The sequence below is a fragment of the Thalia democratica genome, chromosome 3 (assembly GCF_965202585.1).
Source record: "Thalia democratica chromosome 3, ktThaDemo2.hap1.1, whole genome shotgun sequence".
Classification (NCBI taxonomy): Eukaryota; Metazoa; Chordata; class Thaliacea; order Salpida; family Salpidae; genus Thalia; species Thalia democratica.
In genome coordinates this window covers 40,913,760-41,057,938 of record NC_139167.1, presented here as the reverse complement: position 1 = coordinate 41,057,938, position 144,179 = coordinate 40,913,760, and the positions used below count along the sequence as shown (strand labels likewise).

The 144,179-nt window shown below is 27.6% G+C and overlaps 3 protein-coding genes and 2 pseudogenes across 3 annotated transcripts; all 5 read right to left on the bottom strand.

Annotated features, from left to right (window-relative positions):
• Nucleotides 1–13,123: 13,123 nt before the first annotated feature.
• On the bottom strand, nucleotides 13,124–21,302 carry LOC145832293 (heat shock 70 kDa protein 1-like). The gene is made up of 9 exons (XM_082939610.1): nucleotides 21,283–21,302; nucleotides 19,867–20,116; nucleotides 19,391–19,514; nucleotides 17,959–18,260; nucleotides 16,586–16,918; nucleotides 16,234–16,432; nucleotides 15,310–15,506; nucleotides 14,973–15,102; nucleotides 13,124–13,173 (listed from the first exon to the last, which is right to left on the bottom strand). The coding sequence occupies exons 1-9, from the start codon at nucleotides 21,300–21,302 to the stop codon at nucleotides 13,124–13,126; spliced, it is 1,605 nt and encodes a 534-aa protein (XP_082795736.1).
• An 18,577-nt stretch (nucleotides 21,303–39,879) lies between these two features.
• Nucleotides 39,880–47,702, bottom strand: LOC145832292 (heat shock 70 kDa protein 1-like; annotated as a pseudogene).
• Nucleotides 47,703–56,833: 9,131 nt separating this feature from the next.
• On the bottom strand, nucleotides 56,834–65,107 carry LOC145832291 (heat shock 70 kDa protein 1-like; annotated as a pseudogene).
• A 16,694-nt stretch (nucleotides 65,108–81,801) lies between these two features.
• On the bottom strand, nucleotides 81,802–90,508 carry LOC145832290 (heat shock 70 kDa protein 1B-like). Its single transcript, XM_082939608.1, has 9 exons — nucleotides 90,497–90,508; nucleotides 89,596–89,835; nucleotides 89,120–89,243; nucleotides 87,959–88,260; nucleotides 86,591–86,923; nucleotides 86,235–86,433; nucleotides 84,186–84,382; nucleotides 83,835–83,964; nucleotides 81,802–81,851 (listed from the first exon to the last, which is right to left on the bottom strand). Exons 1-9 carry the CDS (start codon nucleotides 90,506–90,508, stop codon nucleotides 81,802–81,804), a joined length of 1,587 nt encoding a protein of 528 aa, XP_082795734.1.
• A 10,725-nt stretch (nucleotides 90,509–101,233) lies between these two features.
• On the bottom strand, nucleotides 101,234–133,703 carry LOC145832288 (heat shock 70 kDa protein 1-like). The gene is made up of 11 exons (XM_082939607.1): nucleotides 133,623–133,703; nucleotides 132,131–132,260; nucleotides 127,024–127,142; nucleotides 109,296–109,535; nucleotides 108,818–108,941; nucleotides 107,383–107,684; nucleotides 106,003–106,335; nucleotides 105,647–105,845; nucleotides 103,598–103,794; nucleotides 103,247–103,376; nucleotides 101,234–101,283 (listed from the first exon to the last, which is right to left on the bottom strand). The coding sequence occupies exons 1-11, from the start codon at nucleotides 133,701–133,703 to the stop codon at nucleotides 101,234–101,236; spliced, it is 1,905 nt and encodes a 634-aa protein (XP_082795733.1).
• Nucleotides 133,704–144,179: the final 10,476 nt, after the last annotated feature.

Sequence of the window (144,179 nt, the reverse complement as noted above, 5' to 3'; positions counted from 1 at the left end):
AATAAACGGCATTACATTAATTTATCTCTGCAAAAAATATAATATATACTATATCACAGATGTTCTTGTGCTAAAACTTTATTTCAACTAACGGCGTTTCACTGCTCTCAAATAAATTTAAGAACAGATCTACGGAGTCTCAAAAAGCTCTAAGAATTTTGAGACTCCGTAGATCTGTTCTTAAATTTATTTGAGAGCAGTGAAACGCCGTTAGTTGAAATAAAGTTTTAGCACAAGAACATCTGTGATATACATTCCGATAAGCTTAACTTATCAGGATCTCCAGGATTTAACGCCTTATAACGTTACATCTTATAATATATACTATATTTAAAACAAATTAAATACTTAACAAAAGTAAACACCTGGTTTTTAACAGTGTTGTTTAATTTCAACTTTAAAAAATTCAAAGCTTAGTATTCTTTATAAATTTTTGTACCTATTTTTTATAATCTCTTACCAAACTTTGTTGTGTTGCTTTAAAAGTAAAACGTTTTAGGAATATACAAATAACTTTTATAGCTATATTTTTTGTCTTAATAATTTATGTTTTTACTTTTAGATTTTGTGTATGATTAGATTCTAAGCATCAAAAGACTGTAACTGTAGGGTTATGTAGCTCATTTTATAGTATTCCATTATCTATTACCTATAGTATATTACAGATGGTTTAATGTTTATAAATAATATAAATGAAATTAAATAAGGATTTATTCTTCATGCTATCTTAATTAACCCAATAACTATGTCATTGATTCTACTTTGAGACTTCAAATCAAATTAAGTCATTAGTTCAAAGATGAAAAATTAGGTCAAACTTTAGACAATAGATTAAAGATAAGACAACAACTTTATCCTCGCATGTTGTTTTCATAGTTTTTAAAGGGTGGTTTGAAAGGGTTATAACCACTTTGTTGGAAGCCTACGAGTTCATTCCTTCTATTGTTTTCCGACCCGGCAATGATCTCTTGGGTTATTTTGAGGCCAATTCCTATGGGCTTCTTTATCGACAGTACGTCGTCGCACATGTTCCGCTGAAAATTTCAGCTGTAAACCTTCGTTTACGCCTCCTCTGGAACTTTGCTCCTTGTTGGGCAATTACAAATTACATCATGTGAGTTCAGCTCACTTTGATTTTTTTTTTTTTTTTATTCAAATTTGCAATAATTTTAGAATGCTGATGAGGCAGCTGAGAACCAATAGTGGGAAAATCTTTATCAATAATTTGGATTTCAACTAGTGTTTCATACGATAGAAAAAACCAGTTACTGAGTCGCTAACATAGATAATACTTAGTGATCTAACGGATCCACTATTTAGAATCTGGCCGGATCTGGATCCGAATTTATTTGTTAATTTAATATCCGGCCGGATCCGGTTCCGGATCCTATATGTTTTATGTAGTTTCAATAAAGAAAAAACTTATAAAAATTAATTATTATAATACAATTAGTTAGTAATAGTTGTTGAAAAAAACAAAATGTTATTGCCTAAATATTGTATTTTAACACTAGGAAAAAGAGAGTTGAAAAAAAAACTAACTTATATGAAATCTCAGTTTAAGTGTTAAATTTCAAGCTACTTATACGACTAAAGTTGAATTTTGTACCTTGTATGACGTAAAAAAAAAGGAAATAAATGTAACAATGCTTTAAAAAATGACAAACTTTATTTATTTTAATTATGTTAAGCTTTACATTATACTTTTATTTATGTAAGTTCGATTTATTAGATAAACATAAAATTCTTTAGCAACTGTTTACGTTTACAAATATAAAATCAAGTAATCTAGTAAATAACAATCACCAACGCCATTAAGCTACAAAGATACCTACTCTTGTTTGTTCAAGTTGCTATGAAGATATAAATTTTATCTGCCAGTTTTTGGAAGCAATCGATTTCGCTTTTGTTCGTACAAGTTACCAGCTTCTGAAAATAACCTTTCAGAATAAACGGAAGATGGTAGCGCCAAAAGATACCTTTTTGCAAACCTGGCAAGATGTGTGTATTTTTATTGTTTGAGTTTTACCAAAACAAGACTTCAGCTTCTTTAACTTCTCCAGCAGATTTTTTTTTCAGCAAAAAAAACTTAATTTCTGTCTCAATATTTTGATCAACTGAATCTTGTTGCTCACTTTCGTGAGTGTTTGCACTTGTTTTATATTTAACTGTAGAATAGAACGACAAAAAGTCTTTGGGAACATCATTTTTAGGTAGTTTAGCTTTAGGTTTATTAGGCGGTACTAGAGGAATTTGACCACTTTGACCAGTCTCACAACAACTATGATTTTTTACTTCTGATTTCAGTAGCCTTACAACCTTCTGTTTTAGATTAGCATGGAAAAAGTTAAGTCGAGACCGTGGATCAACAGCTGTTGTGAGTAAAAACAAGTTGTTATGATGAAGGTTTATTCGTTTGCTGTAGTTTTCTTTCAAAAGCATTTTTTATATTTTCTGCAAAGGTTGAAGAACTACATTGACCAGGTGGACTATAAACTTTATGAGCAAAACATTTTTTTAGTATTGCTACATGCGGGATTACACTTGACAGCAATGCGTTGTTTTTACTACACTGCTGCGTTACTATGTAAAATGGTTCGAGCAGCTCATTAAGGAGGCTACTAAGTTAGTTTCCATTCATCAGGTGAAAAAAAAATTTTTGGGTTAAATTTGTTGTTAGCCACGTAGTTCTCTGGAAACTTGTTTTAAACAATTCTAGTATTTTCAGAATAAAAGGTAGGTTGAGTTCCACCTTGTTTCAAAATCATGCACAAGTAGCAAGGCTTTTTGCATTGACACTGATCAACCTAAAGTGATCTGGGTTTTTTTAGTTTCTCGCTCGCTGTAGAAGAATTATTAAAGTCGCCAACAGTTTGACGGGCCTTCGCTATTAACACACTTACGTTATTTTCTGAAAACAGTGAATCTTTAATTATCAGTTGAAGCGTATGAATGAAACAGGGTGCTGAAGTGGATTCTAAGAACAACATACCAGCCTTCATGTTAAATAAATTGTCGCGCAGAAATTTTTTTGAACTATTGCTGCATTTTAAAATTTCAGTAACCAAATATTAAATGAGCTGTACGTTTAGAGTTTTTACATTATTAAATATAATCAAATGAGAATAAAATAGTTAAAATAAAAAGAATAAAAGACATAAAATAGTTATACTAAAAATGTTAAGACTTTTAACAAATTGAAACACATCAACATTTAAATATATGTTTTATATTAACAAAAGAAAATATTATAAGTAATAAAACTGATCGCGGAAAACAAAGTATTTCAAACTAACTGGATCCGGAACCGGCCAAATCTCAGCTAGGATCCGGTTCCAACTCTTTTTTTAAAATGAGTATCCGGCTGGTTCCAGATCCAGGCAAAAAATGGGTGTTTCTGGGCAGATCCAGATCTTGGATCCGGTAGATCACTAAACATTATTGCAGCTGATTTCATTATTCTTTAGTCACGTTACACTTAAAGTAGCTATAAAAGCGCCTAAAATAATTACAGGAATTTTATTAGCATACCTGCAAACTGATTAATGGGAACCTTAACAATACTATATCAAAATAAAGATTGCATTAATAAAAGAATTGTATTGATGAGCTCAAGCCGACAACATACAAGATATTTACTAGAAAAAGCCTAAAATACTATCCTAGAGTATTCCAGTAAAAAGAATATTTTTCACATTAATTTTATTTGTGTTACACTTTTTATATAAAACTATACTTTGTATTTTTTTTGGTAATTGTGTAAATATTTTTCATTTTAATTAAAAACCTTTTAAAAATATTAATATACAACAATTCATTGGGTCATTGTTACATCACATAGAAAAAGTGGAACGTTTTGGCTCTTTTTAGTTTGTCTACGTATCTCAAAAAAAAAAACATATAAATTTTTATTATCTTTATTTTCTAACATTATTATTATAAAAACATTTAAACCTATTTGTGCAAGCAAAAGTACGTTTATAAATCTAATCTTTATAAATAGTTATGATTGTTGTTTGTCGCTTATTTTATTATGTTTATTGTTTGTTTTACTTTTATATTTATACATTTGCTTATCTTAGTTAAATTACTAAGTAATTTATTTATAATTATGTAATTATAAACTATTAATCTATCTCTAATTAATTTTTCTTAATTATGTTAATTGGTATTAATTGAATATTTTCTGATGAAACCTCTAACTGTTTACATACTCAGAACTTAATTTTAAAATTAGTGGCTAACAAAAGTAATTGATAACTGTTAGTTGAAGTCGATTTTGTTTGTTTGCTAAATAAAAAATGTTTATGAATCATATCTCAAATTTATATTTTTAGTTTTTGTCTTTAACTAGGGTTTTTTAGCATGTTCAAAAAATATTCTACTTTAAAAATATTTTAAAAAAACTAAGCAAATAAGAGCATTTTATTAACCATTTGAAATTTTTTTAGATAATAAAACTATTCTTTTTTGAGTAGACATGAAACAGAAACTGAAAATAGTTTTAGATATTTTTTTTTTAGTTTTGGTAGTATATTCAAAAAAAAATTCAATTTACTTTTAAAAGCATTTCTTTAGTTGTATTTGTCTAACAAAAAGTATTATTTGTTTAGTGTTTCTTAATTAATTTTATACTTTATAAACCAGCAAAAATACCCTAATCAAAGACAAAAATTGAAAAGGTTAAAATTAACAGCATTCCGAAAAAGCATAAGTTTCTTTAATTTATTGGAACGTTATACAGTAGAGTTTGTAACTTCAACTATATTTACAAAATGTTTATCAAATTTAGTATGTAAACTTTGAGATATGTGAAATTAACTAAGAAAGATCCAAAATATCCCACTTTTTCTATTGATTCTAGCACCAACCCAATCAACTTTGACTCAAAAAAATAACAAGGTTTTCAAGCTGAATAATTCAGCTATACAATGCTATATAAAATATGCTTTAAGAACATAGAATAAAGAAACAATTAAACGTTGAAGTTGTTAAGTCAAGAAAAATATCTGAAATATTCCCTTATTTTGGAACAAACGTTTTAAAGCGATGACTTGCAAAGTTGCATTAGTTTATCATACAAAAGTATTAATTTTAGCAATACTGTAACTATGCATTTAGAGCTATCTAGTAAGTTTGTTTGTGACGTCAGTCGAATAGTTATGTTAAAAATTCATTTTTAATTAAAAGTACAAAATCATAAGTAGTTTGTATTTTATACTTGTATAATTTTGCAACCTATCACAGTGATACCATGTTTTCTATTCAAAATTCTATGATTTTTTCGGGTGAAATGCTAAAACGTACAGATGAGACACAAGCAAAACCTAGAAAATGTGAAAGAGGCAACAAAAGAACTAAAGTTCATATAGATAAAGATCAAGCTAAACGTAAAAGGCTAGTTTTGAAATTTACAAGATTCAATTTCGATAGTCCTACACTCGATGATGCAAACGAGGAAGACCAGCCGAATGAGTTAGAAAGACGACATGAGTGGAAAGTATCTTTCCCGTCCAGTGTTCAAACAACCACAATCAAAGAAAATGCTGCAGAAAACAAAAGTAATGTTCAAAGCCAAAATGCTGATGATGACGTTTCGGTCACACTAGTTGACGTTTCTGATCCTTGGATTGGTATAAAAGAAAAACAAGTAAGAATGCTAAAGGTTAAAGAAATGGTTGAAGTGTGCGGACCTCATTACAGTTGTGGTGAAAACAAACGCGAAGTTCGAAAAGTTTTTTCGAAGCCACTATTTGTAGTCGGTCAAAAAGATTATGGTTTAAACAAATCGAAAACTGTTTTTAAAGATTACAAGGCTGCGTTGAAAAGATTGAGAAGCTACCGATGTGTAAGAAGTCAGACAAGCACAGTTGTTCGAAAGGAAGTTTCTTCAAAGCCACTATTCGTAGTCGGCCGTAAAACACCTTGTTCAAAAAACCACAAAAACAGCTTTAAAGATTACGTTGCATGCAAGGTTGGGTTAAAGAGATTTACTACCAACCGAAACGTAATACAAAACCAGGTCAGCAAAAGCTTTCAGTTGAAAACAAACAAAAAAAAGTTAAGAGAGAGCAATCGAATATGCAACAACACCCAGGTTAAAAGAGTTAGAAAACGATTATAAGTGTTTATCGTAAAAAGCTCCAAGTTAGTTTACATCACTCTTATTTTATTTAACTCTCTTCAGTAGTACTTAATTTTATAACTATACGTATTAAAACTTTAAAATAAACTTTTCAGTACGTTTTTCTCACTTTGATGTATTTTAGTCAATAACACAACGTTTTTTTCATGTGATTGTACTAAAATAGTCTTTTTTTTGAAGTTGTAATTTTAAAAAACAAAATACTTCTAGCTAGCTTAAAATATAACTTATACTCATGGATCTGCTTTCAATTTGTTTTCTTTTGATAACTTAGAACATATTTTTTGTATCTTGCATATATCTAAAAGCTCTAGTGTGTAATTTTCTTACATTTATAGATAGTTTGCTTAAGTTATTAGTTTTAAAATGTTAGTTAACTTTATTCAAAAATAAATTATTTTAATTATTAATTTAGTGATTTTGTTTGACTTATACTATTATTTTATAATTTATAGAATCAATTTAATTTTTGTTAATCATATAATAGACTTTGATTCTTATTTACTATCTAACATTTAACTAACTATTTTTTGCTTTTTTTTTTAAAGATAATGTCAGTTTTGAAATAATCTGTTATTATAATATAACTAAATAAATGTTTATTATTTGTAACATAATTCTATAAATATTTTTTTCTGTAAACAAGCAACAAACTTTTATTTTAATAATTAAATTGAAATGTTGTTCTTGAGATTTTACTTAAAGTTCCTTTTCTTTGTCTAGAGTTCTTTTTTTTTGCTGTGTATGTTTTGAAACTTAAATAGTTAATAGTTTAAATACCACTTTTTATTAATATTCTTGAACTAAACTAGACAACTACCTTTAATATGGCTTAAAAAAGTACTTATTTAGCTTCTTTACATTTTTATTACTGTAAATTTTGCATCAAGGACGTTTAATTACTAACATTTCTTAAGTTTTTTTAAGTCGTTATATTTAATTAAATGAAATGTTTATTTTGTTAAAAAGAAACTATGTTTCCAAAGAGTTGCAGCCTATTTTTATCAATTAAATTTTAATTAGATTGTAAACAGTGTTGTTAATAAACATTAGCTGCAACTCTTTATATGGAAAGCTTCATAGCTAACTTTTAGCTATGTCGGATGCACCTTTTGTAAAGTTTAAAAATATGTTACTTTCTTAACTTTAAGTAAAAATAAAATTACATATATTTAAACTTTACAACTGCCTGCTCGTTGGTCTTTCTGCTGAAATTGGTTAAAATTGAGATTTCTTTGGAGACTCAAACCAATTGACTAAAGTGCATCAATTATAATCAATAAAAACCAATTAAAATCATACAACTAATGCAAACTTTAGTTTCTTTGATAAAACCATAATGTTGTGTTACTTAAATATTGTATAAGCTTGTATATAGTATTCAAGAAAAACATAAGTTTTAAAAAAAAGTACATAAAAATTTGTTTTCTATAAAAATAAACGGCATTACATTGATTTATCTCTGCAAAAATATAACATATACTATTTGTAAAAAAATTTAAATACTTTACAAAAGTTAACACCTGGTTTTCAACAGTGTTGTTTAATTTCAACTTTAAAAAAAATTCAAAGCTTTGTATTCTTTAAAAATTTTTGTACATAATTTTTATAATCTTTAATCAAACTTTGTTGTTTACTTTAAAAGTAAAACGTTTTAGGTATATACAAATAACTTTCATAACTATAATTTTTGTCTTAATAATTTATGTTTTTACTTTAAAATTTCAAATATAATTAGATGCTCAGCATCAACACACTGTAACTGTAGGGTTATGTAGCTCATTTTATCATATTCCTTTATCTATTATCTTTACAGATCGTTTATTGTTTATAAATAGTCTATATGAAATTAAATAAGAATTTATTCTTCATGAGCTATCTTATTCAACCAAATCACTATGTATTTGATTCTACGTTAAGACTTCAAACCAAAATTAAGTCATTAGTTCAAAGACGAAAAACTAAGTCAAACATGAGACAATAGATCAAAGATAAGACAACAACTTTGTTGTAGTTACAATATCGGTATGTTTTTAGGTGAGATGCTTCATCTGAAAAACACTCAAAAAAAGATTATTAAGTCACCAGCTAGAACGATATATGGACGTCAGCTGCGGAATAGTTTATTATTTTCAAACAAGTTTGACTTGTTCTCCAAACCAGCAGTTTGATAATGCAGAGGAAAGATTAAAGAAGAGACGTTTTATACAAGATGATTAAAGAGTTCAGAAACGCTAACCCTGAAAGTCTGGGAATACCGATCTCTTTTAGTTAGTAACAAATGTCTAATTTAGAATCAGAGCGACGCTCATCCTATCAGCTGCAAATTCTCGGCGCTTCTGATTGGCTAAAATTTTACATAGCTTTGTTTTAAGTTTTAAATATATATATTCTTTTAATTTATTTGTTATATGTTTTGAAAAGGGTACAAATCAAAATTTTTGGGTAAAATTGGTTAGGGATAGGTTCAGATAATATTAATTAAATGCTGTATTTATACTTTACCTCATTTGCATAATATTATGTATACAAAATTTCTAAAACCTTATCTAATCTAGTAAATAACATTTACTCATATCAACGCTATTAAGCTACAAAGAAACCTACTCTTGTCTTTTCAAGTTGTTATGAAGATATAAATGTTTTTCGCCAGTTTTTGGAAGCATTTGATTTCGCTTTTGTTCGTACAAGTTACCAGCTTCTGAAAATAACCTTTAAGATTAAACAGAAGATGGTAGTGCCGAAAGATACCTTTTCGCAAACCTGGCAAGATGTGTGTATTTTTCTTGTTTGAGTTCCACCAAGACAAGACTTCAGCTTCTTTAACTTTTCCAGCAGATAATTTTTTTTCAGCAAAAAAAAACTTAATTTCTGTCTCAATCTATTGATCAACTGAATCTTCTTGCTCACTTTCGTGAGTGTTTGCACTTGTTTTATATTTAAATGTAGAATAGAACGACAAAAAGTTTTTGGGAATATCATTTTTAGGTAGTTTAGCTTTAGGTTTATTAGGCGGTACTAGAGGAATTTGACCACTTTGACCAGTCTCACAACAACTATGATTTTTTACTTCTGATTTCAGTAGCCTTAACAACCTTCTGTTTGAGTTTAGTATGGAAAAATTTAAGTCGATACCGTGGATAAACAGCTGTTGTGAGTAAAAACAAGTTGTTAAGATGAAGGTTTATTCGTTTGCTGTTATTAGTAGTTTAAAACCTTCTTTCAAAAGCCTCTTTTATATTTTCTGCTAAGGTTGAAGAACTACATTGACCTGGTGGACTATAAACTTTATGAACAAAATATTTTTTTAGTATTGCTACATGCGGGATTACACTTGACAGCAATGCGTTGTTTTTACTACACTGCTGCGTTACTATGTAAAATGGTTCGAGCAGCTCATTAAGGAGGCTACTAAGTTAGTTTCCATTCATCAGGTGAAAAAAAAATTTTTGGGTTAAATTTGTTGTTAGCCACGTAGTTCTCTGGAAACTTGTTTTAAATAATTCTAGTATTTTCAGAATAAAAGGTAGGTTGAGTTCCACCTTGTTTCAAAATCATGCACAAGTAGCAAGGCTTTTTGCATTGACACTGATGAACCAAAAGTGACCTGGGTTTTTTTAGTTTCTCGCTCGCTGTAGAAGAATTATTAAAGTGGCAAACAGTTTGACGGGCCTTCGCTATTAACACACTTATGTTATTTTCTGAAACGAGTGAATCTTTAATTATCAGTTGAAGCGTATGAATGAAACAAAGTGCTGAAGATGATTTTAAGAACAACATACCAGCCTTCATGTTAAATAAATTGTCTCGCAGAAAATTTTGTTGAACTACTGCTGCTTCTTAAAGTTTCAGTAACCAAGTATTAAATGAGCTGTACATGTAGAGTTTTTACATTATTTAATATAATCAAATGAGAATAAAATAGTTAAACTAAAAATGTTAAGACTTTTAACAAATTGAAACACATCAAAATTTAAATACATGTTTTATATTAACAAAATAAAATATTTTAAGTTTATAAATAGAACTCAATAATAGAAGAATTAAATCTGCAAGAAACTTTAAATTAACTTTTTATTAATTAACTACTCAACTAATTCACTATTTTTACTATAATGGATGTATGTACCTGTATGTTTACAACAAATAATTGAATTACTAAATTAATCTGCTTTGCTTGACTAATTTTATATATAATAATTATTCCAAACACAATAGTATAAGCAATAAAACTGATCGCGGAAAAAAAAGTATTTCAAACTGACTTGATCCGGAACCGGCCAAATCTCAACAAGGATCCGATTCCAAACTTTTTTTTAAATTAGAATCCGGCCGGTTCTAGGTCCAGGCAAAAATGGCTGTTTCTGGGCAGATCCGGATCTTGGATCCGGTAGATCACTAAAGACTATTGCAGCTGATTTCCTTATTCTTTAGACACGTTCCACTTAAAGTAGCTTTAAAAGCGCCTAAAATATTTACAAGAATTTTATTAGCATCATGAAGTGATTGATACAGGAAGTAAATCATTCTTACCAAAATCAGTATCTTTAAAGTCTTTCCATCCCCAAAAACTCGACTGTGCACCAGTATCAGCTAAGGCATTAACATTAATAAACTTATCTGTGCTGTATTTAGTAACTTTAATTGATGCACGTGGATGGTTTAAGGCTTTGACTTAACGCAATTTTTTCCTGTAAAATATAATATTGTTCAACATAATTCCCTTATTAGCGTGTTGTAATAACATTATCTGGGTATCCTGTTGCATAAAGCAGGAACTATAACCTTCTTTGACAATAAATAGCACTACAATCATGAGTTTGAACAGCAGTAACCTTCTTTGACTGGTTGCGCCAACAAGATAAGCAAAATTTGAAAGGTTTTACATTTCTAGTTGCTTTTTCTTTGAATGGATAGAACAACTTTTTACAGCGCTGACAAGGGATGTAATGAGACTTATCTCCTACATTGATGTTTTTTATTTTTCTGACGTTGGAAGGAAGGCTGATACTATACGTGAGTTCTCTATTGCTTGCTTTCAATAAAAGAAATTATATGGTACGATGACCTAGACAAGGTATCTTCAGTGCTGAGAACTTCTCTTCTAATTTAATCGTCACCTATACCTTCAAGCATCAGGTCTTTTATTACTTCTTCCTTATAACTTGTCACATTTTTCTATCCACATTTATACTTACTGACTGTTTTAAAATTACAAGTTTCTGCTTTGCTGCGAACACGGGTTGCAAATGTCCTAAATGGTTCATCGCGCTCTTGATGCAAGTTCATAAGTCCTGCCCTTTTGACCCCAATTGCAACTTTTATGACTGCTACCATCAGTTTAGCTACATATTCTTTTGACTAAGCCATCAGCCTAGGATCATTTGCGAACATAAGATTGCCAAGTTTGTCATGTGCGCATTGAAAAAGCTGTATGTTTGCATTTTGGCTGCTTATTTCGACCAAGTTTTGAATACCTCCCACCTGCGAATGAAGGCGAGCCATGTTTCTTGGCTGATCCCCTGATCAACTCTTGGCCTAAATAGCTGAGGTAAATTTGGCATTATAAAAGCTTTTGATGACCCAGAATTCTTCTCATATTCTACTTTGTGCAAGTCAAGAAGTCTGCAAAATATACCACATGGGTAATTTAGCGTCTTGTAGTTACATCAATGAATTGGGTACTTTATTATAACCATTATAAGCTTAAACGGTTTTTCACGATGAAAAACTCCTTAGGTTTAAATACTTTATTTACAATGAAAAATCTGAAACGATATAAGTATAAATACTTATGTGTAATATGAACATTGATATATAATAAAATGAGCTACAGTTCAACTATGCTACATAGCCCCTTAAGTTTGTTGATGCACAATGTTGAGTATCAAAACTTTTGTACATTATTTCTTTCCTAAAAAGCAACCATAGAGAGTAAACGAAAGTAGTAAGCTAGATGAAATTAATAAATAAAAAATGCTACAACGACTAATTTTCTATTTAAATGCCTTTGATAAATATGTTTTATAACAGAGCTTTAATATATGAGTAATAGAGCTATAAAAGATTATAGGTGGACAACAAAAATTAAAAAAAAAATTATTAATGAAGTTTAGTTGAATATAAAGACAACTACAATAGACCCAAAATTTGGTAGATAAACCTGCAAACTGATTAATGAGAATCTTTACAATACTATATCAAAATAAAGATTGCATTAATAAAAGACCCAATAAAAACAATTTATTAGGTCATTGTTAGGTCCCATAGAAAACTTAAGTCCTTAAAACCTAAGTCATTTGGGTTTGAATTTATTAAAGCAAATTTACTTGAATGCTTTAATAAACACAAAATTTACTTGGTAAAATCTCTTTGTAGTTTGTTAGTTCTTACATAAATATTGACAACTAGCGATAGGGCAGAATACAAGAATATATATATACCAAAAAACTTAGATCCCAAGGCAAATAGCTTTTACGTATACAATATATAAAAATACATGTATTTTGAAGCTTTTCTCCGTTGATAATCGTGACTTTGTTCAATAAAATTAAACTAATTTCATTAAATTAGAAATTAATTTTAAAGTTAAGTCAGTATAAAAGCGAAGAACTACGTTTTATAAAAAACGTATTATTAACTTATGTTATTAAAACTAAAAAACCATAACTACTTAAATTCATAGAAGTTGTAAAAATGTTTACAGTTAGCACTTATCAATTACATACATTAGCTACTAACATGTAAAGTAAGACTAAATGATAATGTGATTTTATTATATTATAATAGAGCTAATATTACAAAAAATACTAATACAACTTAACAGACTAATCATTTTGCATGTTGATTGTTTGAGGTAAAATCTTTGCACATGTAAAATATTGAATTAACTGTCCGTCTTTTATAAATGTTTATTTTAAACAGGGCATTTTATATAAAAAACTCAATACGTATTAAAAATTAACTCTTCCTGATGAATCAATCCACTTCCTCAATGGTCGGTCCTCCGACAGGAGAAGCTGTATCACCTACAAAATATAAATTTTTGTTACTAAAAAGAAATCAAAATAATCAAATATCCGAAACGAATTTAGCTTGAGAAAACAGGTAGCTGTCTAAATTGCACGAACGTACAAAATTGCACGAGAGGACAAAATTGCACGAGTGCACGAAGATACTTTTGCAGAGGGGATAAAATTGCACGAAGATACTCTTGCACGAGCAGACAATTTTGCACAGGTTAAATTTTATTTATTTATTCTATATTTTCTTATTAATTTTATTTACTATTATTATTTTTAATAACTTTTTTTTACTATCACTGTTACCCCTAACCCTTGCCCTCGGTCAGTAACTTTTTACTCTTTTTTTTATTAAACTTTTTATTCTTTTTTTTGTTTTATTTTTTTTGTATCTTTTTACTCTTGTGCAAAAATGTAACTCGTGCAAAATTGACCCTTGGTGCAAAATCGTCTTAGTGCAATTTCGTTCCCTCGTGCAATTTAGTAACCTTGTGCAATTTTGTCTTCGTGCAATTTAGACCCGTACCCCGAGAAAACACATCTAGTTTTTGCAAGTACATTAAGTATTAGTATACTCATTATAAGTAAATAGGCTTTTTCGAATTGTCAAAACAAACTACATGTCATTGATTTAGTTTTTTTAGTTACTAAAAGTGCATGAGCTAATCCAAAAAAAAACATCAATGCCTGTTTCTACTACACAGCCTTAATAAGATAAGTTAAAAGGAAACAATTCATGAGTTTAGTATTATTACTTAGTTAAGTACAAGTTTTTTAGTATTTTGATAAATCGAAATGCATTTAAATTAAAATCATAAAAAATTAATATTAATCAGCTTTAAAACAAGACAAAAGGCTAAACACTTGCTCGGCATAAAAGTTTGTCAAATTTCTAAATGGTATAGTTGGAGTTCATACAGGGGCGTATTTAATTGCCAAACAAACCTTGTTATTTAAATACTCATCTGTTTTAAGGATTATAGGGAAAATATAGTAGCAAGTATTCTCTTATGCCTCCAATTACTTCATAAAACTGTTTAGGGTTGTATAAAAAAATACTTGATCTACAACCAAGATAACTTTTCTATTTTCCAGTTCAAATAACTTACATTAATCGAGCAAGAGTTCTTTAAAAACAAGATAAAGTCTAATTTACTATTATATTTTTAAAGAAACTTCAAACTGGCCTAAAAGCTCTAAATAATGATAATAAAATAAAAATAAACTGAAAAGCTTAAAGAAAAAGTTCTATATGAAACATAGAAACTTGTAATAAAAAACATAATTGAGTACATGAAGATTAAAAAAAGAGCTAAGTTTATATTAAACTAGTACTAATCATAAAAGCAGCTCCGTATTTTCTCAAAGTACGTTTACTACTGTAAACAAATAAAGCCCCTTAAAATCTGAACTTTATGTTTTATATTAACTTTAAATACAGACTAAGAGAATGTGGAAAAACTTTTGGTAAAAATAAGTAATATTTTAGAGCGGGGGAGGGCTAAATAACACAAAGACTTTTGAAAAGGCCATATGAAATTTCAAAAATTAAAATATACCATTTAAATGCAATTAATAAAGACAATGAAGGCAAAAAAAGTTTTTAATAATTTTTATAAAAGATTACTCATATTTGTTTAAAATAGCCATTTTCTAGTAAGTCTGAAAACTTATTTATCTAAATATCAAAGATTCTTTTGAAACTTAATAATAAAATAAAACACGTATTAATAATAATAATAAATTTGTATTAATAAAATTACATTGATGATAAAGCTTTTAAAATTAACATCAAATAATCAAACCGGTGGCTCCTTCCTGATGTAATCTAGTCATTATGGGGTTTGCAATTTGTTCAAGCTCTTTGAATTTCAATAACAGTTCACTTTTCTTTGCTTCAGGATTTGATGACAACCAACTTTCTGCTTCATTAGACTGTAAAGATTTATATATAACAAGAAAACTAAATTAAGTTAAAACTACTTTTATTAATACACTTTTATTGAATGTGCCAAACAATTTTTTTTACCTTCCAAAAGATACTTCTTAAAGTTTAACAATTTACATATATAATTATATATATATATATATATATATATATATATATATATATATATATCAGAAAATTACTAAAAAAGAAACTTTTTGAATGAGCAAGTTTTGTTCAGCTTCTGAAAGCTTATCTTTCAACACATCATCTTCACAAATCTGTTTCAAACTGAACACGTAAGATTCTAAATTGTTCCTTGCAAGCATGCTGTCTCTCAACTCTTCGTCCTGTTGTTTGTATCTTTCCGCATCTTTAACCATTCTATCTATTTCCTCTTTTGTTAAGCGACCTATAAAAAAAGCTATGTTCAAATGTTTTAAAGAGGTATTAAAACAACTGATAAGTTATATATTTGTATCCTTTACGTACTAATTACACGAAGTCTTTTGTTATTATAAATTAAAACAAAAAGTATTCACGATAATTTGTCCTGGACAAGACGTTAAAAGGTATACCTGGTGTGCGAATCGATAACCGAAAGGTTCTTCGTACACCAGGTCCTAGGACCAAATATTTTGACCGTCTTTTTTTGTCGTTCAATAAATTATAAATATCATATATTACGCTAAGTTTACTTTACATTCTTGTAAGATTGAATGAAAACTGTAGAAGATATATTTGCAATGGAACAGTCTACATAAACTTTCTTTAGGGATTCCATTTAATTTTCCAAATTTTTTAGTCTTTTATCTTAAAAACTAGTTTTAACTAAAAAAAGTGCTAAAAAGTAGTTGTTAAATAAGTCAACGATCTTGAAAATGAGATCAACATGTAAAAAATACCCTTCTATGCTCTAAAACTAATAATAAAAATCATAATCATTACAACATAAACTAAACAAACAAACTTCTATTCTTATAGTTTTTGTTTACAATATTTATGATGGGTAACATTATAACACAATATAAGTTTCGTTTCTATAAGACATACTGAAAAAGGATAGCAGCAAATAGAAATAATATCTAAAATTCATACAAATAGTAATAACTTCCTGAAGCTAATAAAGTATTTACAACCTTTGTCATTGGTTATTTTGATGTTGTTTTTCTTTCCGGTGCTTCGGTCAACTGCAGAAACATTTAAAATTGCATTGACATCCACGTCAAATGTAACTTCGATTTGCGGCACACCCCTGGGAGCCGGTGGAATTCCAGATAACTCGAACTTTCCCAGCAGATTGTTGTCTTTGGTCAACGTTCTTTCTCCTTCGAACACCTGTTGAAAAACCAGCTGATACTTTTTTTTTGTTTTGCCATGCAACTTTTTTAAAACTAAAAAACAAATTGTATTGAGCTTTTACTAAGGACTTCTTTATACCTCCAGTAAAAAAAAGAAAACAAAAAATGAAAAATATTAAAAACAAAACACCTGTATAAGAACACCGGACTGGTTGTTGGAGTAGGTGGTGAAAATCTTGGTCTCTTTCGCGGACAAGGTCGTGTTTCTCGGTATCAGGGCGGTCATCACGCCTCCGGCGGTTTCAATGCCCAGAGAAAGAGGAGCGACGTCGAGGAGGAGGAGATCTTGCACTTGCTGCGAAGTGTCGCCTGTCAGCACTGCGGCCTGAACTGCAGCACCGTACGCCACCGCCTCGTCCGGGTTTATCGACTTGTTCAGGGGTTTCCCGTTGAAATATTCCGTGAGGAGCTTTTGAACTTTGGGGATGCGCGTGGAACCTCCGACGAGCACGATTTCTTCTATCTGTTTTGTAGTTATTTTTTTGGAAAGCAAGCACTTTAGGCTATAACTAAAACATTTAGCTAAATTTAACAAAATTACAAATTAAATTGAAGAAAGTTTATTTTCTACTTAACTGTTTAAAGATTAATTACAAACCAGGTACGTAACTTGGTACATTTCTGCAAACCTGCAGAAACGTATACAATTTTGCAAAAAAAAAACGAGATTTTGTATCAATTCTTTAGCTTAAAAAGACCCTACTTTCTTAGCTTTTAGTTTTTTATATACTTAGTTTTACCCTTCTGATAGATAATATTGAAATACAAACACTCTCTGTCACTTGTAAAGTCTAAAAATTTAAGAAAATTAAATACCTAACAACTATATATATTTTACTCAGCTCAGATTCTCTTGATCATAAAGCAATGCAATGTAAAAAAATATTTTTAAAAGCTACAGATTTTTAAAAAGTGAATTTTTAATTTGCTACAACGCGAGAACAGTAAAACAAATGAATAAAACCAGGAGCAACTCGAGCAATAACAATAACACTAGAGGTAGTTTAAATTGCCCTGTACTTCGTATTACGCCATCATGCGTCGTGCCTGTTGTTTTTTGTATTTTGCAGATTCGTAAATTTTTCGAGCTAGCTACGTCCCTGTCACAAACTGAAACCACTTTATTATACTTATCATTCTTGCACGAAATATACTCATTTTACTTTTATAAAAACTTTTTTGAAACCCTTAATTTAAGATTATAAAATAGTATTAACTGTGTTTTAAAATTTATGAAACAACAAACTTTGAATTTTACATTTCGTCTGACTAAATAGATTTTTTTTAGAAAACAACTGTACAACAAATTAAACCACATTTTAAATTATGTATTAGTCTTTTAGTATCATAATTAAAACTTAAACAAACTTCATACCTTTATTAGAAAAAAAAAACTTTTGCAACTGAAGTTGTAAAATTCGTAAAAAAATTGTACTTTACTTATATGCTTGGGAAGTTTCTAAACAAACAAGTTTATTCACACCAAGAAAGAACATTTCAAACTTTGTTTTTGTCCAGCTTAGCATCGACAAGCGCTTTTTCAACAGGCGCCAACGTGGCTTTGAAAAGGTCGTTGCACAGCTCTTCGAAGCGGGCTCGCGTGATGTTGGTGTAGAAGTCGATTCCGTCGTGCAGCGAATCGATTTCAATGCTGGCCTGGGTGGACGACGAAATTGTCCTTTTCGCCCTCTCGCACGCGGTGCGCAGCCTTCTCACCGCGCGCTTGTTCGCGCTCATGTCGGCGTTGTGCTTTCTTTTGAACTCGTTCATGAAGAAGTCCACCATTCGGTTGTCGAAATCCTCGCCTTGAATTCAATGTGATTTTGTATGAAATTAGAACTTTTAAGCTTGAGTCGTTTTTTAGTTTATACCTAGCTGAGTCTATATTTTTTACACTATAGATGAAAAAACAAGACGGTATGTAAAATTTGATTAAGAAAATAATTGTCTAAAAATTACTTTTTGGCTGTATTTTGAGTTATACTTTTAAACATATAATACTAATAATAAAAATTTAAATAGATAAAGTTTACTTTAAAAGGCGAGCTTTACCCACTTAAAGACTCGACTTAAAAATACTCATTTTTTAGCAAAACAGGTTTCTCTTTAAAATCTGAGTAGTTTACTTGTTTAATATAGAATTTAAATAAAATAATCAAACTTAAAATCAAAGTTTATTATTAGTTAGTAATACTAAAATGTAATGAGCAAACTTTTTGATGAGAGGGGCTCAATGAAACTTCAGCAGAAAATAGTTTTTATATAGGCTAACTCAGTTTTTTTAGCAACTTTCATCGCTCTAAAGTAAAAGAAAGAAACAACGTTTTATAAGAAATTAACAGAGGCTAGAGCAAGGGTCGGTAACCTTTTATGAGCCAAAAAAAAAGTCGCTCGTGGGGCGCAATTATTTTTAAAATATTGTAGTAATAAATATAAATTTGCATCTTCAACCACTATATATAGCATCAGTGAAGAATAGTTAATTATTTAATTAAGAGCTTAATTTCTACCTCAAAATCTTTCATTTTTATTGTTTAGCTTAAAAGTACCTTGCGGACCGCAGTTTTCCAAACCCTGGGCTAAAGTCATTGATTTAGATAAACTGTATAAACAAGTTTTTATAAACTGCACACTAGACTGTATTTGATACGAAAATATAAAAGTGGTTATATGTATATGTTTTTATAAGTTTTACTAAATATAATAACAAGTTTTAAATACATAAATCGTCATCTGTACATGCTACATTTAAAGTAGGTAAAGTATCATGAGCAACGAACTAAATTGTTTTGGAAGTATTAGTAATATTACAAGAGTTGCAAATAAGTTAAGTAAATCCTTTTTTGTTATTTAGAACAAATAATAGAAATATATGTTTAGCTTTAAGTTATTGCTCTATAGTAATTCTGTGATATCAAAATAACATAAAACTTACCACCAAGATGAGTATCGCCAGCAGTTGCCTTAACTTCAAATATTCCTTCTTCAATTGCAAGAATGCTGACATCAAACGTTCCGCCACCAAGATCGAATATCAACACATTTTTTTCTTTTTTCAACTAATTAAAAATGTTTACATAATTCTTTTAAGTATTGGTAATTTACAGTACAACGTTATAATACTTTAGAATATATAATTTTTTTTGTTTTAAAAGCATATGCATTTGCATTAATCAACTAAACTATTTTTTCCAATGTTAGTTCAAAATTCATACAAATTAGTTTATTATTATATGACACTTGAAGCTTTATAATAATTTTAAAATTAAAGAGCTAAAAAAAACTAGTGAATGCTTAATATGTTTTTAGTAGCTACTTTAGAGATAACAAATTGAGCAAAGTACTATCAGTCAAAAAAGAAGTATTAACTAGTATTAAACAACTTTTTTTAAATATTAAACAATAGACAACTTTTTTGTCTAAACCATACGCAATAGCAGCAGCTGTAGGCTCGTTGATTATACGCAAAACATTGAGTCCGGAAATTATGCCGGCATCTTTCGTTGCCTGCCTCTGAGAATCGTTGAAGTAAGCAGGCACTGTTATCACAGCATCGCTGACTGGCTTGCCGATATAAGCTTCGGCTGTCTCTTTCATTTTGAGTAAAATCATGGAGCTGATTTCTTCAGGAAAAAACGACTTTGTTTCACCCTGAAATATTCTAGATTGAAAGATTTACACACTTTAATTGATTTTACACAAAAAAAATTGTTTAAATAAATAAGTATATATAATAACAACAAAAACAAACAATAATATAAAAATTGTTTAAAAACACATTTATTGAAAAAAAGATGTGGTTTAGACAAAGACCGAGAAGCCAAAACTGCTTACTAAATTTAACTAGGTATAATTCAACGATTGAGGAAAAGTTGTCTTTACAGGAGATTATAACATCATTTTCTAACAAAAAACATTGATGCTGATAAAATATAAATAGAAATTGAACAGTTAGTTAAAAAATGCTTTAATGAAAAGATAACCTTCCAACAACCTAAAGTATGAAAATAATGGATTAAGAAGAACGTTTCTCAATAAAAGCAAGCAAATATGTCAAAATAGGAAAAAAAAAAATTCCACAAAACTCTTTTTAATCTGAAAAATAAGACAAATATAAGATTAATAAATATGACAAAGAAAACGGTATTTGCTTGATCTCAAAAGATGAATATCTAAATAAACTTTATACTATTGTTGAAGATAAGGCTAAGTTTCAATTAGTAGAAAAAGACAATAGAAAAAACTCCAGACACCCCCAAGAAGAAGAATCCAACACATAAGAGAAATGATAAAACAAAACCTCAAGCCTCATCTAGTCAAAAAGAAATATAACAGTCTAATTACGGGTGGTAACTCGACTGATAAATTGTATGGAACGTGTAAAGTACATAAAGAACAACACCCATTGAGACCTATTGTATCAATGTTAAATCCAACGTCATACAACTTTGCAAAATATTTGAATAAAATAATCAAACCACATATTCCAAAACAATATTGGGTAGAAAATAATATATAATTTTTAGAAAATCTCTCCTAATACGAACGTAAAGATGGTGACTACTGTATTAGCTCAGGCGTAGCTTTATTATTCACAAATGTACCAATTATAGATGATTACCGATGAAGTACCTGATAATACCATACAAAAATCAGACACGATCAATGTTTACTGGAGGCTTTTTTCAGTATATTAAGAAATTATTCACACAAATAGATGGTGTAAGTATGGGAACCCCGTTAGCTCCTACTATGGCAAATTATTTTATGGTAACATTAGAAAAACAACTATTTAACACTGAAGATAAAAACAATCCAGTGCTATACCTCTGATATGTGGATGACATATTCTGTATCTTTCGAAAAGATGTTTTATTTAAAAACTTACACAAAAAATTAAACAACCTACATAAATCAATAAAATTCACTTAAAGTGGAAAAGAACTCCTATTTTTGGATATTAAAATTAAAATAACGACAGAAAAAGTAATAACGAAGGTATGCAAAAAAGAAATTGATACAGACGTTATTTTAAATTTTAGTGCAATGACACCAATTAAATGAAAAAGGGCTTGAATACTATGGTTTTTGTTTAGAGCAGAAACTATAGCTTCTACTGATACAATTTACAAACAAGAAATAACAAACTTAAAAGGAAAGTTCATAAAAATGGTTACCAAATGAAATTCGTTGATAACGTAATTGAAAGATATATCAACAACAATAAAGAGCGCACTAATGAAAAACAAAATACTTCAAACTTCAAAAACATCCTAAAAGTACCTTACATAGGAAAACCAAGTAGCGAATATAAAAAGAAACAAGAAAAATTGTTAAACTAGAACATTGCAGACTTCAAAGTTATTTTTACCACAAGCAAAATAGGTAACTACTTCAGCAACAAAGACAAGACATCTCACGAATTGAAATCTAACGTGTTATACGAATAAAAATGCTATAAGGATAAGAGCATTCAATATATTGGATTTACTTCGAGACCACTAATAGAAAGAGTCAAAGAACATTTAAAAAGTAAAACAGCTGTATCTGACCACATTAGTAATTGTAATAGTTGTAAAAACGAAAGAAAAACAGTTAACAGTCTTGGTATTTTAAAAGAATGTAGAAATGAACTTGAGACTCTGATCAGCAAAGCAATTATAATTAAACGTTATAATCCAATTTAAAACAAACAATTAATTAAACCGGTATTACCCACACATTAAGAATTTTTGATTAGTTGTATATATACTTTTTTACCATGTATAAATATTTATGTAACCTTTAGTTTTACTGTAGTATATAATTTTAATATTTAACTGTTTACATATATATCTAAATAATTAATTTTTCTTATGTATTTAGTTGTTTAACACTAACTTTTAGTTATTTTGTACAGTTTTGTAATTGACAATGACTGATGAAAAGTCGAAACGGCGTCTAATAAACTATAAATTTGCAATGTATATCTCATTATAATAGTTTTTAAAAACACACTAGTTCTATTAGTCGCTTATAAGTAAAAAATTGTTATTATTAAAAATGTAATCAAAAAAAAAATTTGCAATAAAAAGCAACATTAATATTAAAATTTTTTTCTAAGAAAAACAACTACTTTAATAGCTGAGCGTAAAAATAATTATATGTATAAAAAAGAAGGTTACAAAAAAATGTTACACAGTTATAAATTAAAAAAGATATAAAATCTAGGTCTAGAAAATAATAACTGATTTAAAAACCAAACAAAGATTTAAGTTTAGGAATTTAATAATCATATATTATTATTGTAAGCACACTTTAAATATTTATAATTCCAAATTTGGACCACCAAAACTTTAGTACATTATTTCTTTACTAAACAGAAACCATAGAGAGTAAAACGAAAGTAGTAAGCCAGATGAAATTAATACAAACACAAAATGCTACAACGAATAATTTTCTATTTAAACGCCTTTGATAAGCATGTTTTATAACTAAGCTTCAATGTATGAGTAAAAAAGCTGTAAAAACAACTATAGGTGGACAAAAAGTTAAAAAAAAATTATTAATGAAGTTTAGTTAAATATAAAGACAACTAGAAAAGACCCAGATTTGGAAGAGAAACCTGCAAACTGATTAATGGGATCTTTAACAATACTTAGATCAGAATATAGATTGCATCAACAAAAGAACTGTATTGATGAGCTCAAGCCGACAACATACAAGATATTTACTAGAACAAGCCTAAAATATTAAGCTAGGAGTATTCCAGTAAACAGAATATTTTTCACATTATTGTTATTTGTGTTACACTTTTTATATAAAACTATGCTTTTTGATTTTGTTGCAATTGTGTAAATATATTTCATTTTAATAAAAATGTTTTAAAAATATTAATATACAACAATTCATTGGGTCATTGTTAGATCACATAGAAAAAGTGGGACGTTTTGGCTCTTTTTTACTTTGTCTACGTATCTCAAAAAAAAAACATATAAATTTTTATTATCTTTATTTTCTAACATTATTATTATAAAAACATTTAAACCTATTTGTGCAAGCAAAAGTACGTTTTTAAATCTAATCTTTATAAATAGTTATGATTGTTGTTTGTCGCTTATTTTATTATGTTTATTGTTTGTTTTACTTTTATATTTATAAATTTGCTTATCTTAGTTAAATTACTAAGTAATTTATTTATCATTATGTAATTATAAACTATTAATCTATCTCTAATTAATTTTTCTTAATTATGTTAATTGGTATTAACTGAATATTTTCTGATGAAACTGTTTACATACTCAGAACTTAATTTTAAAATTAGTTGCTAACAAAAGTAATTGATAACTGTTAGTTGAAGTCGATTTTATTTGTTTGCTAAATAAAAAATGTTTATGAATCATATCTCAAACTTATATTTTTAGTTTTTGTCTTTAATTAGGGTTTTTTAGCATGTTCAAAAAATATTCTACTTTAAATATATTTAAAAAAAACTAAGCAAATAAGAGCATTTTATTAACCATTTAAATTTTTTTTAGATAATAAAACTATTCTTTTTTGAGTAGACATGAAACAAAAACTGAAAAAAATTATAGATATTATTTGTTTTGGTAGTATATATACAAAAAAAAGATTCAATTTATTTTCAAAAACATTTTTTTAGTTGTATTTGTCTAACGAACAAGTATTATTTGTTTAGTGTTTCTTAATTAATTTTATACTTTATAAACCAGCAAAAAGACCTTAATCAAAGACAAAAATTGAAAAGGTTAAAATTAACAGCATTCCGAAAAAGCATAAGTTTCTTTAATTTATTGGAACGTTATACAGTAGAGTTTGTAACCTCAACTATATTTATAAAATGTTTATCAAATTTAGTATGTAAACTTTGAGATATGTGAAATTAACTAAGAAAGATCCAAAATATCCTACTTTTTTTATTAGTTCTAGCACCAACCCAATCAACTTTGACTCAAAAAAATAACAAGGTTTTCAAGCTGAATAATTCAGCTATACAATGCTGTATAAAATATGCTTTAAGAACATAGAATAAAGAAACAATTAAACGTTGAAGTTGTTATGTCAAGAAAAATATCTGAAATACTCCGTTATTTTGGAATAAACGTTTTAACGCGATAACTTGCAAAAATGCATAAGTTTATCATACAAAAGTATTAATTTTAGCAATATTGTAACTATGCATTTGGAGCTATCTAGTAAGTTTATTTGTGACGTCAGTCAAAAAGTTATGTTAAAAATTCATTTTTAATTAAAAGTACAAAATCAAAAGTAGCTTGTATTTTATACTTGTATAATTTTGCAACCTATTACAGTGATACCATGTTTTCTGTTCAAAATTCTATGATTTTTTCGGGTGAAATGCTAAAACGTGCAGATGAGACACAAGCAACACCTAGAATATGTGAAAGAGGCAGCAAAAGAACTAAAGTTCATATAGATGAAGATCAAGCTAAACGTAAAAGGCTAGTTTTGAAATTAACAAGATTCAATTTCGATAGTCCTACACTCGACCATGCAAACGAGGAAGACCTGAAAAATGAGTTACAAAGACGACATGAGTGGAAAGTATCTTTCCCGTCCAGTGTTCAAACAACCACAATCAAAGAAAATGCTGCAGAAAACAAAAGTAATTTTCAAAGTCAAAACGCTGATGATGACGTTTCGGTCACACTAGTTGACGTTTCTGATCCTTGGATTGGTATAAAAGAAAAACAAGTAAGAATGCTAAAGGTTAAAGAAATGGCTGAAGTGTGCGGACCTCATTACAGTTGTGGTGAAAACAAACGCAAAGTTCAAAAAGTTTTTTCGAAGCCACTATTTGTAGTCGGTCAGAAAGATTATGATTTAAAAAAATCTGTTTTCAAAGATTACAAGGCTGCGTTGAAAAGATTGAGAAGCTACCGATGTGTAAGAAGTCAGACAAGCACAGTTGTTCGAAAGGAAGTTTCTTCAAAGCCACTATTCGTAGTCGGCCGTAAAACACCTTGTTCAAAAAACCACAAAAACAGCTTTAAAGATTACATTGCATGCAAGGTTGGGTTAAAGAGATTTACTACCAACCGAAACGTAAAACAAACCCAGGTCAGCAAAAGCTTTCAGTTGAAAACAAACAGAAAAAAGTTAAGAGAGAGCAATCGAATATGCGAGAACACACAGATTAAAAGAGTTAAAAAACGATTATAAGTGTTTATCGTAAAATGCTCCAAGTTAGTTTACATCACTGTTATTTTTATTTAACTCTCTTTAGTAGTTCAAAATTTTAGCGCTATACTTATTTAAACTTTTAAATAAATTTTTTAGTAAGTTTTTTACACTATGATACATTTTAGTCAATAATACAAAGTTTTTACATGTGACTGTACCAAAATAGTTTTGTTTAAGGTGTAATTTTTAAAAACAAAATACTTCTAGCTAGCTGTTTTTCTAAATATAAACTAAACATAATTTAAAAGTCTAGGATTCGCTTTTAATTTGTTTTCTTTAGATAATTTAGAACATATATTTCGTATCCTGTATATATCTAATACCTCTAATGTATAATGTTTCAGTCATGTATATATAATTTGTTAAAATTATTAGTTTTGAATTAATATTAGTTAATTCTATTCATAAAATTATTTATTTTAATTATTGTTTTAGTGATTTTGTTTGACTTATGCTAATATTTTTATCTTTCAGAACCAACTTAACTTTGGTTGATCATATAAAATACTTTTTTCCGAGTTTACTACCTATCATTTTACTAACTATTCTTTTTTTTTTTCTTTTTTAAAAGATATTTTCATTTTTTAAATAATCTGTTATTTTAATATAACTAAATATATACTTATTTTTTGTAACATTATTCTTTAAATCTTTTTTTTTTTTTAAGCAAAAAATTGTTATTTTTGAAGTTAAATTGAAATGCTGTTTTTGAGAATGAATTTAAAGTTCGTTATCTTTGTCTAGAGTTTTTTTTTAATTTTTTGCTGTGTTAACTTATGTTTTGAAACTAAAATTATAATTCAAATACCACTTTTTATTGATCGTAAACTAAACGAGACAACTACCTTTAAAATGGTTTAAAAAAGTATTTATTTAGCTTCTTAAGATATTAATTACTGTATATTTTGCTTAATGACGTTTAATTATTAACATTTTTTAAGTTTTTTTAGTTCGCTATAGTTAGTTTAATGAAATGTTTTTTTTATTAAAAAGAAAAGGAAACTATGTTTCCAAAGAGTTGCAGCCAATTTTTATTAATTAAATTTAAATTAGATTGTAAACAGTATTATTAATAAACATTAGCTGCAACTCTTTACATGGAAAGCTTCATAGCTAACTTTTAGCTATGTCGGATGCACCTTTTGTAAAGTTTAAAAAATATGTTACAATTTTAAGTAAAAATAAAATCACATATTTTTTAAACTTTACAACTGCCTGCTCGTTGGTCTTTCTGCTGAAATTGGTTTAAAATTGAGATCTCTCTGAAGACTCAAACCAATTGACTAAAGTGCATCAACTATAAAACAAATTAAAATCATACAACTAATGCAAACTTTAATTTCTTTGATAAAACCATAATGTTGTGTTACTTAAATATTGTATAAGCTTGTATATAGTATTCAAAAAAAACATTAGGTTATAAAAAAAAGTACATCAAAAGTTGATTTTATCAAAATAAACGGCATTACATTAATTTATCTCTGCAAAAAGTATAACATATACTATTTGAAACAACTTAAATACTTTACCACAGTTAACACCTGGTTTTTAACAGTGTTGTTTAATTTCAACTTTAAAAAGTTCAAAGCTTAGTATTCTTTATAAATTTTTGTACATAATTTTTATAATCTTCAATCAAACTTTGTTGTGTTGCTTTAAAAGTAAAACGTTTTAGGAATATACAAATAACTTTCATAACTATATTTTTTGTCTTAATAATTTATGTTTTTACTTTTAGATTTTGTGTATGATTAGATGGTTAGCATCAAAAGACTGTAACTGTAGGGTTATGTAGCTCATTTTATAGTATTCCATTATCTATTACCTATAGTATTTTACAGATCGTTTAATGTTTATAAATAATATAAATAAAATTAAATAAGGATTTATTCTTCATGAGCTATCTTATTCAACCCAATCACTATGTCTTTGATTTTACGTTGAGACTTCTAATCAAATCAAGTCATTAGTTCAAAGATGAAGTATTAGGTCAAACTTTAGACAATAGATAAAGATAAGACAACAACTCTATCCTCGCATGTTGTTTTCATAGTTTTTAAAGGGTAGTTTGAAAGGGTTATAACCACTTTGTTGGAAGCCTACGGGTTCCTTCCTTCTATTGTTTTCCGACCCGGCAATGATCTCTTGGGTTATTTTGAGGCCAATTCCTATGGGCTTCTTTATCGACAGTACGTCGTCGCACATGTTCCGCTGAAAATTTCTGCTGTAAACCTTCGTTTACGCCCCCTCTGGAACTTTGCTGCTTGTTGGGCAATTACAAATTACATCATGTGAGTTCAGCTCACTTTGATTTTTTTTTCATTCAAATTTGCAATAACTTTAGAATGCTGATGAGGCAGTTGAGAACCAATAGTGGGAAAATCTTTATCAGTAATTTGGAGGTCAACTAATGTTTCATACGATAGAAAAAAACAGCTACTGAGTCGCTAACATAGATAACACTGAGTGATCTAACGGATCCACTATTTAGAATCTGGCCGGATCTGGATCCGCATTTATTTGTTAATTTAATATCCGGCCGGATCCGGTTCCGGATCCTATATGTTTTATGTAGTTTCAATAAAGAACAAACTTATAAAAATTAATTATTATTATACCATTAGTTAGTAGTAGTTGTTGAAAAAAACAAACTGTTATTGACTAAATGTTGTATTTTAACACTAGGAAAAAGAGAGTTGAAAAAAAACTAACTTATATGAAATCTCAGTTTAAGTGTTAAATTTCAAGCTACTTATACGACTAAAGTTGAATTTTGTACCTTGTATGACGTAAAAGAAAAAGAAAATAAATGTAACAATGCTTTAAAAAATGACTAACTTTATTTATTTTAATTATGTTAAGCTTTACATTATACTTTTATTTATGTGAGTTCGAACTATAAGATGAACAATAAATTCTTAAGCAACTGTTTATGTTTACAAATATAAAATTAAGTTATCTAGCAAATAACACTTACTCGTATCAACGCCATTAAGCTACAAAGATACCTACTCTTGTTTGTTCAAGTTGCTATAAAGATATAAATGTTTTTCGCCAGTTTTTGGAAGCAATCGATTTCGCTTTTGTTCGTACAAGTTACCAGCTTCTGAAAATAACTTTTCAGAATAAACAGAAGATGGTAGTGCCGAAAGACACCTTTTTGCAAACCTGGCAAGATGTATGTATTTTTCTTGTTTGAGTTTTACCATAACAAGACTTCAGCTTCTTTAACTTTTCCAGCAGATATTTTTTTTCAGGAACAAAAATTTAATTTCTGTCTCAACCTCTTGATCAACTGAATCCTGTTGCTCACTATCGTGAGTGTTTGCACTTGTTTTATATTTAAATGTAGAATAGAACGACAAAAAGTTTTTGGGAACATCATTTTTAGGTAGTTTAGCTTTAAGTTTATTAGGCGGTACTAGAGGAACTTGACCACTTTGACCAGTCTCACAACAACTATGATTTTTTACTTCTGATTTCAGTAGCCTTACAACCTTCTGTTTTAGATTAGCATGGAAAAAGTTAAGTCGAGACCGTGGATCAACAGCTGTTGTGAGTAAAAACAAGTTGTTATGATGAAGGTTTATTCGTGTGCTGTAGTTTAAAACCTTCTTTTTAAAAGCATCTTTTATATTTTTTGCTAAGTTTGAAGAACTACATTGACCTGGAGGACTATAAGCTTTATGAGCAAAACAATTTTTTAGTATTGCTACATGCAGGATTACACTTGACAGCAATGCGCTGTTTTTACTACACTGCTCCGTTACTATGTAAAATGGTTTGAGCAGCACATTGAGGAGGGTACTAAGTTTCCATTTATCAGATTATATAAAATTTTCGGGTTTAAATTTGTTGTTAGCCACGTAGTTCTGGACACTTGTCTTTAATTTTTCTAGTATTTCAGAATAAAAGGTAGGTTGAGTTCCACCTTGTTTCAAAATCTTGCACAAGTAGCAAGGCTTTTTGCTTTGACGCTGATGAACCTAAAGTGACCTGGGTTTTTTTTGTTTCTCGCTCGCTGTAGAAGAACTATTAAAGTGGCCAACAGTCTGACGGGCCTTCGCTATCAAATCAACACACTTACGTTATTTTCAAAAACCAGTGAATCTTTAATTATCAGTTGAAGCGTATGAATGAAACAGGGTTTTGAAGTGGACTCTAAGAACAACATACCAGCTTTCATGTTAAATAAATTGTCGCGCAGAAATTTTTTTTGATTAATTGCTGCCTTTTAAAATTCCAGTAACCAAATATTAAATGAGCTGTACGTGTAGAGTTTTTACATTATTAAATATAATCAAATAAGAATAAAATAGTTATACTAAAAATGTTAAGACTTTTAACAAATTGAAACACATCAAAATTTAAATATATGTTTTATATTAACAAAATAAAATATTATAAGTAATAAAACTGATCGCGGAAAACAAAGTATTTCAAACTAACTGGATCCGGAACCGGCCAAATCTCAGCTAGGATCCAAAAAATTAGGATCCAGCCGGTTCCAGATCCAGGCAAAAAATGGGTGTTTCTAGGCAGATCCGGATCTTGGATCCGGTAGATCACTAAACATTATTGCAGCTGATTTCATTGTTCTTTAGACACGTTACACTTAAAGTAGCTATAAAAGTGCCTTAAATAATTACAGGAATTTTATTAGCATACCTGCAAACTGTTTAATGGGAACCTTAACAATACTCTATCAAAATAAAGATTGCATTAATAAAAGAATTGTATTGATGAGCTCAAGCCGACAACATACAAGATATTTACTAGAAAAAGCCTAAAATACTAACCTAGAGTATTCCAGTAAAAAGAATATATTTCACATTAATTTTATTTGTGTTACACTTTTTTTATAAAAATATGCTTTTTGATTTTGTTGCAATTGTGTAAATATATTTCATTTTTATAAAAACCTTTAAAAAATATTAATATACAACAATTCATTGGGTCATTGTTACATCACATAGAAAAAGTGGGACGTTTTGGCTCTTTTTAGTTTGTCTACGTATCTCAAAAAAAAAAAAAATTTAATATCTTTATTTTCTAACATTATTATTATAAAAACTTTTAAACCTATTTTTGCGAGCAAAAGTACGTTTATAAATCTAATCTTTTTAAATAGTTATGATCGTTTTTTGTCGCTTATTTTATCATGTTTATTGTTTGTTTTACTTTTATATTTATACATTTGATTATCTTAGTTAAATTACTAAGTAATTTATTTATAATTATGTATTTATAAACTTTTAATCTATCTCTAATTAACTTTTCTTAATTATGTTAATTGGTATTAACTGAATATTTTCTGATGAAACCTCTAACTGTTTACATACTCAGAACTTAATTATAAAATTAGTTGCTAACAAAAGTAATTGATAACTGTTAGTTGAAATCGATTTTATTTATTTGCTTAATAAAAAAGTTTTTGAACGAATCATGTCTCAAATTTCTATTTTCAATTTTTATCTTTAATTAGGGTCTTTTAGCATGTTCAAAAAATATTCTACTTTAAAAATATTTAAAAAACTAAGCAAATAAGACCATTTTATAAAGCATTTGAACTTTTTTTTAGATAATAAAACTATTCTTTTTTGAGTAGACATGAGCAGAAACTGAAAATAGTTATAAATATTTTTTTTTTTTTTAGTTTTGGTAGTATATTCAAAAAAAATATTCAATTTACGTTTAAAAAATTTTTTTAGTTGTATTTGTCTAACAAAAAGTATTATTTGTTTAGTGTTTCTTAATTAATTTTATACTTTATTAACCAGCAAAAAGACCTTAATCAAAGACAAAAATTGAAAAGGTTAAAATTAACAGTATTCCGAAAAAACATAAGTTTCTTTAATTTATTGGATCGTTATACAGTAGAGTTTGTAACCTCAACTATATTTAAAAAATATTTATTAAATTTAGTATGTAAACTTTGAGATATTTATCAACTAAGAAAGATCCAAAATATCCTACTTTTTTTATTAGTTCTAGCACCAACCCAATCAACTTTGACTCAAAAAAGTCATAAGGTTTTCAAGCTGAATAATTAAGCTATACAATGCTGTATAAAATATGCTTTAAGAACATAGAATAAAGAAACAATTAAACGTTGAAGTTGTTAAGTCAAGAAAAATATCTGATATACGCCCTGATTTTGGAATAAACGTTTTAAGGCGATGACTTGCAAAATTGCATAAGTTTATCATACAAAAGTGTTAATTTTAGCAATATTGTAACTATGCATTTGGAGCTATCTAGTAAGTTTATTTGTGACGTCAGTCGAAAAGTTATGTTAAAAATTCATTTTTAGAAAAAGTACAAAATCAAAAGTAGCTTGTATTTCAAACTTGTATAATCTTGCAACCTATTACAGTGATACCATGTTTTCTGTTCAAAATTCTATGATTTTTTCGGGTGAAATGCTAAAACGTGCAGATGAGACACAAGCAACACCTAGAATATGTGAAAGAGGCAGCAAAAGAACTAAAGTTCATATAAATAAAGATCAAGCTAAACGTAAAAGGCTAGTTTTGAAATTTACAAGATTCAATTTCGATACTCCTACACTCGATCATGCAGACGAGGAAGACCTGCCAAATGAGTTAAAAAGACGACATGAGTGGAAAGTATCTTTCCCGTCCAGTGTTCAAACAACCACAATCAAAGAAAATGCTGACGTTTCGGTCACACTAGTTGACGTTTCTGATCCTTGGATTGGTATAAAAGAAAAACAAGTAAGAATTCTAAAGGTTAAAGAAATGGCTGAAGTGTGCGGACCTCATTACAATTGTGGTAAAAACAAACGCGAAGTTCGAAAAGTTTTTTCGGAGCCACTATTTGTAGTCGGTCAGAAAGATTATGATTTAAAAAAATCTGTTTTTAAAGATTACAAGGCTGCGTTGAAAAGATTGAGAAGCTACCGATGTGTAAGAAGTCAGAAAAGCACAGTTGTTCGAAAAGAAGTTTCTTCGAAGCCACTATTCGTAGTCGGCCGTAAAACACCTTGTTCAAAAAACTACAAAAACAGCTTTAAAGATTACGTTGCATGCAAGGCTGGGTTAAAGAGATTTACTACCAACCGAAACGTAATACAAACCCAGGTCAGCAAAAGCTTTCAGTTGAAAACAAACAGAAAAAAGTTAAGAGAGAGCAATCGAATATGCGAGAACACACAGATTAAAAGAGTTAGAAAACGATTATAAGTGTTTATCGTAAAAAGCTCCAAGTTAGTTTACATCACTGTTATTTTTATTTAACTCTCTTCAGTAGTACTTAATTTTAGCACTATACGTATTAAAAGTTTTAAATAAACTTTTCAGTACGTTTTTCTCACTTTGATGTATTTTAATCAATAACACAACGTTTTTTTCATGTGATTGTACTAAAATAGTTTTTTTTTTTGAAGTTGTAATTTTATAAAACAAAATACTTCTAGCTAGCTTAAAATAAAATTTAAACTTTATGGATCTGTTTTTAATTTGTTTTCTTTTGATAATTTAGAACATATCTTTTGTATCCTGCATATATCTAATAGCTCTAATGTATAATGTTTCAGTCATGTATAGATAATTTGTTTAAATTATTAGTTTCAAATTGCTGTTAGTTGATTTTATTCATAAAAATATTTATTTTTAATTATTGTTTTTGTGATTTTGTTTGACTCATACAATTATTTTGAAATTTTCAGAATAGATTTTTTTTTGTTAATCATATAGTATACTTTGATCCGAATTTACTATCTAACATTTAACTGACTATTATTTGCTTTCTTTTTTGAAAGATATTGACAGTTTTGAAATAATCTTTTATTATAATATAACTAAATAAATGTTTATTGTATGTAACATAATTCTATAAATATTCTTTTTTGTAAACAAGCAAAAATTTTTATTTTAATAATTAAACTGAAATGTTGTTCTTGAAAATTTATATAAAGTTCGTTTTCTTTGTCTAGAGTTTTTTTTTTTTTTGCTTTGTTAATTTATGTTTGAAACTAAAATAGTTAATAACTTAAATACCACTTTTTATTAATATTCTTCAAATAAACTAGACTAATACCGTTAATGTGGCTTAAAAAAGTACTTATTAAGCTTTTTAACATTTTTATTACAGTAAATTTTGCATCAATGACGTTTAATTATTAATATTTCTTATGTTTTTTTTGGGTCGTTATATTTAGTTTAATGAAATGTTTATTTTGTTAAAAAGAACAGGAAATTATGTTTCCAAAGAGTTGCAGCCAATTTTTATTAATTAAATTTAAATTAGATTGTAAACAGTATTATCAATAAACATTAGCTGCAACTCTTAATATGGAAAGCTTCATAGCTAACTTTTAGCTATGTCGGATGCACCTTTTGTAAAGTTTAAAAATATGTCATTTTCTTAACTTGAAGTAAAAATAAAATTACATATTTTTAAACTTTACAACTGCCTGCTCGTTGGTCTTTCTGCTGAAATTGGTTTAAAATTGAGATCTCTCTGGAGACTCAATCCAATTGACTAAAGTGCATCAATTATAATCAATAAAAATAAATTAAAATCATACAACTAACGCAAACTTTAATTTCTTTGATGAAATAATAATGTTGTGTTACTTAAATATTGTATAAGCTTGTATATAGTATTCAAGAAAAACATTAGGTTAAAAAAAAAGTACATCAGAAGTTGTTTTTCATAAAAATAAACGGCATTACATTAATTTATCTCTGCAAAAAATATAACATATACTATTTTAAATGCTTTACAAAGGTTAACACCTGCTTTTTTAACAGTGTTGTTTAATTTCAACTTTTAAAAAGTTCAAAGCTTAGTTTTCTTTATAATTTTTTTGTACCTAATCTTTATAATCTCTTACCAAACTTTGTTGTGTTGCTTTAAAAGTAAAACGTTTTAGGAATATACAAATAACTTTCAAAAATATATTTTTTGTCTTAATAATCTACGTTATCCTTTTAAATTTTGTGTATGATTAGATGATTAGTATCAAAACTCTGTAACTGTAGGGTTATTTAGCTCACTTTATCGTGTTCGATTATCTATTATTTTTACAGATTGTTTAATGTTTATAAATAATCTAAATGAAATTAAATAAGGATTTATTCTTCATGAGCTATCTTATTCAACCCAATCACTATGTCTTTGATTCTACGTTAAGACTTCAAGTCAAAGTTAAGTCATTAGTTCAAAGACGAAAAACTAAGTCAAACATGAGACAATAGATCAAAGATAAGAAAACAACTTTGTTGTAGTTACAATATCGGTATGTTTTTAGGTGAGATGCTTCATCTGAAAAACACTCAAAAATAGATTATTAAGTCACCAGCTAGAACGATATATGGACGTCAGCTGCGGAATAGTTTATTATTTTTAAACAAGTTTGACTTGTTCTCCAAACCAGCAGTTCGATAATGCAGAGGAAAGATTAAAGAAGAGGCGTTTTATACAAGATGATTAAAGAGTTCAGAAACGCTAACACTAAAAGTCTGGGAATACCGATCTCTTTTAGTTAGTAACAAATGTCTTATTTAGAATCAGAGCGACGCTCATCCTATCAGCTGCAAATTCTCGGTGCTTCTGATTGGCTAAAATTTTACATAGCTTTGTTTTAAGTTTTAAATATATATATTCTTTTAATTTACTGTTATTAGTTTTGAAAAGGATACAGATCAAAATTTTTGGGTAAAATTGGTTAAGGATAGGTTCAGATAATATTAATTAACTGCTGTATTTATACTTTACCTCATTTGCATAATATTATGTATACAAAATTTCTAAAATCTTATCTAATCTAGTAAATAACATTTACTCATATCAACGCCATTAAGCTACAAAGAAACCTACTCTTGTCTTTTCAAGTTGTTATGAAGATATAAATGTTTTTCGCCAGTTTTTGGAAGCATTTGATTTCGCTTTTGTTCGTACAAGCTACCAGCTTCTGAAAATAACCTTTAAGATTAAACAGAAGATGATAGTGCCGAAAGATACCTTTTTGCAAACCTGGCAAGATGTGTGTATTTTTCTTGTTTGATTTTACCAAGACAAGACTTCAGCTTCTTTAACTTTTCCAGCAGATAAGTTTTTTTCAGCAAAAAAAAAAAACTTAATTTCTGTCTCAATCTCTTGATCAACTGAATCTTCTTGCTCACATCGTGAGTGTTTGCACTTGTTTTATATTTAAATGTAGAATAGAACGACAAAAAGTTTTTGGGAATATCATTTTTAGGTATTTTAGCTTTAGGTTTATTAGGCCTTACTAGAGGAACTTGACCACTTTGACCAGTCTCACAACAACTATGATTTTTTACTTCTGATTTCAGTAGCCTTAACAACCTTCTGTTTGAGTTTAGTATGGAAAAATTTAAGTCGATACCGTGGATAAACAGCTGTTGTGAGTGAAAACAAGTTGTTAAGATGAAGGTTTATTCGTGTGCTGTTATTAGTAGTTTAAAACCTTCTTTCAAAAGCCTCTTTTATATTTTCTGCTAAGGTTGAAGAACTACATTGACCTGGTGGACTATAAGCTTTATGAACAAAATATTTTTTTAGTATTGCTACATGCGGGATTACACTTGACAGCAATGCGCTGTTTTTACTACACTGCTGCGTTACTAAGTAAAATGGTTCGAGCAGCTCATTAAGGAGGCTACTAAGTTAGTTTCCATTCATCAGGTGAAAAAAAATTTTCGGGTTAAATTTGTTGTTAGCCACGTAGTTCTCTGGAAACTTGTTTTTAATTTTTCTAGTATTTTCAGAATAAAAGGTAGGTTGAGTCCACCTTGTTTCAAAATCTTGCACAAGTAGCAAGGTTTTTTGCATTGACACTGATGAACCAAAAGTGACCTGGGTTTTTTTAGTTTCTCGCTCGCTGTAGAAGAATTATTAAAGTGGCCAACAGTTTGACGGGCCTTCGCTATTAACACACTTATGTTATTTTCTGAAACGAGTAAACCTTTAATTATCAGTTGAAGCGTATGAATGAAACAAAGTGCTGAAGATGATTCTAAGAACAACATACCAGCCTTCATGTTAAATAAATTGTCTCGCAGAAAATTTTGTTGAACTATTGCTGCTTCTTAAAGTTTCAGTAACCAAATATTAAATGAGCTGTACGTGTAGAGTTTTTACATTATTTAATATAATCAAATGAGAACAAAATAGCTAAACTAAAAATGTTTAGACTTTTAACAAATTGAAACACATCAAAATTTAAATACATGTTTTATATTAACAAAAGAAAATATTTTAAGTTTATAAATAGAACTCAATAATAGAAGAATTAAATCTGCAAGAAACTTTAAACTAACTTTTCATTAATTAACTACTCAACTAATTCACTATTTTTACTCTAATGGATGTATGTACCTGTATGTTTACAACAAATAATTGAATTACTTAATTAATCTGCTTTGCTTGACTAATTTTATATATAATAAATATTCCAAACACAATAGTATAAGCAATAAAACTGATCGCGGAAAACAAAGTATTTCAAACTGACTTGATCCGGAACCGGCCAAATCTCAACTAGGATCCGATTCCAAACTTTTTTTTTAAATTAGGATTCGGCCGGTTCCAGATCCTGGCAAAAATTGGCTGTTTCTGGGTAGATCCGGATCTTGGATCCGGTAGATCACTAAAGACTATTGCAGCTGATTTCCTTATACTTTAGACACGTTCCACTTAAAGTAGCTATAAAAGCGCCTAAAATATTTACAAGAATTTTATTAGCATCCTGAAGTGATTGATACAGGAAGTAAATCATTCTTACCAAAATCAGCATCTTTAAAGTCTTTTCATCCCAAAAAACTCGACTGTGCACCAGTATCAGCTAAAGCATTAACATTAATAAACTTATTTGTGCTGTATTTAGTAACTTTAATTGATGCACGTGGATGGTTTAAGGCTTTGACTTAACGCAATTTTTTCCTGTAAAATATAATATTGTTCAACATAATTCCCTTATTAGCGTGTAATAACATTATCTGGGTATCCTGTTGCATAAAGCAGGAACTATAACCTTCTTTGACAAGAAATAGCACTACTATCATGAGTTTAAACAGCAGTAACCTTCTTTGACTGGTTGCGCCAACAAGATAAGCAAAATTTAAAAGGTTTTACATTTCTAGTTGCTTTTTCTTTGAATGGATAGAACAACTTTTTACAGCGCTGGCAAGGGACGTAATGAGACTTATCTCCTACATTGATGTTTTTTATTTTTCTGACGTTGGAAGTAAGATACCGCTGATACTGTACGTGAGTTCTCTATTGCATGCTTTCAATAAAAGAAATTATATCATACGATGACCTAGACAAGGTATCTTCAGTGCTGAGAACTTCTCTTCTAATGTAATCGTCACATATACCTTCAAGCATCAGGTCTTTTATTACTTCTTCCTTATAACTGGTCACATTTTTCTATCCACATTTATACTTACTGACTGTTTTAAAATTACAAGTTTCTGCTTTGCTGCGAACACGGGTTGCAAATGTCCTAAATGGTTCATCGCGCTCTCGATGCAAGTTCATAAGTCCTGCCCTTTTGACCCCAATTGCAATTTTTATGACTGCTACCATCAGTTTAGCTACATATTCTTTTGACTAAGCCATCAGCCTAGGATCATTTGCGAACATAAGATTGCCAAGTTTGTCATGTGCGCTCTGAAAAAGCTGTATGTTTGCATTTTGGCTGCTTATGTTCGACCAAGTTTTGAATACCTCCCACCTGCGAATGAAGGCGAGCCATGTTTCTTGGCTGATCCCCTGATCAACTCTTGGCCTAAATAGCTGAGGTAAATTTGGCATTATAAAAGCTTTTGATGACCCAGAATTCTTCTCATATTCTACTTTGTGCAAGTCAAGAAGTCTGCAAAATATACCACATGGGTAATTTAGCGTCTTGTAGTTACATCAATGAATTGGGTACTTTATTATAACCATTATAAGCTTAAACGGTTTTTGATGATGAAAAACTCCTTAGGTTTAAATACTTTATTTACAATGATAAATCTGAAACGATATAAGTATAAACACTTATGTGTAATGTGAACATTAATTATTAATAAAATGAGCTACAGTTCAACTATGCTACATAGCCCCTTAAGTTTGTTGATGCACAATGTTGAGTATTAAAACTTTTGTACATTATTTCTTTTCTAAAAAGCAACCATAGAGAGTAAACGAAAGTAGTAAGCTAGATGAAATTAATAAATAAAAAACGCTACAACGACTAATTTTCTATTTAAATGCCTTTGATAAATATGTTTTATAACAGAGCTTTAATATATGAGTAATAGAGCTATAAAAAACTATAGGTGGACAACAAAAATTTAAAAAAAATTATTAATGAAGTTTAGTTGAATATAAAGACAACTACAATAGACCCAAAATTTGGTAGATAAACCTGCAAACTGATTGATGGGAATCTTTACAATACTATATCAAAATAAAGATTGCATTAATAAAAGACCCAATAAAAACAATTTATTAGGTCATTGTTAGGTCCCATAGAAAACTTAAGTCCTTAAAACCTAAGTCATTTGCGTTTGAATTTATTAAAGCAAATTTACTTGAATGCTTTAATAAACACAAATTTTACTTAGTAAAATCTCTTTGTAGTTTGTTAGTTCTTACATAAATATTGACAACTAGCGATAGGGCAGAATACAAGAATATATATATACCAAAGAACTTGGATTCCAAGGCAAGTAGCTTTTACGTTTACAATATATAAAAATACATGTAGTTTGAAGCTTTTCTCCGTTGATAATCGTGACTTTGTTCAATAAAATTAAACTAATTTCATTAAATTAGAAACTAATTTTAAAGTTAAGTCAGTATAAAAGCGAAGAACTACGTTTTATAAAACACGTATTATTAACTTATGTTATTAAAACTAAAAACCATAACTACTTAATTTCATAGAAGTTGTAAAAATGTTTACAGTTAGTACTTATCAATTACATACATTAGCTACTAACATGTAAAGTAAGATTAAATGATAATGTGATTTTATTATATTATAATAGAGCTAATATTACAAAAAATACTAATACAACCTAACAGACTAATCATTTTGCATGTTGATTGTTTGAGGTAAAATCTTTGCACATGTAAAATATTGAATTAACTGTCCGTCTTTTATAAATGTTTATTTTAAACAGGGCATTTTATATAAAAAAATTCAATACGTATTAAAAATTAACTCTTTCTGAAGAATCAATCCATTTCCTCAATGGTCGGTCCTCCGACAGGAGAAGCTGTATCACCTACAAAATATAATTTTTTGTTACTAAAAAGAAGTCAAAATAATTAAAAATCAGAAACGAATTTAGCTTGAGAAAACGGGTAGCTGTCTAAATTGCAAGAACGTACAAAATTGCACGAGAGGACAAAATTGCACGAGTGCACGAAGATACTTTTGCAGAGGGGATAAAATTGCACGAAGATACTCTTGCACGAGCAGACAATTTTGCACAGGTTAAGTTTTATTTATTTATTTTATTATTTTCTTATTAATTTTATTTACTATTATTATTTTTATTAATTTTTTTTTACTATCACTGTTACCCCTAACCCTTACCCTCGGTCAGTAACTTTTTACTCTTTTTTTTTATTAAATATTAAATTCTTTTTTTGTTTTATTTTTTGTTTGTATCTTTTTTACTCTTGTGCAAAAATGTAACTCGTGCAAAATTGACCCTTGGTGCAAAATCGACTTAGTGCAATTTCGTTCCCCCGTGCAAATTTGGCTTCGTGCAATTTTGTTCTCGTGCAATTTAGAAACCTTGTGCAACTTTGTCTTCGTGCAATTTGGACCCGTTCCCTAAGAAAAAACATCTTGTTATTGCAAGTACATTAAGTATTAGTATACTCATTATAAGTAAATAAGCTTTTTCGAATTGTCAAAACAATCTACATGTCATTGATTTAGTTTTTTTAGTTACTAAAAGTGCATGAGCTAATCCAAAAAAAACATCAATGCCTGTTTCTACTACACAGCCTTAATAAGATAAGTTAAAAGGAAACAATTCATGAGTTTAGTATTATTACTTAGTTAAGTACAAGTTTTTTAGTTTTTTGATAAATCGAAATGCATTTAAATTAAAATCATAAAAAATTAATATTAATCAGCTTTAAAACTAGACAAAAGGCTAAACACTTGCTCGGCATAAAAGTTTGTCAAATTTCTAAATAGTATCGTTGGAGTTCATACAGGGGTGTATTTAATTGCCAAAAAAACCTTGTTTTTAAAATACTTATCTATTTTAAAGGGTTATAGGAAAAATATAGTAGCAAGTAGAAATTATTCTCTTATGCTTCCAATTACTTGATAAAACTGATTAGGATTGTATAAAAAAATACTTGATCTACAACCAAGATAACTTTACCATTTTCCAGTCCAAATAACTTACATTAATCGAGCAAGAGTTCTTAAAAACAAGACAAAGTCTAATTTACTATTATTTTTTTAAAGAAACCTCAAACTGGCCTAAAAGCTCTAAATAATGATAATAAAATAAAAATAAACTGAAAAGCTTAAACAAAAAGTTCTAAATGAAACATAGAAACTTGTAATAAAAAACATAATTGAGTACATGAAGATTAAAAAAAAAAGCTAAGTTTACATAAAACTAGTACTGATAATAAAAGCAGCTCCGTATTTTCTCAAAGAACGTTTACTACTGTAAACAAATAAAGCACCTTAAAATCTGAACTTTATACTTTATATTAACTTTAAATACAGACTAAGAGAATGTGGAAAAACTTTTAGTAAAAATAAGTAATATTATAGAGCGGGGGAGGGCTAAATAACAAAAAGACTTTTGAAAAGGCCATATGAAATTTCAAAAATTAAAATATACCATTTAAATGAAATTAATAAAGATAATGAAGGCAAAACATATTTTTGATTATTTTTATAAAAAATTACTCATATTTGTTTAAAATAGCCATTTTCTAGTAAGTTTGAAAATTTATATACCTATATATCAAAGATTCTTTTGAAACTTAATAATAAAATAAAATTCGTAATAAAACGTTTAATTATAAAAGAATATGACAGTAACTAACAATGATGCAAATATACTTAATAGAGATAATTCTAAATAACTCAGCATTCAAATTGCCGAAATTTTAGTTGTCGGTATATGAATCAGAGTAAGTGCAACCAATAGATAGTTAGTAAACATGTTTGTATATTTGCTATATTTCAGCAGAAAAGTAGTATGCTAATATACGATAATAATAACTAAGCTATATTATCATTATTCTAAGTTATTTGTATTGATAAAACAATATTGATGATAAAACTTTTAAAATTAAAATGAAATAATCAAACCGGTGGCTCCTTCCTGATGTAATCTAGTCATTATGGGGTTTGCGATTTGTTCAAGCTCTTTGAGTTTCAATAAAATTTCACTTTTCTTTGCTTCAGTATTTGATGACAACCAACTTTCTGCTTCATTAGACTGTAAATATTTATATATAACAAGAAAACTAAATTAATTTAAAATAAGTTAAAAGTTGTGTCTACATAAAAGTAAATTCTCAAAGAAAAAAGTAACTCTACAATACAAATTCAATACACTTTTATTGAATGTGCCTAACAATTTATTTTACGTTACAAAAGATACTTCTTACAGTTTAACAATGTACATATTTATGTCGGAAAATTATTAAAATATAAACTTTTTGAATGAGCAAGTTTTGTTCAGCTTCTGAAAGCTTATCTTTCAACACATCATCTTCACAAATCTGTTTCAAACTAAACACGTAAGATTCTAAATTGTTCCTTGCAAGCATGCTGTCTCTCAACTCTTCGTCTTGTTGTTTGTATCTTTCCGCATATTTAACTATTCTATCTATTTCCTCTTTTGTTAAGCGACCTAAAAAAAAATATCTTCAAATGTTTTAAAGAGGTATTAAAACAACTGATAAGTTGTATATTTGTATCCTTTACGTACTAATTACACGAAGTCTTTTGTGATTAGATCAAAAAATGTTCACTATAATTTTTCGTGGACAAGACGTTAAAAGGTATCCGTGGTGTGCAAATCGATAACCGAAAGGCTCTTCGTACACCAGGTCCTAGGACCAAACTTTTTGAGCGTCTTTTTTTGTCGTTCAATAAACTATATATATCATATTTTATGATAAGTTTACTTTACATTCTTGTAAGATTGAATGAAAACTGTAGAAGATATATTTTCAATGGAATAGTCTACTTAAACTTTTCTTAGGGAATCCATTTAATTTTTCAAATTTTTAGTCTTTTATCTCAAAAACTAGTTTAAATTAAAAAAAGTGCTAAAAAGTAATTGTTAAATATGTCAAAGATCTTGAAAATGAAATCAACATGTAAAATACCTCTTTATACTCTAAAATTAACAATAAAAATCATAATCTTTAAAACATAAACTAAACAAACAAACTTCTATTCTTATAGTTTTTTACTTACAACATTTATGGTAGGTAACATTATAACACAATATAAGTGTAGTTTCTATAAAACGTATTGAAAAAGGCTAGAAACAAATAAAAATAATATCAAATTTCATACAAATAGAAATATCTTCCTGAAGCTAATAAAGTATTTACAACCTTTGTCATTGGTTATTTTGATGTTGTTTTTCTTTCCAGTGCTTCGGTCAACTGCAGAAACATTTAAAATTGCATTGACATCCACGTCAAATGTAACTTCGATTTGCGGCACACCCCTGGGAGCCGGTGGAATTCCAGATAATTCGAACTTTCCCAGCAGATTGTTGTCTTTGGTCAAGGTTCTTTCTCCTTCGAACACCTGTTGAAAAACCAGCTGATACTTTTGTTTTGCCATGCAACTTTTTAAAACTAAAAAACAAATTGTATTGAGTTTTACAACTTTTACTAAGGACTTCTTTATACCTTCAGTAAAAAAAAAGCAAAAAATACAAAATATTAAAATCAAAACACCTGTATAAGAACACCGGACTGGTTATTGGAGTAGGTGGTGAAAATCTTGGTCTCTTTCGCGGGCACGGTCGTGTTTCTGGGTATCAGGGCGGTCATCACGCCTCCAGCGGTTTCAATGCCCAGAGAAAGAGAAGCGACGTCGAGGAGGAGGAGATCTTGCACTTGCTGCGAAGTGTCGCCCGTCAGCACTGCGGCCTGAACTGCGGCACCGTACGCCACCGCCTCGTCCGGGTTTATCGACTTGTTCAGGGATTTCCCATAAAAATATTCCGTAAGGAGCTTTTGAACTTTGGGGATGCGCGTGGAACCTCCGACGAGCACGATTTCTTCTATCTGTTTTGTAGTTATTTTTTTGGAAAGCAATTACTTTAGGCTATAACTAAAACATTTAGCTAAATTTAACAAAATTACAAATTAAGTTGAAGAAAGTTTATTTTCTACTTAACTGTTTAAAGATTAATTACAAACCAGGCACGTAACTTGGTACATTTTTGCAAACCTGCAGAAACGTATACAATTTTGCAAAAAAAAAAAACGAGATTTTGTATCAATTCTTTAGCTTAAAAAGACCCTACTTTCTTAGCTTTTAGTTTTTTATACTTAGTTTTGCCCTTCTGATAGATAAAATTGAAATACAAACACTCTCTGTCACTTGTAAAGTCTAAAAATTTAAGAAAATTAAATACCTTAAAACTATATATATTTTACTCAGCTCAGATTCTCTTTATCATAAAGCAATGCAATGAAAAAAAATATTTTTAAAAGCTACAGATTTTTAAAAAGTGAATTTTTAATTTGCTACAACGCGAGAACAATAAAACAAATGAATAAAACCAGGAGCAACTCGAGCAATAACAATAACACTAGAGGTAGCACAAAGTGGCCTGTACTTCGTATTACGCCATCATGCGTCGTGCCTGTTGTTTTTTGTATTTTGCAGATTCGTAAATTTTTGAGCTAGCTACGTCCCTGTTACAAACTAAAAACCCTTAATTATACTTATCATTATTGCATGAAATATACTCTATTTACTTTTATAAAAACTTTTTTGAAACCCTTAATTTAATAATACAAAATAATGTTTAACTGTGTTTTAAAATTATATATAGATTTTATGAAACAACAAACTATGAATTTCACATTTCGACTGACTAAATATATTTTTTAGAAAACAACTGTACAACAAATTAAACCAAATTTTTAATTATGTATTAGTTTTATAGTATCATAATTAAAACTAAAATAAACTACAAACCTTTATAAGAAAAAAAAAACTTTTGCAACTGAAGTTGTAGAAGTCGTAAAAAAATTGTACTTTACTTTTATGCTTGGGAAATTCTAAACAAACAAGTTTATTCATACCAAGAAAGAACATTTCAAACTTTGTTTTTGTCCAGCTTAGCATCGACAAGCGCTTTTTCAACAGGCGCCAACGTGGCTTTGAAAAGATCGTTGCACAGCTCTTCGAAGCGGGCTCGCGTGATGCTGGTGTAGAAGTCGATTCCGTCGTGCAGCGAATCGATTTCAATGCTGGCCTGGGTGGACGACGAAATTGTCCTTTACAAATTAGTTTATTATTATATGACACTTGAAGCTTTATAATAATTTTAAATTAAAGAGCTAAAAAAAAACTAGTGAATGCTTAATATGTTTTTAGTAGCTACTTTAGAGATAATAAATTGAGCAAAGTACTATCAGTCAAAAAAGAAGTATTAACTAGTACTAAACATGTTTTTTTGAATATTAAACAATAGAAAACTTTTTTGTCTAAACCATACGCAATAGCAGCAGCTGTAGGCTTGTTGATTATACGCAAAACATTGAGTCCGGAAATTATGCCGGCATCTTTCGTTGCCTGCCGCTGAGAATCGTTGAAGTAAGCAGGCACTGTTATCACAGCATCGCTGACTGGCTTGCCGATATAAGCTTCGGCTGTCTCTTTCATTTTGAGTAAAATCATGGAGCTGATTTCTTCAGGAAAAAACGACTTTGTTTCACCCTGAAATATTCTAGATTGAAAGATTTACACACTTTAATTGCTTTTACACAAAAAAAAAATTGTTTAATTAAATAAGTATATATAATAACAACAAAAACAAACAATAATATAAAAATTGTTTAAAAACACATTTATTGAAAAAAAGATGTGGTTTAGACAAAGACCGAGAAGCCAAAACTGCTTACTAAATTTAACTAGGTATAATTCAACGATTGAAGAAAATTTGTCTTTACAGGGGATTATAACATCATTTTCTAACAAAAAAGATTGATGCTGATAAAATAAAAATAGAAATTGAACAGTTAGTTAAAAAATGCTTTAATGAAAAGATAACCTTTCAACAACAAGTATGAAAATAATGGATTAAGAAGAACATTTCTCAATAAAAGCAAGCAAATATGTCAAAATAGGAAAAAAAACAAGAATTCCGCAAAACTCTTTTTAATTTGAAAAATAAGACAAATATAAAAATTAATAAACATGACAAAAAAAATGGTATTTGCTTGATCTCAAAAGATGAATATCTAAATAAACTTTATACTATTGTTGAAGATAAGACTAAGTTTCAATTAGTAGAAAAAGACAATAGAAAAAGCTCCAGACACCCCCTAAGAAGGAGAATCCAACACATAAGAGAAATAATAAAACAAAACCTCAAGCCTCATATAGACAAAAAGACATATATCAGTCTAATTACGGGTGGTAACTCGACTGGTAAATAGTATGGAACGTGTAAAGTACATAAAGAACAACACCCATTGAGACCTATTGTATCAATGTTAAATCCAACGTCATACAACTTTGCAAAATATTTTAATAAAATAACCAAACCACATATTCCAAAACAATATTGTGTAGAAAATAATAAAGAATTTTTAGAAAAACTCTCTAAATACAAACGTAAAGATGGTGACTACTGTATTAGCTCTGGCGAAGCTTTATTATTCACTAATGTACCAATTACAGATGATTACCGATGAAGTACCTGATAATACCATACAAAAATCAAACACGATCAATATTTACTGGAGGCTTATTTCAGTATATTAAGAAATTATTCGCACAAATAGATGGTGTAAGTATGGGAAACCCGTTAGCTTCTACTGTAGCAAATTACTTTATGGGAACATTGAAAAAAAAACTATTTAACATTGAAGCATCATACAGATACACTAAGTACCTATAACAGTTTACAACATCCGCTTTTAAATAAATTAATCGCGTGAGTACTGCGACACCATGAATAAATATTTATGTAACCTGTAGTTTTACTGTAATTTATAATTTTAATATTTAACTGTTTCCACATATATATCTAAATAATTAATTTTTCTTATATAATTAGTTGTTTAACACTAATTTCTAGTTATTTTGTACAGTTTTGTAATTGATAATGACTGATGAAAAGTCGAAATGACGTCTAATAACCTATAAATTTGCAATGTGTTATAATAGTTTTTAAAAACACACTAGTTTTATTAGTCGCTTATAAGTAAAAAAAAATAATTACTGAAATGTAATCAAAGTAAGTTTTACAGTAAAAAGCAACATTAATATTACAATTTTTTAAGAAAAACAACTGCTTTAATAGCTGAGCGTAAGAACAATAATATGTATAAAAAAGAAGGTTATAAAAAAAGCTTACACAGTTTTAAATAAAAAAAGATATAAAATCAAGGTTTTACAAAATGATAACTGATTTAAATACTAAACAAAGACAATCTTTATCTTTCACATTATTGTTATTTGTGTTACACTTTTTATATAAAACTGTATTTTTTGATTTTTTTTGCAACTGTGTAAATATATTTCATTTTAATTAAAAAAACTTTTAAAAATATTAATATACAACAATTCATTGGGTCATTGTTAGATCCCATAGAAAAAGTGGGACGTTTTGACTTTATTTTATTTTGTCTACGTATTTAAAAAAAAAAAACATATAAATTTTTATTATCTTTATTTTCTAACATTATAAGACCTTAATCAAAGACAAAAATTGAAAACGTTAAAATTAACAGTATTCCGAAAAACATAATTTTTTTAAGTTATTGGAACATTATGCAGTAGAGTTTCTAACCTCAACCATATTTACAAAATGTTAATCAAATTATGTAAACTTTTAAATCTAATTTGTGCAAGCAAAAGTACGTTTATAAATCTAATCTTTATAAATAGTTATGATTGTTGTTTGTCTCTTATTTTATTATATTTATTGTTTGTTTTACTTTTATAAGTTTTACTAAGTAATTTATTTATAATTATGTAATTATAAACTATTAATCTATTTCTAATTAATTTTTCTTAATTATGTTAACTGGTATTAGTTGAATAATTTCTCATGAAACCTCTAACTGTTTACATACATACTCAATACTTAATTTTTAAATTAGTTGCTAACAAAAGTAATTGATAACTGTTAGTTGAAATCGATTTTATTTGTTTGCTTAATAAAAATGTTTTTGAATGAATCATCTCTCAAATTTATACTTTCAGTTTTTGTCTTTAATTAGGGTCTTTTAGCATGTTCAAAAAATATTCTACTTTAAAAAAATTAAAAAACACTAATCAAATAAGACCATTTTATAAAGCATTATATTTTTTTTAGATAATGAAACTATTCTTTTTTTTTTAGAAGACATGATACAGAAACTGAAAAAAGTTAGATAATTTTGTTTTTTTTTTTAGTTTTGGTAGTATATCCAAAAAAAGATACAATCTATTTTCAAAAACATTTTTTTAATTGTATTTGTCTAACGAACAAGTATTATTTGTTCAGTGTCTCTTAATTAATATTATACTTTATAAACCAGCTAAAAGACCTTAATCAATGACAAAAATTAAAAAGGTTAAAATTAACAGTATTCCGAAAAACATAAGTTTCTTTAAATTATTGGAACATTATACATTAGAATTTGTAACCTCAACTATATTTACAAAATGTTTATCAAATTTAGTATGTAAATTTTGAGATATGTGAAATTAACTAAGAAAGATCCAAAATATCTAACTTTTTCTATTGATTCTAGCACCAACCCAATCAACTTTGACTCAAAAAAATAACAAGGTTTTCAAGCTGAATAATTCAGCTACACAATGCTATATAATATATGCTTTAAGAACATAGAATAAAGAAACAATTATGTGTTGAAGTTGTTAAGTCAAGAAAAATATCTGAAATACTCCCTTATTTTGGAACAAACGTTTTAAAGCGATGACTTGCAAAGTTGCATTAGTTTATCATACAAAAGTATTAATTTTAGCAATACTGTAACTATGCATTTGGAGCTATCTAGTAAGTTTGTTTGTGACGTCAGTCGAATAGTTATGTTAAAAATTCATTTTTAATTAAAAGTACAAAATCAAAAGTAGCTTGTATTTTATACTTGTCTAATTTTGCAACCTATTACAGTGATACCATGTTTTCTATTCAAAATTCTATGATTTTTTCGGGTGAAATGCTAAAACGTACAGATGAGACACAAGCGACACCTAGAATATGTGAAAGAGGCAGCAAAAGAATTACTACAGATAAAGATCGAGCTAAACGTAAAAGGCTAGTTTTGAAATTTACAAGATTCAATTTCGATACTCCTACACTCGATCATGCAAACGAGGAAGACCTGCCAAATGAGTTAAAAAGACGACATGAGTGGAAAGTATCTTTCCCGTCCAGTGTTCAAACAACCACAATCAAAGAAAATGCTACAGAAAACAAAAGTTATGTTCAAAGCCAAAATGCTGATGATGACGTTTCGGTCACACTAGTTGACGTTTCTGATCCTTGGATTGGTATAAAAGAAAAACAAGTAAGAATTCTAAAGGTTAAAGAAATGGCTGAAGTGTGCGGACCTCATTACAGTTGTGGTGAAAACAAACGCAAAGTTCAAAAAGTTTTTTCGAAGTCACTATTTGTAGTCGGTCAGAAAGATTATGGTTTAAACAAATCGAAAACTCTTTTTAAAGATTACAAGGCTGCGTTGAAAAGATTGAGAAGCTACCGACTTGTAAGAAGTCAGAAAAGCACAGTTGTTCGAAAAGAAGTCTCTTCAAAGCCACTATTCGTAGTCGGCCGTAAAACACCTTGTTCAAAAAACCACAAAAACAGCTTTAAAGATTACATTGCATGCAAGGCTGGGTTAAAGAGATTTACTACCAACCGAAACGTAATACAAAACCAGGTCAGCAAAAGCTTTCAGTTGAAAACAAACAGAAAAAAGTTAAGAGAGAGCAATCGAATATGCAACAACACCCAGGTTAAAAGAGTTAGAAAACGATTATAAGTGTTTATCGTAAAAAGCTCCAAGTTAGTTTACATCACTGTTATTTTATTTAACTCTCTTCAGTAGTACTTAATTTTAGCACTATACGTATTAAAAGTTTTAAATAATTTTTTCAGTACGTTTTTCTCACTTTGATGTATTTTAATCAATAACACAACGTTTTTTTCATGTGTTTGTACTAAAATAGTTTTTTTTTAAGTTGTAATTTTAAAAAACAAAAGACTTCTAGCTAGCTTAAAATATAACTTATACTCATGGATCTGCTTTCAATTTGTTTCCTTTTGATAACTTAGAACATATTTTTTGTATCCTGCATATATCTAATAGCTCTAGTATGTAATTTTTCTTACATGTATAGATTGTTTGCTTAAGTTATTAGTTTTAAAATGTTAGTTAAGTTTATTCAAAAATTATTTATTTTAATTATTGTTTTAGTGATTTTGTTTGACTTATACTATTATTTTTTAACTTTCAGAATCAATTTAATTTTTGTTAATCATATTATAGACTTTGATTCTTATTTACTATCTAACATTTAACAAACTATTTTTTGCTTTTTTATTTTAAAGATAATGTCAGTTTTGAAATAATCTGTTATTATAATATAACAAAATAAATGTTTATTATTTGTAACACAATTCTATAATTTTTTTTTTCTGTAAACAAGCAACAAATTTTTATTTTAATAATTAAATTGAAATGTTGTTCTTGAGATTTTATTTAAAGTTCGTTTTCTTTGTCTAGAGTTCTTTTTTTCTTGCTGTGTTAACTTATGTTTTGAAACTTAAATAGTTAATAGTTTAAATACCACTTTTTATTAATATTCTTGAATTAAACTAGACAACTACCTTTAATATGGCTTAAAAAAGTACTTATTTAGCTTTTTAACAATTTTATAAAATTAGATTTTTCATCAAGGACGTTTAATTATTAACATTTCTTAAGTTTTTTTAAGTCGTTATATTTAGTTTAATAAAATGTTTATTTTATTAAATAGAAAAGGAAACTAAGTTTCCAAAAAGTTGCAGCCAATTTTTATTAATTAAATTTTAATTAGATTGTAAACATTAATTTTAATAAACATTAGCTGCAACTCTTTATATGGAAAGCTTCATAGCTAACTTTTAGCTATGTCGGATGCACCTTTTGTAAAGTTTAAAAATATGTTACTTTCTTAACTTTAAGTAAAAATAAAATTACATATTTTTAAACTTTATAACTGCCTGCTCGTTGGTCTTTCTGCTGAAATTGGTTAAAAATTGAGATCTCTCTGGAGACTCAAACCAATTGACTAAAGTGCATCAACTATATAGCAAATTAAAATCATACAACTAATGCAAACTTTATTTTCTTTGATAAAACCATAATGTTGTGTTACTTAAATATTGTATAAGCTTGTATATAGTATTCAAGAAAAACATTAGGTAAAAAAAAAAGTACATCAAAATTTGTTTTCTATAAAAATAAACGGCATTACATTAATTTATCTCTGCGAAAAATATAACATATACTATTTGTAAAATAATTTAAATACTTTACAAAAGTTAACACCTGGTTTTTAACAGTGTTGTTCAATTTCAACTTTAAAAAAAATTCAAAGCTTTGTATTCTTTAAAAATTTTTGTATCTAATTTTTATAATCTTTAATCAAACTTTGTTGTTTACTTTAAAAGTAAAACGTTTTAGGTATATACAAATAACTTTCATAACTATATTTTTTGTCTTAATAATTTATGCTTTTACTTTAAAATTTTAAATATAATTAGATGCTCAGCATCAACACACTGTAACTGTAGGGTTATGTAGCTCATTTTATCGATTTTATTTATGAGCTATCTTATTCAACCCAATCACTATGTCTTTGATTCTACGTTAACACTTCAATCCAAAATTAAGTCATTAGTTCAAAGACGAAAAACTAAGTCAAACATGAGACAATAGATCAAAGATAAGACAAAAACTTTGTTGTAGTTACAAAATCGGTATGTTCTTAGGTGAGATGCTTCATCTGAAAAACACTCAAAAAAAGATTATTAAGTCACCAGCTAGAACGATATATGGACGTCAGCTGCGGAATAGTTTATTATTTTTAAACAAGTTTCACTTGTTCTCCAAACCAGCAGTTTGATAATGCAGAGAAAGATTAAAGAAGAGGCGTTTTATAAAAGATGATTAAAGAGTTCAGAAACGCTAACCCTGAAAGTCTGGGAATACCGATCTCTTTTAGTTAGTAACAAATGTCTAATTTAGAATCAGAGCGACGCTCATCCTATCAGTTGCAAATTCTCGACGCTTCTGATTGGCTAAAATTTTACATAGCTTTGTTTTAAGTTTTAAATATATATATTATTTAATTTATTTGTTATATGTTTTGAAAAGGGTACAGATCAAAATTTTTGGGTAAAATTGGTTAGGGATAGGTTCAGATAATATAAATTAACTGCTGTATTTATACTTCACCTCATTTGCTTAATATTATGTATACAAAATTTCCAAAACCTTATCTAATCTAGTAAATAACATTTACTCATATCAACGCCATTAAGCTACAAAGAAACCTACTCTTGCCTTTTCATGTTGTTATGAAGATATAAATGTTTTTCGCCAGTTTTTTGAAGCATTTGATTTCGCTTTTTTTCGTACAAGTTACCAGCTTCTGAAAATAACCTTTAAGAATAAACAGAAGATGGTAGTGCCGAAAGATACCTTTTCGCAAACCTGGCAAGATGTGTGTATCTTTCTTGTTTGAGTTCCACCAAGACAAGACTTCAGTTTCTTTAACTTCTCTAGCAGTTAATTTTTTTTTCAGCAAAAAAAAACTTAATTTCTGTCTCAATCTCTTGATCAACTGAATCTTGTTGCTCACTTTCTTGAGTGTTTGCACTTGTTTTAGATTTAAATGTAGAATAGAACGACAAAAAGTTTTTGGGAATATAATTTTTAGGTATTTTAGCTTTAGGTTTATTAGGCCTTACTAGAGGAACTTGACCACTTTGACCAGTCTCACAACAACTATGATTTTTTACTTCTGATTTCAGTAGCCTTAACAACCTTCTGTTTGAGATTAGTATGGAAAAATTTAAGTCGATACCGTGGATAAACAGCTGTTGTGAGTAAAAACAAGTTGTTATGATGAAGGTTTATTCGTGTGCTGTTATTAGTAGTTTAAAACCTTCTTTCAAAAGCCTCTTTTATATTTTCTGCTAAGGTTGAAGAACTACATTGACCTGGTGGACTATAAACTTTATGAACAAAACATTTTTTTAGTATTGCTACATGCGGGATTACACTTGACAGCAATGCGTTGTTTTTACTACACTGCTGCGTTACTAAGTAAAATGGTTCGAGCAGCTCATTAAGGAGGCTACTAAGTTAGTTTCCATTCATCAGGTGAAAAAAAAATTTTCGGGTTAAATTTGTTGTTAGCCACGTAGTTCTCTGGAAACTTGTTTTTAATTTTTCTAGTATTTTCAGAATAAAAGGTAGGTTGAGTTCCACCTTGTTTCAAAATCTTGCACAAGTAGCAAGGTTTTTTGCATTGACACTGATGAACCAAAAGTGACCTGGGTTTTTTTAGTTTCTCGCTCGCTGTAGAAGAATTATTAAAGTGGCCAACAGTTTGACGGGCCTTCGCTATTAACACACTTATGTTATTTTCTGAAACGAGTGAATCTTTAATTATCAGTTGAAGCGTATGAATGAAACAAAGTGCTGAAGATGATTCTAAGAACAACATACCAGCCTTCATGTTAAATAAATTGTCTCGCAGAAAATTTTGTTGAACTATTGCTGCTTCTTAAAGTTTCAGTAACCAAATACTAAATGAGCTGTACATGTAGAGTTTTTACATTATTTAATATAATCAAATGAGAATAAAATAGTTAAACTAAAAATGTTAAGACTTTTAACAAATTGAAACACATCAAAATTTAAATACATGTTTTATATTAACAAAAGAAAATATTTTAAGTTTATAAATAGAACTCAATAATAGAAGAATTAAATCTGCAAGAAACTTTAAACTAACTTTTCATTAATTAACTACTCAACTAATTCACTATTTTTACTCTAATGGATGTATGTACCTGTATGTTTACAACAAATAATTGAATTACTTAATTAATCTGCTTTGCTTGACTAATTTTATATATAATAATTATTCCAAACACAATAGTATAAGCAATAAAACTGATCGCGGAAAACAAAGTATTTCAAACTGACTTGATCCGGAACCGGCCAAATCTCAACTAGGATCCGATTCCAAACTTTTTTTTTAAATTAGGATTCGGCCGGTTCCAGATCCTGGCAAAAATTGGCTGTTTCTGGGTAGATCCGGATCTTGGATCCGGTAGATCACTAAACACTATTGCAGCTGATTTCCTTATTCTTTAGACACGTTACACTTAAAGTAGCTTTAAAAGCGCCTAAAATATTTACAAGAATTTTATTAGCATCATGAAGTGATTGATACAGGAAGTAAATCATTCTTACCAAAATCAGCATCTTTAAAGTCTTTCCATCCCCAAAAACTCGACTGTGCACCAGTATCAGCTAAAGCATTAACATTAATAAACTTGTTTGTGCTCTATTTAGTAACTTTAATTGATGCACGTGGATGGTTTAAGGCCTTGACTTAACGCAATTTTTTCCTGTAAAATATAATATTTTTCAACATAATTCCCTTATTAGCGTGTAATAACATTATCTGGGTATCCTGTTGCATAAAGCAGGAACTATAACCTTCTTTGACAAGAAATAGCACTACTATCATGAGTTTGAACAGCAGTAACCTTTTTTGACTGGTTGCGCCAACAAGATAAGCAAAATTTAAAAGGTTTTACATTTCTAGTTGCTTTTTCTTTGAATGGATAGAACAACTTTTTACAGCGCTGGCAAGGGACGTAATGAGACTTATCTCCTACATTGATGTTTTTTCTTTTTCTGACGTTTGAAGGAAGATATCGCTGACACTGTACGTGAGTTCTTTATTGCATGCTTTCAATAAAAGAAATTATATGGTACGATGACCTAGACAGGGTATCTTCAGTGCTGAAAACTTCTCTTCTAATGTAATCGTCACCTATACCTTCAAGCATCACGTCTTTTATTACTTCTTCCTTATAACTTGTCACATTTTTCTATCCACATTTATACTTACTGACTGTTTTAAAATTACAAGTTTCTGCTTTGCTGCGAACACGGGTTGCAAATGTCTTAAATGGTTCATCGCGCTCTTGATGCAAGTTCATAAGTCCTGCCCTTTTGACCCCAATTGCAACTTTTATGACTGCTACCATCAGTTTAGCCACATATTCTTTTGACTAAGCCATCAGCCTAGGATCATTTGCGAACATAAGATTGCCAAGTTTGTCATGTGCGCATTGAAAAAGCTGTAAGTTTGCATTTTGGCTGCTTATGTTCGAACCAGTTTTGAATGCCTCCCACCTGCGAATGAAGGCGAGCCATGTTTCTTGGCTGATCCCCTGATCAACTCTTGGCCTAAATAGCTGAGGTAAATTTGGCATTATAAAAGCTTTTGATGACCCAGAATTCTTCTCATATTCTACTTTGTGCAGGTCAAGAAGTCTGCAAAATATACCACATGGGTAATTTAGCGTCTTGTAGTTACATCAATGAATTAGGTACTTTATTATAACCATTATAAGCTTAAACGGTTTTTCACGATGAAAAACTCCTTAGGTTTAAATACTTTATTTACAATGAAAAATCTGAAACGATATAAGTATAAACACTTATGTGTAATATGAACATTTATTATTAATAAAATGAGCTACAGTTCAACTATGCTACATAGCCCCTTAAGTTTGTTGATGCACAATGTTGAGTATCAAAACTTTTGTACATTATTTCTTTCTTAAAAAGCAACCATAGAGAGTAAACGAAAGTAGTAAGCTAGATGAAATTAATAAATAAAAAATGCTACAACGACTAATTTTCTATTTAAATGCCTTTGATAAATATGTTTTATAACAGAGCTTTAATATATGAGTAATAGAGCTATAAAAAATTATAGGTGGACAACAAAAATTTAAAAAAAATTATTAATGAAGTTTAGTTGAATATAAAGACAACTACAATAGACCAAAATTTGGTAGAAACTTGCAAACTGATTAATGGGAATCTTTACAATACTATATCAAAATAAAGATTACATTAATAAAAGACCCAATAAAAACAATTTATTAGGTTATTGTTAGGTCCCATAGAAAACTTAAGTCCTTAAAACCTAAGTCAATTGGGTTTGAATTTATTTAGGCAAATTTACTTGAATGCTTTAATAAACACAAAATTTACTTGGTAAAATCTCTTTGTAGTTTGTTAGTTCTTACATAAATATTGACAACTAGCGATAGGGTAGAATATAGGAATATATATATACATACAAAAGAACTTGGATTCCAAGGCAATAGTTTTTACGTATACAATATATAAAAGTACATGTAGTTTGAAGCTTTTCTCCGTTGATAATCGTGACTTTGTTCAATAAAATTAAACTAATTTCATTAAATTAGAAATTAATTTTAAAGTTAAGTCAGTATAAAAGCGAAGAACTACGTTTTATAAAAAACGTATTATTAACTTATGTTATTAAAACTAAAAACCATAACTACTTAAATTCTTAGAAGTTGTAAAAATGTTTACAGTTAGCACTTATCAATTATATACATTAGCTACTAACATGTAAAGTAAGATTAAATGATAATGTGATTTTATTATATTATAATAGAGCTATTATTACAAAAAATACTAATACAACTTAACAGACTAATCATTTTGCATGTTGATTGTTTGAGGTAAAATCTTTGCACATGTAAAATATTGAATTAACTGTCCGTCTTTTATAAATGTTTATTTTAAACAGGACATTTTATATAAAAAATTCAATACGTATTAAAAATTAACTCTTTCTGAAGAATCAATCCATTTCCTCAATGGTCGGTCCTCCGACAGGAGAAGCTGTATCACCTACAAAATATAACTTTTTGTTACTAAAAAGAAGTCAAAATAATCAAATATCAGAAACGAATTTAGCTTGAGAAAACGGGTAGCTGTCTAAATTGCACGAACGTACAAAATTCCACGAGAGGACAAAATTGCACGAGTGCACGAAGATACTTTTGCAGAGGGGATAAAATTGCACGAAGACAGTCTTGCACAAGCAGACAATTTTGCACAGGTTAAATTTTATTTATTTACTATTATTATTTTTAATATTTTTTTTTACTATCACTGTTACCCCTAACCCTTACCCTCGGTCACTAACTTTTTACTCTTTTTTTTTATTAAATTTTTTATTCTTTTTTCTGTTTTAATTTTTTTTTGTAACTTTTTACTCTCGTGCAAAAATGTAACTCGTGCAAAATTGACCCTTGGTGCAAAATCGTCTTAGTGCAATTTCGTTCCCTCGTGCAAATTTGGCTTCGTGCAATTTTGTTCTCGTGCAATTTTGTTCTCGTGCAATTTTGTTCTCGTGCAATTTTGTCTTCGTGCAATTTAGACCCGTACCCCGAGAAAACACATCTAGTTTTTGCAAGTACATTAAGTATTAGTATACTCATTATAAGTAAATAAGCTTTTTCGAATTGTCAAAACAAACTCCATGTCATTGATTTAGTTTTTTAGTTACTAAAAGTGCATGAGCTAATCCAAAAAAACCATCAATGCCTGTTTCTACTACACAGCCTTAATAAGATAAGTTAAAAGGAAACAATTCATGAGTTTGTTATTATTATTTAGTTAAGTACAAGTTTTTTAGTATTTTGATAAATCGAAATGCGTTTAAATTAAAATCATAAAAAACTAATATTAATCAGCTTTAAAACTAGACAAAAGGCTAAACACTTGCTCGGCATAAAAGTTTGTCAAATTTCTAAATGTTATCGTTGGAGTTCATACAGGGGCGTATTTAATTGCCAAACAAACCTTGTTTTTCAAATACTCATCTATTTTAAATGGTTATAGGAAAAATATAGTAGCAAGTAGAAATTATTCTCTTATGCCTCCAATTACTTGATAAAACTAATTAGGATTCTATAAAAAAATACTTGATCTACAACCAAGATAACTTTTTCCAGTTCAAATAACTTACATTAATCGAGCAAGAGTACTTTAAAAACAAGACAAAGTCTAATTTACTGTTATTTTTTTAAAGAAACCTCAAACTGGCCTAAAAGCTCTAAATACATAATGATAATGAAATAAAAATGATTTGAAAAGCTTAAACAAAAAGTTCTAAATGAAACATAGAAACTTGTAATAAAAAACATAATTGAGTACATGAAGATTAAAAAAAAAGCTAAGTTTATATAAAACTAGTACTGATCATAAAACCAGCTCCGTATTTTCTCAAAGTACGTTTACTACTGTAAACAAATAAAGCACCTTAAAATCTGAACTTTATGCTTTATATTAACTTTAAATACAGACTAAGAGAATGTGGAAAAACTTTTGGTAAAACAAAGTAATATTTTAGAGCGGGGGAGGGCTAAATAACAAAAAGACTTTTGAAAAGGCCATATGAAATTTCAAAAATTAAAATATACCATTTAAATGCAATTAATAAAGATAATGAAGGCAAAACAATTTTTAATAATTTTTATAAAAGATTACTCATATTTGTTTAAAATAGCCATTTTCTAGTAAGGTTGAAAACTTATTTACCTATATATCAAAGATTCTTTTGAAACTCAATAATAAAATAAAATTCGTAATAAAACGTTCAATTATAAAAGAATTTGACAGTAACTAACAATGATGAAAATATACTTAATAGAGATAATTCTAAATAACTCAGCATTCAAATTGCCGAAATTTTAGTTGTCGGTATATAAATCAAAGTAAGTGCAACCAATAGATAGTTAGTAAACATGTTTGTATATTTGCTATATTTCAGCAGAAAAGTAGTATGCTAATATACGATAATAATAACTAAGCTATATTATCATTATTCTAAGTTATTTGTATTGATAAAACAATATTGATGATAAAACTTTTAAAATTAAAATGAAATAATCAAACCGGTGGCTCCTTTCTGATGTAATCTAGTCATTATGGATATGCAATTTGTTCAAGCTCTTTGAATTTCAATAACAGTTCACTTTTCTTTGCTTCAGTATTTGATGACAACCAACTTTCTGCTTCATTAGACTGTAGAGATTTATATATAACAAGAAAACTAATTCAAGTTAAGATAAGTGTAAAAGTTGTGTCTACCTTTAAGTAAATTCTCAAAGAAAAAAGTAACTCTACAATACAAATTCAATACACTTTTATTGAATGTGCCTAACAATTTATTTTACCTTTAAAAAGATACTTCTTACAGTTTAACAATGTACATATATATGTCGGAAAATTATTAAAATATAAACTTTTTGAATGAGCAAGTTTTGTTCAGCTTCTGAAAGCTTATCTTTCAACACATCATCTTCACAAATCTGTTTCAAACTGAACACGTAAGATTCTTAATTGGTCCTTGCAAGCATGCTGTCTCTCAACTGTTCGTCCTGTTGTTTGTATCTTTCCGCATCTTTAACCATTCTATCTATTTCCTCTTTTGTTAAGCGACCTAAAAAAAATATCTTCAAATGTTTTAAAGAGGTATTAAAACAACTGATAAGTTGTTTATTTGTATCCTTTACGTATTAATTACACGAAGTCTTTTGTGATTAGAACAAAATATGTTCACTATAATTTTTCCTGGACAAGACGTTAAAAGGTATCCGTGGTGTGGAAATCGATAACCGAAAGGCTCTTCGTACACCAGGTCCTAGGACCAAATCTTTTGAGCGTCTTTTTTTGTCGTTCAATAAACTATAAATATCATATTTTTTGATAAGTTTACTTTACATTCTTGTAGGATTGAAAGAAAACTGTAGAAGATATATTTGCAATGGAATAGTCTACTTAAAGTTTCCTTAGGGAATCCATTTAATTTTTCGAATTTTTAGTCTTTTATCTCAAAAACTAGTTTAAATTAAAAAAAGTGCTAAAAACTAATTGTTAAATAAGTCAAAGATCTTGAAAATGAGATCAACATGTAAAATACCTCTTTATACTCTAAAATTAACAATAAAAATCATAATCTTTAAAACATAAACTAAACAAACAAACTTCTATTCTTATAGTTTTTTACTTATAATATTTATGATGAGTAACATTTTAACACAATATAAATGTAGTTTCTATAAAACGTATTGAAAAAGGCTAGAAACAAATAAAAATAATATCAAATTTCATACAAATAGAAATATCTTCCTGAAGCTAATAAAGTATTTACAACCTTTGTCATTGGTTATTTTGATGTTGTTTTTCTTTCCGGTGCTTCGGTCAACTGCAGAAACATTTAAAATTGCATTGACATCCACGTCAAATGTAACTTCGATTTGCGGCACACCCCTGGGAGCCGGTGTAATTCCAGATAACTCGAACTTTCCCAGCAGATTGTTGTCTTTGGTCAACGTTCTTTCTCCTTCGAACACCTGTTGAAAAACCAGCTGATACTTTTGTTTATGTTTTGCCATGCAACTTTTTAAAACTAAAAATCAAATTGTATTGAGCTTTTACTAAGGACTTCTTTATACCTCCAGTAAAAAAAAAAGCAAAAAAATACAAAATATTAAAAACAAAACACCTGTATAAGAACACCGGACTGGTTGTTGGAGTAGGTGGTGAAAATCTTGGTCTCTTTCGCGGGCACGGTCGTGTTTCTGGGTATCAGGGCGGTCATCACGCCTCCGGCGGTTTCAATGCCCAGAGAAAGAGAAGCGACGTCGAGGAGGAGGAGATCTTGCACTTGCTGCGAAGTGTCGCCCGTCAGCACTGCGGCCTGAACTGCAGCACCGTACGCCACCGCCTCGTCCGGGTCTATCGACTTGTTCAGGGGTTTCCCGTTGAAATATTCCGTGAGGAGCTTTTGAACTTTGGGAATGCGCGTGGAACCTCCCACGAGCACGATTTCTTCTATCTGTTTTGTAGTTTTTTTTTTTTTTTTTTAAGCAATTACTTTAGGCAATATTTAAAACATTTAGCTAAATTTTAGAAAATTACAAATCAAATTGAAGAAAGTTTGTTTGCTAAGACAACTTCTAAGTTAACGGTTCATTACAAACCAGGCACGTAGCTTGGTACGTTTCTGCAAACCTGCAGAAACCTATATAATTTTGCAAAAAAAAAACAAGATTTTGTATCAATTCTTTAGCTTAAAAAACCCTGCTTTCTTAGCTTTTTAATATTTAGTTTTGCCCTTCTGATAGATAATATTGAAATATAAACACTCTATATCACTTGTAGTGTCTAAAAATTTAAGCAAATTAAATAGCTTAAAATTATATATATTTAACTCAGCTCAGATTCTCTTTATCATAAAGCAATACAATTTAAAAAAAAATAAGCTACAGATTTTTTAAATGTGAAAGAATATGAATTAAAAATTCACTACAACACGAGAATATTAAAACAAATGAATAAAACCAGGAGCAACTCGATAAATAACAGTAACATTAGAGGTAGCACAAAGTGCCCTGTACTTCGTATTACGCCATCATGCGTCGTGCCTGTTGTTTTTTGTATTTTGCAGATTCGTAAATTTTTCGAGCTAGCTACGTCCCTGTTACAAACTAAAACCACCTTACTATACTTATCATTCTTGCACGAATTATACTCACTTTACTTTAATTAAAACTATTTTAAAATACTTAATTTAATAATATAAAGTAGTGTTGAACTGTGTTTAAAATTATATTTAAATTTATGAAACAACAAGCTATGGATTTTACATTTCGACTGACTTAATAGATTTTTTAGAAAACAACTGTACAACAAATTAAACCAACTTTTAAGTTATATATATTAGTCTTAAAGTATCATAATTAAAACTAAAATTAACTACATACCTATATTAGAAAAAAAAAACTTTTGCAACTGAAGTTGTAGAAGTCGTAAAAAAATTGTACTTTACTTATATGCTTGGACAATTTCTAAACAGACAAGTTTATTCACACCAAGAAAGAACATTTCAAACTTTGTTTTTGTCCAGCTTAGCATCGACAAGCGCTTTTTCAACTGACGCCAACGTGGCTTTGAAAAGATCGTTGCACAGCTCTTCGAAGCGGGCTCGCGTGATGCTGGTGTAGAAGTCGATTCCGTCGTGCAGCGAATCGATTTCAATGCTGGCCTGGGTGGACGACGAAATTGTCCTTTTCGCCCTCTCGCACGCGGTGCGCAGCCTTCTCACCGCGCGCTTGTTCGCGCTCATGTCAGCGTTGTGCTTTCTTTTGAACTCGTTCATGAAGAAGTCCACCATGCGGTTGTCGAAATCCTCGCCTGGAATTCAATGTGAAATTAGAACTTTTAAGCTTGAGTCGTTTTTTAGTTTATACCTAGGTGAGTCTATATTTTTTACATTATAGATGAAAAAACAAGACGGTATGTAAAATTTGATTAAGAAAATAATTGTCTTAAAAATTACTTTTTGGCTGTATTTTGAGTTATACTTTTAAACATATAATACTAATAATAAAAATTTAAATAGATAAAGTTTACTTTAAAAGGCGAGCTTTATCCACTGTCCGACTTAAAAATACTCATTTTTTAGTGAGACAGGTTTCTCTTGAAAATCTGAGTAGTTTACTTGTTTAATATAGAATTTAAATAAAATAATCAAACTGAAAATCAAAGTTTATTATTAGTTAGTAATACTAAAATGTAATGAGCAAACCTTTGATGAGAGGGGCTCAATGAAACTTCAGCAGAAAATAGTTTTTATATAGGCTAACTCAGTTTTTTTAGCAACTTTCATCGCTCTAAAGTAAAAGAAAGAAATAACGTTTTATAAGAAATTAACAGAGGCTAGAGCAAGGGTCGGCATCCTTTTATGAGCCAAAAAAAAAGTCGCTCGTAGGCCGAAATTATTTTTAAAATGTTGTAGTAATAAATATAAAACTAGCATCTTCACCATACACGTGATACAGTAAGCATCTATATAGCACCAGTGAAGAATAGTTAATTATTTAGATATAAAAGCTTAATTTCTACCTCAAAATCTTTCATTTTTATTGTTAGGCTTAAAAGTACCTTGCGGACCGCAGTTTTCCAAACCCTGGGCTAAAGTCATTAACTTAGATAAACTGTATAAACAAGTTTGTATAAACTGTACACTAGACTGTATTTGATACGAAAATATAGAAGTGGTTATATGTTTTTATCAATTTTACTAAATATAATAACAAGTTTTAAATACATAATTCGACATTTGTTCATGCTACATTTCAAGAAGGTAAAGTATCGTGAGCAACGAACTAAATTAAGTGGGAAATATTTGTATAATTAATAAAAATAAGTTACAAAAGTTGCAAATACGTTAAATAAATTCTTATTTTTTTCTTAAAATGTATATTAGAAATATGTATTTTTTGTAGCTTTAAATTATTGCTTTATTGTGATTGTAGTGAAACAACACTGGAGTGAAGTGTCGACTTAGATGCTGAAAAAACATTTGATATAAATCTTCTCAAATACTCCAAGTATAATTCTTAAAATTATTAATAGTTTTAGTCAAAACAAAAAACTAAGACGGTCATCTAAAAATATTAAACTATCAAAGAAATTTAAACTAAGTTTAAAATTAAAAACTTTAAGTTTTAATTTTATTGAGATCAAACAAACGTGTTTAAACAAACTGAGGTAACAAATTATATAAACGTATAACTAAAACCTAAAAAAAAAGTCATGGCCTGCTATGATACGCCAGAACTCGATATTATATACTGACCATTGTAACATGCTGTGGAAAAAAAAATAACTTAAAACTCACCACCAAGATGAGTATCGCCAGCAGTTGCCTTAACTTCAAATATTCCTTCTTCAATTGCAAGAATGCTGACATCAAATGTTCCGCCACCAAGATCGAATATCAACACATTTTTTTCTTTTTTCAACTAATTAAAAAATATCTACATAATTTTTTTAAGTATTGGTAATTTACAGTACATAATAATACTTTAGAATAAAAGAATTTTTTTTTGTTTTAAAAGCATATGCATTTGCATTAATCAACTAAACTTTTTTTTTCAATGTTAGTTCAAAATTCATACAAATTAGTTTATTATTAAATGATCTTAAAGCTTTATAATAATTCTAAAATTAAAGTGCTAAAAAAACTAGCAAATGCTTAATATGTTTTTAGTGGCTATTTTAGTGATAACAAGTTGAGCAAAGTACTATCAGTCAAAAAAGAAGTATTAACTAGTATTAAACAAATTATTTTAAATATTAAACAATAGACAACTTTTTTGTCTAAACCATACGCAATAGCAGCAGCTGTAGGCTCATTGATTATACGCAAAACATTGAGTCCGGAAATTATGCCGGCATCTTTCGTTGCCTGCCGCTGAGAATCGTTGAAGTAAGCAGGCACTGTTATCACAGCATCGCTGACTGGCTTGCCGATATAAGCTTCGGCTGTCTCTTTCATTTTGAGTAAAATCATGGAGCTGATTTCTTCAGGAAAAAACGACTTTGTTTCACCCTAGAATATTCTAGATTAAAAGATTTACACACTTTAATTGATTTTACACAAAAAAAATTGTTTAATTAAATAAGTATATATAATAACAACAAAAATAAACAATAATATAAAAGTTGTTTAAAAACACATTTATTGAAAAAAAGATGTGGTTTAGACAAAGACCGAGAAGCCAAAACTGCTTACTAAATTTAACTAGGTATAATTCAACGATTGAGGAATACTTGTCTTTACAGGGGATTATAACATCAATTTCTAACAAAAAAGATTGATGCTGATAAAATAAAAATAGAAATTGAACAGTTAGTTAAAAAATGCTTTAATGAAAAGATAACCTTCCAACAACCTAAAGTATGAAAACAATGAATGAAGAAGAACGTTTCTCAATAAAAGCAAGCAAATATGTCAAAATAGGAAAAAAAACAAGAATTCCACAAAACTCTTTTTAATCTGAAAAATAAGACAAATATAAAAATTAATAAATATGACAAAGGAAATGGTATTTGCTTGATCTCAAAAGATGATTATCTAAATAAACTTTATACTATTGTTGAAGATAAGACTAAGTTTCAATTAGTAGAAAAAGACAATAGAAAAAACTCCAGACACCCCCTAAGAAGAAGAATCCAACACATAAGAGAAATAATAAAACAAAACCTCAAGCCTCATATAGACAAAAAGACATATAACAGTCTAATTACGGGTGGTAACTCGACTGGTAAATTGTATGGAACGTGTAAAGTACATAAAGAACAACACCCATTGAGACCTACTGTATCAATGTTAAATCCAACGTCATACAACTTTGCAAAAAATTTGAATAAAATAATCAAACCACATATTCCAAAACAATATTGTGTAGAAAATAATAAGTAATTAAAAACAAATCTCCAAATACGAACGTAAAGATGGACACTACTGTATTAGCTTTGAGGTAGCTTCATTATTCACTAATGTACCAATTACAGATGAGTACCGATGAAGTACCTGATAATACCATACCAAAATCAAACACGATCAATATTTACTGGAGGCTTATTTCAGTATATTAAGAAATTATTCACACAAATAGATGGTGTAAGTATGGGAACCCCGTTAGCTCCTACTATGGCAAATTATTTTATGGTAACATTAGAAAAACAACTATTTAACACTGAAGATGAAAACAATCCAGTGCTATACCTCTGATATGTGGATGACATATTCTGTATCTTTCGAAAAGATGTTTTATTTAAAAACTTCAACAAAAAATTAAACAACCTACATAAATCAATAAAATTTACTTAAAGTGGAAAAGAACTCCCATTTTTGGATATTGAAATCAAAATAACGACAGAAAAAGTAATAACAAAGGTATGCAAAAAAGAAATTGATACAGATGTTATTTTAAATTTTAGTGCAATGACACCAATTAAATGAAAAAGGGCTTGAATACTATGGTTTTTGTTTCGAGCAAAAACTATAGCTTCTACTGATATAGTTTACAAACAAGAAATAACAAACTTAAAAAAAAAGTTCATACAAATAGTTACCAAAAGAAATTCGTTGAAAACGTAATTTAAAGATATATCAACAACAATAAAGAGAGCACTAATGAAAAACAAAATACTTCAAACTTCAAAAACATCCTAAAAGTACCTTACATAGAAAAACCAAGTAGCGAGTATAAAAAGAAACAAGAAAAACTGTTAAACTAGTACATTGCAGACTTCAAAGTTATTTTTACCACAAGCAAAATAGGTAACTACTTCAGCAACAAAGACAAGACATCTCACGAATTGAAATCTAACGTGGTATACGAATAAAAGTGCTATAAGGATAAGAGCATCCAATATATTGGATTTACTTCGAGACCACTAATAGAAAGAGTCAAAAAACATTTAAAAAGTAAAACAGCTGTATCTGACCACATTAGTAATTGTAATAGTTGTAAAAATGAAAGAAAAACATTTAACAGTCTTGGTATTTTAAAAGAATGTAGAAATGAACTTGAGACTTTGATCAGCAAAGCAATTATAATTAAACGTTATAATCCAATTTTAAACAAACAATTAATTAAACAGGTATTACCCACACATTAAGAATTTTTGATTAGTTGTATATATACTTTTTTAGGGAACGGGTCACTTTTGCACGAGCGTCACTTTTGCACGAAGACACTTTTGCACGAGGGGACACTTTTGCACGAAGGGTCACTTTTGCACGAAGGGACACTTTTGCACGGCGACTCTTTTGCACTAGCGTCACTTTAGCACGAGGGGACACTTTTGCACGGCGTCACCTTTGCACGCAGGGTCACTTTTGCACGAGGGGACACTTTTGCACGGCGACTCTTTTGCACGAGCGTCATTTTTGCACGAGGGTACACTTTTGCACGGAGGGTCACTTTTGCACGAGGGGACACTTTTGCACGGCGACTCTTTTGCACGGAGGGTCACTTTTGCACGAGGTGACACTTTTGCACAGCGACATTTTTTTTTAATTTTTTTTTTTTTTAATGTAAATAATACTCGCTTTTAAACGCAAGTTGTTGTAAATAACTAAAATGTGGTAGTTTTTTAATGAAATTTTAATTTAAAGTTGTTTTTGAAGTTTTACGTAGAAAAATATAATAACGTACCACAATTCATTAATTTATATTTATTAGCTTAATTTAAATAAACTAGTTGAATACACATTTTTAATTTTAAACAAAATCAATTTTGAATACATTAATTGAAAACAATCTGAATTTTGTTACTTTTTAAACAGAAAGATAAACTTAATTTAGTAAGGCTTGAAACACGAATTTTGAGTATTATTTTTACTTATTTTCTCTTGATGTTATAATTAGCATTATATAGCTGTAAAAAAATATTTTAAATTTTTATTTTAAATTATGTAATTTTATATCAAACAATTGTTAGATTAAAAAAAAGATTTGTTAGTTTATAAAGTGTAAAGGTATTTCATATTTTACCTGATGTTTATTTTTGTGTTTTAATTTAGCGTGAGATCAAAAAAATCAATAAAATAGCGCATTTTTCATGATTTAAACTAGATTATTTCATTACAATAATGTTGCATAATCATGATAAGCCAATGAGAGAGTAACACTTGGAAGTTTGAACTTATGTTCATCAAAAATATCAAGAGATGCTTACACCAGCATTCCATGATCATGAAATAAGCCAATTAGAGCCTAACGTTAATGTCTTTGGAGCGTTAGGTTTTTATTTTTGTTGTTAGTCAATGCATTTAAATACTTGATGATGATCCTTCTACATCAAAGCGTAAATAAATATAAGTTTGTGGTTAAAATTTTGCTTTTTATGTTAACCTTTAAATTTTATATAATAAATTTTTTTATTTTGTTATAAAAAATATACTATATGTGTTATTTTATTTTTTCTTAATGTGTCTTCCAGTTTAAGCGGTCTAGGTTTTGATGCCTAGGTTCATCATATGAACAATAAACTTGTAACCGTATAGTAAAATATATAAAAAGGCATAGTTGTTGATTAATATATTAAAATTCAAAATAAGCTAGAACAACTTACTTACACTTAAAGTATTTTTTATCCTAGTTTCTAAATGATTTAACTTTATTGTCCCTGGTATGAATCTTTTATAGATAATTTTATTTTATTATTTCGTTAGTTTGTTTTTAACATTAACTTATACTTTTTAAGATTTCAGATATTTCATTTTTTGGCTTTAATATAGGTATATTATAAAATTTTAGATTCAGTTTCTTTTTATGTTACAGACTTGGTAGTAGCTAAAAAACTTTTAATCGGCCTGCATGCAAAATTTATTTTTCGTGCGAAAAAGTCATCATGCCAAAATGTCGCTGTGCGAAAATTTCATTGTAAAAATGTGACGTTGTGCAACAATGCTGCCGTAAAAAATTGTCATCGTGAAAAAATGTCGCCGTGCAAAAGTGTCCCCTCGTGCAAAAGTGACCCTCCGTGCAAAAGTGACGCCGTGCAAAAGTGTCCCCTCGTGCAAAAGTGACGCTCGTGCAAAAGAGTCGCCGTGCAAAAATGTCCCCTCGTGCAAAAGTGACCCTGCGTGCAAAAGTGACGCCGTGCAAAAGTGTCCCCTCGTGCTAAAGTGACGCTCGTGCAAAAGAGTCGCCGTGCAAAAGTGTCCCCTCGTGCAAAAGTGACCCTTCGTGCAAAAGTGACCCTCGTGCAAAAGTGTCCCCTCGTGCAAAAGTGACGCTCGTGCAAAAGTGACACCCACCCACTTTTTTACCATGTATAAATATTTATGTAACCTCTAGTTTTACTGTAGTTTATAATTTTAATCTTTAACTGTTTACATATATATCTAAGTAATAAATTTTTCTTATGTATTTAGTTGTTTAACACTAATTTTTAGTTATTTTGTACAGTTTTGTAATTTATAATGACTGATGAAAAGTCGAAATGGCGTCTAATAAACTATAAATTTGCAATGTATATCTCATTATAATAGTTTTTAAAAACACACTAGTTTTATTAGTCGCTTATAAGTAAAAAATTGTTATTATTAAAAATGTAATAAAAAAAAATTTTGCAATAAAAAGCAACATTAATATTAAAATTTTTTCTAAGAAAAACAACTACTTTAATAGCTGAGCTTATGAACAATTATATGTATAAAAAAGAAGGTTACAAAAAAATCTTACACAGTTTTAAATTAAAAAAGATTAAAATCTAGGTTTAGAAAATAATAGTTGATTTAAATACTAAACAAAGATTTAAGTTTAGGAATTTAATAATCATATATTATTATTGTAAGCACAGTTTAAATATTTATAATTCCTAATTTGGACCACCAAAACTTTAGTACATTATTTCTTTACTAAACAGAAATCATAGAGAGTAAAACGAAAGTAGTAAGCCAGATGAAATTAATACAAATACAAAATGCTACAACGAATAATTTTCTATTTAAACGCCTTTGATAAGCATGTTTTTTAACTAAGCTTCAATGTATGAGTAAAAAAGCTGTAAAAACAATTATAGGTGGACAAAAAAGTTTAAAAAAATTTATTAATGAAGTTTAGTTGAATATAAAGACAACTAGAAAAGACCCAGATCTGGAAGAGAAACCTGCAAACTGATTAATGGGATCTTTAACAATACTTAGATCAGAATATAGATTGCACCAACAAAAGAATTGTATTGATGAGCTCAAGCCGACAAAATACAAGATATTTACTAGAAAAAGCCTAAAATATTAAGCTAGGAGTATTCCTGTAAACAGAATATCTTTCACATTATTGTTATTTGTGTTACACTTTTTATATAAAACTGTGCTTTTTGATTTTGTTGCAATTGTGTAAATATATTTCATTTTAATTAAAAACCTTTTAAAAATATTAATATACAACAATTCATTGGGTCATTGTTACATCACATAGTAAAAGTGGGACGTTTTGGCTCTTTTTAGTTTGTCTACGTATCTCAAAAAAAAAACATATAAATTTTTATTATCTTTATTTTCTAACATTATTATTATAAAAACATTTAAACCTATTTGTGCAAGCAAAAGTACGTTTATAAATCTAATCTTTATAAATAGTTATGATTGTTGTTTGTCGCTTATTTTATTATGTTTATTGTTTGTTTTACTTTAATATTTATACATTTGCTTATCTTAGTTAAATTACTAAGTAATTTATTTATAATTATGTAATTATAAACTATTAATCTATCTCTAATTAATTTTTCTTAATTATGTTAATTGGTATTAATTGAATATTTTCTGATGAAACCTCTAACTGTTTACATACTCAGAACTTAATTTTAAAATTAGTTGCTAACAAAAGTAATTGATAACTGTTAGTTGAAGTCGATTTTATTTGTTTGCTAAATAAAAAATGTTTATGAATCATATCTCAAATTTATATTTTTAGTTTTTGTCTTTAATTAGGGTCTTTTAGCATGTTCAAAAAATACTCTACTTTAAAAATATTTTAAAAAAACTAAGCAAATAAGAGCATTTTATTAGCCATTTAAATTTTTTTTAGATAATAAAACTATTCTTTTTTTGAGAAGACATGAAACAGAAACTGAAAAAAGTTATAGATATTTTTTTTTTTTTTGGTAGGATATACAAAAAAAAGATTCAATTTATTTTCAACAACATTTTTTTAGTTGTATTTGTCTAACGAACAAGTATTATTTGTTTAGTGTTTCTTAATTAATTTTATACTTTATAAACCAGCAAAAAGACCTTAATCCAAGACAAAAATTGAAAAGGTTAAAATTAACAGCATTCCGAAAAACATAAGTTTCTTTAATTTATTGGAACGTTATACAGTAGAGTTTGTAACCTCGACTATATTTATAAAATGTTTATCAAATTTAGTATGTAAACTTTGAGATATGTGAAATTAACTAAGAAAGATCCAAAATATCCTACTTTTTTTTATTAGTTCTAGCACCAACCCAATCAACTTTGACTCAAAAAAGTCATAAGGTTTTCAAGCTGAATAATTCAGCTATACAATGCTGTATAAAATATGCTTTAAGAACATAGAATAAAGAAACAATCAAACGTTGAAGTTGTTAAGTCAAGAAAAATATCTGAAATACTCCCTTATTTTGGAATAAACGTTTTAACGCGATGACTTGCAAAATTGCATAAGTTTATCATACAAAAGTATTAATTTTAGCAATATTGTAACTATGCATTTGGAGCTATCTAGTAAGTTTGTTTGTGACGTCAGTCAAGAAGTTATGTTAAAAATTCATTTTTAGTAAAAAGTACAAAATCAAAAGTACATTGTATTTCATACTTGTATAATCTTGCAACCTATTACAGTGATACCATGTTTTCTGTTCAAAATTCTATGATTTTTTCGGGTGAAATGCTAAAACGTACAGATGAGACACAAGCAACACTTAGAATATGTGAAAGAGGCAGCAAAAGAATTACTACAGATGAAGATCAAGCTAAACGTAAAAGGCTAGTTTTGAAATTTACAAGATTCAATTTCGATACTCCTACACTCGATCATGCAAACGAGGAAGACCTGCCAAATGAGTTAAAAAGACGACATGAGTGGAAAGTATCTTTCCCGTCCAGTGTTCAAACAACCACAATCAAAGAAAATGCTGCAGAAAACAAAAGTTATGTTCAAGGCCAAAATGCTGATGATGACGTTTCGGTCACACTGGTTGACGTTTCTGATCCTTGGATTGGTATAAAAGAAAAACAAGTTAGAATGCTAAAGGTTAAAGAAATGGCTGAAGTGTGCGGACCTCATTACAGTTGTGGTGAAAACAAACGCGAAGTTCGAAAAGTTTTTTCGAAGCCACTATTTGTAGTCGGTCAAAAAGATTATGATTTAAAAAAATCTGTTTTTAAAGATTACAAGGCTGCGTTGAAAAGATTGAGAAGCTACCGACGTGTAAGAAATCAGACAAGCACAGTTGTTCGAAAGAAAGTCTCTTCAAAGCCACTATTCGTAGTCGGCCGTAAAACACCTAGTTAAAAAAACCACAAAAACAGCTTTAAAGATTACATTGCATGCAAGGCTGGGTTAAAGAGGTTTACTACCAACCGAAACGTAAAACAAACCCAGGTCAGCAAAAGCTTTCAGTTGAAAACAAACAGAAAAAATTTAAGAGATAGCAATCGAATATGCGAGAACACACAAATTAAAAGAGTTAAAAAACGATTATAAGTGTTTATCGTAAAAAGCTCCAAGTTAGTTTACATCACTGTTATTTTTATTTAACTCTCTTTAGTAGTTCAAAATTTTAGCACTATACTTATTAAAACTTTTAAATAAATATTTTAGTATGTTTTTTACACTATGTTACATTTTAGTCAATAATACAAAGTTTTTACATGTGACTGTACCAAAATAGTTTTGTTTAAGGTGCAATTTTTAAAAACAAAATACTTCTAGCTAGCTGTTTTTCTAAATATAAACTAAACATAATTTAAAAGTCAAGGATTCGCTTTTAATTTGTTTTCTTTTGATAATTTAGAACATATCTTTCGTATCCTGCATATATCTAATACCTCTAATGTATAATGTTTCAGTCATGTATATATAATTTGTTTAAATTATTAGTTTTAAATTAATATTAGTTAATTCTATTCATAAAATTATTCATTTTAATTATTGTTTTAGTGAATTTGTTAGACTTATGCTAATATTTTTAACTTTCAGAACCAACTTAATTTTGGTTGATCATATAAAATACTTTTTTCCGAGTTTACTACCTATTCTTCTTTTTTCTTTTTTAAAAGATATTTTCATTTTTTAAATAACCTGTTATTTTAATATAACTAAATATATACTTATTTTTTGTAACATTATTCTTTAAATCTTTTTTTTTAAAGCAACAAATTTTTATTTTTGAAATTAAATTGAAATGCTGTTTTTGAGAATGAATTTAAAGTTCGTTATCTTTGTCTAGAGTTTTTTTTTTAATTTTTCGCTGTGTTAACTTATGTTTTGAAACTAAAATAATAATTCAAATACCACTTTTTATTGATCATAAACTAAACGAGACATCTACCTTTAAAATGGTTTAAAAAAGTATTTATTTAACTTCTTAAGATATTTATTACTGTATATTTTGCTTAATGACGTTTAATTATTAACATTTTTTAAGTTTTTTTAGTTCGCTATAATTAGTTTAATGAAATGTTTTTCTTATTAAAAAGAAAAGGAAACTATGTTTCCAAAGAGTTGCAGCCAATTTTTATCAATTAAATTTAAATTAGATTGTAAACAGTATTATTAATAAACATTAGCTACAACTCTTTATACGGAAAGCTTTATAGCTAACTTTTAGCTATGTCGGATGCACCTTTTGTAAAGTTTAAAAAATATGTTACTTTCTTAACTTTAAGTAAAAATAAAATCACATATTTTTTAAACTTTACAACTGCCTGCTCGTTGGTCTTTCTGCTGAAATTGGTTAAAAATTGAGATATCTCTGGAGACTCAATCCAATTGACTAAAGTGCATCAACTATAAAACAAATTAAAATCATACAACTAATGCAAACTTTAATTTCTTTGATAAAGCCATAATGTTGTGTCACTTAAATATTGTATAAGCTTGTATATAGTATTCAAGAAAAATATTAGGTTATAAAAAAAAAGTACATCAAAAGTTGATTTTATCAAAATAAACGGCATTACATTAATTTATCTCTGCAAAAAATATATAACATATACTATTTGTAAAACAATTTAAATACTTTACAAAAGTTGACACCTGATTTTAAACAGTGTTGTTTAATTTCAACTTTAAAAAAGTCCAAAGCTTAGTATTCTTTATAAATTTTTGTACCTAATTTTTATAATCTTCAATCAAACTTTGTTGTGTTGCTTTAAAAGTAAAACGTTTCAGGAATATACACATAACTTTCATAACTATATTTTTTGTCTTAATAATTTATGTTTTTACTTTTAGATTTTGTGTATGATTAGATGTTTAGCATCAAAAGACTGTAACTGTAGGGTTATGTAGCTCATTTTATAGTATTCCATTATCTATTACCTATAGTATATTACAGATCGTTTAATGTTTATAAATATTATAAATAAAATTAAATAAGGATTTATTCTTCATGAGCTATCTTATTTAACCCAATCACTATGTCTTTGATTTTACGTTGAGACTTCAAATCAAATTAAGTCATTAGTTCAAAGATGAAGTATTAGGTCAAACTTTAGACAATAGATTAAAGATAAGACAACAACTATATCCTCACATGTTGTTTTCATAGTTTTTAAAGGGTAGTTTGAAAGGGTTGTAACCACCTCGTTGGAAGCCTACGGGTTCCTTCCTTCTATTGTTTTCCACCCCGCAATGATCTCTTGGGTTATTTTAGGCCAATTCCTATGGGTTTCTTTATCGACAGTACGTCGTCGCACATGTTCCGCTGAAAATTTCTGCTGTAAACCTTCGTTTACGCCCCCTCTGGAACTTTGCTCCTTGTTGGGCAATTACAGATTACATCATGTGAGTTCAGCTCACTTTGATTTTTTTTTTCATTCAAATTTGCAATAGTTTTAGAATGCTGATGAGGCAGCTGAGAACCAATAGTGGGAAAATCTTTATCAGTAATTTGGAGGTCAACTAATGTTTCATACGATAGAAAAAACCAGTTACTGAGTCGCTAACATATACAACACTGAGTGATCTAACGGATCCACTATTTAGAATCTGTCCGGATCTGGTTCCGCATTTATTTTTTAATTTAATATCCGGCCGGATCCGGTTCCGGATCCTAAATGTTTTATGTAGTTTCGATAAAGAACACACTTATAAAAACTAATTATCATAATACCATTAGTTAGTAATAGTTGTTGAAAAAAACAAAATGTTATTGCCTAAATATTGTATTGTAACACTAGGAAAAAGAAAGTTGTAAAAAAAAAACTAACTTATATGAAATCTCAGTTTAAGTGTTAAATAACAAGCTACTTATACGACTAAAGTTGAATTTTGTACCTTGTATGACTTAAAAGAAAAAGAAAATAAATGTAACAATGCTTTAAAAAATGACTAACTTTATTTATTTTAAGCTTTACATTATACTTTTATTTATGTGAGTTCGAACTATAAGATGAACAATAAGTTCTTTAGCAACTGTTTATGTTTACAAATATAAAATTAAGTAATCTAGTAAATAACATTTACTCGTATCAACGCCATTAAGCTACAAAGAAACCTACTCTTGTTTGTTCAAGTTGCTATAAAGATATAAATGTTTTTCGCCAGTTTTTGGAAGCAATCGATTTCGCTTTTGTTCGCACAAGTTACCAGCTTCTGAAAATAACCTTTCAGAATAAACAGAAAATGGTAGTGCCGAAAGATACCTTTTTGCAAACCTGGCAAGATGTGTGTATTTATCTTGTTTGAGTTTTACCAAGACAAGACTTCAGCTTCTTTAATTTCTCCAGCAAATATTTTTTTTCAGGAACAAAAACTTAATTTCTGTCTCAATCTCTTGATCAACTGAATCCTGTTGCTCACTATCGTGAGTGTTTGCACTTGTTTTATATTTAAATGTAGAATAGAACGACAAAAAGTTTTTGGGAACATCGTTTTTAGGTAGTTTAGCTTTAAGTTTATTAGCCCTTACTAGAAGAACTTGACTACTTTGACCAGTCTCACAGCAACTATGATTTTTTACTTTAAAGTTCGAAAAGTTTTTTCGAAGCCACTATTTGTAGTCGGTCAAAAAGATTATGATTTAAAAAAATCTAATTTCAAAGATTACAAGGCTGCGTTGAAAAGATTGAGAAGCTACCGATGTGTAAGAAGTCAGAAAAGCAAAGTTGTTCGAAATGTAGTTTCTTCGAAGCCACTATTCGTAGTCGGCCGTAAAACACCTTGTTCAAAAAACCACAAAAATAGCTTTAAAGATTACATTGCATGCAAGGCTGGGTTAAAGAGATTTACTGCTAACCGAAACGTAATACAAAACCAGGTCAGCAAAAGCTTTCAGTTGAAAACAAACAGAAAAAAGTTAAGAGAGAGCAATCGAATATGCGAGAACACACATATTAAAAGAGTTAGAAAACGATTATAAGTGTTTATCGTAAAAAGCTCCAAGTTAGTTTACATCACTGTTATTTTATTTAACTCTCTTTAGTAGTACTTAATTTTAGCACTATAGGTATTAAAACTTTTAAATAAACTTTTCAGTACGTTTTTCTCACTTTGATGTATTTTAGTCAATAACACAACGTTTTTTTCATGTGATTGTAATAAAATAGTCTTTTTTTGAAGTTGTAATTTTAAAAAACAAAATATTTCTAGCTAGCTTAAAACATAACTTATACTCATGGATCTGCTTTCAATTTGTTTTCTTTTGATAACTTAGAACATATCTTTTGTATCCTGCATATATCTAATAGCTCTAGTATGTAATTTTTCTTACATGTATAGATAGTTTGCTTAAGTTATTAGTTTTAAAATGTTAGTTAACTTAATTAAAAAAATAATTACTTTTAATTATTGTTTTAGTGATTTTGTTTGACTTATATTATCATTTTATAATTTATAGAATCAATTTAATTTTTGTTAATCATATAGTAGACTTTGATTGTTATTTACTATCTAACATTTAACAAACTATTTTTTGCCCTTTTTTTTAAAAGATAATGTCAGTTTTGAAATAATCTGTTATTATAATATAACTAAATAAATTTTTATTATTTGTAACATAATTCTATAATTTTTTTTATTGTAAACAAGCAACAGTTTTTTATTTTAATAATTAAATTGACATGTTGTTCTTGAGATTTTATTTAAAGTTCGTTTTCTTTGTCTAGAGTTTTTTTTTTCTTGCTGTGTTAACTTATGTTTGAAACTAAAATAGTTAATAGTTTAAATACCACTTTTTATTAATATTCTTGAACTAAACAAGACAACTACCTTTAATATGGCTTAAAAAAGTACTTATTTAGCTTTTTAACAATTTTATCACAGTAAATTTTGCATCAAGGACGTTTAATTATTAACATTTCTTAAGTTTTTTTAGGTCGTTATATTTAGTTTAATAAAATGTTTATTTTGTTAAAAAAAAAAGGAAACTATGTTTCCAAAAAGTTGCAGCCAATTTTTATTAATTGAATTTTAATTAGATTGTAAACAGTATATTTAATAAACATTAGCTACAACTCTTTATATGGAAAGCTTCATAGCTAACTTTTAGCTATGACGGATGCACCTTTTGTAAAGTTTAAAAATATATTACTTTCTTAACTTTAAGTAAAAATAAAATACATGCTTTTAAACTTTACAACTGCCTGCTCGTTGGTCTTTCTGCTGAAATTGGTTTAAAATTGAGATCTCTGGAGACTCAAACTAATTGACTAAAGTGCATCGACTATAAAACAAATTAAAATCATACAACTAATGCAAACTTTAATTTCTTTGATAAAACCATAATGTTGTGTTACTTAAATATTGTATAAGCTTGTATATAGTATTCAAGAAAAACATTAGGTTAAAAAAAAAGTACATCAAAAGCTGATTTTCGTAAAAATAAACGGCATAACATTAATTTATCTTAGCAAAAAATATAATATATTCTATTTTGAAATAATTTAAATACTTTACAACAGTTAACACCTGGTTTTTAACAGTGTTGTTTAATTTCAACTTTAAAAAATTCAAAGCTTAGTATTCTTTATAAATTTTTGTATCTAATCTTTATAATCTCTTACCAAACTTTGTTGTGTTGCTTTAAAAGTAAAACGTTTTAGGAATATACAAATAACTTTCATAACTATATTTTTTGTCTTAATAATTTATGTTTTTCCTTTTAAATTTTGTGTATGATTAGATGCTTAGTATCAAAACACTGCAACTGTGGGGTTATGTAGCTCATTATGTATTATCTTTACAGATCGTTTAATGTTTTTAAACAACTTAAATTAAATTAAATAAGGATTTATTTTTCATGAGCTATCTTATTCAACCCAATCACTATGTCTTTGATTCTACGTTTAGACTTCAAATCAAATTAAGTCATTAGTTTAAGGATGAAAAACTAGGTGAAACATAAGACAACAGATTAAATATAAGACAAAAACTTTGTTGTAGTTAGTTACAATATCGGTATGTTTTTAGGTGAGATGTTTCATCTGAAAAACACTCAAAAAAAGATTATCAAGTCACCAGCTAGAACCATATATGGACGTCAGCTGCGGAATAGTTTATTAGTTTTAAACAATCTTGACTAGTTCTTCAACCCAGCAGTTCTATAATGCAGAATAAAGATTGAAAGATCAAAGATAAAGCGCTTTACACAAGATTTGTAAAGAGTTCAAAAACTCTAACCCTAAAAATCCGGGAATACCGACCTCTTTTAGTTAGTAACAAATGTCTACTTTAGAATCAGAGCGACGGTCATCCTATCAGCTGTAAATTCTAGGCGCTTCTGATCGGCTAAAATTTTATATAGCTTTATTTTAAGTTTAAAATATATAAATTCTTTTATATTATTTGTTATATGTTTTGACCAGTAGTTATTACGGCCATCATCAACAGAGTTAAAATGTTTCGCAATACCAATGAAAATTAATAAACTTTACCTCAAGATCAACATCAACAGCATCCGAGACAACCTACGACCGGTTTCATCCTAGTTAGGACCCATCAGGCAGGCATAGTCGCGAGAAACCGCTGCTGTAATGTTTACCAAGCGGGCTTAAGTACGAAGTACTGAAACGACCGTTTGCGGGCAAAGGTGTTGAATTACTTCGTACTTAAGCCAGCTTGGTAAACATTACAAAAGCGGTTTCTCGCGACTATGCCTGCCTGATGAGTCCTAATTAGGACGAAACCGGTCGTAGGTTGTCTCAGATGCTGTTGATCTTTAGGTAAAGTTCATTAATTTTTATATGTTTTGAAAAGGGTACATATCAAAATTTTTGGGTAAAATTGGTCAGGGATAGGTTAAGATGTTATTAATAAACTGCTGTAATAATACTTTAGCTCATTTGCATAATATTATGTATACAAAATTTCCAAAACCTTACTACTGCAGCCGACCCGCGCTCATGTGCAAAAAGTGGGACAGGAGTGGAGGGATAATTAATCACAATCAAATTATAACCAGAATCGATAGTTCACGTAGTTTCTCTCAGAAAATAAGTAATTTTTTTAATGTAGTAAAATTCCATTTCAACCAGTGATGATTCAAATGTGCTTAATGGTAGCTATAGAGATCTATTAAGCCAAGAAATTTGTGATTCCGTAAACAATTTTGGTGATCTTTTAAATGGTGCCGCTACCGGTCAACTAATTACGAGTGAAGCTAAAAAACCGTATCCCTCTTTCGGTAGTTACAACACGAATTAATGAGCGACTTGTCTAAGGTTGATTAAAGGACCATAATGCACCATGGAGGCTAAAACTAGAATTACATTTAATATTTTAAATAGTTAATTTTTGCTCTAAATACCTTTTCTTAAAATTTAAATTTGATTTTTTATTTTTTTGATTGGTATTTTATTGTCTTTTCTCAAGTTCACTCGTTTGTTTTTTTGAATAATTAATTTTGTGAGTATATATTTTGTTTTGAAACGGAAATTAGTGAAATTCCAAAACAATGTCAAATAAATCTGTTACATGGAAATATTGTTTTTGTATTTAAATAGTATCTAGAAGTATAAACACAGTTTTTAAATAAATTACATGTGGTAATGTAAACAAACACTTAGTTTTTCTATACAAGAAAGACAGATAAAAATATATCTCCTTCAGTATCTGAAAACTTTTTACTAGTGGTTGCAAAAACACTACTATAAAATATATATTTGACAATACAAAATAAGTGCTACTGAAACAGAAGAATATAGAGGAAACTACAGATAAACAACTAAAGAGCAACCTCAAGTTTGTTGACTTAAATAGTAATTTAAATGACTACAATAAAAAAAAATAATCAAAAAATAATAATTTCATTAATTCTAGCAATCAACATTGACTCAAAAAAACATATGGTTTTCAAGCTGAATAACTCAGTTATACAAAGCTGAATTCCAATATAATACAATAAGCGACTTGCCTCAGGTTGATTGAAAGATCATAATGCGCCAGGAAGGCTTTAAAGCAAGGTTTTCCAAACTTTTTTTTCATAAGTCTCCTTTGAAGACATCAATAAATAATGGCACCCTCAAATAACATTTCTCAAAAAACTACCCAAGATCTTTTTTTCAGCTCTTCATCACCATTTCATAATATCTAGTGCAAGTTTTGAATTATAGCCTTATGCACCTCTTTGCAGCTTTTGACCTTCCTAACTTTATAAGAGGCCCACTTTGGGAAGCCCTGATCAAGTGTTAGTTTCAAAAATACCCTTAAATACTCTTAAGAATTTTTTTTTTGGTTTTTATCATGAACTATAGAATATCTAGTGCTAGTTTCAAATTATGACCCCTTTACTATTCACGGCACTCGCTTTCGTTTCAATATTTTTCGAGAATGGGTTGTACAACCTCAGAAAACTTCTGTTTTTCCGCGTCTCCGTGAGCCATCGATTCTCACCACAATCTGATTATGTGGAAGCATCTCAATCACCACTCCACTCATGTCCCATTTACCGGATGGGCACCGCTTTGGTTCTGAAGTAAACAACTACTGCCAACATACAGAGGTTGCAACTTCCTAGCATTGTGCTTAATCACTTCTTCAAATATCTTTTCAAAAGAAGTTGTTTCAAATATTTAATTAAATAGATGACGTCCTAGTAAGTTTTCCATATTTTGATCAGATAAATATTTTTTGCAACATTTAAATTTACCTGAAGTTATATACTTAGTTTTTATACTTCGTTGTACGATAAAATTTCATCTTTAATATTCTAAATACTATAGGTCCATATGAGGGAGTTTAGAGAACACTTGTATACCGACAAAGAAGCAATAAGCTAACAGGTTCAAAGAGAGTATGAATATTATACAGAAGCAAATAGAAATAAGAAACTCAAAACTAAATCGTAGATATAACCGACAAAACCCTAAAAATATAGCAACATAAATTAGTGGTGATCGCTATAAACAGCACTAATAAACTAAATAATTTAAAAAACATTTTTTAATCAGATTTTTTCCACTTTGTTTTGGTTTGTGAAATTACACTAACTTGCATAAAATTAAATCATTTTTAAAGCTAACAAAACTATCTAACTTTCATATACTTAATTAAAACCTAAGTCATTTGGGTTTGAATTTTATTAAAGAAAATTTACTTGAATGCTTTAATAAACACAAAATTTACTTGGTAAAATCTCTTTGTAGTTTGTTAGTTCTTACATAAATATTGACAACTAGTGATAGGGCAGAATATAAGAATATATATATACCAAAGAACTTAGGTTCCAAGGCAATTAGCTTTTACGTATACAATATATAAAAATTAAAGCTTTTCTCCGTTGATAATCGTGACTTTGTTTAATAAAATAAAACTATTTTTATTAAATTAGAAATTAATTTTAAAGTTGAGTCAGTATAAAAGCGAAGAACTACGTTTTATAAAAAACGTATTATTAACTTAAGTTATAAAAACTAAAAAACATAACTACTTAAGTTTATAGACGATGTAAAACTTTTTACAGTTAGACCTTATCAGTTACATACATTAGCTACTATTATGTAAAGTAATATTAAATGATAATGTGATTTTATTATAATATAATAGAGCTAAGATTACAAAAAACTACTAATACAACTTAACAGACTAATCATTTTGCATGTTGATTGTTTGAGGTTAAATTATTATACTCTTTGCACATGTAAAATATTGAATTAACTGTCCGTCTTTTATAAAGGTTTATTTTAAACAGGGCCTTTTATATAAAAAATTCAATACGTATTAAAAATTAACTCTTTCTGAAGAATCAATCCATTTCCTCAATGGTCGGTCCTCCGACAGGAGAAGCTGTATCACCTACAAAATATAACTTTTTGTTACTAAAAGAAATCAAAATAACCAAACATCAGAAACCAATTTAGCTTGAGAAAACGGGTAGCTGTCAAAATTGTACGAGCGTAAAAAATTGCACGAGGAGACAAAATTGCACAAGTGCACAAAGTTGCACGAAGATACTTTTGCACGGAGACAACTTTGCACGGGTTAAATTTTATTAATTTTATTTATTTTTTTATTATTATTTCATTTTATTTAGTTTTTTTTTTACTATCACTGTTACCCCTAACCCTTACCTTCGGTCAGTAATTTTTTTATTTTTTTTTTTTATAAAATTATTTTTTAGTTTTTTTTTTTCTGTTTTATTCTGTATTAATTTTTTTCTGTATCTTTTTACTCTCGTACAAAAATGTAACTCGTGCAAAATTGATCCTTGGTGCAAAATCGTCTTCGTGCAATTTTGTTCCCTCGTGCAAACTTGGCTTCGTGCAATTTAGTAACCTCGTGCAATTTCGTCTTCGTGCAGTTTAGACCCGTTCCCTGAGAAAACACATCTAGTTTTTGCAAGCATATTAAGTATTAGTATACTCATTATAAGTAAATAAACTTTTTCGGATTGTCAAAACAAACTACATGTCATTGATTTAGTTTTTTAGTTACTAAAAGTTGATGAGCTAATCCAAAAAAACCATCAAGGACTGTTTCTACTACACAGCCTTAATAAAAAAACTTAAAAGGAAACAATTCGTGAGTTTAGTAAAATTACTTAGCTAAGTACAAGTTTTTTAGTTTTTTGATAAATCGAAGTACGTTTAAATTAAAATCATAAAAAATTAATATTAATCAGCTTTAAAAATAAACAAAAAGCTAAACACTTGCTCGGCATAAAAGTTTATCAAATTTTTAAATGTTATCGTTGGAGTTAATACAGGGGCGTATTTAATTGCCAAGCAAACCTTGTTTTTCAAATACTCATCTGTTTTAAGGATTATAGGAAAAATATAGTAGCAAGTAGAAAATATTCTCTTATGCCTCCAATTACTTGATAAAACTGTTTAGGATTGTATAAAAAAAATACTTGATCTACAACCAAGATAACTTTACTATTTTCCAGTTCATAACTTGCATTAATCGAGCAAGAGTTCTTAAAAAAAAGACAAAGTTTAATTTACTATTATTTTTTAAAGAAACTTAAAACTGGCCTAAAAGCTCGAAATGACAATAATATAAAAATAAACTGAAAAGCTTATACAAAAAGTTCTAATTGAAACATAGAAGCTAAGTTTATATAAAACTAGTACTGATCAAAAAAGCAGCTACGTATTTTTTTTTTCAAAGTACATTTACTACTGTAAACAAATAAAGCACCTTAAAATCTAAACTTTATACTTTATATAAACTTTATATACAGACTAAGAGAATGTGGAAAATTTTTGGTAAAAATAAGTAATATTTTAGAGCGGGGTAGGGCTAAATAACAAAAAGACTTTCTAAAAGGCCTTAAGAAATTAAAAAAAAATTAAAATATACCATTTAAATGCAATTAATAAAGATAATGAAGGCAAAAAAAAAATTAAACTAATTTTTATAAAGATTACTCATAGTTGTTTAAAATAGCCATTTTCTAGTATGTTTGAAAATTTATTTACCTATATATCAAAGATTCTTTTGAGATTTAATAATAAAATAAAATTCGTACTATAATGTTCAATTATTTAACAATATACAGTAACTAATAATGATTCAAATATACTTAAGAGAGATAATTTTAATTAATACAGGATTCAAATTGCTGAATTTTAGTTGTCGGTATATAAATCAGAGTAAGTGCCACCAATAGAGAGTTAGTAAAAATGTTTGTATATTTACTATATTTCAACAGAAAAGTAGTATGCTAATATATGATAATAATAACTAAGCTATATTATCATTGTTCTAAGTTATTTTCATTAATAAAATAATATTGATGATAAAGCTTTTAAAATTAACATCAAATAATCAAACCGGTAGCTCCTTCCTGATGTAATCTTGTCATTATGGGGTTTGCAACTTGTTCAAGCTCTTTGAATTTCAATAACAGTTCACTTTTCTTTGCTTCAGTATTTGATGACAACCAACTTTCTGCTTCATTAGACTGTAAAGATTTATATATAACAAGATAATAATTTAAATTAAGATAAGTGTAAAAGTTGTGTCTACCTTTAAGTAAATTCTCAAAAAAAAAAACTAACTCTACAATACAAATTCAATACACTTTTATTGAATGTGCCTAACAATTTATTTTACCTTACAAAAGATACTTCTTACAGTTTAACAATGTACATATATATATCGGAAAATTATTAAAATATAAACTTTTTGAATGAGCAAGTTTTGTTCAGCTTCTGAAAGCTTATCTTTCAACACATCATCTTCACAAATCTGTTTCAAACTGAACACGTAAGATTCTAAATTGTTCCTTGCAAGCATGCTGTCTCTCAACTCTTCGTCTTGTTTTTTGTATCTTTCCGCATCTTTAACCATTCTATCTATTTCCTCTTTTGTTAAGCGACCTAAAAAAAAACTATGTTCAAATGTTTTAAAGAGGTATTAAAACAACAGATAAGTTGTATATTTGTATCCTTTACGTACTAATCACAAGAAGTCTTTTGTGATTAGAAATTAAAACAAAAAGTATTCTTTATAATTTGTCCTGGACAAGACGTTAAAAGTTATCCCTGGTGTGCGAATCGATAGCCGAAAGGTTCTTCGTACACCAGGTCCTAGGACCAAATATTTTGAGCATATTTTTTTGTAGTTCAATAAACTACAAATATCATATATTATGCTAAGTTTACTTTATATTCTTGTAAAATTGAAAGAAAACTGTAGAAGATATATTTTCAATGGAATAGTCTACTTAAAGTTTCCTTAGGGAATCCATTTAATTTTCCGAATTTTTAGTATTTTATCTCAAAAACTAGTTTTAACTAAAAAAAAGTCCTAAAAAGTAATTGTTAAATAAGTCAACGATCTTGAAAATGAGATCAACATGTAAAAAACCCCTCTATGCTCTAAAATTAACAATAAAAATCATAATCATTACAACATTAAATAAACAAACAAACTTCTGTTATTATAGTTTTTTATTTACAATATTTATGATGGGTAACATTATAACACAATATAAGTTTTGTTTCTATAAGACATATTGAAAAAGTCTAGAAACATAAAAAAAATAATATCTAAACTTCATACAAGTAGAAATAACTGTTCAAATTATATATTTAATCGTTTGCTAACAAAAGATCCTAGTAAAACAAGTTCACTGATATATACATAAAAACAAATTATACAGCAATCTTCCTTTATTGTACCATTATATGTTTCTGTGTGTTAACAAATCAACACACTTCAAACGGGTTCTGTAAAAAATAATTACTGAAGAATAGAAGCATAGAATTAAGTAGGTATAAACATGTTTTCATTAAATTAAAATAAAATAATTTCTACAGATTTTTACAAGTTAATAGTTAATAATAGGTAAAATACTTCATGTTAAATCCGACTGTTATAAAACTGTATAATATTTGTTATTATTAAGTATAAATTAAGTAAAGTAAACTAAAATACACAACAAAACAACAAATCATAATATAAAAGAACCACTTACTTTGATGGTAAGAATAACTGATTCAAATTTATTTTACTGTTGTCAATTATTTAACAAAATACATCCAATATTTACGTCACAATATATATGAAGATTAAGAAAACTATTTAATTTGTATTCCAAAGTTAGTTAATTTAGTCTTTATGTTAAAGAAAGCAGTAAAGCGCTTTAATATAAAAAGTAGTATGTAATCTATTTTGAATAAAAATGGAACAACAACCATTAATTAGTGAATCAATAAAAACTCAGCAACGGTAAAGACAATAAAAGTCACAGGAACTTGATACAACGTGTGTTTTATATATTAAATGTTTGTAATGATTAAATCTAAAAATATAACAAAATCAAAGTTAGATACAATTAGGAAGCAGATTTAGTTTGAATGTAAAAATTTATAATATAAAAATTTAAAATTTAAGAAAACAAAGCACAAAAAAAACAAACTTGTTGTTAAGCTTACAAAGCACTGACCGATAAATTAAGTTACAGCGACATACATAAAATCACAATGACTTAAATTACATATATATTGTATATAATAATAATTAAAATAATTGATTGTTGTTTTATAAAGAAGCAGTCGGGTGTTTAAATGAAAGATCCATTATGATATTTTAAGTGTTTAATAATTAAACTGTGACATATATAAAGGTTAAAATATAAAACATAAAACAACAAGGTGGTCATATGCTAAGTATAAATCTGCAGTACAATAAGAAATATCTTTCTGAAGCTAATAAAGTATTTACAACCTTTGTCATTGGTTATTTTGATGTTATTTTTCTTTCCGGTGCTTCGGTCAACTGCAGAAACATTTAAAATTGCATTGACATCCACGTCAAATGTAACTTCAATTTGCGGCACACCCCTGGGAGCCGGTGGAATTCCAGATAACTCGAACTTTCCCAGCAGATTGTTGTCTTTGGTCAACGTTCTTTCTCCTTCGAACACCTGTTGAAAAACCAGCTGATACTTTTTTTTTGTTTTGCCATGCAACTTTTTAAAACTAAAAAACAAATTGTATTGAGTTTTACAACTTTTACTTAGGACTTCTTTATACCTTCAGTAAAAAAAAAGCAAAAAATACAAAATATTAAAAACAAAACACCTGTATAAGAACACCGGACTGGTTGTTGGAGTAGGTGGTGAAAATCTTGGTCTCTTTCGCGGGCACGGTCGTGTTTCTGGGTATCAGGGCGGTCATCACGCCTCCGGCAGTTTCAATGCCCAGAGAAAGAGAAGCGACGTCGAGGAGGAGGAGATCTTGCACTTGCTGCGAAGTGTCGCCCGTCAGCACTGCGGCCTGAACTGCGGCACCGTACGCCACCGCCTCGTCCGGGTTTATCGACTTGTTCAGGGGTTTCCCGTTGAAATATTCCGTGAGGAGCTTTTGAACTTTGGGGATGCGCGTGGAACCTCCGACGAGCACGATTTCTTCTATCTGTTTTGTAGTTATTTTTTGGAAAGCAATTACTTCAGGCTATAACTAAAACATTTAGCTAAATTTAACAAAATTAAAAATTAAATTAAATTGAAGAAAGTATATTTTCTGCTTAACTTTTTAAAGATTAATTATAAACCAGGTACGTAACTTGGTACATTTCTGCAAACCTGCAGAAACGTATACAATTTTGCAAAAAAAAAAACGAGATTTTGTATCAATTCTTTAGCTTAAAAGACCCTACATTCTTAGCTTTTAGTATTTTTATACTTAGTTTTGCCCTTCTGATAGATAATTTTGAAATACAAACACTTTCTGTTACTTGTAAAGTCTAAAAATTTAAGAAAATTAAATACCTTAAAACTATATATATTTTACTCAGCTCAGATTCTCTTTATCATAAAGCAATGCAATGTAAAAAAATATTTTTAAAAGCTACAGATTTTTAAAAAGTTAATTTTTAATTTGCTACAACCCGAGAACAATAAAACAAATGAATAAAACCAGGAGCAACTCGAGCAATAACAATAACACTAGAGGTAGCACAAAGTGCCCTGTACTTCGTATTACGCCATCATGCGTCGTGCGTGTTGTTTTTTGTATTTTGCAGATTCGTAAATTTTTCGAGCTAGTTACGTCCCTGTCACAAAATGAAACCCCTTCATAATACTTATCATTCTTGCACGAAATTTACTCACTTTACTTTTATAAAAACTTTTTTGAAACCCTTAATTTAAGATTATATAATAGTATTAACTGTGTTTTAAAATTTATGAAACAACAAACTTTGAATTTTACATTTCGTCTGACTAACTAGATTTTTTTTAGAAAACAACTGTACAACAAATTAAACCAAATTTTTAATTATGTATTACTCTTTTAGTATCATAATTAAAACTTAAACAAACTTCATACCTTTATTAGAAAAAAAAATTTTTGCAACTGAAGTTGTAGAAGTCGTAAAAAAATTGTACTTATATGCTTGGGAAATTTTAAACAAATAAGTTTATTCAAACCAAGAAAAACATTTCAAACTTTGTTTTTGTCCAGCTTAGCATCTACAAGCGCTTTTTCAACAGGCGCCAACGTGGCTTTGAAAAGGTCGTTGCACAGCTCTTCGAAGCGGGCTCGCGTGATGTTGGTGTAGAAGTCGATTCCGTCGTGCAGCGAATCGATTTCAATGCTGGCCTGGGTGGACGACGAAATTGTCCTTTTCGCCCTCTCGCACGCGGTGCGCAGCCTTCTCACTGCGCGCTTGTTCGCGCTCATGTCAGCGTTGTGCTTTCTTTTGAACTCGTTCATGAAGAAGTCCACCATGCGGTTGTCGAAATCCTCGCCTGGAATTCAATGTGATTTTGTATGAAATTAGAACTTTTAAGCTTGAGTCGTTTTTTAGTTTATTTCATTTTTTAGCGAAACAGGTTTCTTTTTAAAATCTGAGTAGTTTACTTGTTTGATATAGAATTTAAATAAAATAATCAAACTGAAAATCAAAGTTTATTGTTAGTTAGTAATACTAAAATGTAATAACAAACTTTTTGATGAAAGGGGCTCAATGAAACTTCAGCAGAAAATAGTTTTTATATAGGCTAACTCAGTTTTTCAGCAACTTTCATCGGCATCCTTTTATGAGCCAAGAAAAAAAAGTCGCTCTTGGGCCGCAATTATTTTTAAATATTGTAGTAATAAATATAAATTTGCATCTTCAACCACTATATATAGCATCAGTGAAGAACAGTTAATTATTTAATTAAGAGCTTAATTTTTACCTCAATATCTTTCATTTTTATTGTTTAGCTTAAAAGTACCTTGCGGACCGCAGTTTTCCAAACCCTGGGCTAAAGTCATTGATTTAGATAAAGTGTATAAACAAGTTTTTATAAACTGCACACTAGACTGTATTTGATACGAAAATATAAAAGTGGTTATATGTATATGTTTTTATAGTTTTTACTAAATATAATAAAAAGTTTGAAATACATAGATCGTCATCTGTACATGCTACATTTAAAGTAGGTAAAGTATCATGAGCAACGAACTAAATTGTTTTAAAAGTATTAGTAATAACTTACAAGAGTTGCAAATAAGTTAAGTAAATCCTTTTTTGTTATTTAGAACAAATAATAGAAATATATGTTTAGCTTTAAGTTATTGCTCTATAGTAATTCTGTGATATAAAAATAACATAAAACTTACCACCAAGATGAGTATCGCCAGCAGTTGCTTTAACTTCAAATATTCCTTCTTCAATTGCAAGAATGCTGACATCAAACGTTCCGCCACCAAGATCGAATATCAACACATTTTTTTCTTTTTTCAACTAATTAAAAACATTTACATTATTTTTTTAAGTATTGGTAATTTACAGTACAACGTTATAATACTTTAGAATAAAAGAAAACTTTTTATTTTAAAATCATATGCATTTGCATTAATCAACTAAACTATTTTGTTCAATGTTAGTTCAAAACTCATACAAATTAGTTTATTATTATATGACACTTGAAGCTTTATAATAATTTAAAATTAAAGAGCTAAAAAAAACTAGTGAATGCTTAATATATTTTTAGTAGCTACTTTAGAGATAACAAATTGAGCAAAGTACTATCAGTCAAAAAAGAAGTATTAACTAGAATTAAACAATTTTTTTCAAATATTAAACAATAAACAACTTTTTTGTCTAAACCATACGCAATAGCAGCAGCTGTAGGCTCGTTGATTATACGCAAAACATTGAGTCCGGAAATTATGCCAGCATCTTTCGTTGCCTGCCGCTGAGAATCGTTGAAGTAAGCAGGCACTGTTATCACAGCATCGCTGACTGGCTTGCCGATATAAGCTTCGGCTGTCTCTTTCATTTTGAGTAAAATCATGGAGCTGATTTCTTCAGGAAAAAACGACTTTGTTTCACCCTGAAATATTCTAGATTGAAAGATTTACACACTTTAATTTCTTTTACACAAAAAAATAGATAAATAAACAAGTTTATATAATAATAACAAAAACAAATAATTATCTAAAGAATGTTTAAAAAAACATTTATTGAAAAAAAGATGTGGTTTAGACAAAGACCGAGAAGCCAAAACTGTTTACTAAATTCCAGGTATAATTTAACGATTGAGGAAAGTTTGTCTTTACAGGGGATTATAACATCATTTTTTACCAAAAAATATTGATGCGGATAAAATAAAAATAGAAATTGAATTATAAAAGTTGAACAGTTAGTTAAAAAATGCTTTAATAAAAAGGTTACCTTCCACACAACCTAAAGTATGAAAACAATGGATTAACAAGAACGTTTCTCAATAAAAAAAGCAAATATGTCAAACTAGGAAAAATCAAGAATTCCACATAACTCTTTATAATATGAAAAATAAGACAAATATAAAAATAGTTAAATATGACAAAGGAAATGGTATTTGCTTGATTTCAAAAGATGATTATCTAAACCAACTTGACACTATTGTTGAAAATAAGACTAAGTTTAAATTAGTAGAAAAAGACAAAAGAAAAAACTAGAGACACCCCCTGAGAAAAAGAATCCAACATATAAGAGAAATAATAAAACAAAACCTCAAGCCTCATATAGACAAAAAGACATATAACAGTCTAATTACGGGTGGTAACTCGACTGGTAAATTGTATGGAACGTGTAAAGTACATAAAGAACAACACCCATTGAGACCTATTGTATCAATGTTAAATCCAACGTCATACAACTTTGCAAAATATTTTAATAAAATAAAAAAACCACATATTCCAAAACAATATTGTGTAGAAAATAATAAATAATTAAAAAAAAAATCTCCAAATACGAACGTAAAGATGGACACTACTGTATTAGCTTTGAGGTAGCTTCATTATTCACTAATGTTCATTTACTAATGACCATTTACAGATGAGTACCGATGAAGTACCTGATAATACCATACCAAAATCAAACACGATAAATATTTACTGGAGGCTTATTTCAGTATATTAAGAAATCATTCACACAAATAGATGGTGTAAGTATGGGAACCCCGTTAGCTCCTACGTTAGCAAATTATTTTATGGTAACATTAGAAAAACAACTATTTAACACTGAAGATGAAAACAATCCAGTGCTATACCTCTGATATGTGGATGACATATTCTGTATCTTTCGAAAAGATGTTTTATTTAAAAACTTACACAAAAAATTAAACAACCTACATAAATCAATAAAATTCACTTAAAGTGGAAAAGAACTCCCATTTTTGGAAATTAAAATCAAAATAACGACAGAAAAAGTAATAACGAAGGTATGCAAAAAAGAAATTAATACAGATGTTATTTTAAATTTTAGTGCAATGACACCAATTAAATGGAAAAGGGCTTGAATACTATGGTTTTTGTTTAGAGCAAAAACTATAGCTTCTACTGATACAATTTACAAACAAGAAATAACAAACTTAAAAGAAAAGTTCATAAAAATGGTTACCAAAAGAAATTCGTTGATAACGTAATTGAAAGATATATCAACAACAATAAAGAGTGCACTAATGAAAAACAAAATACTTCAAACTTCAAAAACATCCTAAAAGTACCTTACATAGGAAAACTAAGTAGTGAATATAAAAAGAAACAAGAAAAACTGTTAAACTAGTACATTGCAGACTTAAAAGTTATTTTTACCACAAGCAAAATAGGTAACTACTTCAGCAACAAAGACAAGACATCTCACGAATTGAAATCTAACGTGGTATACGAATAAAAGTGCTATAAGGATAAGAGCATCCAATATATTGGATTTACTTCGAGACCACTAATAGAAAGAGTCAAAGAACATTTAAAAAGTAAAACAGCTGTATCTGACCACATTAGTAATTGTAATAGTTGTAAAAATGAAAGAAAAACAGCTAACAGTCTTGGTATTTTAAAAGAATGTAGAAATGAACTTGAGACTCTGATCAGCAAAGCAATTATAATTAAACGTTATAATCCAATTTTAAACAAACAATTAATTAAACAGGTATTACTCCCACATTAAGAATTTTTGATTAGTTGTATATATACTTTTTTACCATGTATTAATATTTATGTAAACTCTAGTTTTACTGTAGTTTATAATTTTAATATTTAACTGTTTACATATATATCTAAATAATTAATTTTTCTTATGTATTTAGTTGTCTAACACTAATTTTTAGTTATTTTGTACAGTTTTGTAATTGATAATGACTGATGAAAAATCGAAAGGCGTCTAATAAACTATAAATTTGCAAAGTATATCTTATTATAATAGTTTTTAAAAACATACTAATTTTATTAGTCGCTTATAAGTAAAAAATTGTTATTATTAAAAATTTAATCAAAAAAAAATGTTGCAATAAAAAGCAACATTAATATTAAAATTTTTTTCTAAGAAAAACAACTACTTTAATAGCTGAGCTTATGAACAATTATATGTATAAAAAAGAAGGTTACAAAAAAATCTTACACAGTTTTAAATTAAAAAAGATATAAAATCTAGGTTTAGAAAATATTAACTGATTTAAATACTAAACAAAGATTTAAGTTTAGGAATTTAATAATCATATATTATTATTGTAAGCACAGTTTAAATATTTATAATTCCTAATTTTGACCACCAAAACTTTAGTACATTATTTATTTACTAAACAGAAATCATAGAGAGTAAAACGAAAGTAGTAAGCCAGATGAAATTAATACAAATACCAAATGCTACAACGAATAGTTTTCTATTTAAACGCCTTTGATAAGCATGTTTTATAACTAAGCTTCAATACTTGAGTAAAAAGCTGTAAAAAACAGTTATAGGTGGACAAAAAAAGTTTGAAAAATAACATATTAACGAAGTTTAGTTGAATATAAAGACAATTAGAAAAGACCCAGATCTGGAAGAGAAACCTGCAAACTGATTAATGGGATCTTTAACAATACTTAGATCAGAATATAGATTGCATCAACAAAAGAATTGTATTGATGAGCTCAAACCGACAAAATACAAGATATTTACTAGAAAAAGCCTGAAATATTAAGCTAGGAGTATTCCTGTAAACAGAATATCTTTCACATTATTGGTATTTGTGTTACACTTTTTATATAAAACTATGCTTTTTGATTTTGTTGCAATTGTGTAAATATAATTCATTTAATAAAAACCTTTTAAAAATATTAATATACAACAATTCATTGGGTAATTGTTACATCACATAGAAAAAGTGGGACGTTTTGGCTCTTTTTAGTTTGTCTACGTATCTCAAAAAAAAAAACATATAAACTTTTATTATCTTTATTTTCTAACACTATTATTATAAAAACATTTAAACCTATTTGTGCAAGCAAAAGTACGTTTATAAATCTAATCTTTATAAATAGTTATGATTGTTGTTTGTCGCTTATTTTATTATGTTTATTGTTTGTTTTACTTTTATATTTATACATTTGCTTATCTTAGCTAAATCACTAAGTAATTTATTTATAATTATGTAATTATAAACTATTAATCTATCTCTAATTAATTTTTCTTAATTATGTTAATTAGTATTAATTGAATATTTTCTGATGAAACCTCTAACTGTTTACATACTCAGAACTTAATTTTAAAATTAGTTGCTAACGAAAGTAATTGATAACTGTTAGTTGAAGTCGATTTGATTTGTTTGCTTAACAAAAATGTTTATGAATCATATCTCAAATTTGTATTTTTAGTTTTTGTCCTTAAGTAGGGTCTTTTAGCATGTTCAAAAAATATTCTACTTTAAAAATATTAAAAAAAAAACTAAGCAAATAAGAGCATTTTATTAGCCATTTAATTTTTTTTTAGATAATAAAACTATTCTTTTTTTGAGAAGACATGAAACAGAAACTGAAAATAGTTTTAGATATTTTTTTTTTGTAGTATATACAAAAAAAAGATTCAATTTATTTTTAAAAACATTTTTTTAGTTGTATTTGTCTAACGAACAAGTATTATTTGTTTAGTGTTTCTTAATTAATTTTATACTTTATAAACCAGCAAAAAGACCTTAATCAAAGACAAAAATTGAAAAGGTTAAAATTAACAGCATTCCGAAAAACATAAGTTTCTTTAATTTATTGGAACGTTATACAGTAGAGTTTGTAACCTCAACTATATTTATAAAATGTTTATCAAATTTAGTATGTAAACTTTGAGATATGTGAAATTAACTAAGAAAGATCCAAAATATCCTACTTTTTTTATTAGTTCTAGCACCAACCCAATCAACTTTGACTCAAAAAAATAACAAGGTTTTTAAGCTGAATAATTCAGCTATACAATGCTGTATAAAATATGCTTTAAGAACATAGAATAAAGAAACAATTCAACGTTGAAGTTGTTAAGTCAAGAAAAATATCTGAAATACTCCCTTATTTTGGAATAAACGTTTTAACGCGATGACTTGCAAAATTGCATAAGTTTATCATACAAAAGTATTAATTTTAGCAATATTGTAACTATGCATTTGGAGCTATCTAGTAAGTTTGTTTGTGACGTCAGTCGAAATATTATGTTAAAAACACATTTTTAATTAAAAGTACAAAATCAAAAGTAGCTTGTATTTTATACTTGTATAACTTTGCAACCTATTACAGTGATACCATGTTTTCTGTTCAAAATTGTATGATTTTTTCTGGTGAAATGCTAAAACGTGCAGATGAGACACAAGCAACACCTAGAATATGTGAAAGAGGCAGCAAAAGAACTAAAGTTCATATAGATAAAGATCAAGCTAAACGTAAAAGGCTAGTTTTGAAATTTACAAGATTCAATTTCGATAGTCCTACAATCAATCATGCAAACGAGGAAGACCTTACGAATGAGTTACAAAGACGACATGAATGGAAAGTATCTTTCCCGTCCATTGTTCAAACAACCACAATCAAAGAAAATGCTGCAGAAAACAAAAGTTATGTTCAAAGCCAAAATGCTGATGATGACGTTTCGGTCACACTGGTTGACGTTTCTGATCCTTGGATTGGTATAAAAGAAAAACGAGTAAGAATGCTAAAGGTTAAAGAAATGGCTGAAGTGTGCGGACCTCATTACAGTTGTGGTGAAAACAAACGCAAAGTTCGAAAAGTTTTTTCGAAGCCACTATTTGTAGTCGGTCAAAAAGATTATAGTTTAAAAAAATCGAAAACTGCTTTTAAAGATTACAAGGCTGCGTTGAAAAGATTGAGAAGCTACCGATGTGTAAGAAGTGAGAAAAGCAAAGTTGTTCGAAATGTAGTTTCTTCGAAGCCACTATTCGTAGTCGGCCGTAAAACACCTAGTTCAAAAAACCACAAAAACAGCTTTAAAGATTACATTGCATGCAAGGCTGGGTTAAAGAGATTTACTGCTAACCGAAACGTAATACAAAACCAGGTCAGCAAAAGCTTTCAGTTGAAAACAAACAGAAAAAAGTTAAGAGACAGCAATCGAATATGCGAGAACACACATATTAAAAGAGTTAGAAAACGATTATAAGTGTTTATCGTAAAAAGCTCCAAGTTAGTTTACATCACTGTTATTTTATTTAACTCTCTTCAGTAGTACTTAATTTTAGCACTATAGGTATTAAAACTTTTAAATAAACTTTTCAGTACGTTTTTCTCACTTTGATGTATTTTAGTCAATAACACAACGTTTTTTTCATGTGATTGTAATAAAATAGTCTTTTTTTGAAGTTGTAATTTTAAAAAACAAAATATTTCTAGCTAGCTTAAAACATAACTTATACTCATGGATCTGCTTTCAATTTGTTTTCTTTTGATAACTTAGAACATATCTTTTGTATCCTGCATATATCTAATAGCTCTAGTATGTAATTTTTCTTACATGTATAGATAGTTTGCTTAAGTTATTAGTTTTAAAATGTTAGTTAACTTAATTAAAAAAATAATTACTTTTAATTATTGTTTTAGTGATTTTGTTTGACTTATATTATCATTTTATAATTTATAGAATCAATTTAATTTTTGTTAATCATATAGTAGACTTTGATTGTTATTTACTATCTAACATTTAACAAACTATTTTTTGCTCTTTTTTTTAAAAGATAATGTCAGTTTTGAAATAATCTGTTATTATAATATAACTAAATAATTTTTTATTATTTGTAACATAATTCTATAATTTTTTTTTGTAAACAAGCAACAGTTTTTTATTTTAATAATTAAATTGACATGTTGTTCTTGAGATTTAATTTAAAGTTCGTTTTCTTTGTCTAGAGTTGTTTGTTTTTCTTGCTGTGTTAACTTATGTTTGAAACTAAAATAGTTAATAGTTTAAATACCACTTTTTATTAATATTCTTGAACTAAACAAGACAACTACCTTTAATATGGCTTAAAAAAGTACTTATTTAGCTTTTTAACAATTTTATCACAGTAAATTTTGCATCAAGGACGTTTAATTATTAACATTTCTTAAGTTTTTTTAGGTCGTTATATTTAGTTTAATAAAATGTTTATTTTGTTAAAAAAAAAAGGAAACTATGTTTCCAAAAAGTTGCAGCCAATTTTTATTAATTGAATTTTAATTAGATTGTAAACAGTATATTTAATAAACATTAGCTACAACTCTTTATATGGAAGCTTCATAGCTAACTTTTAGCTATGACGGATGCACCTTTTGTAAAGTTTAAAAATATGTTACTTTCTTAACTTTAAGTAAAAATAAAATACATGCTTTTAAACTTTACAACTGCCTGCTCGTTGGTCTTTCTGCTGAAATTGGTTTAAAATTGAGATCTCTCTGGAGACTCAAACTAATTGACTAAAGTGCATCAACTATAATCAATAAAAACAAATTAAAATCATACAACTAATGCAAACTTTAATTTCTTTGATAAAACCATAATGTTGTGTTACTTAAATATTGTATAAGCTTGTATATAGTATTCAAGAAAAACATTAGGATAAAAAAAAAGTACATCAAAAGCTGATTTTCGTAAAAATAAACGGCATAACATTAATTTATCTTAGCAAAAAATATAATATATTCTATTTTGAAATAATTTAAATACTTTACAACAGTTAACACCTGGTTTTTAACAGTGTTGTTTAATTTCAACTTTAAAAAAAATTCAAAGCTTAGTATTCTTTATAAATTTTTGTATCTAATCTTTATAATCTCTTACCAAACTTTGTTGTGTTGCTTTAAAAGTAAAACGTTTTAGGAATATACAAATAACTTTCATAACTATATTTTTTGTCTTAATAATTTATGTTTTTCCTTTTAAATTTTGTGTATGATTAGATGCTTAGTATCAAAACACTGCAACTGTGGGGTTATGTAGCTCATTATGTATTATCTTTACAGATCGTTTAATGTTTTTAAACAACCTAAATTAAATTAAATAAGGATTTATTTTTCATGAGCTATCTTATTCAACCCAATCACTATGTCTTTGATTCTACGTTTAGACTTCAAATCAAATTAAGTCATTAGTTTAAGGATGAAAAACTAGGTGAAACATAAGACAACAGATTAAATATAAGACAAAAACTTTGTTGTAGTTAGTTACAATATCGGTATGTTTTTAGGTGAGATGTTTCATCTGAAAAACACTCAAAAAAAGATTATCAAGTCACCAGCTAGAACCATATATGGACGTCAGCTGCGGAATAGTTTATTAGTTTTAAACAATCTTGACTAGTTCTTCAACCCAGCAGTTCTATAATGCAGAGTAAAGATTGAAAGATCAAAGATAAAGCGCTTTACACAAGATTTGTAAAGAGTTCAAAAACTCTAACCCTAAAAATCCGGGAATACCGACCTCTTTTAGTTAGTAACAAATGTCTACTTTAGAATCAGAGCGACGGTCATCCTATCAGCTGTAAATTCTAGGCGCTTCTGATTGGCTAAAATTTTATATAGCTTTATTTTAAGTTTAAAATATATAAATTCTTTTATATTATTTGTTATATGTTTTGACCAGTAGTTATTACGGCCATCATCAACAGAGTTAAAATGTTTCGCAATACCAATGAAAATTAATAAACTTTACCTCAAGATCAACATCAACAGCATCCGAGACAACCTACGACCGGTTTCATCCTAGTTAGGACCCATCAGGCAGGCATAGTCGCGAGAAACCGCTGCTGTAATGTTTACCAAGCGGGCTTAAGTACGAAGTACTGAAACGACCGTTTGCGGGCAAAGGTGTTGAATTACTTCGTACTTAAGCCAGCTTGGTAAACATTACAAAAGCGGTTTCTCGCGACTATGCCTGCCTGATGAGTCCTAATTAGGACGAAACCGGTCGTAGGTTGTCTCAGATGCTGTTGATCTTTAGGTAAAGTTCATTAATTTTTATATGTTTTGAAAAGGGTACATGTCAAAAGTTTTGGGTAAAATTGGTTAGGGATAGGTTAAGATGTTATTAATAAACTGCTGTAATAATACTTTAGCTCATTTGCATAATATTATGTATACAAAATTTCCAAAACCTTACTACTGCAGCCGACCCGCGCTCATGTGCAAAAAGTGGGACAGGAGTGGAGGGATAATGAATCACAATCAAATTATAACCAGAATCGATAGTTCACGTAGTTTCTCTCAGAAAATAAGTAATTTTTTTAATGTAGTAAAATTCCATTTCAACCAGTGATGATTCGAATGTGCTTAATGGTAGCTATAGAGATCTATTAAGCCAAGAAATTTGTGATTCCGTAAACAATTTTGGTGATCTTTCAAATGGTGCCGCTACCGGTCAACTAATTACGAGTGAAGCTAAAAAACCGTATCCCTCTTTCGGTAGTTACAACACGAATTAATGAGCGACTTGTCTAAGGTTGATTAAAGGACCATAATGCACCATGGAGGCTAAAACTAGAATTACATTTAATATTTTAAATAGTTAATTTTTGCTCTAAATACCTTTTCTTAAAATTTAAATTTGATTTGTTATTTTTTTGATTGGTATTTTATTGTCTTTTCTCAAGTTCACTCGTTTGTTATTTTGAATAATTAATTTTGTGAGTATATATTTTGTTTTGAAACGGAAATTAGTGAAATTCCAAAACAATGTCAAATAAATCTGTTACATGGAAATATTGTTTTTGTATTTAAATAGTATCTAGAAGTATAAACACAGTTTTTAAATAAATTACATGTGGTAATGTAAACAAACACTTAGTTTTTCTATACAAGAAAGACAGATAAAAATATATCTCCTTCAGTATCTGAAAACTTTTTACTAGTGGTTGCAAAAACACTACTATAAAATATATATTTGACAATACAAAATAAGTGCTACTGAAACAGAAGAATATAGAGGAAACTACAGATAAACAACTAAAGAGCAACCTCAAGTTTGTTGACTTAAATAGTAATTTAAATGACTACAATAAAAAAAAATAATCAAAAAATAATAATTTCATTAATTCTAGCAATCAACATTGACTCAAAAAAACATATGGTTTTCAAGCTGAATAACTCAGTTATACAAAGCTGAATTCCAATATAATACAATAAGCGACTTGCCTCAGGTTGATTGAAAGATCATAATGCGCCAGGAAGGCTTTAAAGCAAGGTTTTCCAAACTTTTTTTTCATAAGTCTCCTTTGAAGACATCAATAAATAATGGCACCCTCAAATAACATTTCTCAAAAAACTACCCAAGATCTTTTTTTCAGCTCTTCATCACCATTTCATAATATCTAGTGCAAGTTTTGAATTATAGCCTTATGCACCTCTTTGCAGCTTTTGACCTTCCTAACTTTATAAGAGGCCCACTTTGGGAAGCCCTGATCAAGTGTTAGTTTCAAAAATACCCTTAAATACTCTTAAGAATTTTTTTTTTGGTTTTTATCATGAACTATAGAATATCTAGTGCTAGTTTCAAATTATGACCCCTTTACTATTCACGGCACTCGCTTTCGTTTCAATATTTTTCGAGAATGGGTTGTACAACCTCAGAAAACTTCTGTTTTTCCGCGTCTCCGTGAGCCATCGATTCTCACCACAATCTGATTATGTGCAAGCATCTCCATCACCACTCCACTCATGTCCCATTTACCGGATGGGCACCGCTTTGGTTCTGAAGTAAACAACTACTGCCAACATACAGAGGTTGCAACTTCCTAGCATTGTGCTTAATCACTTCTTCAAATATCTTTTCAAAAGAAGTTGTTTCAAATATTTAATTAAATAGATGACGTCCTAGTAAGTTTTCCATATTTTGATCAGATAAATATTTTTTGCAACATTTAAATTTACCTGAAGTTATATACTTAGTTTTTATACTTCGTTGTACGATAAAATTTCATCTTTAATATTCTAAATACTATAGGTCCATATGAGGGAGTTTAGAGAACACTTGTATACCGACAAAGAAGCAATAAGCTAACAGGTTCAAAGAGAGTATGAATATTATACAGAAGCAAATAGAAATAAGAAACTCAAAACTAAATCGTAGATATAACCGACAAAACCCTAAAAATATAGCAACATAAATTAGTGGTGATCGCTATAAACAGCACTAATAAACTAAATAATTTAAAAAACATTTTTTAATCAGATTTTTTCCACTTTGTTTTGGTTTGTGAAATTACACTAACTTGCATAAAATTAAATCATTTTTAAAGCTAACAAAACTATCTAACTTTCATATACTTAATTAAAACCTAAGTCATTTGGGTTTGAATTTTATTAAAGAAAATTTACTTGAATGCTTTAATAAACACAAAATTTACTTGGTAAAATCTCTTTGTAGTTTGTTAGTTCTTACATAAATATTGACAACTAGTGATAGGGCAGAATATAAGAATATATATATACCAAAGAACTTAGGTTCCAAGGCAATTAGCTTTTACGTATACAATATATAAAAATTAAAGCTTTTCTCCGTTGATAATCGTGACTTTGTTTAATAAAATAAAATTATTTTTATTAAATTAGAAATTAATTTTAAAGTTGAGTCAGTATAAAAGCGAAGAACTACGTTTTATAAAAAACGTATTATTAACTTAAGTTATAAAAACTAAAAAACATAACTACTTAAGTTTATAGACGATGTAAAACTTTTTACAGTTAGACCTTATCAGTTACATACATTAGCTACTATTATGTAAAGTAATATTAAATGATAATGTGATTTTATTATAATATAATAGAGCTAAGATTACAAAAAACTACTAATACAACTTAACAGACTAATCATTTTGCATGTTGATTGTTTGAGGTAAAATTATAATACTCTTTGCACATGTAAAATATTGAATTAACTGTCCGTCTTTTATAAAGGTTTATTTTAAACAGGGCATTTTATATAAAAAATTCAATACGTATTAAAAATTAACTCTTTCTGAAGAATCAATCCATTTCCTCAATGGTCGGTCCTCCGACAGGAGAAGCTGTATCACCTACAAAATATAACTTTTTGTTACTAAAAGAAATCAAATAACCAAACATCAGAAACCAATTTAGCTTGAGAAAACGGGTAGCTGTCAAAATTGTACGAGCGTAAAAAATTGCACAAGTGCACAAAGTTGCACGAAGATACTTTTGCACGGAGACAACTTTGCACGGATTAAATTTTATTAATTTTATTTATTTTTTTATTATTATTTCATTTTATTTAGTTTTTTTTTTACTATCACTGTTACCCCTAACCCTTACCTTCGGTCAGTAACTTTTTTATTTTTTTTTTTTATAAAATTATTTTTTAGTTTTTTTTTTCTGTTTTATTCTGTATTAATTTTTTTCTGTATCTTTTTACTCTCGTACAAAAATGTAACTCGTGCAAAATTGATCCTTGGTGCAAAATCGTCTTCGTGCAATTTTGTTCCCTCGTGCAAACTTGGCTTCGTGCAATTTAGTAACCTCGTGCAATTTCGTCTTCGTGCAGTTTAGACCCGTTCCCTGAGAAAACACATCTAGTTTTTGCAAGCATATTAAGCATTAGTATACTCATTATAAGTAAATAAACTTTTTCGGATTGTCAAAACAAACTACATGTCATTGATTTAGTTTTTTAGTTACTAAAAGTTGATGAGCTAATCCAAAAAAACCATCAAGGACTGTTTCTACTACACAGCCTTAATAAAAAAACTTAAAAGGAAACAATTCGTGAGTTTAGTAAAATTACTTAGCTAAGTACAAGTTTTTTAGTTTTTTGATAAATCGAAGTACGTTTAAATTAAAATCATAAAAAATTAATATTAATCAGCTTTAAAAATAAACAAAAAGCTAAACACTTGCTCGGCATAAAAGTTTATCAAATTTTTAAATGTTATCGTTGGAGTTAATACAGGGGCGTATTTAATTGCCAAGCAAACCTTGTTTTTCAAATACTCACCTGTTTTAAGGATTATAGGAAAAATATAGTAGCAAGTAGAAAATATTCTCTTATGCCTCCAATTACTTGATAAAACTGTTTAGGATTGTATAAAAAAAATACTTGATCTACAACCAAGATAACTTTACTATTTTCCAGTTCATAACTTGCATTAATCGAGCAAGAGTTCTTAAAAAAAAGACAAAGTTTAATTTACTATTATTTTTTAAAGAAACTTAAAACTGGCCTAAAAGCTCGAAATGACAATAATATAAAAATAAACTGAAAAGCTTATACAAAAAGTTCTAATTGAAACATAGAAGCTAAGTTTATATAAAACTAGTACTGATCAAAAAAGCAGCTACGTATTTTTTTTTTCAAAGTACATTTACTACTGTAAACAAATAAAGCACCTTAAAATCTAAACTTTATACTTTATATAAACTTTATATACAGACTAAGAGAATGTGGAAAATTTTTGGTAAAAATAAGTAATATTTTAGAGCGGGATAGGGCTAAATAACAAAAAGACTTTCTAAAAGGCCATAAGAAATTAAAAAAAAATTAAAATATACCATTTAAATGCAATTAATAAAGATAATGAAGGCAAAAAAAAAATTAAACTAATTTTTATAAAGATTACTCATAGTTGTTTAAAATAGCCATTTTCTAGTATGTTTGAAAATTTATTTACCTATATATCAAAGATTCTTTTGAAATTTAATAATAAAATAAAATTTGTACTATAATGTTCAATTATTTAACAATATACAGTAACTAATAATGATGCAAATATACTTAAGAGTGATAATTTTAATTAATACAGGATTCAAATTGCTGAATTTTAGTTGTCGGTATATAAATCAGAGTAAGTGCCACCAATAGAGAGTTAGTAAAAATGTTTGTATATTTACTATATTTCAACAGAAAAGTAGTATGCTAATATATGATAATAATAACTAAGCTATATTATCATTGTTCTAAGTTATTTTCATTAATAAAATAATATTGATGATAAAGCTTTTAAAATTAACATCAAATAATCAAACCGGTAGCTCCTTCCTGATGTAATCTTGTCATTATGGGGTTTGCAACTTGTTCAAGCTCTTTGAATTTCAATAACAGTTCACTTTTCTTTGCTTCAGTATTTGATGACAACCAACTTTCTGCTTCATTAGACTGTAAAGATTTATATATAACAAGATAATAATTTAAATTAAGATAAGTGTAAAAGTTGTGTCTACCTTTAAGTAAATTCTCAAAAAAAAAAACTAACTCTACAATACAAATTCAATACACTTTTATTGAATGTGCCTAACAATTTATTTTACCTTACAAAAGATACTTCTTACAGTTTAACAATGTACATATATATATCGGAAAATTATTAAAATATAAACTTTTTGAATGAGCAAGTTTTGTTCAGCTTCTGAAAGCTTATCTTTCAACACATCATCTTCACAAATCTGTTTCAAACTGAACACGTAAGATTCTAAATTGTTCCTTGCAAGCATGCTGTCTCTCAACTCTTCGTCTTGTTTTTTGTATCTTTCCGCATCTTTAACCATTCTATCTATTTCCTCTTTTGTTAAGCGACCTAAAAAAAAACTATGTTCAAATGTTTTAAAGAGGTATTAAAACAACAGATAAGTTGTATATTTGTATCCTTTACGTACTAATCACAAGAAGTCTTTTGTGATTAGAAATTAAAACAAAAAGTATTCTTTATAATTTGTCCTGGACAAGACGTTAAAAGTTATCCCTGGTGTGCGAATCGATAGCCGAAAGGTTCTTCGTACACCAGGTCCTAGGACCAAATATTTTGAGCATATTTTTTTGTAGTTCAATAAACTACAAATATCATATATTATGCTAAGTTTACTTTATATTCTTGTAAAATTGAAAGAAAACTGTAGAAGATATATTTTCAATGGAATAGTCTACTTAAAGTTTCCTTAGGGAATCCATTTAATTTTCCGAATTTTTAGTATTTTATCTCAAAAACTAGTTTTAACTAAAAAAAAGTCCTAAAAAGTAATTGTTAAATAAGTCAACGATCTTGAAAATGAGATCAACATGTAAAAAACCCCTCTATGCTCTAAAATTAACAATAAAAATCATAATCATTACAACATTAAATAAACAAACAAACTTCTGTTATTATAGTTTTTTATTTACAATATTTATGATGGGTAACATTATAACACAATATAAGTTTTGTTTCTATAAGACATATTGAAAAAGTCTAGAAACATAAAAAAAATAATATCTAAACTTCATACAAGTAGAAATAACTGTTCAAATTATATATTTAATCGTTTGCTAACAAAAGATCCTAGTAAAACAAGTTCACTGATATATACATAAAAACAAATTATACAGCAATCTTCCTTTATTGTACCATTATATGTTTCTGTGTGTTAACAAATCAACACACTTCAAACGGGTTCTGTAAAAAATAATTACTGAAGAATAGAAGCATAGAATTAAGTAGGTATAAACATGTTTTCATTAAATTAAAATAAAATAATTTCTACAGATTTTTACAAGTTAATAGTTAATAATAGGTAAAATACTTCATGTTAAATCCGACTGTTATAAAACTGTATAATATTTGTTATTATTAAGTATAAATTAAGTAAAGTAAACTAAAATACACAACAAAACAACAAATCATAATATAAAAGAACCACTTACTTTGATGGAAAGAATAACTGATTCAAATTTATTTTACTGTTGTCAATTATTTAACAAAATACATCCAATATTTACGTCACAATATATATGAAGATTAAGAAAACTATTTAATTTGTATTCCAAAGTTAGTTAATTTAGTCTTTATGTTAAAGAAAGCAGTAAAGCGCTTTAATATAAAAAGTAGTATGTAATCTATTTTGAATAAAAATGGAACAACAACCATTAATTAGTGAATCAATAAAAACTCAGCAACGGTAAAGACAATAAAAGTCACAGGAACTTGATACAACGTGTGTTTTATATATTAAATGTTTGTAATGATTAAATCTAAAAATATAACAAAATCAAAGTTAGATACAATTAGGAAGCAGATTTAGTTTGAATGTAAAAATTTAAAATATAAAAATTTAAAATTTAAGAAAACAAAGCACAAAAAAAACAAACTTGTTGTTAAGCTTACAAAGCACTGACCGATAAATTAAGTTACAGCGACATACATAAAATCACAATGACTTAAATTACATATATATTGTATATAATAATAATTAAAATAATTGATTGTTGTTTTATAAAGAAGCAGTCGGGTGTTTAAATGAAAGATCCATTATGATATTTTAAGTGTTTAATAATTAAACTGTGACATATATAAAGGTTAAAATATAAAACATAAAACAACAAGGTGGTCATATGCTAAGTATAAATCTGCAGTACAATAAGAAATATCTTTCTGAAGCTAATAAAGTATTTACAACCTTTGTCATTGGTTATTTTGATGTTATTTTTCTTTCCGGTGCTTCGGTCAACTGCAGAAACATTTAAAATTGCATTGACATCCACGTCAAATGTAACTTCAATTTGCGGCACACCCCTGGGAGCCGGTGGAATTCCAGATAACTCGAACTTTCCCAGCAGATTGTTGTCTTTGGTCAACGTTCTTTCTCCTTCGAACACCTGTTGAAAAACCAGCTGATACTTTTTTTTTGTTTTGCCATGCAACTTTTTAAAACTAAAAAACAAATTGTATTGAGTTTTACAACTTTTACTTAGGACTTCTTTATACCTTCAGTAAAAAAAAAGCAAAAAATGCAAAATATTAAAAACAAAACACCTGTATAAGAACACCGGACTGGTTGTTGGAGTAGGTGGTGAAAATCTTGGTCTCTTTCGCGGGCACGGTCGTGTTTCTCGGTATCAGGGCGGTCATCACGCCTCCAGCGGTTTCAATGCCCAGAGAAAGAGGAGCGACGTCGAGGAGGAGGAGATCTTGCACTTGCTGCGAAGTGTCGCCCGTCAGCACTGCGGCCTGAACTGCGGCACCGTACGCCACCGCCTCGTCCGGGTTTATCGACTTGTTCAGGGGTTTCCCGTTGAAATATTCCGTGAGGAGCTTTTGAACTTTGGGGATGCGCGTGGAACCTCCCACGAGCACGATTTCTTCTATCTATTTTGTAGTTATTTTTTGCAAGCAATTACTTTAGGTTATAACTAAAACATTTAGCTAAATTTAATAAAATTACAAATTAAATTGAAGAAAGTTTATTTGCTAAGACAACTTCTAACTTAAATGTTCTTTACAAACCAGGCACGTAGCTTATGCTGCAAACCTGCAGAAACGTATACAATTTTTCAAAATAAAAAAACGAGTTTTTGTATCAATTCTTAGCTTAAAAAGACCCTACTTTCTTAGCTTTTAGTTTTTTTTATACTTAGTTTTGCCCTTCTGATAGATAATATAAATATAAACACTCTCTGTCACTTGTAGTGTCTAAAAACTTTAGCAAATTAAATACCTTAAAATTATATATATACAACTCCGCTCAGATTCTCTTTATCATAAAGCAATGCAATGTAAAAAAATATTTTTAAAAGCTACAGATTTTTAAAAAGTGAATTTTTAATTTGCTACAACGCGAGAACAGTAAAACAAATGAATAAAACCAGGAGCAACTCGAGCAATAACAATAACACTAGAGGTAGTTTAAATTGCCCTGTACTTCGTATTACGCCATCATGCGTCGTGCCTGTTGTTTTTTTTGTATTTTGCAGATTCGTAAATTTTTCGAGCTAGCTACGTCCCTGTCACAAACTGAAACCTCTTCATTATACTTATCATTCTTGCACGAAATATACTCACTTTACTTTTATAAAAATTTTTTGAACCCTTAATTTAAGATTATAAAATTAAGGGTTCATTTAAGATTAACTGTGTTTTAAAATTTATGAAACAACAAACTTTGAATTTTACATTTCGTCTGACTAAATAGATTTTTTTTAGAAAACAACTGTACAACAAATTAAACCACATTTTAAATTATGTATTAGTCTTTTAGTATCATAATTAAAACTTAAACAAACTTCATACCTTTATTTAAAAAAAAAACTTTTACAACTGAAGTTGTAGAAGTCGTAAAAAAATTGTACTTTACTCATGTGTTTGGGAAATTCTAAACAAACAAGTTTATTCACATCAAGAAAGAACATTTCAAACTTTGTTTTTGTCCAGCTTAGCATCGACAAGCGCTTTTTCAACGGGCGCCAACGTGGCTTTGAAAAGGTCGTTGCACAGCTCTTCGAAGCGGGCTCGCGTGATGCTGGTGTAGAAGTCGATTCCGTCGTGCAGCGAATCGATTTCAATGCTGGCCTGGGTGGACGACGAAATTGTCCTTTTCGCCCTCTCGCACGCGGTGCGCAGCCTTCTCACCGCGCGCTTGTTCGCGCTCATGTCGGCGTTGTGCTTCCTTTTGAACTCGTTCATGAAGAAGTCCACCATGCGGTTGTCGAAATCCTCGCCTGGAATTCAATGTGATTTTGTGTGAAACTAGAACTTTTAAGATTGAGTCGTTTTTTTTGTTTATACCTAGCTGAGTCTATATTTTTTACATTATAGATGAAAAAACAAGACGGTATGTAAAATTTGATTAAGAAAATAATTGTCTTATAAATTACTTTTTGGCTGTATTTTGAGTTATACTTTTAAACATATAATACTAAAAATAAAAATTTAAATAGATAAAGTTTACTTTAAAAGGCGAGCTTTATCCACTGTCCCGACTTAAAAATACTCATTTTTTAGTGAAACAGGTTTCTCTTGAAAATCTGAGTAGTTTACTTGTTTAATATAGAATTTAAATAAAATAATCAAACTGAAAATCAAAGTTTATTATTAGTTAGTAATACTAAAATGCAATGAGCAAACTTTTTGATGAGAGGGGCTCAATGAAACTTCAGCAGAAAATAGTTTTTATATAGGCTAACTCAGTTTTTTTAGCAGCTTTCATCGCTCTAAAGTTAAAGAAAGAAACAACGTTTTATAAGAAACTAAAAGAGGCTAGAGCATAGGTCGGCATCCTTTTATGAGCCAAGAAAAAAAAGTCGCTCTTGGGCCGCAATTATTTTTAAAATATTGTAGTAATAAATATAAAACTTGCATTTTCAACCACTATATCTAGCATCAGTGAAGAATAGTTAATTATTTAATTAAGAGCTTAATTTCTACCTCAAAATCTTTCATTTTTATTGTTTAGCTTAAAAGTACCTTGCGGACCGCAGTTTTCCAAACCCTGGGCTAAAATCATTGATTTAGATAAACTGTATAAACAAGTTTTTATGAACTGCACACTAGACTGTATTTGATACGAAAATATAAAAGTGGTTATATGTATATGTTTTTATAAATTTTACTAAATATAATAACAAGTTTAAAATATATAAATCGTCATCTGTACATGCTACATTTAAAGTAGGTAAAGTATCATGAGCAACGAACTAAATTGTTTTAAAAGTATTAGTAATAACTTACAAGAGTTGCAAATAAGTTAAGTAAATCCTTTTTTGTTAAATAGAACAAATAATAGAAATATATGTTTAGCCTTAAGTTATTGCTCTATAGTGATTCTGTGATATAAAAATAACATAAAACTTACCACCAAGATGAGTATCGCCAGCAGTTGCTTTAACTTCAAATATTCCTTCTTCAATTGCAAGAATGCTGACATCAAACGTTCCGCCACCAAGATCGAATATCAACACATGTTTTTCTTTTTTCAACTAATTAAAAAATATCTACATAATTTTTTTAAGTATTGGTAATTTACAGTACAACGTTATAACACTTTAGAATAAAATAAAACTTTTTTTTTTAAAAGCATATGCATTTCCATTAATCAACTAAACTATTTTTTTCAATGTTAGTTCAAAATTCATACAAATTAGTTTATTATTGAATAATACTTGAAGCTTTATAATAATTTTAAAATTAAAGAGCTAAAAAATACTAGTGAATGCTTAATATGTTTTTAGTAGCTACTTTAGAGATAACAATTTGAGCAAAGTACTATCAGTCAAAAAAGAAGTATTAATTAGTATTAAACAAATTTTTTTGAATATTAAACAATAGACAACTTTTTTGTCTAAACCATACGCAATAGCAGCAGCTGTAGGCTCGTTGATTATACGCAAAACATTGAGTCCGGAAATTATGCCGGCATCTTTCGTTGCCTGCCGCTGAGAATCGTTGAAGTAAGCAGGCACTGTTATCACAGCATCGCTGACTGGCTTGCCGATATAAGCTTCGGCTGTCTCTTTCATTTTGAGTAAAATCATGGAGCTGATTTCTTCAGGAAAAAACGACTTTGTTTCACCCTGAAATATTCTAGATTGAAAGATTTAAGCACTTAAATTGCTTCTACACAAAAAAATAGATAAATAAACAAGTTTATATAATAACAACAAAAACAAATAATAATATAAAAGTTGTTTTAAAACACATTTATTGAAAAAAAGATGTGGTTTAGACAAAGACCGAGAAGCCAAAACTGCTTACTAAATTCCAGGTATAATTTAACAATTGAAGAAAAAAATTGTCTTTACAGGGGATTAAAACACCATTTTCTACCAAAAAGATTGATGCTAAGAAAATAAAAATTGAGTTATAAAAGTTGAACAGTTACTTAAAAAATGCTTTAATGAAAAGGTTACCTTCCACACAACCTAAAGTATGAAAACAATGGATTAACAAGAACGTTTCTCAATAAAAAAAGCAAATATGTCAAACTAGGAAAAATCAAGAATTCCACATAACTCTTTTTAATATGAAAAATAAGACAAATATAAAAATAGTTAAATATGACAAAGGAAATGGTATTTGCTTGATTTCAAAAGATGATTATCTAAACCAACTTAATACTAGTGTTGAAAATAAGACTAAGTTTAAATTAGTAGAAAAAGACAAAAGAAAAACTAGAGACACCCCCTGAGAAAAAGAATCCAACATATAAGAGAAATAATAAAACAAAACCTCAAGCCTCATATAGACAAAAAGACATATAACAGTCTAATTACGGGTGGTAACTCGACTGGTAAATTGTATGGAACGTGTAAAGTACATAAAGAACAACACCCATTGAGACCTATTGTATCAATGTTAAATCCAACGTCATACAACTTTGCAAAAAATTTGAATAAAATAATCAAACCACATATTCCAAAACAATATTGTGTAGAAAATAATAAAGAATTTTTAGAAAAACTCACCAAATACGAACGTAAAGATGGTGACTACTGTATTAGCTTTGACGTAATTATTCACTAATGTACCAATTACAGATGATTACCGATGAAGTACCCGATAGTACCATACCAAAATCAAACACGATCAATATTTACCAGAGGCTTATTTCAGTATATTAAGAAATTATACACACAAATAGATGGTGTAGGTACCAGTGCTACACCTCTGATATGTGGATGACATATTCTGTATCTTTCGAAAAGATGTTTAATTTAAAAACTTACACAAAAAATTAAACAACCTACATAAATCAACAAAATTCACTTAAAGTGGAAAAGAACTCCCATTTTTAGATATTAAAATCAAAATAAGGACAGAAAAAGTAATAACGAAGGTATACAAAAAAGAAATTGATACAGATGTTATTTTAAATTTTAGTGCAATGACACCAATTAAATAGAAAAGGGCTTGAATACTATGGTTTTTGTTTAGAGCAAAAATTATAGCTTCTACTGAAACATTTTACAACAAGAAAACACAAACTTAAAAGAAAAGTTCATAAAAATGGTTACCCAAAGAAATTCGCTGGTGGCGTAATTTAAAGATATATTAACAACAATAAAGAGTGCACTAATGAAAAACTAAATACTTAAAACTTCAAAAACATCCTAAAAGTACCTTACATAGGAAAACCAAGTAGCGAATATAAAAAGAAACTAGAAAATTAAAACTAGTTAAACTAGTACATTGAAGACTTCAAAGTTACTTTTACTACAAGCAAAGTAAGTAATTACTTCAGCAACAAAGACAAAACATCTCACGAATTGAAATATAACGTAGTATACGAATAAAAGTGCTCAAGGATAAGAGCATCCAATATACTGGATTTACATCGAGACAACTAATAGAAAGAGTCAAAGAACATTTAAAAGGTAAAACAGCTGTGTCTGACCACATTAGTAATTGTAATAATTGTAAAAATGAAAGAATAACTGTTAAAAGTTTTGGTATTTTAGAAGTGTGTAGAAATTAACTTGAGACTCCGATCAGCGAAGCAATTATAATTAAACGTTAAAATCCAATTTTAAACAAACAATTAACTAAACCGGGTATTACCGACAATTAAGAATTTTGATTAGTTGTATATACACTTTTTTACCATGTAAAAATATTTATGTAACCTTTAGTTTTACTGTAGTTCATAATTTCAATATTTAACTGTTTAAATATATATCTAAATAATTAATTTTTCTAATATATTTAGTTGTTTAACACTAATTTTTAGTTATTTTATACAGTTTTGTAATTAATAATGACTGATGAAAAGTCGAAATGGCGTCTAATAAACTATAGATTTGCAATGTGTTATAATAGTTTTTAAAAACACATTAGTTTTATTAGTCGCTTATAAGTAAAAAATAATAATTACTAAAAATGTAATCTAAGTAATTTTTGCAATAAAAAACAACATTAATATTACATTTTTTTAAGAAAAACAACTACTTTAATAGTTGAGCGTAAGAATAATTATATGTAGAAAAAAGAACCCTATAAAAAAAACTTACACAGTTTTAAATAAAAAAAAATATAAATTTAAGGTTTTACAAAATGATAACTGATTTAAATACTAAACAAAGACAATTTAGGAATTTTATAATCATATATCATTATTGTAAGCACACTTTAAATATTTATAACTCCTTATATTGACCACCAAAACTTTTGTACATTATTTCTTTCCTAAACAGAAATCACAGAGAATAAAACAAAAGTAGTAAGCCAGATGAAATTAATACAAATACAAAATGCTGCAACGAATATTTTCATATTTAAACGCCTTTCATAAACATGTTTTATAACTAAGCTTCAATATATGAGTAAAAAAGCTGTAAAAAAAATTATAGGTGGACAAAAAAAGTTTGAAAAATAACATATTAACTAAGTTTAGTTGAATATAAATACAACTACAAAAGACCCAGATCTGGAAGAGAAACCTGTAAACTGATTAATGGGAATCTTTACAATACTATATCAAAATATAGATTGCATCAACAAAAGAATTGTATTGATGAGCTCAAGCCGACAACATACAAGATATTTACTAGAAAAAGCTTAAATACTAAGCTAAGAGTATTCCTGTAAACAGAATATCTTTCACATTAATGTTATTTGTGTTACACTTTTTATATAAAAATATGCTTTTTTATTTTGTAGCAATTGCGTAAATATATTTCATATTAATAAAAACCTTTTAAAAATATTTATATAAAACAATTTATTGGGTCATTGTTAGGTCCCATAGAAAAAGTGGGACGTTTTGACTCTTTTTTACTTTGTCTACGTATTTCAACAAAAACACATAAATTTTTGTTAATTTTATTTTCTAATGAAAATATCATAAAAACTTTTAAACCTAACTTGTGCAAGTAACAGTACGTTTATAAATATAATCTTTATAAGTTGTTACGATTGTTGTTTGCCGCTTTTTTTATTATGTTTAATGTTTGTTTTACTTTTATATACATTTACTGATCTTAGTTAAATTACAAATAATTTATTTATAATTATGTAGTTATAAACTTTTAATCTATCTCTTATTAATTTTTCTTAATTATGTTTATTGGTATTAATTGAATAATTTATCATGAAACCTCTAACTGTTTACTAACTCAAAATTTAATTTAAAATTAGTTACTAACAAAAGTGATAGATAAGTGTTAGTTTCGAATTCGATTTTATTTGTTTGCTTAATAAAAAATGTTTTAGAATGAATCATGTCTCAAATTTATATTTTCAGTTTTTGTCTTTAATTTGGGTCTTTTAGCATGTTCAAAAAATATTCTACTTTAAAAAAATTAAAAAACAATAAGCAAATAAGACCATTTTATAAAGAACTTGAACTTTTTTTAAGAAAATAAAACTATTCTTTTTTTGAGAAGACATGAAATAGAAATCTAAATAAGTTATAGATAATTTTGTTTTTTTAGTTTTGGTAGTATATCCAAAAAAAAGATTCAATTTATTTTCAAAAACATTTTTTTAATTGTATTTGTCTAACGAACAAGTATTATTTGTTTTGTGTTTTTTAATTAATATTATACTTTATAAACCAGCAAAAAGACCTTAATCAAAGACAAAAATACAAAAGCTTGAAATTAACAGTATTCCGAAAAACATACGTTTTTTTAAAGTTATTGGAACATTATACAGTAGAGTTTGTAACCTCAACTATATTTATTAAATGTTAATCAAATTTAGTATGTAAACTTTGAGATATGTAAAATTAACTAAGAATAATCCACTTTTTTTATTAGTTCTAGCACCAACCCTCAACTTTGACTCAAAAAAAATAATAAGGTTTTCAAGCTGAATAATTCAGCTATACAATGAATTCTATATAAAATATGCTTTAAGAACATAGAATAAAGAAACAATTAAACGTTGAAGTTGTTAAGTCAAGAAAAACATCTGAAATATTCCCTTATTTTGGAATAAACGTTTCAACGCAATGACTTGCAAAATAGCATAAGTTTATCATACAAAAGTATTAATTTTAGCAATATTGTAACTATGCATTTGGAGCTATCTAGTAAGTTTGTTTGTGACGTCAGTCGAAAAGATATGCTAAAAACACATTTTTAATTAAAAGTACAAAATCAAAAGTAGCTTGTATTTTATACTTGTATAATTTTGCAACCTATTACAGTGATACCATGTTTTCTGTTCAAAATTCTATGATTTTTTCGGGTGCTATGCTAAAACGTACAGATGAGACACAAGCAACACCTAGAATATGTGAAAGAGGTAACAAAAGAATTAAAGTTCCTATAGATGAAGATCAAGCTAAGCGTAAAAGGCTAGTTTTGAAATTTACAAGATTCAATTTCGATAGTCCTACACTCGACCATGCAAACAAGGAAGACCTCCCGAATGAGTTACAAAGACGACATGAGTGGAAAGTATCTTTCCCGTCCAGTGCTCAAGCAACCACAATCAAAGAAAATGCTGCAGAAAACAAAAATAATGTTCAAAGCCAAAATTCTGATGATGACGTTTCGGTCACACTAGTTGACGTTTCTGATCCTTGGGTTGGTATAAAAGAAAAACAAGTAATAATGCCAAAGGTTAAAGAAACGGCTGAAGTGTGCGGACCTCATTACAGTTGTGGGGAAAATACACGCAAAGTTCAAAAAGTTTTTTCGAAGCCACTATTTGTAGTTGGTCAAAAAGATTACGGTTTAAAAAAATCGAAAACTTTTTTGAAAGATTACAAAGCTGCGTTGAAAAGATTGAGAAGCTACCGACGTGTAAGAATTCAGACAAGCACAGTTGTTCTAAAAGAGGTTTCTCGAAATCCACTATTCGTAGTCGGCCGTAAAACACCTTGTTCAAAAAACCACAAAAACAGCTTTAAAGATTACATTGCATGCAATGCTGGGTTAAAGAGATTTACTACCAACCGAAACGTAATACAAAACCAGGTCAGCAAAAGCTTTCAGTTGAAAACAAACAGAAAAAAGTTAAGAGAGAGCAATCGAATATGCGACAACACCCAGATTAAACGAGTTAGAAAACGATTATAAGCGTTTATCGTAAAACGCTCTAAGTTAGTTTACATCACTCTTATTTTTATTTAACTCTCTTTAATAGTTCAAAATTTTAACTCTATACTTATTAAAACTTTTTAAATAAATTGTTTAGTACGTTTTTTACACTGTGATATATTTTAGTCAACAATACGACGTTTTTTTCATGTGACTAGTTGACTATGTGACTAGACATTAAAATAGTTTTTTTGAAGATGTTATTTTAAAAAACAAAATACTTCCAGCTAGATGTTTTTCTAAATATAATTTAAACTCAACGATTCACTTTTAATTTATTTGCTTTTGATAACTTAGAATATGCCTTTTATGTATCCTGCACATATCGCTCTAATGTATACTATTTCAGTCATGTATAGATAATTTGTTTAAATTAATATTAGTTACTTTTAGTTGTAAAATTATTTATTTTTGATTATTGTTTTAGTGATTTTTTTAACTTTTACTAATATTTTTTAACTTTCAGAATCAACATAATTTTTGTTAATCATATAATATACTTTGATTCAAATTTACTTTATATTATTTTACTAACTATTATTTGCTTTCTTTTTAAAAAAATATTGTCAGTTTTGAATAATCTGTTATTATAATTTAACTAAATAAATGCTTATTTTTCGTAACATAATTCTATAATTTTTTTTTTTGTAAACAAGCAACAAATTTTTATTTTAATAATTATATTTAAATGTTGTTTTTAAGAATTTATTTAAAGTTCGTTTTCTTTGTCTAAATTTATTTTTTCTTGCTGTGTCAACTTATGTTTGAAATTAAAATAGTTAATAATTTAAATATCACTTTAAACGATATTCTTAAACTAAACTAGACAACTACCTTTGATATGGTTTAAAAAAATATTTATTTAGCTTCTTTTTATTACAGTAAATTTTGCATCAAGGACGTTTAATTATTAACATTTCTTAATTTTTTTAAGTTCGTTATATTTAGTTTAATGAAATGTTTATTTTATTAAATAGAAAAGGAAACTAAATTTCCAAAGAGTTGCAGCCAATTTTTATTAATTAAATTTTAATTAGATTGTAAACATTATTTTTAATAAACATTAGCTGCAACTCTTTATATGGAAAGCTTCATAGCTTACTTTTAGCTATGTCGGATGCACCTTTTGTAAAGTTTACAAAATATGTTACTTTCTTAACTTTAAGTAAAAATAAAATCACATATTTTTTAAACTTTACAACTGCCTGCTCGTTGGTCTTTCTGCTGAAATTGGTTAAAAATTGAGATCTCTCTAAAGACTCAAATCAATTGACTAAAGTGCATCAACTATAAAACAAATTAAAATCATACAACTAATGAAAACTTTAATTTCTTTGATGTTGTGTTACTTAAATATTGTATAAGCTTGTATATAGTATTCAAAAAAAGCAATAGGTTAAAAAAAAGTACATGAAAAGCTGTTTTTATAAAAATAAACGGCATTACATTAACTTATCTCTGCAAAAAATATATAATATATACTATTTTTAAAACTAATTAAATACTTAACAAAAGTTGACACCTGATTTTAAACAGTTTTGTTTAATTTCAACTTTAAAAAAATTCAAAGCTTAGTATTCTTTATAAATTTTTGTACCTATTTTTTATAATCTCTTACCAAACTTTGTTGTGTTGCTTTAAAAGTAAAACGTTTTAGGAATATACAAATAACTTTTATAACTATATTTTTTGTCTTAATAATTTATGTTTTTACTTTTAGATTTTGTGTATGATTAGATGCTTAGCATCAAAAGACTGTAACTGTAGGGTTACGTAGCTCATTTTATAGTATTCAATTATCTATTACATATAGTATATTACAGATCGTTTAATGTTTATAAATAATATATATAAAATTAAATAAGGATTTATTCTTCATGAGCTATCTTATTCAACCCAATCACTATGTCTTTGATTTTACGTTGAGACTTCAAATCAAATTAAGTCATTAGTTCAAAGATGAAAAATTAGGTCAAACTTTAGACAATAGATTAAAGATAAGACAACAACTTTATCCTCGCATGTTGTTTTCATAGTTTTTAAACGGTAGTTTGAAAGGGTTGTAACCACATTGTTGGAAGCCTACGAGTTCATTCCTTCTATTGTTTTCCGACCCGGCAATGATCTCTTGGGTTATTTTGAAGCCAATTCCTATGGGTTTCTTTATCGACAGTACGTCGTCGCACATGTTCCGCTAAGAATTTTTGCTGTAAACCTTCGTTTACGCCCCCTCTGGAACTTTGCTCCTTGTTGGGCAATTACAGATTACATCATGTGAGTTCAGCTCACTTTGATTTTTTTTTTCATTCAAATTTGCAATAGTTTTAGAATGCTGATGAGGCAGCTGAGAACCAATAGCGGGAAAATCTTTATCAATAATTTGGAGGTCAACTAATGTTTCATACGATAGAAAAAACCAGTTACTGAGTCGCTAACATATACAACACTGAGTGATCTAACGGATCCACTATTTAGAATCTGGCCGGATCTGGTTCCGTATTTATTTTTTAATTTAATATCCGGCCAGATCCGGTTCCGGATCCTATATGTTTTATGTAGTTTCAATAGAGAACAAACTTATATAAATTAATTATTATAATACCATTAGTTAGTAATAGTTGTTGAAAAAAACAAAATGTTATTGCCTAAATATTTTATTTTAACACTAGGAAAAAGAAAGTAAAAAAAACTAACTTATATGAAATCTCAGATTAAGTGTTAAATAACAAGCTATTTATACGAATAAAGTTGAATTTTTTACCTTGTATGACGTAAAAGAAAAATAAAATAAATGTAACAATGCTTTAAAAATGACTAACTTTATTTATTTTAATTATGTTAAGCTTTACATTATACTTTCATTTATGTAAGTTCGAACTATAAGATGAACAATAAATTCTTTAGCAACTGTTTATGTTTACAAATATAAAATTAAGTAATCTAGTAAATAACATTTACTCGTATCAACGCCATTAAGCTACAAAGATACCTACTCTTGTTTGTTCAAGTTGCTATAAAGATATAAATGTTTTTCGCCAGTTTTTGGAAGCAATCGATTTCGCTTTTGTTCGTACAAGTTACCAGCTTCTGAAAATAACCTTTCAGAATAAACAGAAGATGGTAGTGCCGAAAGATACCTTTTTGCAAACCTGGCAAGATGTGTGTATTTTTCTTGTTTGAGTTTTACCAAGACAAAACTTCAGCTTCTTTAACTTCTCCAGAAGATATTTTTTTTTTAGGAACAAAAACTTAATTTCTGTCTCAATCTCTTGATCAACTGAATCTTCTTGCTCACTATCGTGAGTGTTTGCACTTTTTTAGATTTAAATGTAGAATAGAACGACAAAAAGTTTTTGGGAACATCGTTTTTAGGTAGTTTAGCTTTAAGTTTATTAGCCCTTACTAGAGGAACTTGACTACTTTGACCAGTCTCACAGCAACTATGATTTTTTACTTCTAATTTCAGTAGCCTTACAACCTTCTGTTTCAGATTAGCATGGAAAAAGTTAAGTCGAGACCGTGGATCAACAGCTGTTGTGAGTAAAAACAAGTTGTTATGATGAAGGTTTATTCGTGTGCTGTAGTTTAAAACCTTCTTTTTAAAAGCATCTTTTATATTTTCTGCTAAGGTTGAAGAATTACATTGACCTGGTGGACTATAAACTTTATGAGCAAAACAATTTTTTAGTATTGCTACATGCGGGATTACACTTGACAACAATGCGCTGTTTTTACTACACTGCTGCGTTACTATGTAAAATGGTTTGAGCAGCACATTAAGGAGGAAACTAAGTTTCCATTCATCAGATTAAAGAAAAGTTTTGGGTTTAAATTTGTTGTTAGCCACGTAGTTCTGGACACTTGTCTTTAATTTTTCTAGTATTTTCAGAATAAAAAGTAGGTTGAGTTCCACCTTGTTTCAAAATCATGCACAAGTAGCAAGGCTTTTTGCATTGACACTGATGAACCTAAAGTGATCTGGGTTTTTTTTAGTTTCTCGCTCGCTGTAGAAGAACTATTAAAGTGGCCAACAGTCTGACGGGCCTTCGCTATCAACACACTTACGTTATTTTCAAAAACCAGTGAATCTTTAATTATCAGTTGAAGCGTATGAATGAAACAGGGTGCTGAAGTGGATTCTAAGAACAACATACCAGCTTTCATGTTAAATAAATTGTCGCGCAGAAAATTTTTTTGAACTATTGCTGCCTTTTAAAATTTCAGTAACCAAATATTAAAAGAGCTGTACGTGTAGAGTTTTTACATTATTAAATATAATCAAATGAGAATAAAATAGTTATACTAAAAATGTTAACACTTTTAACAAATTGAAACACATCAAAATTTAAATATATGTTTTATATTAACAAAAGAAAATATTATAAGTAATAAAACTGATCGCAGAAAACAAAGTATTTCAAACTAACTGGATCCGGAACTGGCCAAATTCAGCTAGGATCCAAAAAATTAGGATCCGGCCGGTTCCAGATCCAGGCAAAAAATGGGTGTTTCTGGGTAGATCCGGATCTTGGATCCGGTAGATCACTAAACATTATTGCAGCTGATTTCATTATTCTTTAGACACGTTACACTTAAAGTAGCTATAAAAGCGCCTAAAATAATTACAGGAATTTTAAAAGCATACCTGCAAACTGATTAATGGGAACCTTAACAATGCTATATCAAAATAAAGATTGCATTAATAAAAGAATTGTATTGATGAGCTCAAGCCGACAACATACAAGATATTTACTAGAAAAAGCCTAAAATACTAACCTAGAGTATTCCAGTAAAAAGAATATCTTTCACATTATTTTTTTTTGTGTTACACTTTTTATATAAAACTATATTTTTTATTTTTTTTGGCAATTGTGTAAATATATTTCATTTTAATTAAAAACCTTTATAAATATTAATATACAACAATTCATTGGGTCATTGTTACATCACATAGAAAAAGTGGGACGTTTTGGCTCTTTTTAGTTTGTCTACGTATCTCAAAAAAAACATATACATTTTTATTATCTATATTTTCTTACATTATTATTATAAAGCCTTTTAAACCTATTTGTGCAAGCAAAAGTACGCTTATAAATCTAATCTTTTTAAATAGTTATGATCGTTTTTTGTCGCTTATTTTATCATGTTTATTGTTTGTTTTATTTTTATATTTATACATTTGCTTATCTTAGTTAAATTACTAAGTAATTTATTTATAATTATGTAATTATAAATTTTTAATCTATCTCTAATTAACTTTTCTTAATTATGTTAACTGGTATTAATTGAATATTTTCTGATGAAACCTCTAACTGTTTACATACTCAGAACTTAATTTTAAAGTTAGTTGCTAACAAAAGTAATTGATAACTGTTAGTTGAAATCGATTTTATTGCTTAATAAAAATTTTTTTGAACGAATCATGTCTCAAATTTCTATTTTCAGTTTATATCTTTAATTAGGGTCTTTTAGCATGTTCAAAAAATATTCCACTTTAAAAATATTAAAAAAACTAAGCAAATAAGACCATTTTATAAAGCATTTGAATTTTTTTAGATAATAAAATTATTCTTTTTTGAGTAAATACAAAAAATAAATTAACGATGGTTTAAAAATCTACCAGTTTATTGCACGTTTTCTTCAAATTAATTTCGGACAACCGTCCTTCATCAGTGAAAATTTAAAACTAGTAGAACTAAACACATTCATGCAACAAAAAAATAAATAAAAGTTAAAATATATATTATGACGTAGTAGTTCAAAACTGTGTATAAAACTAAAATTTTAAAAGCTAGGCGATTTTTACATTGTAATAGTATTTTTGTAAGTAAAAGTAAATCCAAATGAAATGAATATAAAAACAAACATTTTATCAATATAAACTTTAAACTAAATTTAAACTATCTTAGTAAGGAACTGTTTGATGTTAGTTATTGTTAATAAATAGTTACTGCTATCGGCGAAATACAAATAAGAATAAAAACTTTTCCCAAACAATACTTAAAGTAATTATAAAAACTTTTATTAATAACAAGCTGTATCTTACAAGCTTTTTATCTTAAAGGAAATAGTTTAATCCCTGAATAAAAATAACTATTTTGAAACGAAACTTAAATCTAAATAAGATAATAATACAAAAATTATATAAAGAATTAAATTAACTTGTTTCAGCAGCAAATTATTTTTTCTAATATATTGTTTTTTAAGGTAAACATTTTATCAAATAAACAAACGGTTAAAAACTATTGTGAAACAAAAAAATATTCTTTGTGAAACTATCTTATTAAAAACCGATTACTGTAAAGTTATTGATTTTATAAGTTTTCTATTATCTATAAAAAGGCAGTATTGTTTTGTTTATGTTTATACTTGCTTGTAATAAATTAACCCATTTACTCTCTAAATAATCTAAGTTCGTATGGTTGCTTGTTGAGTCTGTAAAAGTGATTGAATATGCTTCTTCAAAGGTTTTGTTCGATGTTGGATGCTTGTTGGCGTAGTGAAGTTTGAGTGCAGCTCGATCATTTGTCTCGCTGGTGGTCATGTTCTTCCAGTTATGTCTGTGAGAGCACCATCTTTGGGAAAAAGACGTAATTGTCTGTCCCACATAGTGCTCACCACAGATATTGCACTTTGCCGCATAAATCCCAAAATTTTTGCAATTCAAATTCTTTTTTAATTCAATTGTTTTACCACTTTTTGATTTTATTAAGTTAGTTTTTTTCACCATTCCGCCTGCTCCCCCTCGGTTGCACAATAAGCATTTTCCACTCGGTATTTCGCCGATAGCAGTAACTATTTATTAACAATAACTAACATCAAACAGTTCCTTACTAAGATAGTTTAAATTTAGTTTAAAGTTTATATTGATAAAATGTTTGTTTTTATATTCATTTCATTTGGATTTACTTTTACTTACAAAAATACTATTACAATGTAAAAATCGCCTAGCTTTTAAAATTTTAGTTTTATACACAGTTTTGAACTACTACGTCATAATATATATTTTAACTTTTATTTATTTTTTTGTTGCATGAATGTGTTTAGTTCTACTAGTTTTAAATTTTCACTGATGAAGGACGGTTGTCCGAAATTAATTTGAAGAAAACGTGCAATAAACTGGTAGATTTTTAAACCATCGTTAATTTATTTTTTGTATTTACTGATGCAGGGGGAAAAAAATCACCAATAAAAACAATTGACTTGTGTCCTGGACCGATTTACGAATTATTTATAAATCTTTTTTGAGTAGACATGAAACAGAAAATGAAAATAGTTTTAGATAATTTTTTTTTTTAGTTTTGGTAGTATATTCAAAAAAAATATTCAATTTACTTTTGAAAACATTTTTTTAGTTGTATTTGTCTAACAAAAAGTATTATTTGTTTAGTGATTCTTAATTAATTTTATTATTTAATAAACCAGCAAAAAGACCATAATCAAAGACAAAAATTGAAAAGGTTAAAATTAACAGTATTCCGAAAAGACATAAGTTTCTTTAAACTATTGGAACGTTATACAGTAGAATTTGTAAACTCAACTATATTTATAAAATGTTTATCAAATTTAATATGTAAACTTTGAGATATGTGAAATTAACTAAGAAAGATCCAAAATATCCTACTTTTTTATTAGTTCTAGCACCAACCCAATCAACTTTGACTCAAAAAAATAATAAGGTTTTAAAGCTGAATAATTCAGCTATACAATGCTGTATAAAATATGCTTTAAGAACATAGAATAAAGAAACAATTAAACGTTGAAGTTGTTAAGTCAAGAAAAATATCTGAAATACTCCCTTATTTTGGAATAAACGTTTTAACGCGATGACTTGCAAAATTGCATAAGTTTATCATACAAAAGTAAAAACAAATTATACAGTAATCTTTCTTTATTCTTCCAACATTTGTTTCTGTGTGTCAACGAATCAACACACTTCAACTGGGTTGTTAATAGGAAAGAAATATTAATACAAAAGTATTAATTTTAGCAATATTGTAACTATGCATTTGGAGCTATCTAGTAAGTTTGTTTGTGACGTCAGTCAAAAAGTTATGTTAAAAATTCATTTTTAGTAAAAAGTACAAAATCAAAAGTAGATTGTATTTTATACTTGTATAATCTTGCAACCTATTACAGTGTTACCATGTTTTCTGTTCAAAATTATATGATTTTTTCGGGTGAAATGCTAAAACGTGCAGATGAGACACAAGCAACACCTAGAATATGTGAAAGAGGCAGCAAAAGAATTACTACAGACGAAGATCAAGCTAAACGTAAAAGGCTAGTTTTGAAATTTACAAGATTCAATTCCGATATTCCTACACTCGATCATGCAAACGAGGAAGACCTGCCAAATGAGTTAAAAAGACGACATGAGTGGAAAGTATCTTTCCCGTCCAATGTTCAAACAACCACAATAAAAGAAAATCCTGCAGAAAACAAAAGTTATGTTCAAGGCCAAAATGCTGATGATGACGTTTCGGTCACACTGGTTGACGTTTCTGATCCTTGGATTGGTATAAAAGAAAAACGAGTAAGAATGCTAAAGGTTAAAGAAATGGCTGAAGTGTGCGGACCTCATTACAGTTGTGGTGAAAACAAACGCGAAGTTCGAAAAGTTTTTTCGAAGCCACTATTTGTAGTCGGTCAGAAAGATTATGGTTTAAACAAATCGAAAACTGTTTTTAAAGATTACAAGGCTGCGTTGAAAAGATTGAGAAGCTACCGATGTGTAAGAAGTCAGAAAAGCACAGTTGTTCGAAAAGAAGTTTCTTCGAAGCCACTATTCGTAGTCGGCCGTAAAACACCTTGTTCAAAAAACCACAAAAACAGCTTTAAAGATTACATTGCATGCAAGGCTGAGTTAAAGAGATTTACTACCAACCGAAACGTAATACAAAACCAGGTCAGCAAAAGCTTTCAGTTGAAAACAAACAGAAAAAAGTTAAGAGATAGCAATCGAATATGCGAGAACACACATATTAAAAGAGTTAGAAAACGATTATAAGTGTTTATCGTAAAAAGCTCCAAGTTAGTTTACAACACTGTTATTTTTATTTAACTCTCTTTAGTAGTTTAAAGTTTTAACACTATACTTATTAAAACTTTTAAATGATTTTTTTAGTACGTTTTTCTCACTTTGATGTATTTTAGTCAATAACACAACGTTTTTTCATGTGATTGTATAAAATATTTTTTTTTGAAGTTGTAATTTAAAAAAACAAAATACTTCTAGCTAGCTTTTTATATTATTTAAACCTTACGGATCTGTTTTTAACTTGTTTTTATTTGATAATTTAGAACATATCTTTTGTATCCTGCATATATCTAATACTTTAATGTATAATGTTTCTGTCATGTATAGATAATTTGGAAAAATTATTAGTTTTTAATTAATATTAGTTAATTTTATTAAAAAAATAATTACTTTTAATTATTGTTTTAGTGATTTTGTTTGGCTATTACTATTATTTTTTAACTTTCAGAATCAATTCAATTTTTGTAAATCATATAGTAGACTTTGATCCGATTTACTATCTAACATTAAACTAACTATTATTTGATTTTTTTTAAAAAGATAATGTCAGTTTTGAAATAATCTGTTATTATAATATAACTATACAAATGTTTATTTTTTGTAACATAATTCTATAAATATTTTTTTTTGTAAACAAGCAACAAATTTTTATTTTAATAATTAAATTGAAACGTTGTTCTTGAGATTTAATTTAAAGTTCGTTTTCTTTGTCTAGAGTTGTTTGTTTTTCTTGCTGTGTTAACTTATGTTGAAACTAAAATAGTTAATAATTTAAATGTTAATTTTTATTAATATTCTTGAACTAAACTAGACAACTACCTTATGGCTTAAAAAAGTACTTATTTAGCTGCTTAACATATTTATTACAGTAAATTTTGCATCAATGACGTTTAATTATTAACATTTCTTAAGTTTTTTTAGTTCGCTATAGTTAGTTTAATGTAATGTTTATCTTATTAAAAAGAAAAGGAAACTATGTTTCCAAAGAGTTGCAGCCAATTTTTATTAATTAAATTTTAATTAGATTGAGAACAGTATTATTAATAAACATTAGCTGCAACTCTTTATATGGAAAGCTTCATAGCTAACTTTTAGCTATGTCGGATGCACCTTTTGTAAAGTTTAAAAATATGTCATTGTCTTAACTTTAAGTAAAAATAAAATCACATATTTTTTAAACTTTACAACTGCCTGCTCGTTGGTCTTTCTGCTGAAATTGGTTTAAAATTGAGATCTCTCTGAAGACTCAAACCAATTGACTAAAGTGCATCAACTATAATCAATAAAAACAAATTAAAATCATACAACTAATGCAAACTTTAATTTCTTTGATAAAACCATAATGTTGTGTTATTTAATTATTGAGTAAGCTTGTATATAGTATTCAAAAAAACATTAGGTTACAAAAAAGTACATGAAAAGCTGTTTTTATAAAAATAAACGGCATTACATTAATTTATCTCTGCAAAAATTATAACATATACTATTTGTAATACATACAATTAAAATACTTAACAAAAGATAACACCTGGTTTTTAACAGTGTTGTTTAATTTCAACTTTAAAAAAGTTCAAAGCTTAGTATTCTTTATAAACTTTTGTACCTTATTTCTATAATCTCTTACCGAATTTTGTTGTGTTGCTATAAAAGTAAAACGTTTTAGGAATATACAAATAACTTTTATAACTATATTTTTTGTCTTAATAATTTATGTTTTTACTTTAAAATTTTAAATATAATTAAATGCTTAACATCAAAACACTGTAACTGTAGGGTTATGTAACTCATTTTATCGTATTCCATTATCTATTATCTTTACAGATGGTTTAATGTTTATAAATAATCTAAATGAAATTAAATAAGGATTTATTCTTCATGAGCTATCATATTCAACCCAATCACTATGTCTTTGATTCTACGTTGAGACTTCAAATCAAAGTTAGGTCATTAGTTAAAAGATAGAAAATTAGGTCAAACTTGAGACAATAGATCAAAGATAAGACAACAACTTTGTTGTAGTTAGTTACAATATCGGTATATTTTTAAGTTCAAAAACTGCTGTATTAATACTTTACCTGATTTGCATAATATTATGTATACAAAATTTCAAAAACCTTACTACTGCAGTCGACCCGCGCTCATCTGCAAAAACAGGGGACATGAGTGGAGGGATAATGAATCAAAATCAATTTATAATTAAAACTAATGGTTCTTGTAGTATCTCTCAGAAAATAAGTAAGTATTTAATTTCGTACAATTCCATTTCAACCAGTGATGATTCAAATGTGCTCTATGGTAGCTATAGAGATCTATCAAGCTAAGAGTTTTGTGATTCGTAAACAATTTTCATGAATTTTTTAATAGTGCCGCTACTGGTCAACTTATTACGAGTGAAGCTAAGAAAAGCGCGTTCCATTTTCGGTGGTTCCAACACGAATTAATGAGCGACTTGTCTCAGATTGATTAAAGGACCAAAATACGCCATGGAGGCTAAAACAAGAATTATACTTAATATTTTTTAAATGGTCAATTTTTACTCTAATCACCTTTTTTTAGCTTTTTTAAATTTGATTTGTTATTTTTTGATTAGTATTTCATTAAATTTTCCTAAGTTCACTCGTTTTTTTTTCTTCGAGTAATTAGTTTATTTTGTTTTGAAACGGAAGTTGGAACTTGAAAGCAATTGTCACATAAATCTGTTATATGGAAATATTGTTTTTTCACTTAATTAGTATCTTAAGTGCTAAACACAGTTTTTAAATAAACTGCTTACAGTAATGGAAACAACCACTTAGTTTTTGTATATAAAAAAAACAGATAAAAATATATCTGCTTGCTTTATCTGAAAACTTTTTACTAGTGGTTGTAAAAACACACTAGTATACAATACAAATTTAACACTATAAAATAAGTGCTACTGAAACGGAATAATATAGCGGAAACTACAAATAAGAACTTAAGTCTTAGCTATACTACCTTGTATTTCACTTCAACTTTTGGTTTAGAACTTTCATTAATAACTTTAAATGGCCATAGCCTTATGTCTTTCTGTAATGCTGAATCATCAAACTTTCTTCCAATCATTCTTTTGGCATCTAAAAAAATGTCTAATAAAAAAAAAATCATACAAAAAGTTTCGTTTAGTTTTATTAGGTTTTATTTGTTAAGTAATTTGTCATAAAGAGATTTAATTTAATCTGCTTTTTTCTACTCAGTATTAATAAATTATATATCTAGTAAGCTTTTTTAACATAAAATGATTGCTTTCAACAAAGCGCACGAACTAAATTTAAAAAGTATTCTAAGAAACAAACTTTTCAAAAAAAAATTACTTTATAAAAATTATTTTTTAGCAAAATTTAACTCAACTATAGTAAACTTAAAGCAAAATTAAGCCGCGCACACGAACAGTCTCAACCAGTTTTTATATCCTTCTGTATTTTAATTGGTGTTTTTTATACCAACTACTAAAATAAACTTAATAAAATTTCACAAAATATTTACAAAACAAAATACAGCGTGTTTGAGCAAAGTGTACTAAATTTTTCAATATCAATTACTGCGTCATAACATCTTAAAAAATTGTAAACTTAAAAATCTATATGAAAATCTTTAATAAACAAACGTTTTTCTGAGGATCATGTGCAACTGTTTATGTGAAATACATGTAGAAACTGTGCTGCATTATATAACAAAACAACTAAGTTTTATACTGTATATTTTGTACTAGTTTGCTGTATTACAAAATAGTATTTAGAAAATTTAATTATTTAATGAAGTTCCTAATGGCAAACATATTTAACTACAATGTATAATATATGAGTTTTTTTTTTATTGTTACAAATGTTCAATCATTACTGTATGATTTACATGTATTTAATACTCCATACTTCTTGTTACAACAAAAATCAATGAGTTTATACTTATTGAACATAAAATTTACAATCTATTTTACTGGAAAAAGAAAAAAAACACAGCTCATTAATACAGACCTGCAGGGTTGTCATAGAATAGCTAAAAAAAAATTCCTGACTTTTCAATGTAATTTTCCAATTTTTTTTAATGTAATATTATCACTTTTTGTAAGTTTTCTTGAATTTCCAGTTTTCTTGTTCAAAAAATCAACAAGTACCACCATAAAACTTTCTTTAAACTGTCTTAAATTGTGCACAATGTGTTTTTGTGATGATTGCCACATGTAAAAAAAAACTTCAAGCTAAAATCTCAAAAAGTCTTCAGAAAATCAAATTCCACCAAGGTGAAAGTTTCGTCAAATCGTCTAAAATCTCGCACATATTGATTTTGTGGTATTTGGCAAATGTAAAGTTTTTTTAGCAGAAAACTCAAAGATTGTTGGATTTATAGTTCTACCCTAATGAACACAACTTGTATTAAAACTATTTTATCATCATCTTTAATAAGCCATTCAGAAATTTTTATAGAATACCAAAAATTCTTGAAATGAGTTTGTTTTTACTTTGAAATAATAATAAAAATTATTAAAAATATCATATATGTATAACAAATTTACTTAAGTATTATAAACTGATCTGAAAAAAACAATGATTTGTCGGAGTTTGAAAATCCTTTATATAAATTATTAGTTTTCTGTACAAGTAGTTCTAATAAAACACTTTAATATAAACTTACTCTCTACCGCATTCGTAAATACTTACGTGAGATAATTTATTCAAAAAATTCAACTAGACCCTAAAAAAAGATAAACTGCAAAATCAATTTTTTTTATAAAACAACATTAGCAAAATGCAGTTTTAGTGATGATAAGTTTTCTTAAAAGAGTATGTTTTTTTTTCAAATTTCCTGACTTTTTCTCGAAAACCCTCATTTTTTCCTAACTTGCATTTTTTTTTTTTTTTTCCTGTTTTTTTTTTCATTTTCCTGACTTTGTTGCAACTCTGGACCTGGTGTAATAAAGAACTTTACTTAACTTTAATCAATATAAAGATCAACCAATAGAGTTTAAATAATGGAAAACTCTGTTAAAAATTAAAATCTCTAAAGTAAACCAGAGTATTTTTATAAATATTACTCTTGTTACAATCATTATATACATTTGTAATATTAAAACTCAAACTGAACATGAACAGTGTTTCTAATATTTTATGCAAAATTGTAATTAAAATTTAAATATTGTTTCTAACAAATACAACAAAAACTGACTAGGAAATGATAAACTGGCCTAGGACCACTCTCAAAATTTTACTTAAATTATATATAAGATTGTTGCTTCTTAAACCTATTTTAATAAGGAAATTCTTTTATTAATAAGTTTTTTTTAATTATCTCAAAAAAAAACAATTTTAATGGCTGCTGACTTTTGATGTAAACTATAAGTTTACTATTTAATAGGTCATAAAATTGTCTGTTTTAAGTTATTATATTTTTTCAATAAACAAAAGGATTTATTTAAATTAAAATAACCTTGGTTTTGTTCTACTTTTATAAAAATTCACAATGTTTTACTTCTAGGTAATTTTGTAAAGACTATGGTTAGAGAGAGCAAAAAGTATATGTTAGAAAAAGATATTTATAAGATAATTTAAGTACAAAAGTATTCCTTTAGCAAATATTGATTGTAGTTTTAAGCTACAAATAACTGGTCTAATGGAAAAACTTGTTTGAAGTAATCGAATGGTTCAATAATGTCCAAAATAAAACAAAAAAAATGCTTTATAAATTTTGATATTGTGAATTTCTACCCCAGTATAACTGAAAATCATTTACGCTTTAAACTTTGCAAATAATACACTGCAATAGAAGACAGGGACTTTAAATTAATAAAGCACACATGTAAAACAATTTTAACTTTTAACAAAAAAAAACTGGATCAAAAAAGACAACAACAATCTATTCGACGTTCCCATGGGCTCATTCTTCAGTGCCAAGTTATGCGATCTAATCAGACTATATGCATTAAGCAAGCTTGAATCTCTTTATGATATAAAAAGAGATTTGGCTTATATAGAGACGACGGCCTTGCAATTACCCAACCAAAAAACAATTAGGATTTAGAAAACAGACAAGATTTATAAATAATTCTCAAATCGGTCCAGGACACAGTCAATTGTTTTTAGTTGTGATTTTTCCCCTGCATCAATAGTTAAAAAAAATAAATAAACGATGGTTTAAAAATCTACAAGTTTATTGCATACAAGTTCAAATCGATTTCGGACAACAGTCCTTCATCAGTGAACTTTAAACTAGCAGAACTAAAACACACTTATCTTTGTGTAATTTAATTCTGCTAGTTCTGATGAATGTGTTTTAGTTCTGTTAATTTAAAGTTCACTGATGAAAGACTGTTGTCCGAAATCGATTTGAACTTGTATGCAATAAACTTGTAGATTTTTAAACTATCGTTTATTTATTTTTTTGATTTAGAAAACAAAAAGAAAAAATTAATAAATATATTCAAAGACATTGATTTTAAAATAACTTGCAACTATATGCAACTTTCTGTACATAAGATTATACCTCACAAACAATTTATTTAAACCTTACAAAAAAGAAAACACAGAAATTAAATACATCAATAGAAGTTCCAATCATCCTAAAATCATTTAAAAAAATTAACGGCAATGATAGAAAATAGACTGATTAAATTATCTAGAAAAGAAATATTTTTGACCACAATATATGCAAATACAAAAACGCGTTAGACAAATCAAATTTTAAACACAAACTAACTTATAAGGAAGATTTTAACAAACAGAAAAAGAAAAGAAACAGCCCAACAAAATAATTTATTTCACTCCACCAATTCGCGAATCAGTAAAGACAAATGTAGGAAAAAAGTTTTTTTGAATTAATAAACAAGCATTTTAAACAATATAAACAAGTTAATAAATAAAAACAATTGCAAGTTTTCGTAAAGTTGTTTGAGCAATTCAAAAATGTTAATTCAAGGACACAATAAAAAAACTTTAAATAATATAGAAAAACTAAAAATACTAACACAGAAGTCACTCTGCAAACCTTGAAACAAAAACCTATGCCCACTCAAAAACAAATGCCTAACCAAGAATGTAATTTATTAAGCTACGGTTAGCTCAAAAAAGAAATAAAGGAATACGTGGGAAGCACTGGGGGACTTTTCAAAAAAAGGTGGTATGGCCACATTAGAGATATGAAAGTTCACAAAGAAAACGGCACCAAACTGTCAAAATATGTTTGGAAATTAAAATACAATAATACTGATTAGAACATTAAATGGAAATTTTACTTTACATCGGGCAATAAAGAATCCGCAGAGAATCTGCATGACCTGTACCTATGAGAAGATGGAAATAGCAAACGCTGACGGGAAGATCTTTAAATAAAAGGAACGAATTAATATGTTCATGTGCACATTTTAAAAAGCTTTATTTTATAACACAAGAACATTTGATAAATACATCACTATTTTAAGTTGTGCAAGCAAATATTAAAACCAATTTCAAAGTTTCCAATTCATAATGCCATTAGACCTTATAACCATTATTAATAATAATGTCCCAATACAAAAGTTATTTTTTTTAAACAGTAAATTTAGTCTAATGCTTTAGCTGCAAGATTTGTTTTCTTTTTTTGTTGTTCACAAATTTTACAAGCCTGCCAAATGTAAGTATATTTATTTGTTTGTTTAAGTTTTTAAATTATAATATTATTAAGTAGCTTATATTTTTCAAAAATTAATATAAACTAACCTGGTAACATTATGATTTTCCTAATTGATATCTTCAAACTATAAGCTTTATTTGGTTTTTTGTTTTAGTTTTTTTAATTAAAGTTTAGCCTAATGTCTTCTTGCATGTTTATGTAAAAGAAATTACAGACTTTATTCAACTTATGATCTCGTTTGATTTGGTTCAAGCAAGTAAAACATTGTTTTTTTAATAAAATTCAAAAATTTTAATTTTAGTTTTAAGCTAGTCAAACATAATTTGAAACAGACTTAACTAGTTTTAATGAGACAAGCAACAAATTGAGTATCACAGTGATCAAACTACAAAGTCATTTAAAATAAAGGAGTTTCAAAAACTTAGTTTTATTAAAATGTTTTAGATGTAATAGAAAAAAATACCAAATATAGTATTAGTAGGGTTTGTTGCAACTTGATTTTTTGCTGATCCTCCAATAAGACGCTCAGAGTCATTAAATGCAACATAACTAGGCGTTGTTCTATCTCCTTGATCGTTAGCAATAATTTCTACCTACAAAATTTATGTAAATTAAAACCGTTTTTATTTATATGAGCACCTCTCAATCTAAAAGCACACTAAACAACACAATAATTTTGAATAACATGAATTTCTTAATAAACAGTTATTTTATATGCTGAAAAAAATATCAGTATAAAACTAAAGTATAATACTGGTTTAAGCTATTCATTATTAATTTTAGACGAGTTACCATTGAGAATTAATTTAAATTCATTTTGTTTTATTTTTATAATGATTATATATTTTGAAAATTTGGTTTGAACAAATCGAAAAAAAAATGCTTATGACCAAAAGCAAAAAAAAAAAAAGTTAGCTTAATTTTAAATTTTGAAAAAAAAAACCTAAAAATTTGTTTAATGAAATTTAGAAGTTTTATAAATGTTAAGTAGAGATATTTTACATTTTTATAATTATTCTATAACTCATACATAATGCAAATATATATAAATATATATGAAGCAAAAAGAACTATGATAATAAATAAAACAAAACATTTAATTTATTTAAAATAAACTATAGTTATTATTTTAAAACATTGTAATTTTTTTCTAGCTAGATAGACCAATAAAAATTTCACGACTTATACACAATATAGGGATCTTATCCAGCAGAACATATAAACAAAACAATGTTTCACTCTAGGTTCTCTAGAGATTGTTAGTTGTTAACTAGGTCTGAAATAAAGTATTTAAAAAAATAAGTAGAATATATTGTAGATGAAAATTTGTTTTAAAACAAAAACTGAAATCAAAACTAAAAATTATTTAAATTGGTTTGTAGCTAATATCTTTTTTTAATAAGATTTTGAAGCTAATATAAACTGACAGTATACTAACTAAAGCATAGTTATTTACTAATTTTATATACTTTATAGTTTATAATATTCATAAATATAGATATACAAAATATCTAAAATAGACTAAAAATAATATGTATTAAAATCTAATATTCAAAAAATATGTTGTTTAAAATTTGGAGCAAAGGTACAATAAAAAATAAATAAAAAAAGCAAACTGAAAATGGCTATTTTTGTCGTATTGATGGTTAAAAAAAATAACAGCACAAAATTAAGCTTTATAAAAAATATACTTTATAAAAAATAAATACTGATATTTTAGAAACTTAAGCAAGAGTCTAAATAAAGTAAAAACAGTTTAAGTGCTTCTTAAATTTTAGCTATTTTAGTTGTATTTAGTTTAGCTATTGAATGCTTATGTATTACAGTTATTAAATTGAACTCTTATGTAAGAATAATGCAAGAAAAAATAGCTTAACTAAGTACAACCTATACAACTAATGTATCTTGCTCTTCTAAACTAATCTAAAATTGTTCGTTTATGAACATTTACTAACCTTTCCATTTTGATATACTCCTACACAGCTATAAGTAGTTCCCAAGTCTATACCTATTGCTTGAGGTCTGTTACTGGCCATTTTTTTAAATTAAAAGTATAAGGATTTTACACTAAAGAATTGTAAAATAGATAAAGTATTTAATAAATAAGTTTTTTTTCCTGATACCTAAAATACATAAAATCTTTTTTTTTGTCTGAAAAAATCTTTACCGAATTTTTAGAAAGTTAAGCACTTTAAAAAAAACATCAACTAAATATTATTTTGTTATAAAACGCTGCAACAAAGAAATACAGTTTTAAATTTGTGATAAGTGAAAAATTTTGTATTTACTTAGTTAGTTTTATTTGAATTATAGTTAAGTAGTAGGAGATTTAGTTATTGTTTTTTTTATAAATTTCCACTTAAGTTGGTTAAATTTTAAAAATATCAGATTTAATTGGAACTTATGTAATCTTTGAAAGTAAAACTATTTTGAAAAGACCATTTTTTGTAATTATTATTAAGAATAAGAAAAATATAAAACATTTAAACTTAAAACAAATAAAGAACTCCGTAGGTAATTTACTGGAAAACAATTTAAGTTGGAGGATTTATTTAAGGTCCCTCAAATCAAAGTTTTTAATCAACTTTTTATTTAAATTGATTTTATATTAAAATATTTTATTTTTTAATGCAAATGTACTTCATAGAGAATATAAGGTACTTATATTGTTTTGTTTATGTTTGTTTCTATAAAAATTTACTAATTCTCTCAAAGTGTACTTTAGTTATACATTTACATGAGTATTTATTAAAAATTAACTATGTACTAGTCTCAAGTTGTAGAATAACAACATTTTTTTGGTTTAAAGTAAACTACATAAATTTACTTTTATTAAACTATGTGCTATGTTTTATTAGTAAAGTAAAGATTTAATAAAAAATTTGTAGTAATTTGTTTATTTTAGTTAAATTTAGTATTTATTTTTTAATAAAATGGTTGGTATAAAAAATCTGAGACTTTGGCTTTAGGATTTCCACACTTTGTGGCTTAAAGTGCTAAGGGCTTAACCTTTTTGGTATTTTCCAAATGACTACCAGAGAAAGGTTTTTACCATAAAGTAAAAGTTTTTAGCTTTTGAGTACCTTAGGATATTTAAGTGTTTAAGTGCCAGGTCAAACTAAAAATGCGAAAGCTGCTCATTTGACCTTTGTAAAGTTTTATCATTTCAAAAAGAAGAATCGCTAGTGATATTTTATGAGTGCACTACAATGTAATTTTTAACCATTTTACTTCTAATATTTTAACTGTGAAAATTAAGAGTAACTGTAAATTTTCACTTGTAATATTTTTATCATTATAATCTTTTTTATCAAATTTGCAGGTACTTTTTTTTAATTAAAGTTATTTTTGAAATATGGCTGAAATAATTATTTATATCTATGAAAATACAGGGTTGCCAAATGCTTTTAGCAAATTTTTTCTAGTTTTTCAAAGTTTACTTCAGATTTTTAAAAGTACACATTTTTGGGTCTATTTTCAATTTAAAGTTAAGTTTAAGGTAAAAACCTGTGTTAAATAGTATAAAAACATTAAAAAGATACTGTAAAGCTACTTCAAATGTATTTTTTAATGAAAAAAATGTTTGATGAAGACAAAAATTATATCTATATGGTAGATTTTTTGTGTGAAATCAAAATTTTTCTACTTGAAATGAAAAAATTGTTCAAAATTCCAGGTTTTTTTTTTAATTTCTCAAATTCTAGGTTTTTCAAGGTTTTTTAGCCTAAATTGTCAAATTGCAAGTTTTTTGTTTGTAATATGGCTATTTTTAAATTAGAATTTTTATGTTAAAGTATTTTTTCCAAACTTTTTGAACTACTATAACCTTATTTAATAGAACTTATAAAATTATTTTTTGAATATCATGTTAAATTTTAGGATATGGCCCCTTAAATGTTTTCATGAGATTTCAAGTTGCTATGTAACCAAATTTTATCACTATTAAAAAGTTATTACAATGACAGTTAGTTAAAAACTTTTAATTAAAACTTATGTTTATACCTATCTTAGTATTCTTAGTTTTACTTTAAATTTTTCACAGTGTAGTTATTTCTATAACTTAACTAGTGGTAAAAAAACAGATCAAAAAAGTAATAAATTAAATAAGTAAAACTTTACAGGTGTTGTTTATTTTAATAATTAGTTGATCACAAAGCTCTAATTAAGCATAAACTTAATCATACTTTTTACATTATATTTTCTGATGTCTTGGTATTAGGTAAGTTAATAAAGTTAACTATGAACAAAGGTATAATACAAAATAACACAAAAAAAAAAAAAAAATTCAGAATTGAATTTGATTTATTTGAGAACCTTAAATTGTTAATAAACATTTACTAATGATTATAAAAATTGAATTTGTTGTTATTTTATTATGTTTGTTTACATATTTATTCAAAAGTCAGTGTAGTAGAACATATATATTTGAAATCAAAATTATGAGTTAAAACAATTATAAAGGTGATGTAGCAACAATAGCAGAGCAGAAATTAGTAATTGATAGTGCTACTAAACAATATAATTTCAAAACTTCAAAGTTAAGATAATAACAATCGCTTTATTGTAACATTTTACTTAAACGTATAATTTTAACATACTAACTTTATTACGATAACAAATATAAAATACGTTTAGCAGTATAAAATAAACATTAAACATTTGTATTTTGTACATCTTAATATAAAACCTCTAACGTCTTCTCAATCAACCTGTTTAAAAAAAATTAATAATATTGAAAAGTTTTCAGTGAAAACTTATTTTGTAACTATAATTTATTTTAAAATAAATATATATATGATAAAAACAAATTATACAGTAATCTTCCTTTATTCTACCAACATATGTTTCTGTGTGTTGATTCGTTGACACACAGAAACATATGTTGGTAGAATAAAGGAAGATTACTGTATAATTTGTTTTTATCTATATTCCAGTGAAGTTACTTCACTAGGATCTTTTGTTAGCAAACAATTAAACCTAAATTTTGAACAGTTATATATATAATATATATAAAATAATTTATTTTTAAAAAAATTACGAAATTTTTTTATTCAAAACTTTAAAGTCATGCTAAATGAAAAATAATCGAACTAAATGAACTATTAGGTTTTATTTTTGATTTCTAAAGTATTTGTTGGTTTTAAGGATAATAATTTTTTAGATCGCCCGAAACTGGATTTATTTAATAATATTAGGCCGCATCTGTGTTTTTGAGACTTTTAAAATAATGCTTAGTCAAGCCAATAATATAAATATGTTTATTTTTAATTCTTTAATACAGGGGTTGGCAAAATTGGTCCTCGCGGGCCATTTTTTACTCTTTATAACAGATCCGAAGTAATTGGTATAAGTTTTAAATTTTCAAATATAATACTTATGTTATGATCTTTTTTTAATGCTCCTTATTTAAAAACTCCCAAAAGTGTGAATTTAATTTATTTTTTTTATCAACGAAATAAATTTTTATGTTTAACGCTACATCCCAATGAAAATAAAAACATACTTGCAGATCCATAAGCTGGTATTACAACGTATTTAATAATTAAACAAACCTATAAATAGCTTCTTCTTTACTGACTTTTAATTCTATAAAAAAATTTACAAAGCATTAGATCTATGTAAAATTTCTTTGTCAAGCTTTTTTTTAGGTTAATGGAAGAAAAATTAATTAAATATTCGTCTGATAAATAGTTAAATAATATAAATTAATTAGATATAATGCTTTTATTGATCAAAATTATTTGAACATATGTCAATAAGTAAAGAACTAATTCTTAAATCAAATTTATAAACATATGGAATTTATCTTTTATAAAATAGAACAAACAAAACACACAATTCAAACATCTAAAAATAATTTAAGCAACTCTCATATCGAGAATACAAATCTAACAAGAGATAAAATTTTTTAACTTATATATTAATAGGTTTATTATAAAGTAATCTAAACAGTGAAGAAATATGTACATATATGGTTTCAATATTTAAAGTTAAAAATGAATCGTTTACTAATAAAGATCGTAGCGAAGCAAGTTTACTTGGATATAAAGTAACAAACTTTCGCAGTTTTCTTCCTTTATTAAATATTTTTCTGTTGCTATTATCGTACTTCAACAAAACTCTAATAAAAAATTAAAAAAGAATATAAGCTAAAATAGGTGTATATGTGTGTTTAATTAATATAATCATAATTACTATAGATTAATAGTTAATAGTAGATACAATATATGATTCTAAATCCTTTAAACACGTTAAATTACAGCAGTCAGATTTAACATCATATATTGTGTTTATTATTAACTATTTATTTATAGTAACTATGCTTATCTTTAATAAACACACATATTTACCTACTTTAGCTTTTTTTTTCTTTTCTTACAGTACGTATTTTTTTACAGAATTCTGTTGAAATGTGTTTATGGTTTTTAAAGTTTAGTAAAACAATTGTTATTGATACACTTAAACATTTTGTAAGGTACAGTAACCTCTCGCATCTTTACGCACTCGTGACGTTACACACTCTCGTTTAGTTACGCATTTTTAAATTCTAAAAAGTTCAAACAATGAAAATTTAGTATTCTTTAAGATTGCAAAAATTAGGTTTATTGTATATTTTAAATGTAAAATATGTTTTTAAATACTAACTCACCTCTCTATATTCTATACTTTGTAAACTTATGTACCTTGACTATTTGATAAACATTTAATTATACCTCAGTTTATCAGAAATTTTGTTAGCAATAAGAGATTACATTTAAATTCATAAAGAAATATGACTGTGTTAAATAATGAAGTATAATGAAATAATGAGAGTTTGTAACACAAATAAATAGTACAGTACTCTTGCCCAATATATGAATAAACATCTAAAAAGTAATTAAATGAAACTTCCTAGCAAAAAGTAGCAGTGATACTTAATAAATATAGAGCCCACACTTAAAATAAATCTAAATTGCTTTTTTTGGTAAACATACCACTAATTTTCATTTGACGTTTTTTTTAGTTTAAGTTCATTTTATGTAACACTTGCTTTTCACAGCAATTCGCTAAGTAGAATGGAATATAAATGTTAAGTATCAAATAAGTCAGATATAAGTAAATATAAAATCTACTTATTATAAAAATAAGAAAAAAAATTCTACAAGTATTATTGTTTTATATAAAATTAAACCCTTTTTTTTTATGTATAGTTTTATCTTCTTTTACATATTTATAAATTAAGTAAACAAACTGTTAAAAGTTGGAAAGTCCTCAGTCTGCTTTTAACTAGAAGCAATATCAAAAAACAGCCATTATAGTAAATTTATTTGGTACCTCTCATATCTTTACGATCTCTCGTATCTTTACGCACTTTTTCTGTGGACACAATGTGCGTAAATAAGCGAGAGGTTACTGTAATATACAAAAGCATTTTGAAATTAAACTATTCAATTAATACTAAAAAAGGTTGCTAGGTTTAAACTTCAAGTGGAACTACTTATATATCACTGAAATAAAGCTGATCACTATAAAAGCAGTATAGAACTTATTAAATACATCTGTAAAAATGAAATATATATTAGTAAGCAAATTAAGAAAATGTAGAAGAAATAGTTTTGAAACTACTAAATAATAATAAAGATGTTACACAAAAAAGTATAAGTACAGAAGATGAAAATAATGTATTTATATGATATATAATTAACGGGAACGTTTTACTTTTCACGAGCGTCGTTTCCACGAAGCTTCATTTTTGCACGGCGTCGCTTTTCACGAGTAGTCATTTTTGCACAAGGTTAGACTAGGGTTAGAGTTTGGGCCAGGGTTAGGGTGAATACAAGTGACGCCATTCAAAAGTGACGCTTTGTGAAAAAGTGACATCCAACCAGTTTTATAGTTTTGAAAACAGTCAGGAAGGTGTGAACGTCGCTTCTAAGGCCAGGCAGAGGGGCGAGTCGATCTTCGAAGGAAACGACATCGTACAAGTCTCACTATCATCCGCTTTCATTTTACAGTCAACCACTGTGAAGACAAAAGACATGAGTAAGTTCTTGGACGGAATCTACGTCTTAAGAATACCACGGTCGTTAGAAATAAGCTATAGATAAACAAAAAAATTATAAAACTATAGTATTTTTTACGAAAAATTTAATTAAAACCATAGAAAAAATCTCCGTTTGGAAACCAGATAACAGGTTGAAATGGACAATAAAAGTTTTACATTTGTCAAGAAATTTTGAACTGAACGGTTCAGCAAGAGTTCAAATAGTGTTTTTTATTCAATCTGCAGTTTTTCACTATAAAAACAGTTTTTCAGGATGTAAATAAAGTATTTGTTTTTTAAAATTTATAAATTGAACACTAAAAAGTTAAAATGCTATAAACAAAAGTTCTGATAAACTATTGTTACTTTAAGCTGAAAAGTGTGTGGTATATAAACTTTTCATAAATATATTACAGTTTAAAAACAGTAAATGATGCTTTAAAAATAATAAACATTTTTAATAGAGTATTCAAGTATATAACAAATATCTTCGTTACTTTAATGTTTATTATTTGTAAGGAGCTGCTTAAAAAAGTTGTTTTAAATATACTATCATCAATATTATAGAATAAGTAGTTCCAAAAAGACTATTTATCCTACAGCAGCATATAAATTAAAATATAAAAATATTTCTACACTGTTAAACGTTATTTTTGTTTGTATTCTTTATTTCTTTTTAAATATATATAACGGTGCAAAATAAATGTTTAGTATAGGTAAAAATTTTAATTTTCTACCTTGATAAATGATTTTGTGTACTAGACAACACTTAAAAGGTGTTCAAGTGGTGTACGACTCGATAACCGAAAGGTTTTTAATGCACCAGCTCCTAAGATCTTATGTTTTTAGCGTTTTTTTTTTAGGTAAAACTATGTACTATTAACATTTAAACCAGAAACTACATAAAAAACAGTTTTCAAAAAAGAAATTGTACTTGCTTATTATCATGTTAACTAGCACTAAGTAAATAACAACTTTTTATAAACTACACAATTTAGTCTTTAAATTTACATGCTTTTTTCATGTTCAAGTAGAGTTTATTTGTAACAAAATACAAAAAAACTAATACTTTCCTTACCATGAAAGTTTTGAAAGTTTTTAATAATACTTAAGTTTACTAGCTCACCAGTTAGATTGCGCTAAAAACTAAACTTTTTATAACAATTTATATGTTTAAGAGATTTAAAAAACATAAATGCAAGTAATATTTTTTATACACAGTTTAGTGTTTTGAAAATTTTATTTAACGAGGTACTGAACAAAAACATTATTAATATGCTTTCAGAACATTTGAAATGACTAATTGTATTTATGTAAGTTTCTAAATTAGATTTTGAATCAAAATAAAATAACTACTTTTATATAAAAGAGAATTATATACTTTTATCGTACTCAGAATTGCAAACAAGCATGAAAAAACAGCATTTATATATTTTTTGTTTTTGGTTATATTTCACTAATTTGATAGCATGTCTACCGACTTAATCTGTTGTTCTCAATTAAAATCTAGTTTTAGTTACAGTTTTGTTTTAATGCTTAATAAGTCAGTTATTATATTACTGTTATCAATTTTTTACATTTACTTTAATAAATTAATAGTTTAATTTCTACTTATTTTTTCGTTATATAACAAAGTTTTTTACTAAAGTTTTTTTTTTTACTACTCAATTGAATGCATCGAACACAATAATAGTAACAAATTAAGTTAATAAATTTAATTGTCTGAAGATAAATTTTTAGGAGTAGCACTAGATTGTTCGGACATAAAGTAGACAAGTCTTTTAACTTGTTAATATAATGTCTCTTTTTTTAGCTGCAAACGCTTATCATTCAAGTGTTCAAATTTGAATATTTCTCAAACGAATCTAATGTATTTTACAATAAAATAATCCATCTCAAATTTGATTCTTTTTGAGCTAGTATAACGCATACAAACACTTTTATTAATTATTTTTAATATTTTATTTATATGATAATGATCGTTTATGTAAAAACTTCTTTTGAATCGTTATCAAGTTCCCGATACCATTATACTGATACCTTTTTTTAACAATAAGTTTAATATTTACTACACTTTTATTCAATTTATTACAAAATAAAACATGGACAAACGGTTTTTTTTTGCATAATTATTCAACAAATATTATTTTCAGTTTTTACTATAAGAACGAAATTGTACTATTTCACTTTTTTTTTTAAATTATCGAAATCAATAATCGATAATAAAACTTAATAAACGTAAACCAAATAATTTTTGCTGGCTACTATGGAAACTTTATTCCCATTTGTTAACTAACTTCTGAAAGTTTTTTAAGTCATAGAAAGTTTTAGTATTTGTCATATAACCTTAAAAAAGCTAAATTGCAAATTAACTGTTCAAAAATATAGATTTAATTGTTTTCTAACAAAAGATCCTATTTTATCGTTTGCTAACAAAATTGCAAACTATTCATTTTATTTTACGATAAAAAATTTATAACTTATTAAATATTTTATCTAGTTATACATTAAATGTTCTAATTAGAGCATGTATAAAGTAAATAAAAACAAAAAAAAAACTAATTTAACTTAAATGAAGTTTTTATAAGTTAAGTATATTTTTTATTGTTGGTTTTTAAACTTTAATAGCCTTTATATTTTACTACTTTAAAAAAGTTATCTTAAAATATGGTCTGTTTTTTTTTTGAATTAAATAAATTAACAAATAAATAGATCTAACCTAATTTTATTTTTCATTCTTTTTAAACTTTGTTAGTCTTCGCAAAATTTCATAAACTATCTTGTAAAACTTTTCGTGTTTTCAAAACCAAAAAAACGCTTTTACGTAAAATATCGATTGTTTTACTATAAATTTAGTTCTTAGAAAGTTTTTAAGCACGTACTTATATATATAATTAACAATTAATTTACCTATTATCTTTACTATACACAGCAACTCTAAATCTTGGACATCTAGCCGGTTGGTGAACTGTGATTAAGCTTATGAAAATCTAAAGAAAAATCGTAAAAGTATAATTTTATTCTATTAAAACCTTATATTTTATTAACTAAACGTTAGTAAAATATAGAAAATTATATAGATTGTCTTCTTTTGGAGTAACATTGTTACTTCGTTAACTTTTAATATTTTTAAGTAGGAGTTTAGCTAAAACTTACTATAAAAAAAACATCTAAATATTTTTTTTAATGTTGTTTAAACATATCAAACTATTATAAAAATCATAATAATTTTCATTCTCATGTTTTAAAATAGATATAAAAATATAAATAAGTTTAAAATCTAAGGCATCGCTTACATAAACTTAGAAATAAACTAGTCTACAACTTTTACTGCCTGTAAATTGAGCTATAAAACTTGAATACATGTAATAAAATTAAACGTAAAAACATTTTGGTTTTTTTTTAATAATCAGTAAAACATTAGAAAGCTGTGTTAAAGAATTTTGAAATAAGCATACAAATTTTGACTATTGTAGTAACTTTCAAATGTGGATAATTTAAAGTTACTGCTAATTTTTAAGTTTATTTGACCGGCTAAATAAATACTTGTAATATTTAAGACAACTAATTAAATTTTGAAGTTCGTTAGAAAGAAAGGTTTTTGTTAGCTTGTTAGTTTTTTCTTCGTTATATTCTCTCGTTTCAAATTTCCCTCTTTTTACAAAACACACAGATATTATTGTGTGTAAAACTAGCAGAAAACTTTTGTTAAATTAAACTTATTCTAAAATACAATTAAACTAGATAAATTAAATTTCATTGACAGTTTATTTTCAGTTTCAAAACATTAGGTCTGTGTTAAAGATCTTGTATTACTAAATTTAAAGTTATTGAAAGCATGTGAAATAAAAACAAAATAAAGTACTCATAAAATTATATAATAACAATAAATATTTCAAGTTAACATATACTAAATATTGTAAAAACCGATTATATTTTAAAAAGCATTTTGAGTCTCGTTCGTAATTTAAATTAGAGTAAGTAGTAATAATTCAAAATGTTTGAAGACAGCCAGTAAAGATTTGATAAAAGTCAGAAAAAATATAAGTTATATACCATAATTTGATGATACGGAAGTAATTAAAACTTTTTGGAAATTTAGCTAGTTTGAGCAATTATGAATTAAGTTAAATATGATTATTAGCAAGTTTAGTTTATTAAAGCTAGACATTATTTTGTTGCATAGCGAGATTTAGAAATTTATTTTATTTAGAACTATCTAGTTTTATGAAATGCATATAGCAAAGTATTCTAATTAAAAACAAATTTTAAACTTAAAAGTTTGTTCTTTAGTGCAAAATTAGATAAGATAAGCTACATTCAATGAGTTGTTGTTTATAATACAACTTTCATTACTTCAATTATAGTACTTATTGTTGGTAAAGTTGTGTTTATTTTAATGAATTAATTAGCAATTAAAGAACCGTTGTTAATAAAAATTAAAACATAAGTATATACATTTTTTAGGTTGGTAAAAATTGAAATATGA

Bases quoted from the DNA above. Each gene is read 5' to 3' on its own strand.
- LOC145832293 (XM_082939610.1), bottom strand. From the start codon at position 21,302: ATGTCATCCACATATCAGAG. The intron at 16,919-17,958 runs GTTTGAAATGTT...ACTACAAAACAG, and splicing joins CTAAGCTGGACAAAAACAAA to ATAGAAGAAATCGTGCTCGT. The intron at 15,103-15,309 runs GTTTCTTTTTTA...AAATCTTTACAG, and splicing joins AAAACTTGCTCATTCAAAAA to TCTAATGAAGCAGAAAGTTG.
- LOC145832290 (XM_082939608.1), bottom strand. The intron at 89,244-89,595 runs GTTGTTTATTGT...GTTTTTAATTAG, and splicing joins CGTATGGTTTAGACAAAAAA to TTGAAAAAAGAAAAAAATGT. The intron at 81,852-83,834 runs GTTTGATTATTT...TATATTTTGTAG, and splicing joins ACATCAGGAAGGAGCTACCG to GTGATACAGCTTCTCCTGTC.
- LOC145832288 (XM_082939607.1), bottom strand. From the start codon at position 133,703: ATGGCCAGTAACAGACCTCAAGCAATAGGTATAGACTTGGGAACTACT. The intron at 109,536-127,023 runs GTAGTATAGCTA...AGAATATTTCAG, and splicing joins AAGTTGAAGTGAAATACAAG to GGTGAAACAAAGTCGTTTTT. The intron at 106,336-107,382 runs GTTTGAAATGTT...ACTACAAAATAG, and splicing joins CTAAGCTGGACAAAAACAAA to ATAGAAGAAATCGTGCTCGT.